We start from the raw sequence: 103,496 nt of genomic DNA, 5'->3' as shown, positions 1-103,496 counted from the left end.
GGTGAACAGGGTTCTCCCCTCTTCCTCATTTAATCTCCACAACAGCCCTGTGAGGTAGGCTGACACTGACTGAGCTAAGGTCACCTAGTGAGCTTCATGATGTCTGGGTGGGGATTTGAACCCTGGTCTGTCCCTGGTCCCAGTCCTCATTTAATTCCCTCAACAACAACCCCGTGAGGTAGGCTAGGCTGAGAGGCAGCGACTGGTCCGAGGCCACACCCAGTGAGTGGGGATTTGAACTCTGGTCTCTCCTAAGTCCTAGTCCAAGACTCTAACCACAGCCTCTGCTGCCCCGAGACAAGACACCTTCTGTGCCGATACCCCCATTAACTTTCCCTGCCTCCACTGACCTGATTTTGGGGGCTCTGGTGTGCTGGCAGGGGCCCCCTCAGGCGCCTGCTCGGCCACTGGCACCCCCCCGGCGTTGGTCCGGATCAGTTTTCGACGTGAGAGACGAGACCCCCGTCACGGCCCAGCCAGCCCAGCTGGCAGCTGCACTCGCCCCTGGGCCAGCCGAGGCAGCCTGGACGTCCTTCTCTGCAGGGAGGGCGCAGAATGGTCAAGTCAGTGCTGTCTACTTCGACGTGAGGGGAGGGGCAAATGCTGCTCCTCCTCCTCCCCACACACTTGTCCCCATTCCACCCACCCCGCCATCACGGAGGGCGGCTCACCAAGCTCAGAGAGCTGAGTTGGGTCTTCGGAAACGGTTTCCAGTTTGGTGATGAAGCTCCGCATCGCCTTGAAGGCCTGAGAGAGAAAGAGGGGTCACCTGTAAAACACCCACCTGGATGCGAAGACATCAGGCTCAAATGCACTGTGCAACACACAGCAAATGCTAACAGCACAGGGATATTGGAGCCTGCCGGATGAGGCCAGGCTATAACATTATAAGAACCGTATTATATTGTTCTAAAACATCACAGGGCATACTGGCAAATTAAAAACATTCCTTACCTTTACAAAGCAGTTTCCCTATTGCTAGTTCCTGGTTGCTTTGCAGCGCCCTCTGGTGCCCCATTTTAATAATGCATTATTAACATTACAATGGTATCTTGGTTCTCGAACGGCTTAGTTGACGAACAAATCGTCTCCTGAACGCCACAAACCCAGAAGTAAGTGTTCTGGTTTGTGAATGTTTTTCAGAAGCTGAATGTCCAACGCAGCTTCCGCTTGAGTGCAGGAAGCTCCTGCAGCCAATTGGAAGCCACACCTTGGTTTTTGAACCATTTTGGGAGTCGAACGGACTGCTGGAACGGATTAAGTTCGAGAACCAAGGTTCCACTGTACAAGAACAACAGAATGTGTCCATCACGTTATGAAAATCATTCCTTCAGCCTTCCTTCACGTTATGAACCATGAGTATAGATCCGCCCCTTTTCTCACAGTGGCCGACCAGGTGCCCATGGAAAACCTGCCAAGAGGACCTGAGCCCCATAAGGAAAGCTTGCAGGATCAGGCCAATGGGCCACCTACTCCAAGCAGCCTGTTCTTGCAGTAGAGAAAAGCCTTCATAGCTGGTAGCTACTGGCAGACTTCTCCTCCATGAAGCCCATTCATAAATTCATAATATAAGCAACTGAGTAATTCTACTGTCAGATTAAAATAGCATTTTAACCATAATGCACAAAATATTATTATTAAGCACAATATAAAGTATATGCAAATCTGCTTCGCTATAAAATAAAACATATCCCTGAATTGCAGGCAGGAGTCTTGAACCAGGCAAGCAAAAATCATACAGAATTCCCATCTAGCCCAACCTCCTGCAATGCAAAGTCGCTGGTGGACAAATTCTGGAGGTGCTGGGAGGAGGGGGGGGAGTTGTGCATGGAAAGTCATAGTTTGGTGGCAAATTGTGGTGGTGGGCAGAGACATCTGGGAAAGCAAAATAAGTGGGGTGGTTTTTTAGGGCTACAGAAAAGACTGTGGACCTCAAAGGGAGGCACAAGGATACCCAGTGCCTCCCCCAAAAGGGGTTTCACTCAGCACCCCTCCTCCCTGGTCCCGCAGCTCACCTGGTCCCGGACGGTCTTCTCTGGGTCCACCGTCAGCGTACAGAGGACGGGCAAGATTTTGAAGGCACAGTCTTTCATAGAGTAGAAGTTGTGGGTGGCTGCAAAGCCCAGGACCCCAGCAGCGCGAGAGGGGGCAAAGGGGTCCTTGGTGGCCCGGCTGAAGGCTGAGATCAGGACGCTCTGCCTCGTCTGCAATTAAAAGGGTCATAGAATCACAGAACTGTAGTCGGAAGGGACCACAGGGGTCATCTAGTCCAACCCTCTGCAACGCAGGAATCACAACACAGCACAACCCGTCCATCTTCTTCCATCTCCCCTGGAAGACACCAGGGTTCAAATCCCCACTTGGCCATGAAGCTCACTGGGTGACCTTTGGGGCCAGTCCCTGCCTCCCAGCCTAACCTACCTCACAGGGTGATTGTTTTGGGGGATTAAATGAGAACTGGGACCTGGGAGACCATGGTTCAAATCCCAACTCGGCCATGAGGCTTACTGAGTGACGTTGGGCCAGTCCCTGCCTCCCAGCCTAACCTACCTTGCAGGGTTGTCGTTTGGGGGATTACCGTATTTTTCGCTCTATAAGACGCACCAGACCATAAGACGCACCTAGTTTTTGGAGGAGGAAAACAAGAAAAAAAATATTCTGAATCCCAGAAGCCAGAACAGCAAGAGGGATCACTGCTTTCGCTGCGCAGCGATCCCTCTTGCTGTTCTGGCTTCTAGATTAGCCACGCAAAGCCTCTCCAGGGCAGGGGGAACATTCCTCCCGCTGCCCTGAGGAGGTTTCGTGGGGCTATCCCAGAAGCCAGAAGAGCAAGAGGGATCACTGTGCAGCGAAAGCAACAATCCCTCTTGCTGTTCTGGCTTCTGGGATAGCTGCGCAGCCAGCATTTGCTCCATAAGACACACACACATTTCCCCTTATTTTTTAGGAGGGAAAAGGTACGTATTATAGAGCGAAAAACACGATAAATGGTGGGGAACCAAGTGTGCCACCTTGGGAGGAAAGGTGGGATATAAATGCAATACAGTGGTACCTCGGGTTAAGTACTTAATTCATTCTGGACATCCGTACTTAACCTGAAACTGTTCTTAACCTGAAGCACCACTTTAGCTAATGGGACCTCCTGCTGCTGCCGCGCCACCGGAGCCCAATTTCTGTTCTTATCCTGAAGCGAAGTTCTTGACCTGAAGCACTATTTCTGGTTTAGTGGAGTGTATAACCTGAAGTGTATGTAACCCGATGTACCACTGTAAATGAATAATGAAATAGGCATCTCTCCCCACACCTGCTGCTCCAGAAAGCCCTCCCACACCCACGAGGCATCTCCACTCACGCTGGCACTGAGGTAGGGCCCGATCTTGCCGAGGCACACGGTGGTGTTGCAACGGATGGGGCCCTGCTCATCCCGGGCCTGCAGGCGGGCAAAGTGCTTCATGAGCTCCACGTTGAGGTTGTTCTCGTTCAGCTTGGGAGCCAGCAGCAGCATAGACTGCCAGCGGGGAGAGAGGAAAGGGAGAAGTCAAGGGTCAGCCGTGTCCTGGCTCGTAGCCATCAATGGCCCTCTCTTCCAAGAGAGGTACGTCTGATCCTCTTTTAAAGCCCTCCAAGTCAGGGGCCTAGGGGATGCGGGTGGCGCTGTGGGTTAAACCACAGAGCCTAGGACTTGCCGATCAGGAGGTCGGCGGTTCGAATCCCCACGACAGGGTGAGCTCCCGTTGCTCGGTCCCTGCTCCTGCCAACCTAGCAGTTTGAAAGCACGTCAAAGTGCAAGTAGATAAATAGGTACCGCTCTGGCGGGAAGGTAAACGGTGTTTCCATGCGCTGCTCTGGTTCGCCAGAAGCGGATTAGTTATCCTGGCCACATGACCCGGAAGCTGTACGCCGGCTCCCTCGGCCAATAAAGCGAGATGAGTGCTGCAACCCCAGAGTTGGTCACGACTGGACCTAATGGTCAGGGGTCCCTTTACCTTTACCTTTATGTTGGGGGCCATCATTGCCTCCTGTGGAAGCAAGTTAAATTAAAGAGCCTCCCGCAACCTGACTCTCAACATTCCACAGCCCCTCACCTTCACTGTCTGTTCACGGATGGCTGGGTTGGTGTCCAGGAAGCCATGGACCACGTGGGGGAAGATCTGGGTGTTGACCGTGGGCTCGTTCAGGTACTGGATGAAGTGCTCCATCTGGCAGATTGAGGGGCACATGCAGAGAGAGTGGGGGAAAGCACAGTCAGCAAAGGACTTGCTGGGTGAAAGAGGCCTGCTTCTCAGGACCCAGACCAACACCCACAACGCCCTTCCTCACATGCTTTCAAACCCAGGTTATCCCCGCTGAAGATTCAGATCCAGGACTCAGAACTCATAAGGCCACATAACACTGGTCTTGAAAGACCTACATTGGCTTCCAGTACGTTTCCGAGCACAATTCAAAGTGTTCGCACTGACCTTTAAAGCCCTAAATGGCCTCAGTCCTGTATACCTGAAGGAGCGTCTCCACCCCCATCGTTCTACCCGGACACTGAGGTCCAGCTCCGCAGGCCTTCTGGTGGTTCCCTCACTGTGAGAAGCCAAGTTACAGGGAACCAGGCAGAGGGCCTTCTTGGTAGTGGCGCCCACCCTGTGGAACACCCTCCCATCAGATGTCAAAGAGAACAACAACTACCAGACTTTTAGAAGACATCTGAAGGCAGCCCTGTTTAGGGAAGCTTTTAATGTTTGATGCATTACTGTATTTTAATATTTTGTTGGAAGACACCCAGAGTGGCTGGGGAGGCCTGGCCAGATGGGCAGGGTATAAATAATAAAATTATTATTATTATTATTATTATTATTATTATAATTATTATTATTATTAGGAAGGGGGAAAGGGATCCTAACATGGGGCATTTTATCATACTGAGAGCTGGGAAGCAGAGCTCCCTCCATCGGCTCCGCTGTGACAGGCCAGCCCCATTAGGCCTCTTCTCCCCTCCCCTGTCACCGGAGGAAGCCATTCCACCAGACGGCCTCAGTGGGAGAGGCAGGAAGAAGGCTCACTTCATCGGCTTTGCTGGGAACCATCTCCTGCCCCTGAAATGGGCCAACTGGTCATTATGGGAACAAACATTCGCAAATTGGTGCCTGAGTTTTTATTCCGATTTTCCTCTGCCCTCCCTGTCCCTTTTTCCTTGTGTGTCTCCATGCTGTAGTTTTTAAAGATTGTAAGCCTGTGGGTAGGGACTGTCTTGTTTCAATTGTTTGTGAGCCACTGTAGGAGCCTTTTTGGCTGAAGAACAGGGTATGAAAATGCCCTAAATAAATATTATGTAATGCATCGGCCAACATTCTGGTGGAAGATTGAGGAAGACTGATCTAATCCAACCCTCTACTCCATGATTCAGTCATCCTGCGCTATCCTGGCCTCCTCCAGATGTTGCTGGACTACAACTCCCATCAGCGTGCTGGCTGAGGATGATGGGAGTTGTAGTCCAACCACATCTGGAGGGGGCCAGGATGGTGAATGCTGTCTTAGCCTGCAATGCTATACACCAGGAGCTCCCAATTAGCTAATTACTGAGGACCCATTATTTTTCAAAAGCCAAGCCACGGACTCCCTACTTTTGAAATTTTTGATAACTCTATGGTAGTTACCTCTGCAAAGCAGTATTTTGAACAAAATGTGCAGTAGCCCCTAATAAGCAAAGGATTTTAGTTATACTAAAAAGCAACAGACCATAAAATAAATTAGAATGCAAAAATGACAAAAATGGGGGAGAGGCGAGGGATGGGGCCGCGGAGCCCCTGGGTGAGTTCTGGGGACCCCCAGGGGTCCCCAGACCCCTAACTGGGAACCACTGTTATACATGCTTACCTGGGAGAACATCCCACTGAACTCAGCAGGACTTTCATTCAGGCAGGCCTGGCTATGAGTGCATCGTTAAGCTCTGAGCTCAGGAGTCTGGGTGATGACAAGCTCATATGCTTTTTTCTAATGTGATTAACACCCCTCCTATGCTGGGTGCAATACCTCCCCCCACCCCCCCACCCCCACTAACATGGCAGCCTGCTGTGCTCCCCCCACCCCTTGCACCTGTTGCAACAGCCGGATCCTCATTGCCCGGTCTGGAGAGGAGAACATCTTCACAATGACGGGAATGATTTTTTGCTGGTATTCCTGGGCGTTCAAGAATTTCCCCACCTGCAGTGACAAAGCAAAAAAACAAAAACACATACCCTATTAGGTAACATGGACACCTGAAACAAACATGTATTGTTCCATGCCTCAGTTCTAACTGGTAGATCAGTTGGGGTTGGACTAGATGCCCTTTGGTGGCCCCTTCCAACCCCATAAATCTAGGATTCTATGATCAGTCACCTAAGACTGCAATTCCATACTCATTCCGGAGTAAGCCCCACCAAACTCAGTGGGGCTTACTTGTGGGTTTGTGTTACAGCAATTAGCACCCCCGGTGCTTAAAAGGCAGACCTGATGTGGCTGTTAATTATGAACATGCAATTTATAGCCCTGTTATTATTATGAGTATTATAATTAATATTTATTATAATTACCTGCTACAAGATTAAACTGGGAGTGATGGGAGTTGTAGTCCGAAACTCAGGTGAGCAGAGACCTAGCAGGTGCTCTGCTATGGAGCCACACTCCCTTCTCCCTTCTCCCTTCCTTGCCTCCTCAGATGCTACAGCTATTCCCTGTTTCACTGAGGGAGTCCGTGTTAAAACAGAGCACCCTGGTGGGGCAAAGGGGACGCTTCCTCTGGGCTCACACAGAGTGTGCCTGTCCCCGGTCCAGGGGGCCGCTCACCTTGAAGAGTGGAATGAGGATGACAGCCCCAGCGCTGCCAAACTCAAACGCCGTCAGCAGTTGCGGGAGGACCTTGTGGCGGCAGAAATCCTCGGGGAAGGAGTCCAGGTTCGCGCTGAGCTCCTGGAAGAACTTCTGCCGTTCCGCGGGCTCCTTAATCTGGGGAGAGGATAAAAGAAGTCACCGGCTCACAGCCACGACCTGGCTGAGGCCTGGGTGTCCCCTGGGTGTCCCCCTTGAGACTAATGGGGCTGTTGCTCCCCCTCTGGAAACAGGAGGCCAGCTCAGCTCTTTTGGCAGCGCTGACTGGCAGCAGTTACCCAGGGCAGGTCAAGGCTTTGCAAGCTGCCGTCCTCGGATTCCTGTTTTTAACTGCGCTCCACCACTGAGCTGTGGCTCAGTCGTAACAGAAGATCAAAGGACACCCGCACTTTGCCCCTGCAGGGCAAAAAGCCAGGATTCGCCCTCCCACTCACCTGGATCTCCTCCAGGAAGAGGTTGGTCTCCACAAAGCTGTTGTCCATGAAGCCCCCCGGCCCCTGGCAGTTCTGCAGGAACTTGGCCGGGTTGGGGCGCAGCTTGGGGTTGGCACCCACCAGCTCGCAATAATGGGGGACCAAAGACTTGGGGATCTGGAAGACAAGGGGGGAGAGGCAGCAAGGGAGAAGAGTCATGACGTCCGTGAAAGGCAAGAGATGCAGGAGCTGGGAGAGAGGGGGGCAGTCCAGGCCTTCTGCACCCCCCTTGCAACCGTCCTACTATGGTCCTACAGCCAGTTAGGAAGCTAAAGGCCTGTCAATGTGGCTGCTCACAGCCTTAAGAACTCTCTTGCTAGAGAAGCCAGACTGGTTCCTTAATTGTTGCCCCTGTTAGAATTCTTGTCCTAAGAGGCTGGCTGATTTTAAAGGAAAGGACTGGTGTTGTGATGTTTTTATTGCAATTATCTGAGATGATAGATAGATAGATAGATAGATAGATAGATAGACAGACAGACAGATAGATAGATTTAGATGATAGATTAGATAGATGATAGATAGATATAGATAGATAGATAGATAGATAGATAGATAGATAGATGATAGATAGATAGATAGATGATAGATAGATGATAGATATAGATAGATATAGATTTAATTTTATCAATGCTTAATTGCTTTTTAATGATTGGTGTGTTTTTTCTAGCAACACCGGGAGAGCCACGGGTCCCCCATTGCTCCTCTAAAGCCTCTAAGGTCTTCAGGAGCCTGAGATTGTTCCACCAGCTCCAGCAGCCCTCCAGTGGCACGTGCCTCCACCTGCTAACCTACAAGGCTGCTGTTTTTTCCTGGACAGAGAGGGACACACACCTTGCCAAGAGACCGGAGGGAAGATGGCCGAGGCAGGGGACCATTGAAGACCTCCCAGATGAGGCAGCCAAGGCGCCACATGTCGGCTGACCTGTCATGACACAGAAAGGGGTGGTTAAGCATGTTTGATTAAAGCCTCCCCCCCAAAAAAAAAACTGCAGCTCTGACTGACAAATAGGTACATGAGCACCCATGCACCTCTGCCTTATTTTGGCCACTGCTAATACCTTTCCAAGTAGCCCACCCCACTTTGCCATCTAAAAACAGAAATTCTGTATTTTTTCAAAGTCTGACTGATGCCCATAATTTATTGACAGTCCAAGAAGAAACAAATATTCCTAACTTGCCCTGATTCCAATGAGGCAGCTGCCTTGATATGCTATAGCAAGCTCAGGCGAGTCCTGAGGCACCTGAGAGCCAGGATGGTGTAGTGGTTAGAGTATCTGGCTATGACCTGGAAGAGACCTGGGTTCAAATCCCCCACTTTGTCCTGAAAGCTCACCGGGTACCACATGCCTGGAGCAGCACAGGAAGACCGCCCTGAAGCCATTTTGACTCCCAAACTGACCAAATGTTTGCTCTGCAAGGAGGGAGGGGGTGAGGGAACCTTCCCATTGTCTCAGGAATTGGGTAATCACCATCTCAAAGGAATGGCCAGACTACCAGGAAAGTCAATCAGATAAGGCATTATCAGATAACCTGGCAGACAGGAAAAACAACAACATTCAAATTTCTGTTGTAGACCACCTTTTCTGTGATGTAGGTATGATGTTTGTGGGGGGGGGTGGTCTTGGGTTACACCCCTTCTGTGATGTATGGAGGGGTGGTCTTGAGCTCCAGGGCAGGGAATTTAAAATGTCTATATAAGGGCAGGCACACCTTGGTTCTGGGTCCTCCTCCTTTCTTGCACATGAGGGGAGTACCCTGTTGCAACAGTTCAATAAAGAGCAGGCTTACTAGCTGCTTTGCTTCTCAAAAAAGCAAAGTCACTGGGTGTGACTTTGGGCCAGTCACAACCTCACAGGGTTGTTGTGGTGATTAAAGGAGGAGCAGGAGAACCACATACACCACCCAGAACTCCTTGGAGAAAAATGTGGAATAGAAATACAATAAAATAATCTTTATTCAGCTTCCATCTTGATTTGCTTGCTCAAAACTTGCAGGGTGTTTTGGCTCCAGGGGCTTACAGGCAGTCCATATTTTCGGGGAGGAAATTCAAGCACCTACCAAAACTTTAGGTTTGCATAGTTAAGGTCTTGACTGAGCCACAACCCAGACTGAAAGCTGTCTTCTTAAGAGGCAGGGATCTGGAGAACACCCCTTGTTTTCATTTTTTTTATTTCATGCATATACCGCTCAAGCTTCTCGGGGTCACCCAGAGGCTCATGGCATGAGGGGACTGATAAATTTAACAAGCAAATTTAACAAGGCACTTCCTTTCTTCCCTCATTTTATTCTCACAACAAACCCGCCAGGGAGATCAGGCCAAGAGACAGTGAGTGCTACAAGGTCACCCGGCGAGATTCAGGGCTGAGCAGTGGGATTCAAACCTGGATCTCCCCAGTCCAACATTCTAACCACCGCACCTTACTGGCAGAGGTGAATGGAAGCCCCCCTGCTTGCACTTTAGAGGCTGGACCAAACCAGAAGGGGGTTGGCTGCTTTTTAAAAGGAAGGGTGGGGAGGGAAGCCAAGCAAGCTCACCATTTTTCTCCAACGCTCTTGCTGCTGTCTGCTAACTCTGGAGGGTCGTACTTCTCCAGCTCAGGGACCCCTTTCCTTGGCACGGCAGCATCCCCCTGAGCTGAGCACATGTAGTCCAAACCCCCCAGCTTCCACTCGCCAGCACGGTCCACAAAGATGGCCGCCGGGCAGACGTGGTTGTGGATGAGGTGGCAGTCGTTGACCAAGAAGCTGAGGGCTTTCTAGGAAGGCCGTCGGACCCACGAAGGAAGCAGGTGGTTAGCAGGACAGAGATCTCCACCCTGCTCCCCATCAACTCTCCCACAAAGCCTCGTTTGTTTTATTATACTCTTCAAAAGCATCAGCCTTCACCAATCCAGTGGCCTCCATGAGAACGTAAGGAGAGCCTGACGGATCAGGCCAAGAGGACAGCATCCTGTTCTCAGAGTGCTTGTGGAAAACCTGCAAGCAGGATTCGACCACAAGAGCACTCTCCCCTCCTGCCATTTCCCGCAGTTAGTATTTAGAAGTGTTGTTTCTCTGATCATGGAGGACACAGCCATCATGGCTCACAGCCATTGATATTCATCCCCTCCATGATTTTGTCCAATCTTCCTTTTCAAGCCACTCAAGCCGGTGGCCAGCCCTGCCTCCTGTGGAAGTGAGTTCCATAGTGCTGTGGGAAGAAGGACTTTCTCTTATCCATCCCAAATCCTCCAACATCCAGTTTCATGGGATGCCCACATGGCCTAGAGTGGCCATCACGGCTTCTGGAGGAAGTGAATTCCAGATGTTTTTGGACTACCCCTCCCATCAACCCCAGTCTGCATGGGTGATGGTAAGGGGCATGGGAGTTGTAGTCCAGCAACATGGGGAGGGCCACAGTCCCGCTCCACTCAAAGCAGCAGGTGTTTTCCCCGTATGCAGGGTCCTGGGCCCAGGGGCAGCAAGCAGTCCTCTCCCAAGACACCCCACACATCTCACCACAATCTGATGGAGGCCCCACGAGATCTCCAGCTCACTCAGCTCTCGCCCTTCGCCTCTGGACTCCAGGTAGGCCGGAAGCGGCATCACTGGCTCCGTCACCACGTGCAAGCATTTTTCTGTCTGCCAAAGCCAAGGACACGTCACCATGTTAGGAGTCACGTCCCCCTTAAGAACCCAGGAAGCTACCTTATTACACATCCACATGTAGCGGCTTCTCAGACAGGACCACTGAGTCACGGCCCCCTCCCTTTCACGCTCCTCACTAGGACCCTCACTTTCTTTTGCTGGAACTGAGTTACAGAATCACAGCACTGTAGAGTTGGAAGGGAACCCCCAAGGTTCATCTAGTCCAACCCCCTGAAACACAGGAATCCCAGCTAAAGAATCCCAGGCAAGGTGGCCGCCCAACCTCTCTTTAAAAAACTCCAATGAAGGAGAGTCGGCCACCTTCTGAGGTTCCACCATCTAAGGGGGAAAGCAACTCAGTGGCTGGAGTCAATATGTGTTTTTCCCCCATAGGGCATCACTTAATTGTTTTTCCAGCTTTTTAAAAAAAATATACAAGCAGCCTGGCCTCCCTTTATTTCTGCTTTTTATACCTACAAAGGAGCCTCTGTGTGTTTTGCATAAAGATGGAGACAGATCTGGGTAAGATGAGCGGGCTATAAATAATAAAATTGTTGTTGTTGTTGTTATTGTTATATTATATTTATATTTATATTTTATTTGTGATTTTCAGTTATATACATTTCAATAGTTTTACAGTCATTTTAACATTTCAGAACTTAATTCCTTCTCTTCCTGTGGTTCGTTACATTTCTATTTATCATTTCCTGCATATTCTAAATTAACTTATTCTTTTATCTACTTTAATTATTTACTCTAATGAAACTGCAGGCTGTTACAATAATCCTGCCAACGTCCTTATCTGTTTACAATGTATTTGTACATATTCTATAAACTATTTCCATTCTTTTATAAATAAATAAAAAGTTTGTTGTCTTGATTTCTTATTTTTCCGGGTAAGTTTTGCCATTTCTGCATAGCCCATAAGTTTTTGTATCCAATCTTCTTTGATTCTATTCTATTCTATTCTATTCTATTCTAGTCTAGTCTAGTCTAGTCTATTCTATTGCCCAAAACCTCCACGGCCACATTCCATCTTAACTAGGGCAGCTAAATGCAAACTCTGTGGCTCCAACCTCAGTTTCCCACTTCCTCCACAAACTGATGGACTACGACTCCCATCAGCCCCGGCAAGAAAGCTGGGAAGGTTTGAATTGAGGGCCCAGTGTCATCTGCAGGGCTCTCACAGGCTCCCACACCTCGATCCAGCCCGATGAAGAGTTCTGGAGGACCTGAAACCTTGGCGGTCGGGTCTGCCGCCTCCTCAGCAGGCCTACCCCACGCAACCTTGACAGCAGCCTCTTGGAGAATAGGAGGTGCTGCTGGTCTGCTCCCAGCCTTGTTCCCCAGATATTCGTTCCCCCCTTGTTCCTGATGGAGACCTTCCCTGATCAGTCACTCCTTCCCTGGCTGACGGGATGCCGTTTTGGGCCTCACCTCAGGTGCCAAAATGTCTTAGGCCTGCCTAGCACTCCACAAACAAACAAAAAAAACCCTTTAGCAACTCCCCTCAATATACTACCTCTAACCCGTCAATGTAGGACAGGATATTGGGGTGCCGTAGGGTTTTGAGGTGTTTGAAGGCCGCCTTGGCGATCTGAGTCTGTTCTTCGTTGCCGGGTTTCACATCGTACACAAACAGAGACACTGGTTCCCCCGTGGCCTGTCGGAAAGAAAGAAAGAAAAGGACGTTGAGCTCTCTTTGCAGCTGCTGAGGAGCAAGGAGACCTTTTGCTTTTTGAAGTGGAACAGGGGTTCCCACCTCCTCCCAGGCTTCAAAGCCAGGGTGCAAAGTACCAAAGCTTGACCCTATGATTGTAAGCACCCAAGGCACTAAGCCCCCAAAGTGGCCTCCTGAGAGCAGAACCGTAGAATTTCAGAGTTGGAAGAGACCCAAACGGTCAATGGGTCCATGCAGGAATCATAGCTAAATACAGTAAATATTATGATACAGGAACTTGCCCCGCGTTCTTCAATAGAAAAAAACACAAATTAAATAGCCATTTCACAACACCCAAAGTCACTTGCCTGAGGCAGACACCTCACACTCTAAGACTGGACCTGGGGCAGCAGGATCAGACCAGCAATGGTGACGGCAGCTCCCTCTGGGGTGGAGCAGCTCCCAAGTTGGCGGAGGAGGAGAACAATTCCCTGAATGCGGCGAGGGCGCAGACTGCCTTGGACTGGGTCAAAACATCTAGCCCAGTCTTCCCCATCAGCAGCTCCCTGACATTCCTAACTGGAGGCTGAACCTATGACCCTTGTGCGTGCCATAGCACCTTAAAGGTAAAGGGACCCCTGACCATTAGGTCCATCGTGACCGACTTTGGGGTTGCGGCGCTCATCTCGCTTTATTGGCCGAGGGAGCCGGCGTACAGCTTCCGGGTCATGTGGCCAGCAGGACTAAGCCGCTTCTGGCGAACTGGAGCAGCGCACGGAAACACAGTTTACCTTCCCGTCGGAGTGGTACCTATTTATCTACTTGCACTTTGACATGCTTTCGAACTGCTAGGTTGGCAGGAGCTGGGACCGAGCAACAGGAGCTCACCCCGTCATGGGGATTCGATCGGCAAGTCCTAGGCTCTGTGGTTTAACTCACAGCGCCACCCGCGTCCTTAGGGTGCTGCTATATCTTAGCTTGACAACAACCCTGTGAAGTAGGTTGAGCTGAAGTAAAGAGACAGAGACTGGCTTGGAGTTACTAAGTGAAATTCTTGGCCTCCTATGCACTGTGGCCCTCCTCACAGAAGACCTCCGCCTGGGGCTGAAGAGATCACTGTTCCCGCTCACAAAAAGTGGGAGAAGGGTGCTTCTCCCAGCTCCCTCCTCCATTTCAGCAGCACAGATGTGGCCTCCCGTCTTTTTAAGGGCACCCCAACATTGCATCTCCCACCCTGCATGCACTGGAGAACTGGGGAAGACTTGCCACCCCCACCCTCAATCCAGATGAGGCTCTGCCCGGGACAATGGGTTCGGCAACTCCAATGAAGTGGGGAGGGGAGAAAACCCTTTCCCATCTCTCTCTCTCCCGGTTGGACTTCAGCCTGCGCCCCCTCCTCCCCGCGCGTGCGCACAAAGAAAGGCGAGCGGACAGACCTTCCTCCTGCCGCGATGCAACAGCCAGGATCCCCCCGGCAAGGGCAGCGGCGGCGCCTCCGGAGGCGAGACGACCTCGAAGGGGAAGTCGCGGATCGGGTCCCGGGAGAAGAACCACATGGCGGCTCCCCGGCTGGAGGTCGGGGACGGGGACCCCGGTGGGCAGCGGCGGCAGCAGCAGCGGAGGCGGCTCCGCGGACGTCACCAGCCCCGCCAGCTAGGCAGGCGCTGTTTTCCTTGACCGGCCGGGAGGCTGGCTTAGCCCCGGATCCTCTTCGCAGCCCCGGAAGTGCTTGGAGAGAGGGCGCGCCCGAGCATGCACAGAGCGCCGGCGGCGGAGGAGAGGGGCTCCGAGACGCGAGGGCTTCTCGTGGCGCTGCACTCACACGTGCAAGGATGGGGAGAGGGAGGCGCACCCCTGGCCAAAAAGCGGCGGCCCGCACTGCGGCGAGAAAGGGGAACGCGCTGCATTCACACGAGACGCGCCAACACCGAGTTCTTTGACGCGCTTACCCGAGGGCCCTGGAAGCATAGAACTTTAGAGTCGGAAGGGACTCCAAGAGTCATCTAGTCCACCCACTGCAACCTCCCATTGAATTCATTGGGAATTACCACCCATATACAGTACCCAATTCATTGGGGTATAATTTTTTTTGTGGGGGAGAGAATCCGCTCGATTGGGGAGGGGGGCATTTCCTATCAACCCCAAATCCCTGTTTCAAACACTGACTGCTGCCCGTCCACCCACTCCAGCCTTGGAAGCGCGCTCCACACATGCTCAGAAGCAGCGTCACCCGGAGTGATGGCTTCATGTATCCAACACGTTGCGCTTCCTATGACTCTCCGCTCAGATGTTTCCCCTGCAGGTGGAGAAAGAAAGAGAAGGGGCTCCCAGACCCCTGACTTCTCCCCTCCCAACCCCTCGGATGCAGTAAGGAGCCTCCAGCTTCAGGGGCAACAAACCCCCAAATACAGACATTTTGCTGCCCAGGGTGGACAAGATGCCCTCCAGTTTTCCATATCCACAAAACAACTGGGTTGGTAGTTCAAACTGCGTTCAGTGTTGCCCAAGGGGGAGTGTCCTCTATGCACCGCAGGGCCACAGGTTAGTTATGGGGGTGCAGGACAGGTCGCGTACCCCCCCAACTCTGCCTTTCCAACAGCAGCAGATAGCTAAAGAAGTGGAGGAGGTCAGGATAAATGGGGTGTAGGAGCTGCTGCTGCTACCTGAGGCAGCCCTCTCACTTTGTCTAAGAATATGGGTGGGGTATAAATTATTATTATTATTATTATTATTATTATTATTATTATTATTATTATTATCTAATTGATTTTTGAATTTTATTGTCATTCATGTTTTTATACTGTATTTTATGTTGTTTTTATAATTAAGTGTTTTAAATTTGTTGTTAGCCACCCTGAGCCCAGTTTTTGAACCGGAAAGGGCAGGGTATAATTTTTTTAAAAAATTATTATTATTTATTATATGCCAGAATATCAGCTGCTGGAGGGTGAAGAAAGCAAGAAGTTCAAGACCTCCCAAGTCTCTCTTTTTCTTGCCTTTAGGAGACATGAGCATCCCAATGCAAAGGGTAGAACATAGGAAGGGCCCCATCTAGTCCAGCATCTGCTTCTTATTATTTCAGCTATTTTGTTATTAATGGTTTCTCTATTTTCCTTATTACAGGAATCAGACAGTGATGGGTCAATAAAATAAAATAAAATGATAATACAAATTTATAAACAAGCCAGACCATACTTCAAGCTGAAGGCACTTCATTATTCTTATAAACAATTAAACCATGCCAAATACTGTAGGATGAAACATTTCCATTAATGCAGTTTGTCACACTATATAGTACCAACAAAATGCATCATTGTGCTTGTCCTGAATCTACTGCTCATCAGTTTTATCAGGTGACCCCTGAATTTATAAGGAATTCTTTATCCATGCCTTCCCCCCAATCATGTTATAAACATTACTGTTGTGTTATGTTTTAAACTGGAAAGTTATATATCTTTGCATTTATTGTATTTGAATTACTATAATATTCTCAAGTGAAGCTGTGACATCATGATATGTCAGCAGGTCAGCATACACCTGGCCGGCTTAAAATGCATTTTGTTGTTGTTTAGTCGTGTCCGACTCTTCGTGACCCCATGGACCAGAGCACACTAGGCATTCCTGTCTTCCACTGCCTCCCGCAGTTTGGTCAGACTCATGTTTGTAGCTTCAAGAACACTGTCCAACCATCTCGTCCTCTGTCGTCCCCTTCTCCTTGTGCCCTCCATCTTTCCCAACTTCAGGGTCTTTTCCAGGGAGTCTTCTCTTCTCATGAGGTGGCCAAAGTATTGGAGCCTCAACTTCACAATCTGTCCTTCCAGTGAGCACTCAGGGCTGATTTCCTTAAGAATGGATACGTTTGATCTTCTTGCAGTCCATGGGACTCTCAAGAGGCTCCTCCAGCACCATAATTCAAAAGCATCAATTCTTCGGCGATCAGCCTTCTTTATGGTCCAGCTCTCACTTCCATACATCACTACTGGGAAAACCATAGCTTTTACTACACGGACCTTTGTTGGCAAGGTGATGCCTCTACTTTTTAAGATGCTGTCTAGGTTTGTCTTAAAATGCATAGAATCCTAGAACTGCAGCAATGGAAGGACACCAAGAGTTCTCTAGCCCAACCCCCCTGCCATGCTGGACCAGCTAGGTCCTTTTTCAATTTGGATTGAATCTAGTTTGTGGGGGCAACACATCAAAATGCAATGTTTAATTTAAAACTACATGATAAATACAGGATAGATGTGGATTGTGGCTAACGTTGGGCATATACACCACTTCTCAAACTAGCAGTGGGAATTGTACTTGGTGCAGTCAGTGTAAACAGAAATGTGCGTAGCAGGCTTGATTCTGGAGCAGAGCCTTTTCTGCAGTTCTTTCACTGGCCACCAGGAGGCCCTAAAGACGCAACAGAACTTCTGCCTCTGCCTTCCGGGATGTTTTTACCTTTCCCCAAATAGATCAATTGCAGCAAAACAGGATGTGACTGGAAGGTGTGACTTGGAAGAGGGTTGGCCTTAGGCAGGAAGAAAAGGCAATTGCCCTTACCGGAGCCTGTAAGGCTCCTGGCCACCTGCTGCCACGTCATTTCAGCCCTGGAGGCCGGTGGCCAAATGCAGCAGGATCCCCCAGCTCCACATCACCACCCAACATCCTGCTGCTGCTGAACTTTAGCCGCCTCCTTTTAGGAATGCTTTGAGCTCCACCCAGCTGCCTACAAAGCGCCAGGACAAAGAAAGGCAAGTCCTTGTGCTTGCAGTGCATGATTAAGCTATGGAACTCGCTGCCACAGGAAGCAGTGATGGTCAGAAACTTGGGATAGCTTTAAAAGACTGAACAAATTAATGGAGGAGAAAGTTGTTGTTGTTGTTCATGTAAATATATTACCTACCCTTCACACTTAACTAGGTTGGAAGGCTCACAGAATATGCAGTACTGTATAGTAACTTTTTCCACTGCGGGAGTCAGTGGAAGTCAGGGGTGCCTGGCGTGCTCTGGTCCAGGGGGTCACGAAGAGTCGGACACGACTAAACGACTAAACAACAACAACAACATAGTAACTTTTGAGCAAACACCCCCTAGGCTTCCCCTGTGTGTGCTTTGCGGGTGGGGGGGTTGTCACTTTAACAACACGGTAACCAAGAAGTGCCCTTGATTCTTATTCTCAGGAATTTTGGGAGAAAACGTTCATTTCCCCACCCAGACCTTGCAGAAAAGTCGCCTTGAAAACAAAACACATCCACGTTGGTTGAGGAACTATATTTTGTGCTATTATGACCACTAGGTGGCGGAAGGAGCAGGCGCACTTGAGTGAGTGAGGCTGTCCCTGGGTATAATTACTGGCCTCCGCCGGCGTTCTAGGATAGTTGCAGGGAGCGTCACGGAGGGACGATGGGAAGAGATTAGCGGAGGTTAAGTAGTTTATAAACAGGAAAAGATAATTAGGTATTCTTAAGCAGTATCAGGAGAGGCAGTTGTTTTAAATAAAAAAAAGAAAGAAACAAGCAACTGAATATTAATAAAAGAGGTAGGAACAGGTAATTGTTTAAAGATTATGGGCTTTTCAAAAGTCTCCAAAGAAAACAGATGAACAAAACTGCAAACTAAAACGCATTAGGACAGGAAATAATTTAATTAAAAAGAGAATGGAAAGCAAACAGAAGACTGAAGAAGAACTAAACCTTTAAAAAACAGGGGAAACGGTTAATTGTTGGCAGATTATGGGCTTTTAAAAGTCCCAAAAGAAAAGGCAGGTAAACAAAACTTAACTGAAAACTAAGAAAAATATAAAGACGAAGATTTTAAAGAAAATCAAGAAAAAGAAAATATTTGAAGATAGAAATAAAAGAAGATAGAGAAAAAGGAGGGGGAGCTATATTTACATTTCAAACTAACTGAGGACTAGTTTTGAATGTAAAAGTATTCTGTCAAAAGGCTAGATGACTCTGAAGTCTGCTTCAAGCAGAGTGCAAAATGAAGAGAAGATGGCAGGCTTTTGTTTTAAAGGGCAACTAGAGAGGCCTTTCCATCTGAAGAAAGGGTTAGGCTTTTGTTGCTGAAGGTAGAAAAACCAAGACTGGGAAGACTTGGAAGAGAGGAAGGAGCCATAGAAGATAGAAGGGTAGAAGGCAACTTAGAAGAGGATCCAGGAAGAGAGAAAAGGGAGGGAAGGAAAAGGAGCAAAATCTGTAACAACTGTGTCTGAAAAGGATAGCAAAGAGGAAGGAGGAGATGAAAAGGACAGAGATTTGTAATTTGCAGCCATTTTGTGGCAGCTTCTCCTCAAGGACTTTGTGAAAGATGTTCTTTTTCAAAGGGATGCAGTGGGAAGGATTTCCTTAAAATATAAGGTGTCAAGGACTAAAATAAGCATCTGATACACCAGCCTTAAAATGGGTTGGCATCTGACACCTAATTCTGAAGTTAGGAAGAGTCATTCCAGCAGCCAGTGCAAATTGGTGAAACTAGAAAAGATACTGAATCTTTTTGAAGTATTCAGTATTTTGAATACTGAATACTGAATTTTGAATAGAAAAGATACTGAATCTTTTTGAAGTATTCAGTATTTTGAAGATACTGAAACTAGAAAAGATATCTGAAGAAGTGTGCATGCACACGAAAGCTCATACCAAGAACTAACTTAGTTGGTCTTTAAGGTGCTACTGGAAGGGGAAAAAAAATTTTTTTTTGTTTTGACTATGGCAGACCAACACGGCTACCTATCTGTAACTAGAAAAGATACCGAAAGCATTGAGAAAAAAAGCAAGAAACCTCCTGAGGGAAGAGCCTTACTTAGCTTTAGATCAAGAATGAAGGAGCAAATATGCGGTGAAGACGGTGAACTTCTCGGTAGTTGGTAACCTAATGGGAAGGCTCTGTAATCTTAGTTTTCCTTGTCAAGGGCTGTTTTGTGGGGTGCGGGGAGCAGGGGTGTTGGTGTTGTAGGTTTCTCTCTTTGCAGGCATAATTGCGCCCGTTGTCTGTTGCCGAGAAGCTATTGCTGAGAAGCTAACAGGCAGTCTGCACGTGCTTCGTTTCCGTCCCACCGGTTCCTGAGGTTAGCGTTTTTTCCATCCAGCCCCGAGAATGGTTAGCTAGCATCTGCAACCCTCCCCAGAATGAGCGAGTCGAGAACCTGGTGGACAGACAGAACACTGCAGGTAGCAGCAGCAAAAGCACCCACAGAAAAAGGGGTGAGAGAAACCAGCCTGTTGGACTCCTGTTGCGGGCCTCCCGTCGAGGGAGGAGGGTAGGCACCCAAATCTTGTTTAGTTTTTGTCCCTTCAGGTGTGTTTGTGAATGTAGATCTAGAGGATTCCCAATGTTCCAGTCTTGATAATTAACTTAAAGCAAAGGAAGGAAGCCTGTTGAGAATGATTCCAGTGTGGGGGAAAACAGGAGCCTTTTTGAGGAACATCCTGCTGATGGCAGCGCTTAGAAAAAGAGGTGGCCGCCTCTTGGCACCTGGGAAGGAGCAGCAGCCACTGGAGAGGAGCTTTTGCTTAGAGCAATGTCCAGTCGAGGATCCTGCCGGGGTCAAATTGCATGTTTTCTCTTTGGAAAGTGCTAAGTATACAACCTTCTTGACAATCAATCATGCTAGCCTTGATGGGGGGAGTGGGGAATGCACTGGGGAGAGGGATAAACACCCGCTTCATTCTAGCCTCTTTGCAGGTACTGTAGCGTCCCCAGGTGGCTTGGTTTAGAACTGTAGTCCTGCAGTATTGTGGCAAGGTCACCACCCCAGAGGCTGGAGCTCTCTTTGCCTAGGAAGAAAGGACAGTGCTTAAAGTTGGCGTTTGTGGTCGGAGCTAAACAATACAAACTGAGAGCATTTGCAGATGACCTAGTACTTACATTGCAAGAGCCAGAAGCTAGTACGAAAAGAGTTTTGGAAATAATCCAAGAGTTTGGTCAATTGGCAGGATTTAAATTGAATAAGTCAAAAACAAAGGTATTGGAGAAAAATCTAACACAGGTGGAAAAAGAAAGGTTTCAGAATGAGACAGGGTTGACTGTGGTTAAAAAAGTGAAATATTTGGGTATAAACATGACAGCTAAGAATGTGAATTTATTTAAAGATAATTATGAAAAAACTTGGACAGAAGTGAAAAAAGACTTGGAGATTTGGTCAAATTTAAAGCTTTCCTTGCTAGGTCGAATTGCAGTCATAAAGATGAATGTATTGCCAAGAATGTTGTTTTTGTTTCAAGCACTGCAAATAATGGACAAAATGGATTGTTTCAAGAAGTGGCAGAAAGATATATCTAAATTTGTCTGGCAGGGCAAAAAGCCCAGAATTAAATTTAAGATATTAACGGACTCAAAGGAAAGAGGAGGGTTTGCCCTGCCAGACTTTAAACTTTACTATGAAGCGGCAGCTTTCTGCTGGCTGAAAGAATGGCTGCTTCTTGAAAACACAGACATTTTGGATTTGGAAGGTTTTAATAACATTTTTGGGTGGCATGCATACTTGTGGTATGACAAGGTTAAAGCACATAAAAGTTTTAAAAATCATATTGTCAGAAAAGCACTACTAAATGTTTGGGTCAGATACAAAGATTTGCTGGAAAATAAAACTCCAAGGTGGCTGTCGCCAATGGAGGCTAAGGCAGTTAAAAAGTTAAATATGGAGTCCAAGTGGCCAAGATATTGGGAAATTTTGGAAAAGGAGGGGGACAAAATGAGATTGCAGAGTTTCGAGAAACTAAAAGGGAAGGTGAGAGATTGGCTGCATTACCATCAAATAAATGAAGCGTTCAAATTGGATAGCAAAATTGGCTTCCAGGTGGAAAAATCAAAACTGGAGACAGAATTGCTAGAACCCAGTACTAAGAATTTGTCAAAAATGTACAATTTGCTGCTGAAATGGAATACAGAAGATGAAACGGTTAAATCAGCTATGATTAAATGGGCTCAGGACATTGGTCATAATATTTTGTTTGCTGACTGGGAAAAGTTGTGGACCACTGGGATGAAATTTACGGCATGTAATGCCTTAAGAGAAAATATTATGAAAATGATCTATAGGTGGTACATAACCCCAGTCAAGCTTGCAAAGATTTACCATTTGCCTGACAATAAATGTTGGAAATGTAAAGAAAAGGAAGGTACATTTTTTCACCTTTGGTGGACGTGCCCAAAGATTAAGGCATTCTGGGAAATGATCTATAATGAACTTAAAAAGGTATTTAAATATACTTTCACCAAGAAACCAGAGGCCTTTCTCTTGGGTATTGCCGGCCAAGGGGTGTTAAAGAAAGATATAACTTTTTTCATGTATGCTACAACAGCAGCTAGAATACTCATCGCGAAGTACTGGAAGACGCAAGATCTACCCACACTGGAAGAATGGCAGATGAAGGTGATAGACTACATGGGTTTGGCAGAAATGACGAGCAGAATCCGAAACCAGGGAAGAGAAACAGCGCAAGAAGAGTGGAAAAAATTCAAGGACTATTTAAAGAAATATTATAAAGTTAATGAAAGTTAGAATGATGTTGGATTAGAAAGTGAATGGTTACTATTAGTAATGGTTAAGACAAGGAGAATAAGGAAGATTAGTCTAAACTTTAACTAAAATAAGGGAAGATTTGCTGAACAATTGATAAGAATTTGGAATACAGAAATGGGAGGTATGAGGAAGTCGGGGAAGGAAGGTATAAGAAATTAGGATACGAAATGGTACATGTTTTTTGTTTCGTTTTGTTTTTGTATGTCTATGTATGTCGTGTTTATATGGAAAAACTTTTGAATAAAAATATTTTTAAAAAAAAAATAAAGTTGGCGTTTGTGCTGGAGCCCTGGTCGTTCAGCCACTCCTTTCGGAAGAGCTGGGAACTTGAAAGCTAAGTTTTCCTTAGGGGGCTAAAAAGCAGAGAATTCTCCAGCGTCAGTGTATCATGTGGAAGGGGCTGTCTGGTTGGACGGGGGCGGGGCAGGTTTTAGGGAGGGCATGGGGGATGATAACTTGTTCTCGGATTCTTTTCCCAGGATAATCGTAACGTTAGGCCTGGAAAAAAATAAGATTATTAAGCTTCTAGACTGGCAAGTACTTCTCGAAATATTCAGAAAAGACTTTCCTTCCAAGTAATGGCCAATACTCATGGAAAGGTCTCTGTGAATCCCTTGGGTCCAAAATGAACAGAGCTGCTTCTCTTGCATTCCCTCTAAAGGGCAGGAGAAGAAAACAACTTGCAGATATGGAGGGTCTTTGCGGGGGAGACCTGCTTAGCTAAGAGTTGGCAGGGGTGGGGTTGAACTCTTCATGCCTTTAGTGGTTTGTGGTTTTCTTTTGGCATTTTTTGCAGGTGCTTAATATGTCTTAATGCCACTGTAGAGGCTTCAGGGAGAAAGGAGGAGCTTAATGATCCTGGTGTGGGATTCCTTCTGATGGTAGCTTGTATAATTTTTCCAAGTAAGATTCTGCTTTTGATTGCTTTGTCTTGTGTATGAGTTCCAAGTCTAGGAATTATTTGCATTGATGAACATTCTTGCGTAATGAATTCTGTAACATACTGAAAACAATTCAACATTAACAATGACAAGACTTAAACAGCTCGTGTAAGCAGATTAATGATTAAGTCCTACCATTAAAACGGAAAAAAAGATTGTCTAATGCTCATAGTTCGATATGTGTCTTTGTCTTCTACGGGCGGTGGGGGGGGGCTTGGTAGGGAAACATTTCTTGTCTAGCCCTTTTTCAGATCCGTCTTCAGAATACTAGCCTCAAGGAGCCTGAGAAATACAATGCCTCATAAGCAGAGGGAGCAGCTTCTTGGTGGAGGATAAGTAAAGGCAGAACCATCTTATGCTATTACTCCTTTGATTGATGGAAAAAGTCCCAGATGTTAAACAAGTGAAAGTCCAGTGCCAACCAAGGGGGGAAAACCCACAAGGTCATAAGCAATGAAGCAGGCAGATTGGAAGTGTGTGGATTGAGTGTGAAATGCCATGATGATATTCTGTGAAATTCCCAAAATCAATGCAATGAGGAGGAGGAGGAGTTGGCATTAAAGCAGTGAGAGAGATCCCATTTCTTCAGTGTGGGAGCAAAATTGAAAAAGAATCTTCAGGGGAGCGGCAAATAAGCTTTCTACCAAAGTGTGATGCCCATTATTTGATACGCAATATTGCTAAATCTTAATGGAATTGGAAGAGAGAATAATGCGATGTTGAAATATTCCTAAATCTAAATGGAAATGAAGAGAGAATAATGCAAAGCCACGCTAGTGTTGGATCAAACGTGTGTTGGAGAGGAGAGGAGGCGCCTTGTGCTGTTGTCCTTCTTTACCTCAGACAGGTGCTCAGCACTCCTAAGGAGAGGAAATGTGCTTCGTTCCATCGGGGAGCTGTATAAGCGAGCAGGCATCTGTTACAGATAAGTTTTACCTATTCTGCCAGAATTGCATGTCAGAAAGGTGGGTGGCTTCATCTTTCCAAGTTGTGGTAGGTGCCGGAGTCATTTGGATCAGCCCTACTGGCTGCTTGCTAACCACGCTTCTTGCTGGGTTGCCTATGGCCCCCAGTTGCCCTCAAAGGGGGAGCTACAGCTCTACTAATCTGATGATCATGCTTTCTGTTATTTCCTGGGTGTCTGGGCCTCGCCTTGCCCACTTGATAGGAGCAGACCACTATAGGTGGCGCATCCCTGCCCTTTAGAGGGTGTATTCAATGCCAGTCCAATCACAGAAGCATGCAGCAGAGAGCAAAGTAATGGTAGCATTCAAAGCACTTGTGCAAGACCTCCTAGAGGTGGCACATTAATACACTTGCAATAAAATGACTAAAGTACTCCAAGAATAGGAAGTTGTCGTCTTTGTTCTTAAATAAACCATGCTGCTGTTGATGTTGCTGTTGTTGGTGAATCGCTCTCGGGTTGTTTGGTGGGGGTCGGGGGGCATTCTTGTTGTTCTTTCAGACTCTTTCTCCGTGAACACCCCCGTCTTTATTGGACAAGCACAGAAATTGAACGGAAGACTGGTTCTCTAAATCAGGCAGGAAATCTTTGCAGCCTATTTTTCCTCTTTTCCCCATTCCACTGAGGCAGATGGTAGATCCAGGCACTTGGCATACAGAGGTCTTGTAACTAAGGAATATGATCTGACCAAGGGAGGAGTTCTAAAATGCTTAAAACTAGACCAGTGGGGGAAAACACTTAGCGGTTTGGGGTAAGTAAATGCCTAAGTTCACATCTTGCAGCTGAAGAAGCTGTGTTCTTCCCAGAACTTGAGCCTTGGCAATTTTACCAGGCAAAAATCCAGACACAGGAGGAGGACAGAATTAGTACAAGTGTGTACGTCTGTGTACTTTAAACTAAAGATTAACACTTGTTGGTCTTGCCTAGCATTGCCTATGTAGAAACTTGCATGCCCCTTTGATATGCTTGCCATCCATCTCCTGTAGTGCTAGCGCTCTCATCTCTTTCCAGTTAACAACATGCAGGGCTGGGCTGAGGGGGGTGATATGGGGGCAACTGTTTCAGTGTCTTGTTTCAGAGGCTTCATCTCATAATGCCTAGACCCTAACGCACCATTTGTGAAGCTGCTCAGGATGATGACTCTCTCCTGTTGCCACATTCTCTGTGCGCATGTGAAGGCCTTTGCAGTGAGTTGACTGACGCTCCTACACTTAACAGCTGTTCTAACTTGATCACCTTGGGGGTGGCGGGAGGGGCTCACATTGTCCCAGCTCTTCTTTTTTGCAGACTTCACAGAGAGAAGCGTGTCTGAAGCAGATCTGTTCAGTTGGCAAGTAATAAATGATGGCAGTGTGCTTGATCTGCTTGCGTAGAGAATATGAATCTGCCTCCTTTCCCTTGTGTGGAGTAGTGATTGTTGAAGGAGAAATAAATCGCTGAGTGACAAGATGCCTGTGGTTTGAAAGGAGCTCTTGAATCCGATGTCCAGTAAAAACCCTGCCATGTAAACGCTCGTTGTATGACTGAGAGACACGTGCATTTTGACTGTGCTGCTTTAGGTAACCTGCTGTTTTGTTCTTCTTTGGCTGCTGGGGGAGGGGGCGAGGGTACTGAAGCCTTTAAGTCTCTTCCAGATGTATCTTCACATCTCACAGACACCAGAAATAAAACCTTTCCAACCCAACAAACCATCAAGAAGCGAACATCACATTCCACCAGTTAGTGGTCGTATTTTCTGTGCAATGCTTTTGTGTGGGTCTCTCCTTTTTCAGTTTCCTCACAGTTTTGAGCAACAGCACACAACACCCCAATAAAGCCAGCTCTCCTCGAGGAGCCACAGAAGTCATGGCAGTAAGAAACAGTTGTGGTCAAAGCACTTTTGTATGGGATGAGTGGGAGGGGGCTGGTGACAAACCAGTGTCTCTAGATTGCTTTTCACAGACCAGTAGAAGGAACTGCCAGACACAAGAATTCACACTTCAATGGACAAAAGAACAGGTGAACCACATTTTCTCTCTTTTCACAGCAGGAATCATGAAGCCAGAATGTTAAGAGACTGGGAAGTTTGTAATGCATCTTCCCGTTCTGCCTCTGTAGGTTCAGCTTCATGCTGAAACACCAATCCCAATGGGAGTAAATACTGTACGTAAATTCCATCCTTAACGGATGCTTGAGGCAATGGTGGGTTGAGACCCGATAAGCTTTAACAGCCGAAAGGGATCCCCACTGAAAGAGGAGCTTCATGCTCCAAAGCCTCTCCAGACACCTTGTAATGCATAGTTGGAGTGGAGGCAGAACTAATGGCAAAGAATTGAAGAACCTCCTGAGAAGACTGGCTTGCCCAGTGTCATTGGCAGGATGGGGCCCTTTGTGATAACTCTGCAATGGGCTGGCAGAATTGCCACCAGTCTATAAGGTGTCTGTGGCCATGGTGGTGCTAACACTGAATCATGGCCATCTTGGGAGTTTTTTAAGTCACTGACTTGACAAGTGCTTTAAGAGGTTTTGTGGGGGGTGGGATTATGCCGCAACCCGCTTTTCTGCTAAGAATCTTCCAGGAACAGCTATTGCGCACATAACTCAGCCAACACAAAGCGTTGACTCCATACTAAAGCCTGGATCCTCTCCAGTACTTCTGTTCTCAAGGTAATCCCTTAAAATACCAATTTCAAAACCAGAGCTAGCAATCGGCTTGTTTGGCCAGTAACCTCTCACTCCAAAGCTAACATCGCAGTTGAAGGAAGGTAACTACTGAAACCCTTGACGTTATCCGAGAGCAAAATACTGATGATATGACAGGCACAGACTCTGAACAAGTAAACATCTAAATGCTGTATGATAAAAGCAGTAACCAGCGGTTGTACGTGTTGTGATCGTGAGACATAATGGGTGGGTACCATATGCTTAGCTAGGCAGATTTCCAGTTGTGATCCACAGAGTGGCATTGGGGAGGGTGTTGCAACTCTTGTGCTAAGACTCTTTCAGGTCGCAATCAGGGAGTAGTCAGAAGCGGAAGCTTTATGAAGCAGATTCCTTCAAATCTCCAAATCTCTCTTAAGGTTTTTCTTTTCCTGAGAGAACAATCTTGTGTTTTCTCAGGTTTTGCTTTTCACCTTGCTGCATTACAAAAAAAAAAGCAAAAGACACTGGTGGTCGGCACTCCTGGTTTCCAGGATGGGGTTCAAGTCCCTGCGGTGTCCTTGCTTGCTTCCAATGCAACTCCTAGATGCTTCACCTCTTTCTGTCTTTTCTGTGCTTTTGTGATTTAGCAAAGATTATAGGATGTGATTTTACTGATAGATTTCCTATAAGGACATTGCATATGATTTAAACACAGTAAGAATTATATTAGGCAATTGCTCCCATTTCATTAACTATTTGTGTGTGTGGTGCTGGCAAAATTGTCATGCTCACTTCTGTAGGTTTTTGATAATAGGTAGAGATTCTTCCTCTCTTCAGATCAAGGTGTATATGTATGGTAGGAGATGCTGCCTGCTTGAGTTGTGATTTTGCGGTATGAAACACTTATGTATAGCAAACCAAGCTTTCTTTCTTAACGTATCTCAAGAGTCTCCACCCCCATCATTCTGCCGGGACGCAGAGGTCCAGTGCCGAGAGCCTTCTGGAGGTTCCCACCCTGCGAGAAGCAAACTTACACGGAACCAGGCAGAGGTCCTTCTCGGTAGTGGTGCCCGGCCCGCCCTGTGGAACACCCTCCCATCAGATGTCAAGGAAATAAACAACTATCTGACTTTTAGAAGACATCTAAAGGCAGTCCTGTTTAGGGAAGCTTTTAATATTTGATGAATTACTGTATTTTACTATTTTGCTGGAAGCCGCCCAGAGTGGCATGGTATAACTAATAAATTGTTGTTGTTAATTTGTTCGCTTCTAAACACTACTGGCTTGCCTGCCTGGCATTTAAAAGGTCTTTATGATCCCCAGCCCAGAATAAAATAAAGTATCGGGTGTCAGGAGTTTTATTTAGGCAAGAATAGGGGGAAACACATTCATGAACTTACACATAACCCCAGCAAAAGACCCCAAACCCTCTGTTGGTGTGTGCATATGTAAGAATACACGTTGGACACGTATGTGGGTTTAGACACATACTGTTACAGTTCCATTTCAAGTCCAGAGAAGAGCCATCCAATGGTGTTATTTTCCTTTATTGAGCTTTTATTAATGCCCTTGAATTTTCTGATGTATGGGAAGCCAGGCTATAAAGTCTATAAACATTAAAAATGTGGAGAGGATCAAGATGATGATGGATAGGAAAGAGTAAACAAATTCAAGTGCCAGCTTGGCCAATGGACAGAGATAATGTAAACCTAAAGAAAAATCTCAGACTTGATTGAACATGAAATATTTAATGCTTTTATACATCCCTCATAAGATTTTCCAAGAGGGTACATAAGGAATGGAACTTTTGGTGCTTGTGAAGAAAAAGATGTACTCATTCTCTCTCTAGTTGAGTTTTCCCTGTTGCATTGATAACACAAAATAAATATAGCAAGATTTTCTCTCCCTATATACCCACTAACTCACCAAAAACACTCTGTTCTGTCAGAATCAAACCATGGCCATACTCATGCTTTTGGAAAGGTCCAGTGATGAATGAAGTATTAAAACCTTTTAAAGAAGAATAATTAAAATCCTACAGGAGCAACATCTAATTCTGATTTTACATGGCAAGCCAAAATATATTAACTGGAAAAACTACAGATTTTTCACTGGATAAAAATATAATAAACTAGCTAACTAGTCTATATAAAAGTGTCTTTTGAAAGCATCTACAAAAGATAAAGACTAAGTAGTAGAAATTGAGAAACTTTTATTTTAAGGCAGAAAAATGTTTTTTTTAAAAAAAGTTATAAAATACTCTGTGCAGTTTATAAATATGCACAATTTTGAGCATACAATCTGGGGCAGCATTTGCGATGGAGGTAAATTGCTCAGTAATGGCCCATAGCTTAAGATGCATCGTAAAAGTTAACCGATTTCAGCCTTGTACCTATTTATGCAGCAAAAGGCACTTAGCTAGGTGATTTCTGATATTTTTCTTTGCTGTGAAATATAACCAAGAAAATAGGTTTCATTTGTCTGCTTCTTGACCCCCTGGTGTTAAGGAGGATGACTGCAAAGAGGAACTTTACAAACGGCTTCCTCTTTGAAACCCTAACCAAATCTGACCACACCTGCAACACGTATGCCAGTGACTGGCCTTGGATTCCAAACCTATCCTAGGTGCTGTGAATGACTAACATGCCTCTTAAATAAAGTCCAAAATGTCTGTCAAACACCCATTTGGTTCAAGGGTGGGGGACATGTTGGAGAGGGGCCTCCGGTTGTTTCTGGACTGCAACTCCCATCATCCCTGACTACTGGCCATGCTGTCTGCCGGGGCTGATGGGAGTTTGGAGTCCAACAGCATCAGGATTCCCATCCCTGATTTAGTGTTTGAAATGAAATACATTTTAATGCTTTCTGACCTTGCTCTATAAATATGCCTACTGGTTCTGGGGGCCATTTTATTATGTGACTAAGAATGCCTCATTTCCATTATCCAAAGAGTACCACTTTTAAAACAAAATTACATTTTATATGTAGATTACAAAACTGAGGGGCGTCAACAGAGGGCCATGGAACAGATGCAACCATTTCTTTTCAACACCAGTTTTTAAGGAATGCGTCATTTTCAGAGTCCGTTTCCTCTCAAATGCTCCTGGGTGGTAAACGCTGCTTGTACATCCCTGCAATAGCTTTGGCTGTGCTGTAGATCATCTGTCGACGGGACATGCCGGTGAATGCAGAGTGCCAATCCGTTCTGTTGACGTGCAGTAATTGCTTCTCTATCACTTCCCCCACTGTCACCAACAAACCTGACCATCTTAGGTTATAATCCTGAGGAGTTAGACTTTGAGCCTGTGAAATAATTTAAATCGGGAGTGAGTACAGGAGAAAAGGAGAAGCACCCGGGCAACTTCAACCTCCTCCACAGCTATATCACCATAGTCCAAAGTTCATTCAAAAGCATAAATACTGCCGCTGGCATTTGACTTAACAAGTGAAACAGTCAAAGTTTTATAGCAGCTATAAGTTCTATAGAAATTCTATAGAATTTAAAGTGCTGCTAGTGAAATTTGTTGTGAAAAGAACCTCTGGTTTAACAGGCTAAGGGACAACAGGAACACTTATTTTCTCCTTTTCAGGAATAAATCGGCCAAACTTTCACTCAGTTGCAGCAGATTATAGGCATTTTTTCACAGCACCATCAGTGCCCATGACTAGGTTATCTGAGATGAGGTTGAAAGACCTGGGTACGTTTAGCATGGAGCAGAGACGGCTAGAAGGCTCTCACATTTGCTTTCTGTTGCTCCAGAGGGTGGAAGTGGAACCAATGGGCCCAAATCAGAAGGGGAATCTCACTAAACATGAGGAGCCTGCGATAGCTCAGTTGGTAGAATGAGACTCTTAAATCTCAGAGCTGCAGGTTTGAGCCCCTCATTGGGCAAAAAGATTCCTGCATTGCAGGGGGTTGGACTAGATGGTCCTTGGGGTCCCTTCCAACTCTACAATTCTGTGATTCTGAGCCTCCTGGCAGTGCAGGATGTTCAAAGGTGCCTCAGAATGCATGAGGCTGACTTGCTGTGGTTTCTAAGCCCTCCAGCCTACACACCATCTTCTTAAGGAACATTCCCCCAATGCTTACTGCCAGCTCACGCACAAATGTTCAACATATTAAGCGGTATAGATATCAATCAATCAAATGTAATCCACATTTTTTTTTAAATATATGCAATGAAAGAGACACTAAAGGTGATAGAATTTAATGGCAATCGTTTTTAGAAGTGTGTACAACTCCTAGAGTGATCTTCTGGGGTTCTTGGCTACCATCCCTTAGAAAAGGCTTTACCAACCTGCTGCGTTGGAAAAGGATTCAGCCCCTTAGAGATTAAAACTTACCTGTTGTACATATTCCAAAGGCACTGGCGTTGCTTGTGTAAATGTTTCGAGGTGAATGCCATGGATGGGATCCTCGATAATTAGGCAGCCAATATCAAACCACCTGTTACAGTGACAAAAAGGTTATTATCAAATCATATTAAATCTGAATTCTGCGTATTAACTGTCTAGAGTGCTTAGTAGTTTTGAAAGGCAGGCAGCCAAGGCACCTCCACTAACACTTTCCCTTTGGAAACAATTTTTAGTTTTCCCAGCCAAAAGCTAACAAGGAAGAACTAACTTTTGTTCCAGAATTTATAGTCACGTTCCAAACTCTAAGGAAGTTAATTACAAAATGTCAGAGGTCTGTTCCGGCAGGGTTTTGCTTGCTAAACATTGCAGGATCTGGCCATGCTTGAAAGTGAATTATTTAATTATGGGTTATGCAAACTATGCCCAGTTTTAAGCACTAGGGACAAGAGGGTGAATTATACCAAGCAACTGCAACAGGCAGACAACTCTTATTTCAGCTCCTGTTTAGAGTATCAACAAGTCTACTAATTGACTTTTATCTTGAGTAACATGTTAAATGGCCTTACTTGTCAGGAAGCAATTCCGCAATGAAATTTTCCACAGACACGGCAGGCTGCTTCTCATGAATGACTCCTGTCCTGCGCAAGCTGTCAATCCTTTCTTGAGCTCCCTAAAGGGCAAGGAAAAGAAGCAGTCAATACAGCTCTCATTCAGGACTTACTGCTTGCGATGAATCTTAGCCAAAAGCAAAATCAGGGACCTGAAGTAAACCAACTACAAATATTCAAGTTTACAGAAGGGAAATGGGACACTCAACTGCAATCTCAGTGTGTCTTTGGTTCCTTAGTGACCAAGTCCTTATTTTGTGCTTTTATAAAAATGGATTATGCTTTATTTCATTTTTGTAGATTATAAAATGTAGTCGTGTGAAAAAGAAAACATTGCCAAAGAGTTATTAGGTGCTACGTTGTTGTGTATGAAACAAGTGAAGACACATTTTAAATTATTTTTAAAAATATCACAAAAGTGATACAAATCTCCAGGAAACGACGGCAACTCGCCTTCAATCCAGCTGCGTAGCCAACTGGCTGTGGTGCAATGTTGGACTGCCCAGCTTCTCCTGTAACTGTGGCCATTCCAAACACTTCCTGAAAAGCTTCTCTTACAGCAGCAACCTTGACTTCTTTAGTAGAAGTGACAACAATGTCCAGTTCTCCCCCAGATTCTATAACAAAAAAACATTAAAACATAATCCTATACAGGCAGATACATTCAGACCGTGGGTTGGGGTGGGAGAGAACTTGTGCTTGCCAGTCAGGATCCCTCCCTTTTCTTGGCAAAGCAATTATCTGGAGATGAACCAGGGTGCATATTTATTGTCATCTTTCACACACACGTCTCAAGGCAATGCGCTATATATATTTAAAATGGCACAGAAAACAGCAGACAGCAGCAACTAACTTTAAAAAAAACTATACAATGCAGACACTCATGGCACACACACACACACACACACCAGTCTAGGTGTTGACAGAACAAAAATGTCTTCAATTCTTTTCTCGAAGGTGCAGATAGCAGGTACATATCAGGACAGCTGCAGCCATGCTAAAAGCCCTGCATCGTGCTCTGCTATGGTTTAGTGAGATGTGAATAAGTGACTTCCATATGGGGTTACCCACTCCCCCACCTCCTGCATGGCCAAGAGTCTGGAAGCTTCCACAATGCTGTTTGTCAGGTCATCTAGACCAATTGTTAATCCTCATTATGGTTACCTTCAAACAAACCAACTTCAAAGCATGGCTTCAGGAAGCCAACTTGTTTAAACTAACCATAGATAAGACTGATGACTGTTCTAGGTCTGAATGACATGCCAAGCTGTGGTTAACTGAAAGTGGAAGCAAAATATCCCCCCCCCCACCATTCTTCTCCTGACCATGTATGAGAAAGATGGGTGAGTGGGGGAGCACATAAGGCTGGGAGGAGGCCAGCTAGACACTTTCACTTATCACAAAACCATATGCAGCCATTGGCTGCTACAACTTTTTTAAATGTCAGCCTTCAACACTTATGTACAACGTGGTCTCTCTCTACGTGGCTTGCTAAGAGAAGCACACGATTACTTTAGACAAGTTTTTGGTCCTGTTTAACTAGAGGCTTTTCATGGGGGAGGAGCCCTTTCCCAAAAAGTCCCGCCACTAGATACCCAATACTATAAAATTAGCGGCCGTTGTAACTTCCTTTATGAGTTCACTCTTCAAAACACACCGGTAGCAACATCAGTGAAGCTTGTATTGCTATGAAGATGCACTTGACAAATCTGCAAAATGCCTCCACTGGCTGTGTGGCCTTATGTTTGCAGGAGGAGCTGAGATTGTGATCCATCAATTAGAAACAGAAAGAGACAATGTCAAGGTTTTGAAAATGGTATAGGTGCAATTTATTCAGAACAAAAGGCCAAATTAATTGTGAATAATGTGGTGACGGAAGAATTTAAGATAGAGAAAGGAACACGACAAGGTTGCCCAATCTCTCCATTGCTTTTTATATCGGTCCTGGAGGTTCTTCTAAACATGATTAGAAGGGACCAAATAGTTAAAGGTATACAAGTTGGAGCTAAACAGTACAAACTGAAAGCATTTGCTGACGATTTGGTATTGACATTACAGGAGCCAGAATCTAGTACTAAAAGAGTACTGGAATTGATTCAAGAATTCGGACAAGTAGCGGGATTTAAGTTGAGTAAGATGAAAACTAAAGTCTTAGAGAAAAATCTAACAGTGATGGAGAGAGAAAGGTTTCAGAAGGAGACAGGGTTAACACTGGTTAAGAAAGTGAAATACCTAGGGGTTAATATGACTGCCAAGAATGTGAATCTGTTTAAGGATAACTATGAAAAATGTTGGATGGAAGTGAAAAAGGATCTAGAAATATGGTCAAACCTGAAGTTATCATTGCTAGGCCGAATTGCTGCGATAAATATGAATGTATTGCCAAGGATGTTGTTTTTGTTTCAAACATTGCAAATATTAGATAAAACGGAGTGATTCAAGAAGTGGCAGAGAGATATCTCTAGATTTGTCTGGCAGGGCAAGAAACCTCGAATAAGATATTAACCGATGATAAGGAAAGAGGTGGATTTGCCCTGCCAGACTTAAAACTTTATTATGAATCAGCCGCTTTTTGCTGGCTGAGAGAATGGATGCTTCTTGAGAACACTGATGTGTTGGATTTAGAAGGTTTTAACAACGTTTTTGGGTGGCATGCATATTTGTGGTATGATAAGGTCAAAGCACATAAAGCATTTAAAACCAAATTGTCAGAAAAGCACTGTTTAATGTTTGGATAAGATACAAGGATTTGCTTGAAAATAAAACCCCAAGGTGGCTGTCACCAATGGAAGCGAAGGCTCAGAAAAAGCTCAATATGGAGGCCAAATGGCCGAAATATTGGGAAATTTTGGAACAAGAGGGAGACAGATTAAAACTGCAGAGTTTTGAAAAATTAAAAAATAGAGTGCGAGATTGGCTTCACTATTATCAGATAATGGAGGCATATAATTTGGATAAAAAAATTGGCTTCCAGGTGGAAAAATCAAAATTGGAAACAGAACTGTTAGATCCCAAAACTAAGAATTTGTCAAGAATGTATAACTTGCTGTTGAAATGGAATACTCAGGATGAAACGGTGAAATCTGCTATGATTAAATGGGCACAAGATGTTGGACACAATATCGTGATGGCTGACTGGGAACAGTTATGGACCACAGGTATGAAGTTCACGGCATGCAATGCCTTAAGAGAGAATATAATGAAAATGATATACAGGTGGTACATGCCACCAGTCAAGCTTGCGAAAATTTATCATTTGCCCGATAATAAAAGGTGGAAATGTAAAGAAACTGAAGGTACATTCTTTCACCTTTGGTGGACGTGCCCAAGGATTAAGGCTTTCTGGGAGATGATCTATAATGAAATGAAAAAGGTATTTAAATATACCTTTCTGAAGAAACCAGAGGCCTTTCTCCTGGGCATGGTCGGCCAATTGGTGCCAAAGAAGGATAGAACTTTCTTTATGTATGCTACAACAACAGCAGCAAGAATACTTATTGCAAAGTATTGGAAGACACAAGATCTACCCACCCTGGAAGAATGGCAGATGAAGGTGATGGACTATATGGAACTGGCGGAAATGACTGGCAGAATCCGAGACCAGGGAGAAGAGTTGGTGGAAGAAGATTGGAAGAAATTTAAAGACTATTTACAGAAATACTGCAAAATTAATGAATATTAGAATGATGTTGGAATGAATATATGTGACTTTAGCAGGAATGCTATAAAGGTTTAGGAAAAAACAGACTGTTAATTGGTGAAAGGAGGGAAAGTAAAGTTATATTAATATCAAGATAAATTTACGGGACAAAAATTTGAAAGGAGGGAAAGGATTTGCTGAAATGGAAAAGTGACCTAGAATACAAAAAAGGGAGGTGTGAGGAGGTCAAGGAAATAAGCTAATGAAAGAAAACAAATGGGAAGAGTTGATGTATTTTCTTTTTTTTTCTTGACTTTTTTCTTTGTTTAAATGGATATTAATTCTTTGTTTTTTTTCTTTTTTTCTTTCTTTTTTCTTTTTTGTATTTCATCTTGTTTTGTTTAAAAAGATGTTTTTTTATGTTGCTTTTTGTACTTTTTTAAAAAAAACTTTAATAAATATCTTATTAAAAAAAAGAGAGAGACAATGTCTCATCAACCAACAACCCCAAAAGAGAGGTTTTGCTGCAGCCTACGTTTGTGAGGGCCCTAAGTAGGACGAATTGCATGCTGTCCACCCCCCAAGGCCCACAGGCTTTCTTCACTTACTGATATAGGGAGCCATGCCAGGATCCAGAGTCGTGATCATTGTCTCCACTGAGTGCTTGGTTTTATCCAGCACGGACTTCACCACAGGATTCCCCGCCACACCCTGCAGGGAAAAGGCACAACTCATTCAGCTCATTTTGCTCTCAAGGCTATGCCTGATTCAGTCATTTGCTTCTTGCAGATGTTGTATTTCAGACCCTCCAAGTGTCCCTAATTTCCTGGGACAGTCCCAGATTTTCAGAAGCTATCCCAGTTTCTGATTTGATCCAGAAATGTCCTGCTTTCCCTTAGGACATCCCTACTTTCATCGGAGAAATGTTAAGAGGGGACATCTCTATTTTCGTCAGAGAAATGTTGGAGGGTGCGGCATTTTTTACTTTGAGGGTGGCCCTGGGATTGCTACTGAGGTGAAGAGCGGCTTGTCAATATCTTATACAAGTAAATATATTACGCCAGCTCAGGGAATGCAAAACACAAGCAGAGAGAGTGAGGGCATGCATGCTGGCCCCACTCTCAATATCTCTCTGTGCCCCAACACCATGTGCTCAAACTCAGAACAGTCTAAAAACTACAGTGGTACCTTGGTTTGCATACGTCTTGGTTTGCATATGTTTTGGATTACAAACATGTCAAACCCAGAAGTATGTGTCCTGGTTTGCAAGCTTTTTTTGGATTACAACCCTTTTTTTTTTGAATGACAATTTTTTTGGGGAAGCCCTGTTGGCGAAAGCGCGTCTTGGGTTACAACCTGTTTTGGTTTACAAATGGACCTCTGGAACGGATTATGGTTGTAAACCAAGGTACTCTATTCTCATGGCTACAACCCCAGCCTAATTTTTTTTTTTACTCCCCGCTCCCCTCCTGCTCTGTGTAGCATCTTGCCTGATAAAAGGATCTGGAGAACTCAAAAACCTGCCTCACTTCTGTAATATATGCTTGGTCACAAAGAAACTATTGTCTGACTGTGTGGTTTGGAGGCTTTTCTTATGGACCAGCAGCACAGCTACCTTTGCTTTTCAGCCTTACTTTGATAAAGCCCCATAGTCCTCCTCCAGCAGATGCGTCACTCTGCACGACAGCTCCCCGGGGGTCTTCGTGTTCCTCTGGGAAAGTAATTGAAGAGCCTGCTCCAAAGCCAGGTGCTAGTGGGGGTGGCCCACAGGGCTGCTGTGATGCCGGGCCGGTGAAGACACCTGAAAACCAACAGCAAGGAAATGTTTTGCATAACCCACTATGGTTCACAACTGCTGTAACCTGCCTTTTCTTCTTCAACAATTAAAACAATACTGCACATCTTCAGTTTTCCAGAAAAAAACCTGTTTATGTCGAAAGACCTTTACCAGTTTAAAGACACAATTTGAGTTTGGAGGTAACTGTACAATGGAAGAGACTGCCACATTCTGACCACGTAAAACTAGTGGCAGTTTCAACCCTCACACAGGCCTCTTTCCAACCTCCATCTTGGCAAGCAAGAGGCATTATCACAGTTCAATAATATCTTGCTTTTTATTATAATATTTATTAAGTTTTCCAATTTAATAATTCAATAAAAACCACATTAAAACATTCCAAATTACAATACAATAAAAAAGCCAAATATAAATGCCGAATTTTATATCTTTGGGTGACTTCCCATGCTGTGAATTTCACGAAGTGCTGATCATCTAATATCACACTGCTTAATTAATCAACAAGCCATTCCGATGTTATCAATAACACCTTCCAGCCTGGCTAAAGTACCTGAGGAGAGCTGGTGTGAGAGGAGGGAGGGGGAAATGTGGGCTGGGGAACGTCCTAAGGGCTGTATATATCCCACAGCCTAGAAGTCAACCTCACACTTGCAATACAATGTTTGCGGGTTTAAAAAGTGGCTGAAAACAGCTTGGGAGCAGGTTAGATCTGTAAGACCAGGTAAGACACTGGTCTTACAGATGGGGCCATTCTGACCATACCGTGACCCACATAGCTCCATCTGATGTGTATGTGGAGAGGGAGTGTTCTCTGTTGTGGAACCTGTAATGTGGAACAGTCTCCACAATGAGAACAGGTGATCAACAACTGTTGGGTGTTTTCACAGTCAACTGAAGACACAGGCTTGCTTTGACCCTTACTACTGGTCTCTGGTGTTTTATTGTGTTTTAAATATTCTGTTGGGAGCTGCCCAGAGTGGCTGGGGAAACCCAGCCAGATGGGAAGGGTATAAATTATTATTATTATTATTATTATTATTATTATTATTATTATTATTATATAAATCAGTGATGATTTTACTGATGTTATTGACAATTGTTTTTCTTGGACATTGTTATGTTTTATCGCTATGTGAATGGCTTTGGTTTTCCATAACTGAAAAGCAGCGCAGAGAACTTTTAATAAATAGCATTTAAAAATAAAAAGGAGGAAGGAAGGCAACCCACGTGAGTGTGGCCTACATAGATATGCATTTCCTGGTCAAGGTCCACGCAAGGTAGGGCAAGGGTGCAGGAGCTAGCCCCAAACCATTTGGAACCACCCAGCATTTCCTGGTAAAGAATCAGTACTGGTTTCCTCGGTAAAACAACAACCAATATAGATAAACTCTTGTTTTAAAAAGCCAAGTAAAAACGCTATGATTACCAGTAACTGAAGGTGCAGAAAACGAGGGCATCAGGGGCGTCTGTGGTGCTCGTCCCGCATGGCCTTTGGTGATGTCGTGGGTCGATGCCATAGAAAACCCTGATATGGGAGGACCAGTGGGAGGGGCAGAAAGCACAGGGCCAGGAGTTGAACTCAGGGGTGGAGGGGACGAGAACTGGGGACGGGGGCTGCTGAAAGGGGACGAGGCGACTGGCGGTGTCATCATGGGTGGCCTCGAGGTCCCAAGGGAGGCTCCCGCTGAAAGGGCCATGGGAGGCACGAAAGGCAAAGGCACCGGGGATGTCGTCATGGATGGAACAGAGGAGACTGCAGATGGCAAAGGCGAGGAAAATGGTGCTTGGGAAGGAGGAAAAGAGGAGGGAGGAGGGAGGGAAGGAGTTAAGGCTGAGGGCAAGAGAGAGGAAAAGGAGAAGGCAAGTTTTAGTAGAGGGGCTTTTTTAAACTTTTAGAATAATACAAATTAAAGATCTGCAGCAGAACAATAGAACTAAAACATATTATATTTGTAGCAGATTAGCAAATAATTTATAGTAAGGAAATAGCCCAACAGGTAAGAAGTCAATGATTAACAATGCATAGCCAGCTCTTCCTGAGAAAGCAAAGGTTTATTACTGAGCTGCAAATATCAAGCATTTTCAACCAACGAAGTTATAATTTAGAGATCAAACGGCATATGTTTTAAAATGCAATTGAAGCAGGTCCTTGGATTGAAATGTTAGCATGAATTTAAGTGACACTTTAAGCTCAAATGAAAACCCTCCCCAATTAATTAGTGTGGCTGGCAGCAAGCAAAAGCTCCAGACCCTTGAAGTTAGAAGAGCTCCTCCTTTCCTTCTGAAATACCTTTTCTAAGCTCAATCCACTTTTTGAACTAAACTACCACTCTGACTTTGATCTGGCAAGACATGGCATGTAAGATAGCACTTGGCTGAGAGCAGCATCTCATGCGTACACTTTCCCAAATGCAGATGTATCTTGAATTCTGCTTTCTAGCCATGGGTGGGTGTGTATCAGTGGTTCCATTCCTGTCAATGGTGTATGCTGGGTTCATATGCACATGTGGGCATGCATGTGGGTTCAGACATGCACCTCATAACGCAAGGTGCTTTGATGTCCCAACATCGGCCCATAAACCAGCTATTCCCCCCGTATCCTAAAATGAATGTCTGATACCCCAGCACAATTTCATAAGCAAGAAATGTAATTCTTAGCATCTGCTCAAACTCTTTGTGTCAGCTAAGGAGCTGTTGGGAGGGACAAATAATAAAGTATAAAGCTGTCTGCCACCTACACATATATTTATATAGTCACAGCTTTCTTGACTTCTCGTTCTATTCCTCCCTGGGACCAGCTAGTGAAAGGTGAGTTAGAAATACTAGAAATAAGCAACAAATTAAATACTTTAAAAATAGTGTGGAAAAGCTTATTGGGCTGGGTCCAGATTTCTCCTGAGCAGAGTTCCCCTCATGGGATGCTCACCAAAAAGTGGGGGGACAGATTACTTCTAGCCAATCTCTTCTTCCCTTGCAGCCCCCTAAAATGCTGCTCTGAATGTTTGCAAGACCCTCCAGAACAGACTGAAAGGTAGGACTGCAAAAGGGGCTAGCAAAAAAACCCTCCACCCCCACGTCCAACAGGACTCTCAACTGGAAAAGAGTCCCTTCCAGAAGAGGAGCTCTTCTTTCGTCAAACAGAAGGAACTGCAACCTTTCCTTTTACTGACTCAGAACTACTAAATTTAAAAGGAAAAACCCCCATGTGAACAAACAAGACTAGTCACTGATGAAACACTTATACCTAATGAGACTGGGGCAGTGGTAGTGGGTGCAGGCCCCGCCCCTGCTGTGCTCAGTGGGGGAGTTCCAGGTGGAGTCGTCTCTATCCCACTCTCTTCCATCATTTTCCTTCAGCAACACAGAGCTGGAAAGACAGAGAAATTGGATTGAAATGAAACAAACAGCTGCTGCATCGTGTACATCTAGTACTGGCTGCTTAAAACTGCCAATTTACAGGACCAGGAGTAGGCCAAACCTCTGTCAGTACTTAAAATATGTCAGTACTCAAAGTCTGACTCAGAGGTGTCTGAACTTCCAGTGTGTTCAGACACACAGAAGAACAACAGCTGGTGCAATTTTTTCCAACCTGGTGCCTGATAATTAGGATTTAAAGTGTGGGTGCATGGACAACAATAAAAGTTATAATACACATAGTCGAGAAGCTTCTCAGCAAAATTCTGAAGGGGTTATTCTGAAGATAAGTTTGTGTGACCCTCAAGCCAAGGAGATAAGTAATTATACAACCTTTAGAAGACATCTGAAGGCAGTCCCGTATAAGGACGTTGTTTAATGTTTTATTATGTTTTTATGTATGTTGGAAGCCACCCAGAGTGACTGGGGCAACCCAGTCAGAGGGGTAGACCATTATTATTATTATTATTATTATTATTATTATTATTATTATTATTATTATTTAAAGGGACCCCTGACCATTAGGTCCAGTCGTGGCTGACTCTGGGGTTGCAGCGCTCATCTTGCTTTATTGGCCGAGGAAGATGGCGTACAGCTTCCAGGTCATGTGGCCAGCATGACTAAGCCACTTCTGGCGAACCAGAGCAGCACATGGAAATGCTGTTTACCTTCCCGCTGGAGCGGTACCTATTTATCTACTTGCACTTTGACGTGCTTTTGAACTGCTAGGTTGGCAGGAGCAGGGACCGAGCAACGGGAACTCACCCCATAGCGGGGATTCGAACCGCCAACCTTCTGATCGGCAAGTCCTAGGCTCTGTGGTTTAACCCACAGCGCCACCCGCGTCCCAATTATTATTATTTAGGATGTCCCTATTTTCATCAGAAAAATGTTGGAGGGTATGGTGTCTGGGGGAAGGAGAGAGGAATATTTAGTCCAGGCATCCTTCATCAGCCTAGCCTACCTCACAGAGCTGTTGTGATAACCTGGGGCAAAACTCACCTTCTCTTAGCCTAATTTACCTTACAGGGCTGTTGTGAGGATGGAATTGGGAGGATGGGGTGCCCACCTTGAGCACTCAACCACCCATTTGGGTCAGGTATGAATTCTGGGCCTTCTACTGTCTAACAACCAACCACCACTGCTGGCGGGGTGGGGTGGGGAACCAGCAAGGAAGTGAGAAGCAATCTCCCCCACCCTTCCCACCTTGGCTCCCTTTGTACAAGGGCGGGGAACTGGAGGCTCCAGGCGTTGAGACTACAACTCCCATCATCCTCATCGTCCCTGACAACTGTCCAAGCTGGAGCCGATGGGAATTGCAATTCAACAGCAGGGTCCGTCTGTCCCCCACTCCACCACCCTGGTCCTTTGTACACTGCTGAAGGATGCGGGGGTGGGTGTTTGAAGGTCGCCTTTAAAGAACTACACTTCCCGCCATGCACCGGGGGGCCGCTTGCCTTGCGCACGCGCGCACCGGCATCTGTTCTGCCACGTCTTTGCGCCCCGCTCACTAACGGAGAAGCTCTTCTTCTCCGTTCTACGACCCTCCCTCTCCTCCCTCGTCCCGTCGCCCTTGCTCGCGTGGCCGTTACAGGCAACGGCCGCAGCAGCCGTATCACTAATAGTGGTAGTAATAAAAACAAAAACAAAACCCACCTAAGAGTAAAAGCACCTCAGTCCCTCACGCGTACGCTTCCGCCCGCCAGCCCCCTTTTTCCTCGCCTCACTGAAGCGGTGGCGGGTAGGGAGGAAAGGGGTCGCCGCCGCGGCCTCCCACAGCCCGCCCGAGGGGGAAGCTCTTCTTCGCTCTCCCGGCTCCGGGGACTCAAAATGGCGGGAGGCGGGACCGGGGAGGCGGCGGCTTCAGCGGCAGCCGCAACAGCAACCACCTCCTCTCTCCTCCTCCTCTTCCTCCTGGGGACCTGCCACGTTCGCTGCGGCAGCGGGGAGGAGCAGCCGCGGGGCGGGAAAGGCTCGCGCCGCCTCCGCTTCTCTCCGCCGCGGCGAACCTCGCTGGAGGCTTGGTTCCCTTCATCGCACCTGCTGGTTTCACGGGGTTTTTTTTTTCAATTAGTTGGTATTATTATTATTATTATTAGCCAATTTTCCAAATTCAATTATCTCCTTTAATAATTCTAATATACCGAATTTATAGGGTTTTTCCAGGGTTAAGACAGTATCATCCAACAAAAGCTTTTGTTTTATAATTTCGTTTGCCCACTTTTCTTCCCCTATTTTTGTCATTTAGTGGTTTAGGGGGGGATGTCATGAGACAGAGACCCAAACTTTGTACCCTGCTCAGTTATAAGAAATATTAAAATCATTGCTTTTGAGTTTGTGGAAGGGGGGGCAGTATGGTGAGATAGTTTTTAATTACTGGCCTAGCCAGTCTTGCTTAGGGTTGCCCTATTTCAAAAAGTAAAATATTCCTAGTGCGCACAAATTTCTTGAGCTTTTTTTTTTTTTTTGAAACCACCAAAATTGTTTTGGGGAAGCCTAACCCAAAAATAGTGCTTTAAAGCTTTTGGAGCTGTTTCCCCTGTTTTTTTCCATCGCTTTGCCATACATCTGGGTTTTCCCCAGACTTTTAAGTGATTTCCACCCAGACACTGTTTCCAACGGCTGATTGCTGGCTATGTCCTGGAAATTCCAGACTTATGGCAACCTTAGACTTGTCTGCAGAATACAGAAGGGTGTTTCTGGCAGATGGCATAAATCCCTGTTTAAAAAGAACACTACACTAAAATGTGGACTAGAATAAATAGCACTTTATGCACTTAACTGGAGACTAAGGCCCATTTAAACTCAGTGAACTTGTTTTTAGTTGGTATGTATAGGATGTCACTGTTAAAATCCTTCAAAAGGCCGGCAAAAAGGCTTTAGTGCTGCCTTCTAAATGGGCCTTGAAGCCCCATTTGTTTCGAGTTTGTTTTACTTAACTACGGTGTACTAAAGCTTCCTCCAGCTTGGTGCCCTCCAGATCTTTTGGACTACAGCTTGCATCAACATAGCATGCTGGTTGGGGCAGGAGAAAATTGTAGTCTAAATATCTGAAGCGCACCAGGTTGGGAAAGGCTGGTATATTCATTCACAAGCTTCTCCCAAAAAATCCTAGGAATTGTAGTTTCTTAAGGGTGCTGGGAATTGCAGCTCTGTGAGCAGCAAACGAAAGCTCCTAGGGCACTTTGAAGGAAGTTGTGTGCTTTAAATATACAGTGTGCACACAGCCGCTGTGGTAAGTTCCACCAACTGAGTTCAGTGGGGCTTACCCCCTGGTAACTGAGTAATGGGATCACATTGTATTTTTTTATTTATGATATTTAATGTATGTTATTCAATAATGCAAGTTCTGTTACCATTTTACAATAAGTGTTTAAAAGCATTTGCATTGTTCTGCATTATTGAGAGCATAAACATGAAATCTAAAAAAAAACAAGAATAAAATGAGCAACAGGAGATAACAGCAAGACTCATGGCAACACCGAAACAGTTTCCAGATCTGCAAGAGTCCCCCAAAATCCAATACAGTGGTACCTCGGTTCTTTAATGTAATCTCTGTTCCAGAAGACTTCAAGTTCCAAAATGTTTGAAAACCGAGGCGCAAAGGGCTGTCAGCAAATTCAAATGAGAAAATGGAAAAACATGCAGCAGAAGCCATTCGACTTTTGAGGTGCATTCGAAAATGGAAGCATTTACTTCCGGGTTTTCAGTGTTCGGGTTCCAAAACATTCATCAACAGAGAAGTTCAGAAACCAAGGTACCGCTGTATTTTATGTAAATCTAGGGGAGAGGGAGCCTAAAATTCTGCAACAGAGGCACCAGCAGAGCCTTCTCTGGAGATCTGTGTTTAACTTCTCAACCTACCTCACAGGGTTGTTGGGATTAAATGAGGGGGAGAACCATATAAGCCACTTAGAGCTCCATAGAGAAAGTGGGATATAAATTCAATAAAATAATCACAATTGTGTTAGATTGGAGCCCTTGAAGCTGCTTGAGTAAATAAATAAAAAAATAACCCAAGCAGGATCCCAGAATGTTAGAAGCAATTGATGCCAGTTAATTGGTTTAGTTTTATTACTCACTTGCTTCATGGGGTCCGAATGACTTATTTTTCAAAAAACCAAAAAGTTAGGCACCAGGTGAAAATGTTTCTCTTCCACCAGGCCTTGGCCTGATCAACATTCTATGGCCTTCTAAATATGACTTTGAGAACAGGGTTATTGGTTTGTTTTGCTTCCATTTTTGTTTTAGTATGCATTTTGTGTTTTCATGTTTTATTTTTATGTTGTGAACCACCCAGTGATCTTCAGATGAATGGCAGTTAACAAATTAAAGAAAAAAGAAAAAAATCAAAAGAAAAAAATATATTACTATAAAAACCACACACAAAAACCCACAGAATGTGCTTGCTCTGCCTGAATATTTTTCAGATTCCCTAAATGTTTCCCACCTCAGAAAAAGACATTTATTGAACTGAGCCAATACACACATTTAGGACATTATAAATTCTATTTTTGTAGGTTATGACTAAAATGTTGTGATGTTCTTTGGTGGGTTATATGGTTATGTTGACCTAAGCATTAATAAAAACATTTAAAATATAAAAGATTTATGGGATAGATTTAACTTGGTTTAGGACTACTCACAAGCAATAGATAGGGCATGGTTGGCAAACAGCCTATAAAAGGTGTGGGTAGGGGCCAACAGTTGCCCCACCCTCCTCACATCTCACATCTGGTGGGCCTAAATCAGTGCTTCCCAATCTTTTCCCTCACAGACTGCTTGAAAATTGCTGGGGGTCTTGGCCAACCACGTAAATATTTGCTTGCCTGTTGCAGTTGTGGTGTGCCAGATCTGCATGGTTTAAAACTATTTCCATTGTCTCTTTTTATTTCTTCTAAATCTTATTTTATTGCATTACTGTTCAAATGCCATAGAAGCCAAACTCTTACAACAAAATGAAATAAAAGCTATTTTAAAATTAATGCATTTACTGTGATGGATGTGCTCTCCCCTCCCTCCCCCACATCTTCAATCTCACAACTTCAAACATGCCACAGAGCACCTGAATGAGCTAGAGTTCAGGAACCCATGGCCTAAAAGGGTTTATGCTCCTTCTCATTTTCTGTACCTATTAAGAGTTGATTATGGGTTTGATCTCAAGACTTTTTGGTCTGGCTGTTGGATTCTTCCCAGCAAAGGAAGGTAGGGAGGTTTGGGATAGTGATGTGGGAAGAACAATTAGCATTTTTGTTGGCAACGTATGAATACTCTATCCCACTCCAAAACATGAAATCTAAACAGTACAATTTCTAGAGGAAACCATGCTGGCCAAGGCTCTTCTAAATCATGGGGATATGGAGCTGGAACTATTCAGAGTCCCAAACAGAACATAGGACTGAACAGAACACATGAATCAATTAATTAAAAGGAAAAATTGTTGTATAACACTACGTGATGCATTTCATCACAAAAATGACAAGACGATTTTAAGAATTTATTCCAATTTTATTTCAAAGCAGTAACACACATTATGTCACAGGCACGTACACAAGGCACATAAGATTTCAAATGTGTGGTGAAAACTAAAGGACAGTCTGAAGCAGATACTTGGACACCAACCCCCAATTTTCATCTAGCCCACTGGAACCAAAGCAACCAAAGACACTAAATTTTCCTCCCACACCAAACAATGCAAAGACATCAACAGGTCTGCATAGCACAGTTGGTTAGAGCATAGTACTAATAATGATAAGGTTGAAAGTTTGATCCCTGTATGGGACAGCTGCATATTCCTGCAAGTTGGACTAGATGATCCTCAGGGTCGCTTCCAACACTAGCATTCATTTTGTCTGCTGTAAGGCCATTCATCTTATTTGTCATTTGCAGCTGGAACACCCATGCTGGCCTGTTAGGGTAAATGAGTTAGCAGTTACTCTGGAAGCCTATGTTCATGGCTATTCCTCAATAACCTTATGCCGCCTTATCCTCTCTGCAAGCTAAACATCCCCAACTCCCATAAGGTTTGGTTTCAAGATCATCTTGGTCACCCTCCTCTGCACATGTTCCAGCTTGCCAATATTGATCTTAAACTGTGGTATCCAGAACTGGACACAAGACTCCAGGTAGGGTCTGACTAAGGTAGAATAGAATCCCTTGATCTAGACACTACTTTTGTTGATGCAGTCAAGAACTGCATTAGCTATTTTTTGGTGCTGCATCACACTGTTGACTCATGTTAAGCACGTGGTCTATTAAGACACAGATCCTTTTCATGTGTACTCCCTGTCAAGCCAGTTGTACCCCATACTGTATTCCAGCCTAATTATATAACCCTAAAATTTTGTAATTGCTGAAATTATTTCAGTTGAAATTATGTTAAGTTTTGGTCCTGTTGCTCAATCTGTTATGAATCAGGATTCAATTTTCTCTTATCTTCTGAGATATTAGCTACCCCTACTTTGGTGTCATCTTCAAATTTGATAGGCATCCCCTATATTGCTTCATCCAAGTCATTTATAAAGATGTTGAACATCAGCCCACAAAAGAACCCTGCAGCACCCTACTTGTCATTTTCTTCCAGGATAACAAGGAACCATTTGGTGAGCACACTTTGGGTATGCTCAGTCAACCCAGCTACAAAAACACCTAACAGTAACATTTTCTAACCCACGTTACCAGTTTCTCCGCAAGAATATGGTGGGGGACTGGTAAACTATTATTCAGGCACTGTTAGAACCAGTGTTTTTTTCTGGGGGTACTCAAGGGTATACTGTACTGGCACCTCCTTTTTCTAGAGAAGTACTGTTTAAAACTGTGGCATATAACAACTTCATGGCGAGTACCGACACTTTTTCTTAAAGAAAAGCACAGGTTAGAACTGCATACCAATCTCTGCATAATTTCCCATTTAAGGAAACTTTGCTGTTACCTCTACAGAAAAATTGCCACTCCCCCTACCAGATGCTCCCAGTAGCATCTGGAATGCAAATAGACCAGATGCATGTGGAATCTTCTTAAACAGAATCAGTCTTCATCTTACCAGTGGATGGAAAGTTAGGTTGAGAACGGTCCACATGATACAGCCTACCAAGACATTAGGGAAGCAGCTTCACAGCAAAAGCCAAGCTGCATCAGTTGTTAGGTTTCAAATCCTAGTTATCACTGATCAAACCTCAGTAAAATCATACAACATTTAGGCTTTAGAGGATGGAATGCAATTAAGGCAGTGAAGGAAAAGAAAGAGATGAAACATATAGGAGTTGCATTGGAAGCAAGCAAGGACACCGCAGGGACTTGAACCCCATCCTGGAAACCAGGAGTGCCGACCACCAGTGTCTTTTGCTTTTTTTTTTTGTAATGCAGCAAGGTGAAAAGCAAAACCTGAGAAAACACAAGATTGTTCTCTCAGGAAAAGAAAAACCTTAAGAGAGATTTGGAGATTTGAAGAAATCTGCTTCATAAAGCTTCCGCTTCTGACTACTCCCTGATTGCGACCTGAAAGAGTCTTAGCACAAGAGTTGCAACACCCTCCCCAATGCCACTCTGTGGATCACAACTGGAAATCTGCCTAGCTAAGCATATGGTACCCACCCATTATGTCTCACGATCACAACACGTACAACCGCTGGTTACTGCTTTTATCATACAGCATTTAGATGTTTACTTGTTCAGAGTCTGTGCCTGTCATATCATCAGTATTTTGCTCTCGGATAACGTCAAGGGTTTCAGTAGTTACCTTCCTTCAACTGCGATGTTAGCTTTGGAGTGAGAGGTTACTGGCCAAACAAGCCGATTGCTAGCTCTGGTTTTGAAATTGGTATTTTAAGGGATTACCTTGAGAACAGAAGTACTGGAGAGGATCCAGGCTTTAGTATGGAGTCAACGCTTTGTGTTGGCTGAGTTATGTGCGCAATAGCTGTTCCTGGAAGATTCTTAGCAGAAAAGCGGGTTGCGGCATAATCCCACCCCCCACAAAACCTCTTCAAGCACTTGTCAAGTCAGTGACTTAAAAAACTCCAAGATGGCCATGATTCAGTGTTAGCACCACCATGGCCACAGACACCTTATAGACTGGTGGCAATTCTGCCAGCCCATTGCAGAGTTATCACAAAGGGCCCCATCCTGCCAATGACACTGGGCAAGCCAGTCTTCTCAGGAGGTTCTTCAATTCTTTGCCATTAGTTCTGCCTCCACTCCAACTACGCATTACAAGGTGTCTGGAGAGGCTTTGGAGCATGAAGCTCCTCTTTCAGTGGGGATCCCTTTCGGCTGTTAAAGCTTATCGGGTCTCAACCCACCATTTCCTCAAGCATCCGTTAAGGATGGAATTGACATACAGTATTTACTCCCATTGTGATTGGTGTTTCAGCATGAAGCTGAACCTACAGAGGCAGAACGGGAAGATGCATTACAAACTTCCCAGTCTCTTAACATTCTGGCTTCATGATTCCTGCTGTGAAAAGAGAGAAAATGTGGTTCACCTGTTCTTTTGTCCATTGAAGTGTGAATTCTTGTGTCTGGCAGTTCCTTCTACTGGTCTGTGAAAAGCAATCTAGAGACACTGGTTTGTCACCAGCCCCCTCCCACTCATCCCATACAAAAGTGCTTTGACCACAACTGTTTCTTACTGCCATGACTTCTGTGGCTCCTCGAGGAGAGCTGGCTTTATTGGGGTGTTGTGTGCTGTTGCTCAAAACTGTGAGGAAACTGAAAAAGGAGAGACCCACACAAAAGCATTGCACAGAAAATACGACCACTAACTGGTGGAATGTGATGTTCGCTTCTTGATGGTTTGTTGGGTTGGAAGGGTTTTATTTCTGGTGTCTGTGAGATGTGAAGATGCATCTGGAAGAGACTTAAAGGCTTCAGTACCCTCGCCCCCTCCCCCAGCAGCCAAAGAAGAACAAAACAGCAGGTTACCTAAAGCAGCACAGTCAAAATGCACGTGTCTCTCAGTCATACAACGAGCGTTTACATGGCAGGGTTTTTACTGGACATCGGATTCAAGAGCTCCTTTCAAACCACAGGCATCTTGTCACTCAGCGATTTATTTCTCCTTCAACAATCACTACTCCACACAAGGGAAAGGAGGCAGATTCATATTCTCTACGCAAGCAGATCAAGCACACTGCCATCATTTATTACTTGCCAACTGAACAGATCTGCTTCAGACACGCTTCTCTCTGTGAAGTCTGCAAAAAAGAAGAGCTGGGACAATGTGAGCCCCTCCCGCCACCCCCAAGGTGATCAAGTCAGAACAGCTGTTAAGTGTACGAGCGTCAGTCAACTCACTGCAAAGGCCTTCACATGCGCACAGAGAATGTGGCAACAGGAGAGAGTCATCATCCTGAGCAGCTTCACAAATGGTGCGTTAGGGTCTAGGCATTATGAGATGAAGCCTCTGAAACAAGACACTGAAACAGTTGCCCCCATATCACCCCCCTCAGCCCAGCCCTGCATGTTGTTAACTGGAAAGAGATGAGAGCGCTAGCACTACAGGAGATGGATGGCAAGCATATCAAAGGGGCATGCAAGTTTCTACATAGGCAATGCTAGGCAAGACCAACAAGTGTTAATCTTTAGTTTAAAGTACACAGACGTACACACTTGTACTAATTCTGTCCTCCTCCTGTGTCTGGATTTTTGCCTGGTAAAATTGCCAAGGCTCAAGTTCTGGGAAGAACACAGCTTCTTCAGCTGCAAGATGTGAACTTAGGCATTTACTTACCCCAAACCGCTAAGTGTTTTCCCCCACTGGTCTAGTTTTAAGCATTTTAGAACTCCTCCCTTGGTCAGATCATATTCCTTAGTTACAAGACCTCTGTATGCCAAGTGCCTGGATCTACCATCTGCCTCAGTGGAATGGGGAAAGGAGGAAAAATAGGCTGCAAAGATTTCCTGCCTGATTTAGAGAACCAGTCTTCCGTTCAATTTCTGTGCTTGTCCAATAAAGACGGGGGTGTTCACGGAGAAAGAGTCTGAAAGAACAACAAGAATGCCCCCCTACCCCCACCAAACAACCCGAGAGCGATTCACCAACAACAGCAACATCAACAGCAGCATGGTTTATTTAAGAACAAAGACGACAACTTCCTATTCTTGGAGTACTTTAGTCATTTTATTGCAAGTGTATTAATGTGCCACCTCTAGGAGGTCTTGCACAAGTGCTTTGAATGCTACCATTACTTTGCTCTCTGCTGCATGCTTCTGTGATTGGACTGGCATTGAATACACCCTCTAAAGGGCAGGGATGCGCCACCTATAGTGGTCTGCTCCTATCAAGTGGGCAAGGCGAGGCCCAGACACCCAGGAAATAACAGAAAGCATGATCATCAGATTAGTAGAGCTGTAGCTCCCCCTTTGAGGGCAACTGGGGGCCACAGGCAACCCAGCAAGAAGCGTGGTTAGCAAGCAGCCAGTAGGGCTGATCCAAATGACTCCGGCACCTACCACAACTTGGAAAGATGAAGCCACCCACCTTTCTGACATGCAATTCTGGCAGAATAGGTAAAACTTATCTGTAACAGATGCCTGCTCGCTTATACAGCTCCCCGATGGAACGAAGCACATTTCCTCTCCTTAGGAGTGCTGAGCACCTGTCTGAGGTAAAGAAGGACAACAGCACAAGGCGCCTCCTCTCCTTTCCAACACACGTTTGATCCAACACTAGCGTGGCTTTGCATTATTCTCTCTTCGTTTCCATTTAGATTTAGGAATATTTCAACATCGCATTATTCTCTCTTCCAATTCCATTAAGATTTAGCAATATTGCGTATCAAATAATGGGCATCACACTTTGGTAGAAAGCTTATTTGCCGCTCCCCTGAAGATTCTTTTTCAATTTTGCTCCCACACTGAAGAAATGGGATCTCTCTCACTGCTTTAATGCCAACTCCTCCTCCTCATTGCATTGATTTTGGGAATTTCACAGAATATCATCATGGCATTTCACACTCAATCCACACACTTCCAATCTGCCTGCTTCATTGCTTATGACCTTGTGGGTTTTCCCCCCTTGGTTGGCACTGGACTTTCACTTGTTTAACATCTGGGACTTTTTCCATCAATCAAAGGAGTAATAGCATAAGATGGTTCTGCCTTTACTTATCCTCCACCAAGAAGCTGCTCCCTCTGCTTATGAGGCATTGTATTTCTCAGGCTCCTTGAGGCTAGTATTCTGAAGACGGATCTGAAAAAGGGCTAGACAAGAAATGTTTCCCTACCAAGCCCCCCCACCGCCCGTAGAAGACAAAGACACATATTGAACTATGAGCATTAGACAATCTTTTTTCCGTTTTAATGGTAGGACTTAATCATTAATCTGCTTACACGAGCTGTTTAAGTCTTGTCATTGTTAACGTTGAATTGTTTTCAGTATGTTACAGAATTCATTACGCAAGAATGTTCATCAATGCAAATAATTCCTAGACTTGGAACTCATACACAAGACAAAGCAATCAAAGCAGAATCTTACTTGGAAAAATTATACAAGCTACCATCAGAAGGAATCCCACACCAGGATCATTAAGCTCCTCCTTTCTCCCTGAAGCCTCTACAGTGGCATTAAGACATATTAAGCACCTGCAAAAAATGCCAAAAGAAAACCACAAACCACTAAAGGCATGAAGAGTTCAACCCCACCCCTGCCAACTCTTAGCTAAGCAGGTCTCCCCCGCAAAGACCCTCCATATCTGCAAGTTGTTTTCTTCTCCTGCCCTTTAGAGGGAATGCAAGAGAAGCAGCTCTGTTCATTTTGGACCCAAGGGATTCACAGAGACCTTTCCATGAGTATTGGCCATTACTTGGAAGGAAAGTCTTTTCTGAATATTTCGAGAAGTACTTGCCAGTCTAGAAGCTTAATAATCTTATTTTTTTCCAGGCCTAACGTTACGATTATCCTGGGAAAAGAATCCGAGAACAAGTTATCATCCCCCATGCCCTCCCTAAAACCTGCCCCGCCCCCGTCCAACCAGACAGCCCCTTCCACATGATACACTGACGCTGGAGAATTCTCTGCTTTTTAGCCCCCTAAGGAAAACTTAGCTTTCAAGTTCCCAGCTCTTCCGAAAGGAGTGGCTGAACGACCAGGGCTCCAGCACAAACGCCACCTTTAAGCACTGTCCTTTCTTCCTAGGCAAAGAGAGCTCCAGCCTCTGGGGTGGTGACCTTGCCACAATACTGCAGGACTACAGTTCTAAACCAAGCCACCTGGGGACGCTACAGTACCTGCAAAGAGGCTAGAATGAAGCGGGTGTTTATCCCTCTCCCCAGTGCATTCCCCACTCCCCCCATCAAGGCTAGCATGATTGATTGTCAAGAAGGTTGTATACTTAGCACTTTCCAAAGAGAAAACATGCAATTTGACCCCGGCAGGATCCTCGACTGGACATTGCTCTAAGCAAAAGCTCCTCTCCAGTGGCTGCTGCTCCTTCCCAGGTGCCAAGAGGTGGCCACCTCTTTTTCTAAGCGCTGCCATCAGCAGGATGTTCCTCAAAAAGGCTCCTGTTTTCCCCCACACTGGAATCATTCTCAACAGGCTTCCTTCCTTTGCTTTAAGTTAATTATCAATACTGGAACATTGGGAATCCTCTAGATCTACATTCACAAACACACCTGAAGGGACAAAAACTAAACAAGATTTGGGTGCCTACCCTCCTCCCTCGACGGGAGGCCCGCAACAGGAGTCCAACAGGCTGGTTTCTCTCACCCCTTTTTCTGTGGGTGCTTTTGCTGCTGCTACCTGCAGTGTTCTGTCTGTCCACCAGGTTCTCGACTCGCTCATTCTGGGGAGGGTTGCAGATGCTAGCTAACCATTCTCGGGGCTGGATGGAAAAAACGCTAACCTCAGGAACCGGTGGGACGGAAACGAAGCACGTGCAGACTGCCTGTTAGCTTCTCAGCAATAGCTTCTCGGCAACAGACAACGGGCGCAATTATGCCTGCAAAGAGAGAAACCTACAACACCAACACCCCTGCTCCCCGCACCCCACAAAACAGCCCTTGACAAGGAAAACTAAGATTACAGAGCCTTCCCATTAGGTTACCAACTACCGAGAAGTTCACCGTCTTCACCGCATATTTGCTCCTTCATTCTTGATCTAAAGCTAAGTAAGGCTCTTCCCTCAGGAGTTTTCTTGCTTTTTTTCTCAATGCTTTCGGTATCTTTTCTAGCTTCACCAATTTGCACTGGCTGCTGAAACGACTCTTCCTAACTTCAGAATTAGGTGTCAGATGCCAACCCATTTTAAGGCTGGTGTATCAGATGCTTATTTTAGTCCTTGACACCTTATATTTTAAGGAAATCCTTCCCACTGCATCCCTTTGAAAAAGAACATCTTTCACAAAGTCCTTGAGGAGAAGCTGCCACAAAATGGCTGCAAACAATTACAAATCTCTGTCCTTTTCATCTCCTCCTTCCTCTTTGCTATCCTTTTCAGACACAGTTGTTACAGATTTTGCTCCTTTTCCTTCCCTCCCTTTTCTCTCTTCCTGGATCCTCTTCTAAGTTGCCTTCTACCCTTCTATCTTCTATGGCTCCTTCCTCTCTTCCAAGTCTTCCCAGTCTTGGTTTTTCTACCTTCAGCAACAAAAGCCTAACCCTTTCTTCAGATGGAAAGGCCTCTCTCTAGTTGCCTTTTAAAACAAAAGCCTGCCATCTTCTCTTCATTTTGCACTCTGCTTGAAGCAGACTTCAGAGCCATCTACTTTTACATTCAAAACTAGTCCTCAATTAGTTTGAAATGTAAATATAGCTCCCCCCTCTATCTTCTTTTATTTCTATCTTCAAATATTTTCTTTTTCTTGATTTTCTTTAAAATCTTCATCTTTATATTTTTCTTAGTTTTCAGTTAAGTTTTGTTTACCTGCCTTTTCTTTTGGGACTTTTAAAAGCCCATAATCTGCCAACAATTAACCGTTTCCCCTGATTTTTAAAGGTTTAGTTCTTCTTCAGTCTTCTGTTTGCTTTCCATTCTCTTTTTAATTAAATTATTGCCTGTCCTAATGATTTTTAGGATCAGATGCCTTATTAACTCCAATCTTTTTAATAAAAAATATAAACTATAGTTAATATTTTAGTAGCATAAAATTCTCATTTTACTATGAAAAAATATTAGTTATAGTTTAAAAAGCAACTCATCTATGTTATTATTTTCCTTTTTAAACCCATTTTCTCTTCTCCCAATCACCAGAATAAGTCCTATCTGCCTGGCGCTCCCTACACCTCTGACAAGAGAGGGGCGGAGACCTCTATTTATAGCCAGGGACAGTCTCACTCACTTGCGTTGGCTGCTCCTTCCGCTGGCCAACAGTCATAATAAGCACAAAACATAGTTCCTGGCACCATTAAACAGAATAGATATAATGTGCTCGTTTTAAATGTGTGTTCTCTGCAAAGCTGTGGTGTTAAATTAGCATTTCCTTGCAAAATTAATACTTTCCAGAAATAATTAATTACACTTCTTACTGCTCCTTTCTTCATCCTTTTGTTAAGGTGGCCTTCCTGTCAGTGCCAGCTCAACCCAGGTGATTCTGTAAATTAATAAACTAGGGTTGCCCAAGTTGGCCTGTTCCCATGTATATACAGTAATTGTATACTGGAGTGAGAAGCAGTCCCATTGCCTTTCTGCGTTCATCCCTAACCTAGCTACAAAATGCCAAACTGACTTCCTCTCTGCAACAAGTTTGCAAGACTATATTAACCTTTTTGAATTAGTTTTCACAACCTAGCTTTGCTGGGTTTTGTCTATCTAGCCTTTGTTTCCTTTGTTTCAAGAGCACAAGTCAGGCTGCAAGGCCACCTCCATGTTTCGAGACCCAAAACAACCCTGTGGAGCTGGGCCAAGCGGCAGTGTCGGCTTTGTGGAGTGGTGATTTGAACCCAGGTCTCCCTGAGTTGTAGACTGGTGATCACAACCACTGCATCACTAAAGTGCCTAACACAAAGATGTAATGAGATTTTTAAAATATATATAATAAATGAGTATTAGAGATACAGGATCAACAGGAAAGGCAGGATGCCCACGTATACAGGCCTCCACCAACAGAGAATTTTCCATGGTATGCACAACATATGGAGGGCAGACTTTAAAAGTCTCCTCCTCCTCTTGGCATTTGACGCCTCATGAATCCTAAGTGTGTTTACTCGGCAGTAAGTGCAGGTGCCTTCTATGGGGCAGAGGCCCATGGCAAATAAGGACAACAGAAGAGCCTGTTGGATTGGGCCCATCTGAACATAAATGTGCATAAAATGGAGAGGCTTTGTTGTGCAGTGGTTAGAGTGTCAGGGAGACCTGGTTCAAATCTGCATTTGGCCATGAGGAAGTCCATAATGTCAAGTTTTAATCTACCTCACAGGGTTGCTGTGAGGAAAATGGAGAGGGGGAGAAGCATTTTTCTCTTTTTAATGTAAATTTAAAAGTCAGCGTGGTATGGCATGGTGTGGTTATAGAGTGTCATCAGCCAAGTCCCGGGAGACCAGGGTTCATATACATGCTTTGGCCATGAAGCTCTGTTTGTGTGATCCTTGGCGCCAGTCACTCTCAGCCTCACCTACCTCACAGGGTTGTTGTGAGGATAAAATAGGCTTGGAGGTGAGATTATAAAAGTCAAAACAAAGACATAAAAAGGGAAGAACCGCATACACCTTGCTTTGCTCCTAATAAACGTGCTTAATGCGTGTGGCCACACCAACAGGTTTTATCTCTCAGCTGCTGTTACAGATTTAGAGAATGATTTTAAACCTCAGTTCACTAAGAGGAGGGTGTAAAAGGTGGGCTGAGGGCATCAAACCAGGGAAGAGTCGACATGGTTGTTTCGGCTCCATATTAATGTAATGAGGATTCAGTATCAGTGTCGACGAGGAGCAAGAAAACAAACGAAAAATAACGACGAGCAACGTTATCACGCCCTCAAAATGGCCGCCGTGTTGACATTCAGCTTCGCTGAGGCGAAACAGACGAGTGGGGGCGGGGCCGGGACACACGCAGCGCGGAGGGATACCAAACGTGAGGCAACGAGGCGGTGGAAAAACACCGTCCGGCTGTGTCGCAGCAACCTCCGCTCTTACTGTCGATGGGAGGGGGAGTTTCGCAGGCCGGCTCGATCTGGTTCAAACCGGTTTCAGGCGGTCTACGTGACGTCTGCTGTGTGCCGCAGTGACTCACTGCGCGTGTGCGAGGCTGAGGCGCCCTTCTTCCCCCCTCCCCCTCCCGTCTTCTCCCTTTTTTGGTTTTCCAAACTTGCAAAAGTGACACTGAGATTGGGGGATTTGTTTGTTAAGGAAAGAAAGGGATTATCATTCAGTCAGGAACACTAGTTAGTGGGGTGCGTTTCTTATTCGTTTATATCCCACTTCCTCAGCTTTATCCTTTCTCTGCCTAAACTACCTCAGGGTAGTTTTGAACCTGACATCTCCCTCTGGACCTACAAAATCCCACATCAACGGGAAAATATTCCATCACCCATCCTGTGCAATATACACATTGACTACCTCAATGAGAAGAACAGAGGCAATGTGAAATAGTGGTTAGAGCGTTGGGCTAGGCTGGGTTCAAAATCTGCACTCAGCTATGAAACTCTGTAGGTGACCAGTCACCTTTCGATCTACAACAACCATGAGAGGTAGTTTTAAGTAAAAAGCAGATGATGGGGATACCACACCTAGCCGGCATATTGAACTCCTTAGACAAAAGGTAGTAACCACATTAATATCCAGGTACATGCAATATGCAGTCACCAAAACAAGTTTTAAGATCAACACCCAAACACATAAGGAAGAGGGCAGAACTAGCAATATAAGGCACTGTTGTTGATTCAAAGGGAATCTAGACACACACACACCCCAACTGTCCTGAAAAGTAGCATTGGAAGGCTGAGGTGAATTTTGCTGCGGTGTTTCATAAAACTGAGTGGAGATTTGAATCTGGGCCTCTCCTGTTTCAACACACTAACCATTGCCCTATACTGCCTCTCGAGTAAGAATGATCAAATAAAACATATGAGAGCTGCCTTCCCCACCAGGTCAAGGTATAGTCCATCTAGCTCAGTGCTCCTCTTGACTGGTATCAGTTCTCCAGGGTTTTAGGCAGAGCTGATCCTTTTAACTGGAAAGGGCCAGGGGTTGAGCCTGGAGCCCTCTGCCTGCAAAGTGGGCTCTGAGGCCTAACTCTGAGGCTTTTTGTATAAAATACTCAATATTTTTTTTACTTGCCTTCATGGAAGGGTTTTCCATTTTTACTGTAAGCTTGTTGGATCATTTTCACTGCATTGCAGCAGCAAATGAAACAAAAGGGCTGTGTCATCTGCCACCTTAGTAGTTTTTTTTAATCTTTAGGCTGGAAGTTCTCTGCTAGGTTTAAAAATCAAAACAACTAATATGGTGTGTTCTGGTGTGTTTTTTTAACAACTTCTATTATTTTATAAGGAAGGAAAATACAGTTGTGCCTTCTGATACCAAACGCATGGTTCAGTGCCTGTCAGTTTGGAAACAAAAGAGGCCGACACAAAAATGGGCAGTGGTTTCTGCATACTCAGCGGAGTTCCTTAATAATTCAGGAGAGTAGTGGTTTGTAATTTTTAATAAAAAGAAAATGAGTGTGTGTGAGGGGGTACTCTCAACATGACCCAAAGACTCGTGAACTTGGGCCCAGCCTTTGCTTCTGGTAAGGACAGAAAATATTGAAACACTTGGATGTGCCTCAGTTTGTCTTCACAAAGGGACCCTCTGTTGTCCTTCCTGATTAGAAAGTTGTGCCTTCTGCCAGTTTCATACCCCAGTTGAACTATAACAATAACACATCTCAAAAGTAACATGTGGGATCTTTAGCTTGAGTCTTTTGAATACAGTGGTACCTCGGGTTACATATGCTTCAGGTTACATACGCTTCAGGTTACAGACTCCGCTAACCCAGAAATAGTACCTTGGGTTAAGAACTTTGCTTCAGGATGAGAACAGAAATTGTGCTCCGGTGGCGTGGCAGCAGCGGGAGGCCCCATTAGCTAAAGTGGTGCTTCAGGTTAAGAGCAGTTTCGGGTTAAGAACGGACCTCTGGAACGAATTAAGTACTTAACCCGAGGTACCACTGTACAGAGCTGGAGAGACCTGGATTCACGTTGCAACTCTTCCTAAGACCCGGGATTTCTAGCCTAGCAACAATTGCCTTTTGCTATGGATACTTCTGTAACTGAGTAAACTTTACACAGTTACCTATGATATCAGTTGGAGCAAGTATATTAAAAAGGAACAATTATACTGTATTAAAAAGGAACAATATTTTGCTGAATCAAATGTTTGGAAATGATACTAAGCAAATCAAATAAAAATATGTTAATAAACCTAACCTTAGTTAAGTAACCTTTTATTTATTTATTTCATGGATTTATGAAATTCCTGCCTGAAACCTGGAGAGCCTTTGCCAGTCAGGGTAGACAGTACTGCTTTAGATGGACCAGTGGTCTGACTCAGGACAAGGCAACTTTATTTGTTTCTATGTTTCCAAAATGGTGGCAACTGCAAATGTCTGTAGCGACATTTTTTGTGGAGGGCGGGGAGCATTGTTTCAGGCTGCTCTAACTGAAAACCAAAACCTGACAAGAGTGGTGTTGTTGTTTCTGTTCTCTGAGCCAGAATGGGGGTGTTGGCTTTGCAAGGCCCAAGCTGAATGGCTGCCTGCCTTCAACAGAGCAGTTGCATCAAGTTATGCAACCTTATTTGGAGCTTCTCTTGGCCCCATCCTGCTTCTTCCTTATTGCAGTCAGCACAAAGCTCCCTTTGGAAGGGCAGGGAGAATGACACCGCCTCCCCCCTCCACCACTTTCTTCATCCAGAGCTCAGTGGAATTTTCCCAGAGCAGAGCTGGGAGGGGGGCGGATGCCACTCTTTTGTTCTCTTTTCGTGTGTTTTTTCCTGACTCACTCCTCTTTGGATTGGATCAGACCCTGTGCATGTTGCCATGCCAACCAGCTGCTGCCAGGATTGGCCAGCACTCTGTTGCAAGGCCAATAAATGTGCTTTCCTCCCCTCATTTTATTCTCGGTGATGGTGTGTCATGGTGCTGGCTGCCAGGGGGATCTGCGCATAGCAGGAAGTTATGCAACTTCTTGCCTTTTTTCGCTTCTAGAAAGGCCTCTTCATGCAGAGTTTCCCGGTGGGGAGCTGAGCTCGTCTCTTTCACCAAAGGAGCTTTGTGACGCCTTTATGGTGGCACATGGGTAGTCTGCGAAAGCTGATGCCGCAAGCAGTTTGCTCATCCTGAATATGGCACATGCTAACTTTTATAAACATACATGGGTATTGCCTCAATCCAGGGATGCCACATGTTTGCAAATGGGAGGGGAAATGTTGTGGGCACACACACCACAAACACACACATGCTTGCAGCACAACCACACAAACATGCACTCATTGTCCTGTCCCCTGACCAACAATAAGACTTAAAAAAAAAGGTTTTCTCTTATCACAGCTTTGACACCGCTGCAATCATATTTGCACAGCTTTGACACCCTTTCATTGCAATCATATTGCAGCACTGGAGCTCCACCCCACCTCCACAAAAATTGCCACCTGCACTGCAAGTAAGTCTGGCCATCTTTCAAGGCTAATTTCATCAAGGCTCCAGGACCCTTTGAGTATCAGATAAGACCTTTGTAATTCCATGTGTATCCATGAGCTGCAGAATAGTCCTGTCTCTTCTGGCTGTATGTGTTGCAAAGGGACTGGAGGCATATTCAAAATTCTTTGTGGCATGGCAAACCACCATCCTGGTTGGGGGCAATGACAGCCTTGGAAAAGAGAGGAAACCAGCAGCAAGAACCCACTCTCTAGCACCTCAACTTAATCTCCCACTAACAAATGCAAAAAATAAAAAATAAAAATTATAAGAGATTGATAGCAAACGGGCCGAGGAGAAATAACCAAGGACAACATAAAGGAAGAAAAATAAAATAAAACCGTTTTCTACCATGCAGACTATGGATGCAGGGCTCAAAATGCAGGCATACTTTTCAGTTATGCTGCCTGCACAGGCTGTTTGCAAAGGGATTAAGGAGGGTGACATCTAGTGGTTGGATTGCATTGCTGTTTCAAGAAGGCAGCAGCCCAAGGCTGAGGGACTCTGCTTGTCAACAGGCGTGACAAAGAGGTCAATGCAAGAGGAGGAGGAACAGGACGCTTCTCAATCTCATGCCAAAGGAGGAAGAGGAAGGCACTTCCAGCAGCGAAGTGCTTGAAAGATGAGTCACTGTGCCTAAAATGGTTCCTCCTCTTCCTCAGGAGGTAAACTTGCTCTTGCGGCAGTGAGTCAGATGCCTGCCCAGGGACAGGAAGAGAGCCTGTTTTGTTAGATGACACAGGCAATCCAAGTTTACCAACAGATCTTTACTTTGAGGAGGAAGAATATTCATATTTTCAATCTTGCAGATAGCCATGTTTAAGGCAGCGGTGGCCAGCCTTTTGGGGATTCAAGGCCACACTCCCTTTGGAGAAAGAGGTAGAGGGTGCTGATGGGTGGGGCGCAAAGCAAAAAGCGAGTGAGAAACCCCTTTTCTCTCTCTCCCACCCCTTCATTCATCACCCCATCATCCAGCACCCTTTCATATTATCTCTCTCATGCAGACATGCCCATTCACACAAACGCCCATCCTCTCTCCCCTTCAGCTACTATTGATTTATTTCCTCTTTCCCTCTCTGGGCCAAATGAAAGAAGGCAGCTGGCCAAATGGGGTGTTCCAGGCTGTGGTTGAAGGGGTATTTTTGTTCAGTTCATTACATTTATAATCCCACCTTCCCTCCATAAAGCTGAAGGTGGCATACATAGCGCTCACCCCTCACAAAAACCTTGTGAGGTAGGTTAGACTCAGAGACTGTGCCTGAGACAAGGTCACCCAGGGAACTTCATGGCTGAGGGGGGATTTGAACCCTGGTCGCATGGGTCCGAGTCCAGCACTCTTAACCACTACACCACACTGACCGCCTCCAGAGTAGCTGTGAGCCTTGTAATCTCAGCATCAATTTATGCAACAATTATTATCACTATTAATTCCACCTTAATCCCGATCTTGCTCCCAGGGAGTTCAAGGCAGTGTATATGGTTATATGAGCAGAGCTACAATTCCCAGAGTTCCCTGGGAAGGAGGATTGAATGTTAAAACGCTCTGGGGATTGTAGATCTGTGAGCGAATTAGGGGCCTCCTAGCAACTCTCAGCACCCTGAACAAACTGCACGACCCAGGATTATTTGGGAGCGGGGAAGCATGCTTTTTAAAAAGTGGTATGACACTGCTTTAAACATATAGTGTGGACTAGCTTGGCCCACCAAGCCCTATCCTGTTGGCACACCCCATAGTGGGGATATTTTTATCCCAATTTCTGGATTACAAATTGCATTTGTATATATGCTTCTAGAATAGTGGCTTTTACTGTTAAGTTTTATGGAAAATGATTCATACAATAAATTAAGAGAAGAGAAAAAGCTCAGAGTAAGTATTGGGAGCAAGAGCCACTGCTGAGCTTTCCTTCCATTAAAATAAAACTAAATGGCCATAAAACTAAATGTGTCTATCTTCATATAAATTTGCCAATGCTTATTTGAGCCATGGGCCTGTGCTTGCAGGAAATGCCTCCTGGGGCGGGTATGGGGGAGAGGAACAGCTTGGGATCTGACATCTGCTTCCTCTCCCCATAAGCCAGGAGGTCACATGTGGAGAGGTGAGGCTGTGGGCCATCATTAGCAGAGAGGCAGAGTGTCCAAATGAGGCACTTCCCACTGAGACATCCTTGTGAGAGTGTCGTCAGGGAGGTAATGGAGGGCTGTCTGCTCTTGTCATCCTGATGATTCAGCACAGCAGTGTCTGCAGGAAGACAGAAGCAGAGCACCATCCCTCCCCACGCAAAGATTATTTGCTGCAGCCAAGTGAGCTAATAGCAGCCAACGACACCAACCTCAGAAGACAAGCAGGAAGAAAACCAGGTTGTGAGGAGATGCAAAGCTTACAAAATAAAACACAATGCAACTTGTGATTTAGCTCTTTCCTCTTGTGTGCTTGTTTTAGCTAGCTATCTAGCTAGACAGGAATATAACCCAAACAAAACATGTTTGTATGTAACAAATGAACGTAAGTGTATTTAACAGACAAAAGCAGGTGTTTGCATTTTGCCAATTAATGTCTCTTCAAGCATTTCAGTGTCTTTAATGAGCTGTAGAGTTGGAGGGTATCTTTAGGCAAGCAAATCTCTCTATAAGTTCCAATGCGTTTGGGCGGCTTTCTCATCCATTCTTCACGGCACATAAAGGAAATGAATAGATGCCAAAAACATATAAAAAGATGGTGGATTGTTGTTTCTGGCCACTTTTACTTGGCAGGTTAGTTTTTCAGCTAAGCCACTGACCACACTTCAACATACCAGGAGTTGATTGACAATCTTGTGGCTATTCACCAGTGCCTGGAATTTTCCATTCGTGTTGCCACTAACAATAACAAAACCAATTATTTATGACATATCTGGCTATTCACTCCTCAATAATGCTAATGAAAGGGATTACTCAATTGTCATATTACATATTTTTCCTATTTCCTTGAAAGGTGTACATGTTTCTTAAAGGTATGAAAACATTGGCTCATGGAGGAAGAAAAGGGGCAGGCAGTTTTCCAACCAAAGGGGCTTAACCCTTTGCACCACCAACTCCTCCATGCAAACTGGCAACCTCCTCTTACAAACTTGAGCAGAGGAGACCAGTGCCAGGAGCATGCACAGTGTACCTGCCTCACCTGTGAAGAACCTCTGTATTTGATAAGGTGCTATTTAATAAGGTGTTCTCTGGCCAGTGAAACATGTTTGTGAGTGTGGGCAGCTGCCGACTGAGTCCCTAATTCCTAGAATGGCAGGAATCGAAACCAAGAGGGATGTTCCTACATTCTTCCCTTTCACCCACTTTCTCTTCCCCCTGAAGGGCTCCTGTGCTTTTAATAGGAGGAAGTTGTACGGGTGCAGCCTTCAACATTCCTTAATCCCCATGCTAGGAAAAGCTTCACCTGCTGACTTTATGGCTGTCACACAGCTGTCAAGAGCAATGATAGATGATGACGTGGTAAATGAGAAATAGTTTCTGCAATGCTAAGAGCTCCCATTGCAGATCAACAGTGTCTGAAACTCAAGTCTGATAGTAATTTGTAGAAGGGCCCAGTAAGATGTGGAAGGGAATATTTCGGTATTTTTTCCACACAAACGGTGTATATTGTACACCCTGAACCTTCGTAAGGGCAGAGCTATTACACAATTGGCACAATTCTCTTCCACAGCATTTGGGTGAAGTCAGACATAGCATGAAACAATTTGCTATTTTAATAGCGTGCAAGTAGCTTCTGGCCCAGTCATTTTATTATTATCAGAAGCAGAGTTATTGCAAGACCTTTGAAGGTTGACCTTTCAGACACAAGTAGTACTTTTGCCAAGGGGAAAGGCCGTGGCTCAGTGGGAGAGCATTGGCTTTGCATGCAGAAGACCTCAAGTTCAATCCCTGGCATCTGCAGGTGGGACTGGAAGAGAACCCTGTCTGAAATCCTGGAGAGCTGCTGCCAGTCAGTGTAGGTAATACTTAGCTAGATGAACCAATGGTCTGACTAACTTCCTGTGTTCGTATTGGTGAAAACCACAGCACTGCCCACTCACTCCCAATCCATGGCTTATGCGAAATGATTCTGCCAACTCTTCTTTTCTCACTCGCCTCCTGGGCCATTTCCTTCTCTATAGCTCAATGAATCTCAGACACCCAAATAGAACAAGAAGATTCTGAGACATACAGGGATGTCACAAGTGCATTTATGATTCATGAAGCAGGCCATGGGCTAAATATACCCCACACAGTTTATTTATGTCTTGAAAGCATTTATTAGCCAGCTGTCAGCAAAAGATTTCAAGGTGGTGTACAAAGGTGTTAACAAAATAACTTGCAGCATAAAAATAGAACATGAAACTAACAAGCAAGAATATGGTGAATTAAAGAGTCCTGCTAGAATCATGTCTGGGCAGATAGGAAGGTGCTTCTTTGGGGTGGGGCAAAGCTGGGGTGCCACCACAGGAAATGCCTATTCATGAAGCATACTTCTGCTAAAGAGGGTATTTGGAGAAGGGACTCTACAGAACATCTAAAAAGACACAGGCAAGCTGATATTGGGAATAGGGCCCCCCTCAGGTATTTTGGTCCCAAGCCTTTCAAAGTAAGCACCAGCATTTTAAGTTGTTTTCGGAAAGCTATCCAAGCCTGCTGGAGTCGTTAAATATAACCCATTTGAGACCAGAGCTCTGTTTTTTCAATTGGGAGATTCTCACTTGCCACTGCAGCAACTGCCCTCGATTTATTGACAGTGATCTATGGGGTTACATCTTAGCAGTCTGAAAAATATATTTTATGCTTGATGACACAGTGCTATATGAAATCCCCACACTGCTTTAAGAAGTAGCTCCCATAACCATCCGGATTATAACCAACGTTCAAATATACCTTGACCACCACTATGTTTGATTCGCTTTAAAAAGTCCCCTAAAATCAGGAATGAAAAAAACTTATTCAGTTAATGTTACACTTTTAATTTTATCGTAGAAATAAATAAAGGTTGAGAAAAATGTTCTTATTAAAAAGAAGACAGAATATTTATATACAGTATAAATAACAAGATTAGAGAACAAGTAGATTTTTGCTGTGGTAAAGATTTTCACTTGGAATGGTTAATGCCATAAAATATACTCTATGGTGCAGGTGCCACTATTTATTGGCTGATCAGGGCAGTGTACTAGGCTCCTCCCTTTCGTCCTCACAACAATCCTGTGAGGTAGGTGGGGGGGCCAGAGAGAGAGAGAGACTGGTTCAGCATCACCGAAAGAGCTGCAATTGTTGGGGTGTGGGTTTGAGCTCATAGCAACCCTGTGAGGTAGGCTAGGCTGAGTGTGTTTGGGCCAAAGCTCTCATAAGAATGTAAGCACATGAGAAATGGCCCACCTAGTCCAACATTCTCTTTTCACAGTCCAACATTCTCTTTTCACAGTGGCCAACCAGATGCCTCTTCTGGGAAACCCGCAAGCAGAATTCCAGTGCAAGATCCCTCCCCCCTCCTGCAGTTTCCAGCGGCTGGTATTCAGAAGCATCACTGCCACCAACCGTGGAGGCAGAGCTGCAGGGCTGATTGGAGATTTGAGCCTGTTCCTCCCTCTAAAATCGCTGCATCGCTCATTTCTCCAGAATGTGTCCTGTACACGCTGCGGCCTTTACGAGAATTCTTGCCAAACATAATGCAGTTGTCATTTGTCCATCACCTGTCTCCTGCTAACCAACACACACACACAGACACACCCTTGCCTCTGTGCAAGGTCAACATCTAAGCTCTGCATTGCAAACACAGCGGGGTGTGGCGAGGGGGCTGAGCAAAGGCCAGCCTGAGATTTTCCATCGCCTCTTCCCAAGCAGCAGACCAGCAGGGCAAACAACACCCAAAACCAGAACTCATGTGCTGACTAGGAATTCTTTCAAAGGTGCTGAAGTGTATCGAATAATAACGAAAACAGATTTATTAGATGGGGTGAACTAATCAGAGCTCTTTCCCCCTAATTTTATACTCCCCCATCATTTTATACCTAGAATCATAGTTGACACTCCAGGGGTCATCTAGTCCAACTCCCTGCAATGCAGGAATCTCAACTAACACATCCATGACAGGTGGCTATCCAACCTACTTGCAATCTGTTGTATTTGGAAAAACCAATAAAATACGTTTAACGTACAGTGGTACCTCAGGTTAAGTACTTAATTCATTCCGGAGGTCCGTTCTTAACCTGAAACTGTTCTTAACCTGAAGCACCACTTTAGCTAATGGTGCCTCCCGCTGCCGCTGTGCCGCCGGAGCACGATCTCTGTTCTCATCCTGAAGCAAAGTTCTTAACCTGAAGCACTATTTCTGGGTTAGCGGAGTCTGTAACCTGAAGCGTCTGTAACCATAGGTACCACTGTAATAATAATTGTAGTTAATAATAATGGTGTTGCTGAGGATATTAGTGGTTAGGATGCCAGACTAGGAACTGGGAGAGACTAAGGTTCAAATCCTCACTCAGCTATGAAGCTCACTTGGGCCAGTCTAACCTACATCGCAGGGTTACGGTTGCAGGAATTAAATGAGGAGGGAGAGCAATGTGTGCCACTTTGAGTTCCTTGGGAGAGGAATGTGGGAGACAACTGTAAGCGTAAGAAACTGTGGTGGAGCAGAAGAGGGGAAAGTCTTCGTTCGAATCCCTTCACCCTCATCAGGGATGCCTGTGCTCAAATGCACACACACAAGACAGACACTTGCGCCTCGCCCCCTGTTTAGTTGCCCCCCACTTCCTCTGGCCTCAGCGTTAGGAAAACGGTTACGAAAAGGAAATACAAGGAGCTTCCTAGGTTTAAAGTAGGCCTGGCACTAAATGCTTAAATATAAACCTTTGCTCGAATGCCAGGCAGACGACGTGAGCCCCATGTAGGGCAAGAAAGGAGATGGCAAGAAAAATGTGGGGACCCTGAGAATAGCCTGGGCTGGAGAGTTATTTTAGAGGGCGTACAACTTCTAGGAAGAACATGGAGGATAGGAATGTGCAGCTGTTGGGAATGCGGAGCAGTGGCGGCCCCTGGCGGGGCTGGAACATGAGCAGTAAATTATACAAATGGCATTCCTGGCCAAGCGTTTGGGAGCATGCTGAGCACGCCCAGTAGGAGCAACTGAAGCCTCGCTTCTGCCCTCTCTTGCAGTAGTTTTCCTCCCCTCCCCACCCCACCATGTGGACAAGGGAGAAGCAAATTATTTAGGGGATGAGAGGCTTGCAGAATCATGCAGAGTTTGTTGTCACATGTGGATGCTTGAAACGCATAGAGAGAAAAAGGCCAGAGCATCTTTTATTGCGATATGTTTGATGCAAGCACTGCAACACTGCAGTTTTAGCAGGAACAGAGCATGCTCAGCCTATCCCCTGATACTTTGGACATGCTCAGAATAATAAAAAAGTGATGTTTTAAAACAATGCAGTGCATACTCAGATCCACCATCTTTATTGCCACAAACAAATGATCCTTTATACAAAGTTAGTGAGTTAACACACACTGAAAATAAAGATTAGTGTAAAACACATTGCATAGTATTTCTTTGGAAGTTGAAAAAAAGGCACTTTCCCCAAACTTTGTGCGCAAGATGAGGTTTCTCCTACCATGCTTTCTGTGGCTAGGTCAATGCCCAGGTCCCTACGAGGAAGTTACAAAGAGCAGCGGCGGCCTTAGAGGCACAGCATGGGGAGAGATGCTGGCAGAGGGGGGAGCAATCACTGGACAGAGCTGCAAAGACATCCCTCATGGATGCTCTGCAGGCTTAGGGAGAAGGAAAATGGTGAGGAGATCTGTGCAACACCAGCTCCCATCAGCACGGACCACTGGCTCAACATCTGCAGGGCCACAAGTTTCCCAGTCCCTGAACTGGCAAAGCTAGGGCTTTTCTAGATGTTATGACATCCACCCTCCGCCCACCACAAAAACGTTCTTTGGGTTCAAAGTTGCTTGAAACAGTTCAACATAGTTTTTTCCTCCCAAGTGCAGAAGTGAATGTACAACCTCAAACGGGGTATGTATGTTTAAAGTTAATAGATGCACTAAACACCACTCATTTCTTGCCCAATTCTGGGAGGCTTCCAGACATGTCGATGGGGTATGTGTACACACATCATGATCCAGCTGTGCCCTATCTGCAAACGCAACTGTGCCCAAATATAAAATGGAAAGATGGCACATTTCTCCCCTAGAGTTCACATCTCTCAGAGCACACCTTTGTTTTGAATATTCCCAGCCTGCTAAGGTAAAATGCTTAATAACATTCCCTGTTACAATTCTGGAGTGAAATTAAATTTTCTGCAAAAGGCAAAAAGAAATAAAATGTGTGGAGCCCTTCTGTTGCATAAATCCTTCCTTGCTGCAGTACCAACATGTGGCTATGTTCAGGCTACTTCAAGGGAACTGGAACCTAATTTTTGGGAGTGGGGCATTTACGATGAATGAAGAAGTTGTTCAGATGTGCAGACAAAAAAACCCCTTCAGAATGCCAACATTGGGGGCTGTAGCTGGGTGTGGGGAGGTGCAGCTAGGACAGAGCTCACTCACCAGAGCTGCATCTCAGGCAGACAAACTCTTCTGCAAATAAACATGCTCTGACTTGCATCTGAAACGGTGTCTCCCAGCCCTGCTTCCTTCAAATGTTTTCCCCCTATAGCTCCCCAGTCACCAGGCTCTCTGTAAGGAACAGGAGAAATGAAGTGGGGCTTGAAGTAAATGAATGAAGCAAGTATCTGGTCTGCAAAAAGAGAGTTTCTGAAGATGCAACTGCTGGAATAAGAGGCAAATCAAGGCAAGCAAACATCTAATGCAAGATTAGAGCTCAGCTTTCCCTCTGACAGTGGTCCCCAATGTTCTTCCCCCTGCCGTGCCCTGAACCTCATATGCTCAGCAGAACCAGATTTGGAGAGAAAGCAGAGCAGGAGGCAGGACTCAGCCATCAAAGGACAGACAGCTGCCTGGATCCTCTGCTGCACACTGAGAACAAACTCAGAAATGGGGAGAAAAGTTAACTGAGATGTATTGATGTGTGTGTGTGGGATTTTGGAGCGGGAAGGGTTTGGCTCCAATCCCAGGTGGTTAGAATGCCGACAGCTCAGCTGCCCCCCAAGTCGATTGGTCCCAATAATGCCACTGGCTGAAGGCAGTCAACCCTGCTCCAGGTTCTCTGCCCCCCGGACAGCCGAGTAGGAGGTGGGGGCGTTGGACAACTGGCGGCCAAAGAATGAGGTAGTCCGGCGGGGTTTCACCCTCTTGATTTCTTTCCCTGGGGAGAGAAGCAGAAACTGTACAGGCCAGGTCCAGCAGTGCAGAGATAACAATGGTTCCTACCCCAAGAGGAGCCTTGCGGAGGGGGGGGGGAATCGTTAAAAATATATATGTCCCTTTAGTCCAGCATCGCATTTTCCTCAAGCAGAGCAGTGAGGTGACAACCCTCTTCAGTGTTCCTTATCCCAAGGACTCAGCAATCCGAGGTAGACTGTCCCTGTGCTGGGAGGCTCTGTTTTTCTGGTACGTGGCCAATCAGGGGTTTAATCTGACAATTGAATAGGGATGGGGAACTGGTACACCTAGCCCAGCACCCTGACCCTGGGAAGCCCAAGAAACAGGACATGAGTCCAACAGGCCCCCCCCTCTCCTGCTCTTTGCAATTCCAAGCCACTGGCACCTAGGGGCGGCGGCTGCGGCGGCAGGGGGGGGCTTCTGGTCCTGGAGGCTGTCTACAGCTCCATAAATTTGCCTCATCCCTGTTTAAAGCCATCCAAGTTGGTGGGCCGTCGCTGCTTCTTGTGGGAGTGAGTTCCATAGTTTAACAATGCACTTTGGTTTTTATTTATTTCCATGCCATATTGTGTTACAAACCATGAACTTTGTGTAGAAGTACTTGGTCCCTGGGTAGAGGCAAAGTCTCCTACCCCTCCCTCACTTTTCACAATACTCTAATAGAATGAGAAAGAAGAAAAACCCTCTCTAGTCACCTCTTCCATATCATGCGTGGTTTTAAACACCTCTTATCATGTTCCCACCTGACTTTTTTTTCTAAGCTAAAGGGCCCCAAGCGCTGTCCACCTGAGCCCCTGTGGTGTAGTGCCTAGTGTGTCAAACTAGGACCTGGGAGTCCAGAGCTCAAATCCGCACTTGGGCATGCAGCTTACAGGGTGACCTTGAAGGCCAGTCCCTGCCTCTCTCAGTTTAGTCTACCTTACTGGGTTGTGGTGGGGATTAGATGAGAAGGGGAGAACCCTCTGCGCCACCTTGAGCTTCTTGCAGAATAAGGTGGGATATAAATGCAACAAAAGAAAATTGCAACGGCAGCTGCTCCAGCTGTTCAATCAATTTTGTCGCCCCTTTCCCCCTCAGTTCTTTGTGACGAGGCAACTAGAACTCCACACAGAGCTCCAAAAGGGACACAACAGAGGCTTGTGTGTAAGCATTGTGATATTTGCCAGTTTTGTTTTTTTGATCCCTTTCATAACGCTGTTGTTGGGCTCCAACTCTCAGCACCCCCAGTCAGTGGGGCAATCAATGAGGGATGCTGGAAGCTATGGTTCTGCAACGTATCCCTGAGATACGTTTGAGACGCCTGGGGAGGGGACTTTTTGGGGGAGTCAAAAGACGGCATCAAAATAACATAGTACAGTTGAACCTTGGAAGTCGAATGGAATCCATTCCAGAAGTCTGATTGGCTGCAGGAAGCTCCTGCAGCCAATCAGAAGCCGCGGAAGCCCCGTCGGACATTTGGGTTCCAAAAGAACGTTTGCAAACAGTCACAATCACTTCCAGGTTTGCGGCGTTTGGGAGCCAAAATGTCTGAGTTCCACGGCACTCGACAACCAAGGTACGTTTGTACCTGGAAGGCCGCAGCAGCTGTTTCCCACAGTGGTCAACCGCAATCTACCTCTGGGGAGCCAAAAGACCTCACAAAAAATAACTTAACATCCCCCCACCCCTAGCATAGGCTGCATTGCCTCCCACCCTATCAACCACACAAACTTCCGCATCTGGCACCCACCCCGGCTCCCCGCTTTTACCAACTTACCATCCTCAACATAGTCTATGGTCGAAAGATGCTGGATGCGGCTGCAGAGGACGCTGTTCTGCCGCTGGAGCTTGGGGTGCCGCCTGTCAGTTGGGGGGCTCTGGGATGCAGAGGAGGAGGATGCGGCGCTGGGGTCCAGAGCTCCCCCCTCAGCAGCTGTGTTCAGCTCAATGCAATACTCTATCAGGCCGCTCATAAGTTCAGCCTGGAGGGAAGGAAGGAGCAGCAGCTAACTGTAGCGGTTAAGAGTGCTGGGCTAGGGCCTGGGAGACCTGAGTTCAAATCCCCACTTGGTCATTATTGTTAGCATTGAATTATATAGTGCCATCAACGTGCATGGCTCTGCGCACAATTAAAACAAGAAGTCCTACCCGCAAAGCTCACATGAAGCTCACTGGATGACCTTGGGCCAGTCACTATTTGAAGTTCGTAATATTACATATATTTATTTCCTCTTGGCTTTATCTTCCTCGCAGGGTTGTTGTGAGGAGGACAAGGTGGGGGCTATGCCACCTTGAACTCCTTGGAGGAAAGGCAGAATAAAAAGTAAAAAAGGTAAAGCTAAAGGGACCCCTGACCATTAGGTCCAGTTGTGACTGATTCTGGGGTTGCGGCACTCATCTCGCTTTATTGGCTGAGGGAGCCGGTGTACAGCTTCCAGGTCATGTGGTCAGCATGACTAAGCCGCTCCTGGAGAACCAGAGCAGCGCACGGAAATGCCGGTTACCTTCCCGCTGGAGTGGTACCTATTTATCTACTTGTACTTTGACGTACTTTCGAACTGCTAGGTTGGCAGAAGCAGGGACTGAACAACGGGAGCTCATGGGGATTCGAACCGCCGACCTTCTGATCGGCAAGTCCTAGGCTCTGTGGTTTAACCCACAGCACCACCCAATACATTTAAAAACACAGCTGCTTTTCTTATGACAGTCTTGGGGCACCTTATATTCTTACAAGCTGGGCCTCAAGACGAGGCATCTCTTAGCCCGGAAGAGATGGGCTGAGTTCTCCATGCAAAGTGAGAATTGTTTCTGTGTCCAGACATTTTGTGGAAGATCATTGCCGAACAGCCAGCATGTCATTTATTTTGTTTCGTTGTGTTAAATGCTAAGAAGATTTTAAAAAGTGCTGCTCTGCCAAATAAGGGTTTGGTGCTTGCCAGTTATTTATGCATGCATGAGCACAGCAAGGCTTCTGAATACCAGCTGCTGGGAAGCACAGGAGGGGAGAGGGCTCTTGTGTTCGAATCACACTTGCAGGTTTCCCAGAAGAGGCATCTGATTGGCCACTGTGAGAAGAGGATGTGAGCCACTGGCCTGGACCTGCAGGCCCTTCTTAGGTTCTTACCTGCTTGGAGTAGACCTTCAGGAGTTTGTTGACGGGCGTGCCCTCGTTCTCCCCATCAAACTCCAGCCAAAGGATGTGCTCTTCCTCGTTGGGGAAAGTGTGGTCCCAGGACAGCTCCTGGAAGGCCAGGCCAAGCAAGATGTGCTGCCGGGAAACAGGGGGTGGGTGTACAGAAAAGACTGTTAGTGTGCAAGGGGTGCAAGAATGTGTGTGTGTGTGTGTGTCTCCCTGTGGAACACCCTCCCTTCAGATGTCAAGTAGATAAAGAATTACACAACTTTTAGAAGACATCTGAAGGCAGCCCTGTATTGGGAGGTTTTTTAATGCTTGATGTTTTCATTATCTTTTTAGACATGCTATAAGGCACCCAGAGTGCTTGGGGAAACCCAGCCAGATAGGTGGGGTATAAATAATAAAAATAGTATTAATTAGTATTATTATTGGCTCATAAGCACATGCTGCCCCAAGATTGGGCACCTGGACTCTTTCAGAACTGGAAAAAGACCCCCCCCCCCAACATACCGCTTATTGAAAAGGTATTTCTTTAAACTGAAAGTATCTAAAGTATTTTATTTTCTTATACAAATATTGAGGCACCTCACATCTGCTCAGTGATACCAGCACATGCAAACTTCTGGCTCCTTTAAGATTTTGCAGAATCTTTTATTTCAATGGCAATGGAATTCAGAGGATGGAGAATACTTAAAAAACCCCAAAACAACCCCAAGTCTTCTGTTTTTTGTAAAGGAACTTTTGTATGAGTTAATACTATATGATTCCTTTGGGAAGAAGTGCTGGACCTTTGTGCTTTTGACCTTCCAGGCTGTGATGCTTCATGGTTTAGATCTCCAAATTTTTGCTTTATTTCTTTTCATTTGCCCTCCCCCTTTTTTTGGTTAATAAATAAATAAGAAAAGAAAGGGAAGGGAAGGGCCCCAAGACACCACTTCTTCCTCTGCCGACAAGTCCCTCACCCCTTCTCCATATTGCAAATTCTGCAAAACAGCCCAGGCCACGAGGCAGGAAGGGACTCTGGGGCCTGGAGAGCTGCAGAGGGCTTAGCTCACAAAGTCAGCCCAGGTCCTGAGAGAAAGAGCGCAGGCCCCAGTGAGAGGAGGGCTGGCTCACCCCTAGAATCACAGAATTGTAAAGTTCACAGAATCATAGAGCTGGAAGAGACCCCCTCAAGGGTCATCTAGCCTAACCTACTGCAATGCAGGAATCTTTTGAGTTTACCTTCTCCTTGCTGTCGATGATGGAGACACCCTCCAGGCTGATGGCAACCACCACGGACTTGCGCCCTCCCCGATGCAGCAGGCCCTGGGCGGGCTTGTCAATTTCCCCATAGAAAAAGGCACACCTGGAAGAAACACAAGGAGAGAATTGCAGGTGGGGAATCTCAAGCGCAGACAGGAGGGCGTATGTGATAAGGTCCTGCTTGCTCAAGAACTTCCCACTGGGACATCTGGGTTACCCACTATGGGAACGGGATGCTAGACTAGACGGGCCTCCCTTGACGTGATCCAGCAGCCAGGCTCTTCTTACGCCCTCGTGGAACCTCCAGGTCCAAAGGCAGTCTATCTGGATTCATTGGTTCTTAGGGGTACAGCGATACCTCGGGATAAGAACTTAATTCGTTCTGGCTGCGCGATTTCTGTTCTCAACCTGAAGCAAAGTTCTTAACCTGAGGTACTATTTCTGGGTTAGCAGAGTCTGTAACCTGAAGCTTCTATAACCTGAAGAGTCTGTAACCTGAGGTACCACTGTATTTGGATGCTGTTCAGCAGGCAGAGAGCACGCAGACAGCCCATGAACATTGCAGCCAGCAAGGCCAGAGCACCCTGACAGAAACCACCCTGTGGTTTGCCATGCTGGCCATCCAGGTTGCCCATTCTGCATCCCCACTCCCGTTCCCACAACCACCAAGCCACCAAACTCACCCGTAATGAGGCAGTTCGTGGCACTTCTGCAGGTAGGAGTGGTAAAGCTTGCGCAGGGCAGCCCGGTCCTCGCAGGCCTCCTCCTCTTCAGGCAACTCCCGGAAAGCTCGCAGCAGGCCCTGTTCGTCCGCAGGCGAGTGGGCACTGCCTCGCTTCCACAGTGCCGAGAGGAGTCTGTGGCCTCTTCGGCAAAGGTGGGAAGGCAGGAAAGAGTCCAGCCTCTCTCTGAGGGGGGAGGGAAAAGCTCATTGAGCACAGGGTAAGGTACAGCTCCCTCTGCCCCCCACAGCTCTGTGGGGTGCAGGTTACAGCCCTACAGGGTTTTCCTCATGAGGGGCCACTCTAAACCAGTGGTTCTATAAACTCATTCCCAGTGCCCCCCCATATAATTAATTAAATTAATTATTAATAATAATATTTGTACCCTGCCCGTCTGGCTGGGTTGCCCAAGCCACTCTGGGCTGATTCCAACACATATAAAAACATAACAAAACATCAAGCATTAAAACCCTTTTTGATACAGGGCTGCCTATAAAAAGCATTGTTCACAATAAACTCTTATTTACCAATTACCCTGTCACACACCATTTGGGGGTTTGTTTGTTTTTTTGTCTTGGGGGATGAGTAGAGGAAGGGGGAGCTTTGCAGACTGGTGGTCTTCAGTATGCCCGCGGGGGGCGGGGGGGGGGCTGAGCTGGAGGCTTCTTTAACGTTTGAATCGTGGCAGGCAGATTTGTGGCTGCAATGTTGCCCAGGGCAAGGGTGCATTAGCGGTGCTTCCCACAGATAGACATGGGGATTGTTATAACAATAGGCTAAAAAACGAATTGTGAATAAATGTTAACTCTTTTGAAATTTATTGTGTAATTATCTTCCTTAGTGGGTCATGCAAACTGCTATTGCGCTCCAAGGATAGGGAGCTGAGATCATCCATCACTGGCTTCCTCTTAAAACAATAAGGTGAGAGAAAGCACAGCAAGGACTCTTGAGCAGGGGAAGAGAGCATGGCGCCCTGCAGATGATGCTGGACTATAACTCCCATCAGTCTCAAACAGCATGGCCAGTGATGATGGGAGTTGTAGTCCACGGGGAATGGAGGGCACTTCACCAGCTACTCCTGTTCTAGGCTGCCAGGTCAACAAGGATGGTCCACATAGCTTCCCTATGAAATTACAAGCAAGCAGCTACTTCAAAAGGTGCTGGAGAAAGTCACATTTTCTTCAGACATACATGCTAAGACTTTTGGTCATGTTAGGCGACAGACAAAAAGAGGTTCCTGCCTCCCAAAGGATTTGTGTTTGAATCAGCCAACGGGGGACGCAATTCATTAGGCAATGAAAATGTCCCTTAAATGATGGGCCAGAGGCAAAAATTCTTGAGACACGTTTCTTTTGAATTAACAGCCTGTTCTGATCAAGAAATCACCGGCTTCTTAATTAGATTTTTACCCTTTTGGGACCTACAGAACAGAGTGAAAAAAACTGGAAAGGATCAGAGCAAGTCAGCAGAGGGGACTTCTAAGCAGACAACAGATCTTTTTAGACAAGTATAATTAGGGATTTTAATTAAAAATGGATTAATTTTTTAATTATGATTATTTTGTTCTCAATTGCACCTTGCGTAATGAAGATTATATAGTGGAATAGTTTCACCTGGAAGTTGTCAAGGCCACTAGGGCTAGCTCACTAAAGCTGACGACCGACCTCCTCTTCTCAGAAAAGTGTGACTGCATACACAACATACATTTAAGCCACATGACTCCCCCCAAAGAATCCTGGGAATTGTAGTTTGTCAAGCATGCTGAGAACTGAAGCTCTGAGGGGGGCAAACTACAGTTCCCATTCTTCTCCTCTTTTGGGGGGAGGGGGGAATGTGCATAAATGTGCTTTCAACATATGGTGTGCATGCAGTCTTTTGTGTGCTATTGGATCCTTAACTGGCCCCCTTTCACCTACTCCCAGCCCCCCAGCTTGATCTCCCACCACTTGGGGACAGGGCGTGAGCTGTCTTCCTTCAACTTGCATTTGGTTCCATCTAACTCTAGGATTCCATTCTGTGGTTGGAAAGTCTCCCCACACCTTTCCTCTTCCCTCCACACCAGCTCACTGGTGATTGCCACCTTCTCCTGAAGGAATGGGTTTCCCAAACCCAAAACTGACTGTGAAGGCAGTTTGAAACTGCACCAAAATCGCTATTTTTCCTTAGCTAAAATCCATTAACTTGAGCTCTGAGTCAATGTATAAACAGAAACCCGGCCGTGCTCAGAGCCCTCTCCTTTATCAGCTTGTGACGGCAGGGATGACCCTGACTGCACCAGTAGAACAGAAAAGACACATTTGTACCTTATCTTATGTGCTGACCACAAAAGACACACAGACCTAAGTCCGGAACAAGGGCAAAGCGTGTTCTTGGAGATGACAACCTGTTCCTCCCCGATAAGAGTAGGAAGAGGAAGATCCTTTTATGGTCAGAAGTACAGGAAGGAATTCCCTTTTATGCTTAAGAATACCAGAGCAAGAACATATGTGATGTCAACCTGTGTACATAGGCTGACGTGGTTGGATTTATATAGGAAGGAGGGAGAGGGTGCCTGGAGGAAATATATACTGCATGAAACTTGTCATTTCTTTGGACTTGTTGTGGACTTGATCACACAAGTGCCTTCTGCTATCTGGAGAGCAGAATGAACTCTTTCTTTGAATCCACCTCGGTGTCATTTGACTTCCTTCCTCCTGTCCAGGAGCAACGCAGACCCAATCAGTGAACTCCAATAAGGCTACACTCCCTTTTCTCGCCAAACCATTTTTTTTGATTCTCCAAATTCTACCAGATCAGCCACAAATTAAGACAAATTTAATACTTTCCCCCCAAAATTGTTTTCCAATTCTTGATGTGCCCAAAGTTTCCTCTAGTTGCTGCTATGTTTTTTCTAGTTGTTCACATTCCATTCCTTACAAGTAACCTTCTATTACAATAGTGTTTTTTTTTGTTTTAAAACTTATTATCCTTAACCATCAGCTATCCACTTGCCAATTCATGCACATACAACATTTTAGCATTTGCAAATATTACCACCTCCTTTTATATCTGGGCCATTTTTGATGCCTCAAGAGCTTTCAGAGCCCCTCTTATTTGCCTTCCCCAGCCCCACCTTGCACAGGCACCCCACAGATCTCAGCCCCACAGCTGTGTCCACTAACTTCAAGAAATTGGCTGTGTGCTGCTCCGGATCGTAGCGCCCCAAGTTCACCCGGCAAACCAAGGCTCCCAGCACCTCGCAGTCCGCCAGGTCACAAGGGTACCGCCCTTCCAGGATGTTGTACTTGGCTTCTTCGTACAAGAGCCGCAGGACATCTTCATCCTGGATCTTGGGACAAGGAGATGAGAAATGAGGATAGGCACACAGACAGCAAGCAGATTCAAAAGCCAAACAGGGGAAGGGGCAGAGAATGTAAGAAGAGGCTGCTGGATCAGGCCCATCTGGTCCAACATCCTGTTCTCACAGTGGCCAAGCAAATGCCTCAAAGGGGAAATCCTCAAGGAGGACTCTACTCTCCCCCCTCCTGGGGTTTCTAGCAACTGATATTCAGTGTTGAGGATTCCATTCCACCCTTTTGCTGCAGACATGGGATTGTTGCCTGTCACGTGTCTGTTTACATTCCAGCACAGATTGCTGGCGTAAGCGGAACTTCCGCTCTGTACAGCTGTTGTTTTCTCTCTCCCTCCGAGAAGACAGCAAGGAGAGATGACATGTTTCTTTGTCCTGATTTATGTTTAATAAATGCGCAGTTTAGTATGTATCTACAGCCTCAAGCCTCTGCTGTTGCGTAATATACACTGCTGAGTAAAGTGTGCTCAAGTCTGCAAGCTTGAGTCGCTGATGTACGTCAAAGCAGAGGTCAATGAATCTTCACAGCGGCAAGGCTGAGAGGGAGACGTTCCAGCTGGGGCCGAGCCAGCTGGCCTTCCGACCCCTAGATGCTGACATTCAGAAGCATTGCTGCTTCCAACAGTAGAGGCCATAACAGAGTCAACAGACCTCTCCTTCGTGAATCTGTCGTACTGTGCAATGGCACTACCTAGAGAGTAAAGAAAACTATGCAATTAGAGGATACCATTGGGAGAACTCACCTGGGCCTCCTTCCTCTTTGGGAAAAAGATGTTCCTTCGGAATTGCAGTGATGGCTCATCTGATGAGGAGAAAGAGAACCTAAGAACTGTCCTGCTGGATGAGGCCAGTGGCAACAGCAGCAACTCTCCCCCTCCCACGGTTTCCAGCAACTTGGGATTCAAAAGCACTGCTGCCTCCAGCCGTAGAAGGCAGAGCATAATCCTGCCCTCCACGAATTTGTCTAATAAAAAGAAGCAGGGGACCAGTTGCAGCTCAAGAACTTGGCTATATGGGGCATGTCAAAAGCAAAACAGCCTCTCCTGCAGGCACCAATGCACAACCAGCAGCCCCAGAAAGCTGTGAGTCGCGAGAACCCTGCAGGCAGCCTCAGAAGGGACCCCATCCCACATCCCCAACAGCTCCATAACCACTGTGCAGATTGGTGCCGGCTTGCGCACTAGGCATCCCTCCCCCTCTAGAAAGGCAGGCTGCAACCAGCAGGCCCCCAAACTCTCTGCCCGGTTGCAGCAGAAGGCTAGGAGGAGGCCAGCAGCTTGGGAGGCCGGAGGAGGGAACTTTGCTCACATCCACACCTTCGAAGATCTCATCCTTGGAGCAGCTGGTGAAGCGGAAGAGGTGGTCTTGCCACTGGCGGCAGACCTTGTAGGGCTGGTGTTTGGGCTTCAGCTGCAGTTCTGCCAAGATGAGAGAGAGAGAAAGATGGCAGAGAGTGAGGTCTCTCAGCAGGCTCCCCAGAGACTGACCTCTCCAGCCAAAGGGAAGGCTAAAGGCTAAAGCAATAATTTCCAAAGCCCTGAACAACTTCGGTTCAGGGTGCCTCAGAGACAGCTTGGACCCTTCAATCTCAGCTCACGGAGATCATTTGCAAGAGCAGCGCTGGATTGCTCCCCGAGCTGGCAAAGCTCACTTGATAACAATATTGATAACACAGTGTCATCAGCCCATTCCACAGTCTATTACCCACATTTGGATAAAGTGTTTCATGTGTTTCCTATTTTGTCTCAGTGTGTTGGGCCCAATTCTATGGAACTCCCTGCCACTAGAAATCAAGCAGGCACCATCCCTGCTAAGTTTAAGACACCTGGTTAAAACAACTGAACATCCCAGCAAGCCTTTTGCACCGTATATGCTGCTCAGATGTTTTCATCTCTGTTGCTTAAGCTGAGTTCTAAATTTTGTATATTGTGTGTTTTTATTTTGTAAACTATTCTGAGGCACCGATGCAGTTAGCTGTGACTCCTACACTGCAGGGAACAGCAGAAACTCAGCTATATAATCTAATCACCAAATGGTTACCACAATGGAATGTTTAGACGCCATTTCCCCCTTGGTGGAGCTTATGATGATGATGATGATTTTCTTTTCATTTCTATACCGCTTTGTATTTTAAACAATGAATCTCAAAGCAGTTGCAACACATTCAAACATCAAATAAAACAATCCAAAATAAAACAAATGCAAGCACCAAGGAAAATATTTTAGATCCTTCTCCAGGTGACATTTTGCTTTCCCAGTTCCCAGCCTGGCATCTAGAGAGCTCCATTTGGTCACAGTTGGATCCGCACCTGTTGCAAGAACGCGCCTGGTGCCTGGCTAATTTCTAACACTGGGGGTTGGACTGGATGACCCTTTGGGGTCCCTTCCAACTCTGCAATTCTATGATTCTAGGAACAGGAGGGCTATATTTATTTAGAAAAATAATCAAACATGAGAAGAGCCCTTCTGCAGCTAGATCAGGCTGAAGGGGGCCCATCTACTCCAGCATCCTGTTCTCAGGGTGGACAACCAGATGCCCCAATAGGGAGCCCCAAAGCAGGACCTGGAATTTGATTTGTATGGTGCTCATTACGCTAGCAACACATTTTACACAGCAATGCATTTGAAACAAGGGAAAGGGTGTGTGGGCTTTTGGAGGGAAGTTCCAAAGAAAAATATGCCTCAAGGGTTGCTACATCGCTGAAGTTAGGTCAGCAAGTTTATCACCTAAGTCCAGATGTGGGCTTAGGCAGAGAGAATGCTAGATTGCTCAAAGCAACCTCAGGGGCTCCTGCCACAAGCAAGTTTCAAACCTTGGACTTGCTTGACTCACACCTTAGTCATCGACTCAGGTTGCTTGCATGAGCTCTCAAAAGCAGATTTGCAGCTTACATCCCACAATCAGTTTGTGAAGTGCCAGGAATCAGCAGATCACCCATGGGAAAGGCACTCTGCACATGCTCAGGTGCACCTTCTTCTGGGGTTAAGAAACATGAGAAGGTGGGTGCGAGAGGAAGGCACTTTGCACATGCTCAGGCACCCCTCACCGCTAGCTGGCATAACAACAGATTCTCCAGGGGTGCTAGGAGCAGCGACAGAGTTAAGGGCTCATTTAGAAAGGAGCCGTGGAGCCTTACCAAGAAATGGGGAGACCAGCCACAGAGAAAATAGCTCCAGGGCCCCCTCAGGCAACCTCAGGCTTTCCAAGACAATCCGATGGAGCTCGTGGGCCGTGATTGACGGCAGGTTGTCCACTGTTAGCCGGACCACCGTGTCATCGATCAGGTACACCAGGACGTCCAGGTCTGGGACAAGAGAAGGAGGAGTATTGGGACACCAGCACATTTCTTGCAACTGAGCAGAGGTCACAGGAGATCCAGATTCCCGCTAAACTCCCACCCCGTTTTGCGTGCAAATGACGCAGGGACCCCCAAAACCAACAATCTCCTTCGCTTTTCAGATGAAGGAACCAGACGCACTCAGGTCTCAAAGCATTCTGTGCTGGCATCTAAACCAGACTGCTTTACCACACTTGGCCGCTTTGATTTGTCACATAATACCTGCTCTGTACTTGTTAACAGATATTTTAGTGTGGCAGCACCTGAACTTTGGAACTCCCTGCCGAATGACATCATTGTATTCTTTTCGGCACCTGCTGAGAACATTTTAAGTAAATGAGGAGAGCCTGCTGGATCAGGCCAAAGGGGGCCCATCTAGTACAGCATCCGCTTCTTACAGCGGCAAACCAGGTGCTCCAATGGGAAACCGGCAAGCGGGACTTGAGTGCAAGAGCTCCACTCCCCAGCAACTGCTTTTCAGAAGCATTACTGTCTCCATTTTAATTTTTTTTAGGCAAACCTACCCAGGTATGTAGAAGCTTGACATGTAATGTTTTTAGCTTATTGCCACTTTTAATTATTATTTGAGTGTTTCAGATAGCTGTCTTTTAAAATGTCAGGTAATGCTAAATAATAATAAAAAAACAATATTGGCAAGTACTTGCCAATCATTTTTAATGGTTTCCGTGCAATTTACACGCATTTTAACTACCAAGCAAAACTAAATTATATTACTTTAACCAAAATATCTTTTGAATTCCCAAGTCAAAGTGTTGGTGCTGACCTTTAAAGCCCTAAACGGCTTCGGTCCAGTATACCTGAAGGAGCGTCTCCACCCCCATCATTCTGCCCAGACACTGAGGTCCAGTGCTGTGGCCCTTCTGGTGGTTCCCTCGCTGCGAGAAGCCAAGTTACAGGGAACCATGCAGAGGGCCTTCTTGGTAGTGGCACCTGCCCTGTGGAAACCCTCCCACCAGATGTCAAAGAGAGAAACAACTACCAGACTTTTAGAAGACATCTGAAGGCGGCCCTGGTTAGGGAAGCTTTTAATGTTTAATAGGTTATTGTATTTTAATCTGTTGGAAGCCGCCCAGAGTGGCTGGGGAGACCCAGCCAGATTGGCGGGGTATAAATAATAAATTATTATTATTAAAAGTCATGTTACAACTTTTTAGGTCCCCTCATTTTTGGAATTTGAAAGCTGAAGAATTTGACATGCCCTACTCCCTATCACCCACGGAATGTGGCCTGTCAAGCAAAAGGCAGGACCTTGAAGATCTTGAGGGCTTATCCCATAACCACAAACCCCAACCCTGCTCAGGACTGTTCCCTTCCAGCACCAGTATGAGGGTCGAGAACCCCCCTGAGGTGCCCACCCCCCCTTTCCAGGCCCTTTCTTCTGCCTCTCCCCCTTCTCACTCACTTCGGGGTCCTGCGGAAGAGATGCTGCTCCTCTGGGAGTGGTCCTCCGTGCTTTGGGGTATGCCGAGCCGGTCCCCCTCCATCTGCAGAGACAAAGCAGGCGCACATCTGAAATGTGAGGAATTGGGTGCGGGTTCAAATCCCAGCTGCAGGATATACTTGAGGAGAGGAAGTTGATTTGTAGTGGGTTGAAGGTGCCATACACCATGTCTGGTAAACCAAGCAGCAAGTTCGCAGTTGCTATGCTACACTGACTGGCTTCCAGGGTTTCAGGCTGGGGACATTTCCAGCTCCACCTACTCACCTTATACTGGTCCATCTAGCTCAAAGCTGTTTGCACTGACAGGCAGCAGCGGCTCTCCAGCGTTTTTCAGGCTGGAATTGGCACAGTTAAAAAGACACCCCCATCCCCGACTGTGGATGCAGCGCAGGTTTTGATGTCCTGCGGCTCTGCTACCTGTGTAAGGGGGAGGTCAGAAGGCTGCACGTCTCCCCCGCCCCCCGTTTTTCCTGTGCTACTGCTAAACACTTTCCCTCCTCCCCGTCCCCAGCCGCAATCGGAAGGAAGGGCTATGCGCCCTTTCCCTTTGTTTCCCCACCCCACCCCATCCCGACCAACTTTCTCCCGTCTCCAGCAAGTGAGATTGCACTCCTCTCGGGGCAGGGTCCTAGGAAATTCCCCGCCCTGCTCCGCTGGACCCAGAGGGCGGAGGGGCGTGGCTAGGCGCTGCGCTACCCAGGTGAGCCGGGGAGGGGGTGCTGGAGCCTTGCCCAGGTGGGTGGGGGCCAAGTGAGATGGGGAGGGGCGCACTCAGAGCAGAGGGGGGAGAAAAAGTCCCTAGGGGACGGCAGCCGGAGCGGGGGGAGCGCGCTGCCTACCTGTCCCCCAGTCTCACCTGTGTCCTCCTTTTCCTTCCTGCTTTCGTTGCAAGTAGGAAAGTTCTGCAGTTCTAACAGGGGACCCACCCCCCGTTGCGTCTGGCGTCACTCCTTCCGAGCTCGCCTATTGGCTGCTCCTGCCAGCCCAGGAATTTCACCGGGCGGGGAGGAGGAGAGGGAAACTGCGCACGCGCAAGCGCGCGCGGCGGGGTTTCCCCACCCCCAATTGTGGGGACGTCACGGCGGGAGGCTGGCTCGGGTGATTTGTGACGCGCTTGTAATCGGGGGATTACGGTAGGTAACTGGGGAACGGGCAGCCGCTTGAGCGCCGCGTGGAGAGAAGAGCTTTCCAAGACGGGGCTCCAGCTGCAGCAGCATTTGCCCTCTCTGCCCATCGAGATCAAAGGATTTTTTTCGTTCCTTGGCCTCCACACCCCCCGCCCGTTTATCATTGAACGTGTGAAGCGAGGAACACTTCCGATTTTGCGTGTGTGTGTACCCCCTGTTTCAGATATTCCGTAAGGCTCTTCCCTAGAATGGAGCACGTGGGCAAGCAGGATTCGAACACTATCCCCTCCTGTGATTTCCAGCAGAGCAGAGCCACTCCATGAATTTGACCAGTCCTCTTTTAAAGCCATCTAAGTTGGTGGCCATCACTGTCTCATGCGGGAGCGAGTTCCACACTTCAACTATGTGCTACATAAATAAGTCATTTCTTTTATCTATCCTGATCCTTCCAACATTCAGCTGCGTTGGATTCCCATGAATTCCAGTGTTATGAGAGAGGCGGCAAAACTTCTCTGTACAGTATCCACTTTCCGCAGCCTATGCATGATATTATAAACTTATATCTCTTTATTCGCTTTGTCTATGAACTAAAAATTCCCAAACGCTGCAACCTTTCTTCATAGGGGGTTATTCCATCTCCTTGATCACTTTGGTTTCCCTTTCCTGGACCTTTTCCAACTCTACAATATCCTTTTTAAGGTGAGGTGACCAGGACTGGACACAGGATTCAAAATTTGGGTCACACCAGAGATTTGTATAATCACATCTTTATGTCTGCAGTTTTATTTTCCGTTCCTATCCTCATGATTGGATTGAACTGACCTTCAAAACACACTGAGTGCACAATTAATTTTTATTTTTCCTTAAAAAAAAGAAAAGTATTTCAATTCAACTTCTCTTGGCTACCGGGAAAACTTTCAGACGTTTTTACTGCCTGTAAAATTAACACAGCGTAGCCTTTTCTCAAAAGCTCAATTTACGGAATGTAAGTCAAGCGCGCTAGATCAGATCTCTCGTCGATCTCGGGGCAAAGGTGTGTTCCTCGTTATGATAGTGCTTGGAAGATTGGAAGCATCCAGCGAAAAGAGTGGCAAACTTAGCGAGTCAGATCCGATCCTGGTCTAAAGGTTAACAGCAGTGAATATTTAATCCTGGCAAGGAAGAGAAGCCACAAGGAGACAAGGGATTCTTTCTTTGCTGGGGTGGGGGGTGGGTTTTCAGCCTCTGCGGCCTTTGGAGCTGAAAGCAGCAACTGCGGGGGCGGGGCGGGGCGGGGACAGGATCCCAGCGCCCAGGTGAGTCAAAGGACAGAAGGTGTAGACGGAAAAGAATAACGATTCCTGGAGAATGCAGGAGGGGGGGGGGCTCTTGTACTCAGGTCCTGCTTGCAGGTTTCCCCACAGGCATTTATTTGGCCACTGTGAGAACAGGATTGCTGGGTCATTGGCCCTGATCCAGCAGGCTCTTCTTGTGTCCTCGAGCTAAGAGCTAGTGAGAAACCTACTGAGTAACATGCAAGAGTTAATAAGGCATCTGGTTTATTTATCAGGATTCTTACTCAGTGGCGTAGCGTGGGGGGTGCAGGGGGGCCCGGCCACACCGGGCGCAACATCTGGGGGTTAGGGTTAGGGGGGCGCAAATCCACGGGTTAGGGGGCGCAAATTACTTGCCTTGCCCCGGGTGCTGACAACCCACGCTACGCCACTGTTCTTACTCTTCAGTTTTTATCCTATCCTTCCTCCATAGAGATTCCCCTCCCCAAAAATGATTTAAAAAATAACAATGCAACAACCCTGTAAGGTAGTTAGGCTACAAGCCAGCAGTTTCCAGCAACTGGTATCTGGAAGTACAGTGGTACCTCAGGTTAAGTACCACTGTATTTGTTCCGGAGGTCCGTTCTTAACCTGAAACTGTTCTTAACCTCAAGCACCACTTTAGCTAATGGAGCCTCCTGCTGCCGCCGCGCCGCCGGAGCACGATTTCTGTTCTCATCCCAGATGTTCTTAACCTGAAGTACTATTTCTAGGTTAGCAGAGTCTGTAACCTGTAACCCCAGGTACCACTGTATTTCTGCCTTCAACTGCAGAGGCTGAGCATAGCCATGGTGGCTAGGAGCCCTCTCCTCCTCCATGAATTTGTCCCATCTTTGAAGTGGCCATCTTGTGGGAGTGAGTTCCACAGATTAACTACGCTCTGTGTGAAGGAAGGCTCTATTTTATCTGTCCCCGAACCTCCCAACATTCATTGGATGCCCACAAGTTCCAGTGTTATGAGAAAGGGAGAAAACCTTTTCTCTGTCCCCTTTTCTACATGCTGTGAATCATTTTACAAAGATCGTGCCATCTCCTGCTTGCCTTTTCCCCAAACAAGAGTCCCAAATGCTGCAGCCTTATCTCATAGGGGAATGGCTCCATCCCCTTGATGGTTTGGGCTGCCTTTTTCTGATCTCCCCCCACCCCTAGCTCTACAATAACCTTCTTGGGGTGGGGTGACCGAAAGAGTGTGAAGAGGTTGTCCTCCCCACTTCTGTTGCTGCTGTGGGGCTGTTGCAGGAGCCATGCCTCTGGGTCCCAGCACAGCACCATGGCCAGTTCAGCCCAGATTGCATAGTTAATGGTCCATCTCAAGTGGGCGGGTAGGAGAACGTGTATCCCTGTGGTGGGCATTTTGTTAAAGATTAAGGCAACTCAACCAGTGCATTCCCTTTGACCAGATTTTGGCCCCCACCCCATCCCTCTGCGATGCACCCAGACTTCCAGAAGCTTTTCCGATGTCCGGTGCAGAATTTGCTGCAGGATGGATTTCTGGTAAGATCTGAACTCCTTCCCTTTACACACACACACACACACACACACACACACAGGTGGGGGGCTTTGTTGTAGGGACACATCCCTATTCCAGCATGGAAGACCCTATGATCCAGCAGGGCAGGGTGTGTGTGTGTATGTAGAAGAATAGAATCATAGAGTTAATAGGGTTGGAAGGGGTCCTATGGGCCATCTAGTCTAACCCGCTGCAATGCCAGAATATGCGGGTGGCCCATATGGGGATCAAACCCGTGACCTTGGCGTTATCAGCGCCACGCTTTAACCGATGGAGCTGTTGCAGAAGTGGCTCAAATATCAGACGAAGGACCCAGGAGAGGCAGCATCGATCCAACCCCACAACGCTCCCCGGCTGGCCTTGATCCAGTCCCCCTCTCAGCCTGAGCCGCCTCACGGGGTTGCTAGGAGGATAAAAAGGAGGGGAACTCCGCCCCTCATATACACATGTTGCCCTAAACTCACTTAGAAAAAGAGGGGGGTAAAAATGCAATGACTTAAGTGAAAGAAATCCTGCCAACCTAGCAGTTCGAAAGCACGTCAGCGTGCAAGTAGATAAATAGGTAACGCTCCGATGGGAAGGTAAATGGCGTTTCTGTATGCTGCTCTGGTTCGCCAGAAGCGGCTTAGTCATGCTGGCCACATGACCCGGAAGCTGTACGCCGACTCCCTTGGCCAATAAAGCGAGATGAGTGCCGCAACCCCAGAGTCGGCCACGACTGGACCTAATGGTCAGGGGTCCCTTTACCTTTAAGTGAAAGAAAATAGGATCGGGTTGGGGGAGGACAAGAGAAGTTGTCTTTTGCTGCTCCCAGCTTCTCACAACTCGGCCCTTGTTTCCTCACAACAACCCTTTGGAGCAGGCCATTTTTCATTTCTGGTTTACAGACAAGGGAAATGAAACCGAGACCAACTTAGCTTTCCGCGGCTGCTCAGAGATGCTTTTTTTCAGAAGCAACACATCAACCCTGCCCCTCTCTCTCCCCAAGCCAGCCTAGCGCCTCTTCGCCCTAACACAGACCCCACTAATTCCCCCTTTCTAATTTTTATTTTGCTACAGGGGCAGCAGGGCTGGTTCTGGGGCACCCAATCGACACGGTGAAGGTGATTTCTTTGGGGGGAGGGGGCTGGAAATGCTTAAGGCAGGGGTGGGGTGGGAGGACTTCCAGCCCTGGGCGAGGCCTGAAGGAGATGGGTCTCAGATGGGAGGGAGGGAGATGGATGCCAGAAGTGTTGGGGAGGTGCACGCCCAAAGAGGTCAGCTGCTTTTGAGGCTCTGTGCTAGCTGCAACTGTTGCATAGCATGCAATGGGCACTGAATCCACACAGAGCAGCATGCTGGGTTGCGGCAGCGAACCTCATCCCCAACAAAGTTCTTTTCTCCCCAGTGGGATTGGTGGCCAGTGGAGTTTTGTGGGGAAGCAGAAACTGGCGTGTTCACTGGGGTTTGGGGACCCTGGCTTAGTCGTCGAGTCCATGAGTCGCATGGACAAGGTCCCAGACTCAGCCTCTCCAGTTACCAGTGGATGGGAAAGAGCCTTCCAGGGCTACCTTATACTCACCCAGACCATTGGTTCCTCTAGTTCAGGGCTACTTTTAAAATGAGGATGCTTTTTAAAATTGCATTTTAGCCTGTATTTTAAATTGGTCCCCCCCCCATTATTTTTTTACTGTAATTTTACTGATGCTAGCTGCCCTGGCTGGGGAGGGTGAGGTATAAATAAAATTTATTATTATTATTATTATTATTATTATTATTATTATTATTATTATTGCCTGCACTGACTGGCAGCAGTGGCTGCCTAGGGTTTCAGGTAGTGGACATTCCCAGAGACTCTGGGGCTGCTAATTTGGCCCTGAGTCGGGGGCTTTTCTTCCGTTCCAGGTGCGGTTGCAGACACAGGCCAGATACCAGAACGTTTTGGACTGTGTGGTCAGGACGTACCGTGAGGAAACGGTGAGCCTCTTTCTGTTGTGTGTGCAGTGCAGACTTCACCTCTGAGCTTTCACCTCCTTTTAAAACCCAGCCTAATCTTAAACCGCTAGATTTAGACCAAGGTCTTTTGTAACAACATAATTTTAGAATGCAAATTTAACCCAAAAAAATCACTTATTACGAAGAAGGAAATATGATCTGCCCAGTTCTGTGGAACTCTCTGCCACTAGAGATTTAGCAGGCGCCTTCCGTGCCAACTTTTAAATGTGTGCTGAAAACATTTCTATTCCTCCAGTCCTATCCAGGCAATTAAGAACACATTATTCTACAATGATTATTTGATGTATCTTTTTAACTTTTTAATGCTTTTTTCTTGCATGCTTTTATGTTTGTATTACTGTAAATTGCTTTGATATATTTTTATGACACAGAGGCATATGACTATTTTTATAGACAAGTACATATAACTATTTTGCTTTTTAATATTAATATTCAATATTTTTCCCAAATGCCCAATTTGGGAATAATCTCCGCCCCCCCACCCCAGAAATAAATTTCTAAGCTCATCTATTTCTTTGCAGTTCTAGTGCTGCCTCTTGACTCTACAGCCCCATTCCTGATCCTTGCCTATCTAATTTCTTGGGAGAGTTGACATCATCACAGGGGCCTGCCCCACAGATCGCTTGGGAGGGGTGACTTTGCCAGAAGAGAGGGTGGGAGGCAAGGCATCACCGGAAGAGAAAGACAAGAGAGGACACAGGCTTTTACAAAATTTGCAGCTGCTAATTGATATGTATAGATGCAGATTGAGAAATAATTGCTATAATTTCGAATACAAGTGCAGCATATCTCACCATAATGGAGGGGAATCTGCTGCCACCAGGAGACCTCCGTGCCTGGAAACTTTGCCCTTGAAACTGATTTGGACTGGACGACCTTTGCATTAGAAGAAAAGGAAAGTAGGGCATATGTGATTGTACTCAGCTAAATTCCAATACTAGCAGACCCATGGAAATCACTGCACCTGTGTTAGTGATGCCCATTCATTTAAGTAGGTCTAGTCTTGTGTGCGACTAACATTAGGTGCAACCTCTAGGTACCTGAAACATTGCTACTCCCCATGAGTTGCAGGCAAGGGCGGAGGAAGGGGTGTGTGGTGGGTGCGGGCTGCCCCAGGTGTCACCACTGAGGGTGGTGACAAAATGCTGGGCAGTACTCACCACGGAGCCTGCAGCGCCCCCGAGCCACGCATCTCTCCCAGGAGACACGCGGTGGCTTGGGCGCGTGCAGGCTCTGCATTGCCCAAACGGTCTGCCTGCTGCCTCACCCCCAGCTGTAGGGCGGCTGAGTGGGAGGAGAAGGCAGACTCCAAAGGCCCTGTGGGTTCGTCCCGCTCCTGGGTGTGCCACCCCAGGTGCCTGAGCGGCTTCCTCCGCTGCTGGTTGCAGGCTTCCTTTAGGGTGTTCATACCCTACAAAATGTCCCTGATGAAAATGGGGATGTTCTACCATACCCTCCAATGCTTCTCCTATGAAAAATGGGGCATCCGACTCCTAAGGAGAAGCGGGACATTCTGGTATGAAATCAGAAACCACAAGGGCTTCTGTAAATCCGGGACTGTCACTGGAAAATAGGGACACCTGGAGGGTCTGGATGTTGGAGATTTGGAGGAGAACCTGACAGTGTATCCTGACTCACTTTGACCAAAGGCTCAAGCTGGGACTGACTGCTGATCTCCTCCTCCTCCAGTGAGAGCCCCTCCAACCAGGGCTAGTTGGATCCCAGTTGCCATAAGCTACTCAGCCCTTGCTGATAAATTCACCCAAAAGGGGAGAGGTTTGATTGGGGAGTGGGGAGTCAGAAGGAACCACTGTGCAGGGCTTTCTACCCTCTGCTCTCTGGGGACGCGGGTGGCGCTGTGGGTTAAACCACAGAGCCTAGGACTTGCCGATCAGAAGGTCGGCAGTTCGAATCCCCGCGACTGGGTGAGCTCCCGTTGCTCGGTCCCTGCTCCTGCCAACCTAGCAGTTCGAAAGCACGTCAAAGTACAAGTAGATAAATAAGTACCGCTCCAGCAGGAAGGTAAACAGCATTTCCGTGCGCTGCTCTGGTTCGCCAGAAGCAGCTTAGTCGTGCTGGCCACATGACCCGGAAGCTGTACGCCGGCTCCCTCGGCCAATAAAGCAAGATGAGTGCCGCAACCTCAGAGTTGGTCACAACTGGACCTAACGGTCCCTTTACCTTTTTTTACCCTGGCTAAATCCCCAGTTTATTTATCTGTAGCCCCCCTTTTTCTCTCCAAGGTGGCATACATGGTCGTCGTCCCCCAGCTCATAGAAACATAGGGCTGTGGGGTTGGAAGGGACCCTAAGCGTCATCTAGACCTTGCAGGGCTCACCTGCCTGCTTCTGCCTTGCAGATCCTTGGCTTCTTCAAAGGCATGAGCTTCCCGCTGCTCAGCGTGGCCATGGTGAACTCTGTTGCGTTTGGGGCCTACAGCAACTTCCTGCTCTACCTGTGCGGCACCCACCACCGCGATCGCAGCGCCAACCCCCCCAGCTACACCCATGTCTACGCGGCTGGATGCTTCTCAGGACTGGTGCAGGTAAGGAGCAGGTAGCCCCACCTGACTTGAGCGTATGAGCGTGTCTGTGACTCTGCTCAGTTTGCATGGTTTCGGGATCTGCATGGCTTCACGCCCAAGTCCCAATCAAGGGACGTCATAGCACCGCTCTGTTCTGCCTTGGTCAGACCCCACCTGGAGCCCTGTGTCCAGTTCTGGGCACCACAGTTTTAAGAAGGATATTGGCAAGCTGGAAGTTGTGCAGCAAAAATGATCCAGGGTCTGCAAACCAAGCCTTAGGAGGAACGGTGGAGGGAGTTGAAGATCTTTAGCCTGGAGAAGAGGAGATTGAGAGGAGATATTATTTCCATCTTGAAATATCACGCAGAAGGTGGGTTCAAATTGCAAGAAAGGAGAACCTGACGAAACATCGGGGAGAACTTTCAGATAGCAAGAGCTGTTCGAGAGTGGAACGGACTCCATCGGAAGGTGGTATAGATGCAAATTGAGAAATAATTGCTATAATTTTGAATACAAGTTCAACATACCTCACCACAATGGAGGGGAATCTGCTGCCACCAGGAGACCTCCGTGCCTGGAAACTTTGCCCTTGAAACTGATTTGGACTGGACAACCTTTGCATTAGAAGGAAAGGAAAGCAGGGCATATCAGCTAAATTCTACTACTAGCAGACCCATGGAAATCACTGGACCTGTGTTAGTGATGCCCATTCATTTAAGTGTGTCTACTCTTGAGTGTGACTAACATTAGGACTCTCCTTTATTGCAGGCTTTTAAACAGAGGTTGGATGGTCTTCTGTCAGCTATTCTTTAGCTGGGATGCCTGCACTGCAGGGGGCTGGACTAAATGCCCCCTTAGGGTTCCAGCTCTACAGGCCTATGATTCTAAAACATCCTCCTTCCATGTTTTTCCCTGTTCAGCTCTTGAAACAGCCGCACAATTTCCCCATTACGATGCTGTTCAGTTGGTTATGAGCTGTATCAATTGCTCAAGCCATTTCCTTCTCTGGAGGCTGCCCCTCCTCTCTAGGAATTAATCTTTTTTTCTTTTTTTCATTCTAATTTTACACATTTTATTTGATGCATGTATCAAGCCATATGAAAGCTGAAGCATATGGTCCATATAAAAGCCACCTTTCTGTAAGATAAAATACGTCGTGCGATAGGCAGAATATTAACCTCCTTGTGGGAATTTACTCTTCAAATTGGTCATAACCCAAGACAAAGAGTTCTTTCTCAAAACGACTACTGGGCTCCATGTCTAACTGACATGCTCAGGTGCATTTAAAGTTTTAGAGAAGGCCATAAATACAAGAGATAAAATAGCACCCCATAATTTCCCCAGACATTCTTGTTCGCTGAGGTATCTGCTTACAGGTCCAGTGACAAGCATAAACTGGATCCATCTGGCAATCTGGGGCTACAAAACCATATTGGAGACTAAATCTGGAACAGAATTAAAAAGACAAGGGTTCTTGGGGTTTGGAGAACCGTTTCCCAAAATGCTTGAGCTCTGTATCACATCTGCTACCAACCCTCTTCCATTTTTGGCACAGGATCAGCAGTTACTATTTCTGACTCCATAGATCTTATCTAATTTCAGAGGTGTTAAAGAGGCCACTGCAGTGCTGTTTTTATACAATTCTCTTTAAGCACTTCCAAATCCAAAAGAGAAAGGACAAACTTCTGGAGAAACTTGTCTTTGTAGATCCTCGATAATATTTTGCACCTTGCGGTGTCACACAACTATGTGTATTAAGTTTTGTTTTTTTACACACCCACATGCCATTTTTGTCAGTTGGTTAATTTTGCTTCCTTTTCTCATTATACATATTTAATTTTAATAGCAATCAAAGAATTTTAACAACACATTCATATAACAATAGGATCTTAGAATGGTAGAGTTGGAAGGGACTCCAAGGGCCATCTAGTCCAACCCCCTGCAATGCAGGAATCTCAACATGTTGTCTCCCATCCAATTTGAAGCCATACTGGACCCTGCTTAGCTTTGCAAACATGCTAGCAGTTTTCTTGCTGCACCATGATAATGAGCCTTTCATAGTTTCCCATGGGATGTATGGCTGGGAGTGTGTGCCTTGGACAAGCCTTGGACTAAATTTTGTGGAAAGTGGTTCCCCCCTTTCCTGTTCCACTGCAGCCCATTTCCTCCCCCCCCCCATTCATTCATTCATAATTTTATTTGTATGCCGCCTTTCCGTAGCTCAAGCCATGCCCAAATGTAAAAAATACACATAATTGCAAACATAACAAAAGTAGTGATAGACAGTAAATGAACTGTTCTCTCCCCCTCCATTCCCTGTGTTGACGCAGGCTGTGGTCCTGGCCCCCGTGGATCTTGTCAAAGTCCGGCTGCAGAACCAGACCCACCCGTACGGACGCAGAGACCGACCAGGGGCCCCCCAGCCACAGTATAGGGGTCCAGTGCACTGCGCTGCCAGCTTACTGCGGGAGGAAGGCCCCCGTGGCCTGTTCCGTGGGGTTACAGCACTGGTGCTTCGCGACACCCCCACCATGGGCATGTACTTCCTGATTTACGCAATGTTCTGCCGGGCGTTGACTGCAGAAGCACAGGAGCCAGGTGAGATACAAAGAGCGCTGGGGGGACCCGGTGGGTGGGCCACCTCTGCACATCCCCTAAGGCTCTCCGGGAACCTGTTCCTCTGGAATATCAGAGAAAGCTGGAGCCGGAGGGGAACAAGGAGTGTTTGTGAGTGTGTTTTAGTCTGGCGAAAAGGCAAGTAAAAGGCTCCATGACTGTTGGGATGTGTCCAAGGGAACGGGGGCAATTCGCAGGCCCCCAGCTGGCTCTAGCCCACCGGCCGGCAGCCGGGCAAACTCCGGTTCCTTGGAACAGCATCAAACAGCAACTCACAGCTTCAGAAGCCTTCAGAAACTTGAGCACGCCTTAACCAGCAGAGTGAATAACATGCGACAGAAGTGGCGGACAGAGGCATATGTAAAGCACATTTACAAGCAGTTTATTCAGCATAGTTCAGGACAAAGAAAACATGTCTGCTCTCTTTCATGTCCAAGAGCAGGAAGCTTAAGGCAAAAGCTATACACAAACGGAAGTTCCCAGCAAACTGTGCTGGAACGTAAACAGACATGTGACATACAACAATCATGTCTGTTCCTTTTAAGGTGGAATGGAACATCAATATCCTAACAATGATAGAAAATTATAAAATTATGTATGGCATGGAGAAAGCTGGGAGAGAAAACTTTTCCTCCCTCTCTCAGAACAACCAGGAACATCCAGCAGAGCTGAATGTTGGACAGTTCAGGACGGGATGAAAGGGACAACGTCTTCACGCAGCGCATAGTTGAACTACGGAACTCCCTGCCACAGGAGGCAGTGATGGCTACCAACTTGGGTGGCTTCATAGGAGGATTAGAAAGAAATCGTGGAGGAAGGGGAGGCTATTGATCGCTACTAGCCGGGATGGCTCTGCTCTGCCGCCACAGTCGGAGGCAGAAATGCTTCTGAATACCAGTTGCTAGAAGCCTCAGGGAGAGAGGGAGAGGGCTCTTGTGCCCAGGTCCTGCTTGGGGCATTCCCTTTGGGGCATCTGGCTGGCCGCTTTGAGAACAGGACACTGGACTAGATGGACCCAACATCCAGGCTTTTCTTATGTTCTTGTGGAACCTCCAGGTCCAGAGGCAGTCTATCTCTATCTAGATTCCTAGATTCTCAGGGGTATTTGGCCCACTGTGGACTAGAGGGGCTAGCAGGTTTGTCTTATGTGTGTGAGGACTGTGAGCTCAGTTCAGCTCCAGGGCTCCCACAAACTGCTGGGCTCTCCAAATCTCTTAATTGCAAGTCCGCATCTTGACCGCCTGGCTACATGCAGTGGATCTCGGGATTTTCATACAAAACAAAATAGTTCCTTCCAGCCTGACATCTGCTGCCCTCCCTGTTTTAGGGGGCATTATCCCTCCCTCCTTCTTGCTCCTCCACAAGAGAGGCCCCCCAACCCATGCTGTGCTCTTTGCCTGCCTTCCTGACTCCCCCCACCCCATCCCACCCCTTGCAGGCTCTGCCACGGTTCTGCTTGCCGGTGGCTGCGCCGGGACGGTTTCGTGGGCTTTGGCGACCCCGATGGATGTGGTGAAGGCTCGTTTGCAAATGGATGGGGTGAAGCGAGTGGCGTATCGAGGCATCCTGGACTGCATCCTCACCAGCGCCCGGCAGGAGGGCCCGCGGGTGTTCCTAAAAGGGCTGGCCCTGAACAGCCTCCGCGCTTTCCCAGTCAACGCCATCACCTTCCTGAGCTACGAGACTCTCCTGAAGGTTCTCTGCTGAACCCCAGTTGCATCCTCAGGAGGGGCTGGCATTGCCGCCCTTCCTCATCTTATTCAGGGCTTTCGCACCAGCATCTTGCAGCCCAGAGACTCAGGGCAGAGGTGGCGCCTAGCAGGCTGGGTGGGCCCTGGTCCCAAAGAAAGCTCAAAGACATTGACCACCTCTGGGCAAACCATACAGCAATTTAGACTCTTGGGCACATCTGGCACATTTGAGCAAGTGCTGTGGGCACCGCTGCCTCTGCTCACTGCTATTCCCCCTCCTCTGGAAAAACAGAAAGAGAGGAAGTGGGTGCACTCGGAGTCATAGAATGGTAGAGTTGGAAGGGACCTCCAAGGGGCATCTAGTCCACCCCCCCGCAATCCGCAATGCACGAATCGCAGCTAAAGAAGGCCATCCAACCTCCAGCGAAGGAGAGTCCACCACCTTCTGAGGGAGTCTTTCCCGTTTTCGGGCGGCTCTTCCAGTCAGAAAGTTCTTCCCAATGTTTAGATGGAATCTCCCTTCTTGTTGTTTTGAATCCATCAGTTCGGACCCTACCCTCTGGAGCGGCGTAAAACAGTCTTGCCCCATCTTCCATGGGACAGCTCTTTAGATAGTCGAGATGGTTCTCATACCATCTCTCAGTCTCCTCCTGGCTTAGCATCCTCAACTCCCTCAACGTAGGATCCTGTAGCACCACTCTTGAACCTTGAAAAGCACATAGAGCTGAAAGGGGAAGTGGGAAGGAGAGCCACTCTTCCCCACTTCCTCCTTCAACTCTATGTACTTTTCAGGGAGAAAAACACACGAGGGTGGGGGCTTAGTCTCAACCTTGCCAACCCACTGCCCCCTCAAATCTGTAACACTAGGTTATTAATGGGCGGTCTACCTACCTGGATTTTTTTTAAGATCGCAGCAGTCATGTAGCCAGCAGCCTTATCCAGTATGGTGTAGAGGTTCAGACTAGGACCTGGGAGACGAGGGTTCAAATCCCCACTCGGCCACAAAGCTCACTGGGTGCTGACCTTGGGCCAGTCACTGCCTCTCGTCTAACCTACCTCGCAGGGTGGTTGTTGTTGTTGAGGAGAAGAACCATGTATGCCATCTTGAGCTCCTTGGAGAAACCGGCAGGATATAAATGCAATGAAATAAACAAATAAAATATCCCAGAGTGGCCCGTTCTGCCTTGCTAAAACACAGGAATGCCTTCATCACCGGAAAAGAGGACACAGCTTTGCCATAACATTTGGATAGATGTGAATGAATGAATGAATGAATGAATGAATGAATGAACAACCACTCTAAATTAAGATGGAAAGACAACCCATCTCACCAGTAGTGGGCAACAAGACTTGGTGGCCAGGTTGCCTGGGGTTGCCTCTGTTTGGTCTGTTGTGCCACATGCAGCCTACTCGTTTATATAGACTGGCAGTGGCTCTGTAGGATTTTGGACAGCATTTCATAGGAAACCACAGGATGGGTAAGGGTTTGGGCTGACGCCACGCGTGCCCCACTTCCCAAACCTGGATGTGGAGTGGGAAGGAGGGTGTGGATGCAGCTAGTGATTATCTGCCGCCTCCATCTTCCTATTGAAACCAGGAGGAAGCTCAGTGGGAGCGGAAGAACAATGAGGGCTACTGGACTGAGGGCAAAGGTCCGATGCCATAAATTCGAACACAATGCACCTCCTCAAATCGTTCTTAAATCCCACCAGGCACCTTGTTGCTGCATCACCAGAGGTATTTGAAAGCTTAGGAAGTGCTGAGTAGAGCAAAAAGCCTGTGGAAAAGAAGCCAATTTTCTTTACAGAAAAAAAAGAAGTTTTTTAGGATACATTCAGATGGGCAGCTATAGCTACAAAATCATTTCTCTTCTGCTGTCAGCCACAAGTTGAATTGCAATTGATTTCCCACACTATTGGGGTCTACTCCATACTCTTTCTTGGGGTACATCCTTGTCATGTTTCTTCCATCCTTACCGGTGGACATGATAAGGAAGCGTGTTGGCTCAGAGGTAGTGGTTAAGAGCGGTAGACTCGTAATCTTGTGAACTGGGTTTGCTTCCCTGCTCCTCCACATGCAGCTGCTGGGTGACCTTGGGCCAGTCACACTTCTCTGAAGTCTCTCAGCCCCACTCACCTCACAGAGTGTTTGTTGTGGGGGAGGAAAGGAAAGGAGAATGTTAGCCGCTTTCAGACTCCTTCGGGTAGTGATAAAGCGGGATATCAAATCCAAACTCCTCTTCTTCTTTGCATGCAGAAGGCCCCTGGTTCAAACCCTGCTGGCATCTTCAGATAGGGCTGAGAGAGACCCTGTCTGAAATCCCAGAAAGCAGCTGCAAGTCAGTGCAGACAGTACTGAGCTAGATGGACCAAGGGCCTGACTCTGGCTCAGGCAGCTTAGCAGCTGTGGGCTAGGAAGGAGACAATCCAGTTTACCTGAGCAGCAGCCTTTAAAAACAAAAAACCTTTTTAGAAAATTCAATTATTTAATTAGCAGTAATGCACTTGTTTTAAGTTTGATTGCTCAATTACCACTCCTGAAATGATGTGGGGAGAGGGGGAAAGTGTGAACATTTGCTTTTGTACTGAAAGTGTAGATCAGAAGCATTTAATGAGGCAGTGAAAATCCACAGTGTTAAAATGGCGGTGACTGGAATGGCAGCAGGGCTGTGTTTTTGCAAAATAACTTTTAAGTAGTGTTACAGTGCTATAACACTCATTTAGGAATTATTTTGCTACTTGAAAACAACAACACATCTCCGAAAATTGTTTCTTAGTACAAATTAAAAGATTGTGGTTTTTTTATGGGCATGATAAAATTGGCCCGCACCAACAAGGTGTGCTGACCCGCCCACCCCATCCCCCAGAAACAGTATTTCTGTCTTGTTGAGATTCAACCTCGAACTGTTAGCCAGCCATCCTCCAACCACCTCCAGAAATTCACACAGACATTCACTGCCTTCACTGGTTCCGATTTAAATGAGAGGTAGAGCTGGGTATCGTCTGCAAACTGGTGAGCACCTGTGTTAACAGGTGTATCCAGAAGTCTCTTTGCTAACCTTGTAGGATCTGCTGCCATCTCCACAACACTGATCAATGAGTTTGAAAGACTCTGGTTCTCAGAAATGACATGCTTAGCAACTGCTTTCCGCTCTCCTTTGGTCAAATTTTCAGGTGTGTGGTTTCTAAAACATGCTTAGGTCACTTGTAGTTTTAGCTATGTATTGGATACAACTTTTTGGATATAGCTTGCATGGTGAAATGCTGTAGCAGGAGGCTTGCTGACAGCAAACTTGGTTTTTAAGGGTAATTAAAGGTTTTCGTAACATAGATGGACATATGACAAGCTGCTTTTAATGTTCAGAATGTTATTAAAATGTGACACCAGAGGGCTCTGCAAAGCAGCCAGCAACCAGTAGTAGGGAGACAGCCGTTTTGACAGAAAAAAACGGGTAAGAAGTGCTTTAAAAAAAATAATACAAGTACTGTATGTCCTGTGATGTTTTAGAATGATATATCTAATATTGTTCTAATACAGGGGTCAGCAAACTTACCACGCCTCGGGCTGGTGTCTCCAGTGCCGATCGTGCAGCGGGCGGAGGAGTGCATGCCCATACGCCTGCGCATACACTATTTCCGGCGCACTTCTGGGTCGGAGGAGCACCGGAAATAGCTTGTGCGCATGTACATAGGCCTCCTCCGACCCGGATGTGCACTGGAAATAACGCGCATGCGTAAATAACACTTGCGCATGCGCACAAGCTATTTCCGGTGCTCCTCCGACCCGGAAGTGGGCAGCCGCGCAGTGCCGGTAAGAGCGGGTGGCAGCAGCGGGCGGCGGGGCTTGCCACGGGTCGGATAAACGAGTCCCTCGGGCCTTATCCGGCCCGCGGTCCTTAGTTTGGGGATCCCTGTTCTAATAGCATTAAACAGCTCAGTGTAGATCCAGCCATGGAGTTTCTTGCTAAAGGTAACAATGGGTCGCTTTCTTCGACTGCCCGGTGAAAGTTAGGAGATGCTGGATGGAAGTCTACCACAAATGGAACACTCCTGTCCTTTGTTTAACGATGCTTTGATGACGGAGGTTTTATCTAGGTAGGGTGGAAGCCCAGTGGATGTTGCAATCGATGCGATGCGCTGGATGTCCTCTGTGAGGTGTTCTTTAAGTGCAGAGATTTTTCTTTGGCATTTTTCTTTGTTGTTCCAAGTATGATTGATTCTGAGAGCCAAGCTGTAGGATGCTCGTATTTAAGGTCCCAATTACAGTCTCCGAGGTAATCCCCTGCACAGGCTGAGATCTTGAGAGATGGGCTGCTCAGAAATCCCAGGGTGCCTTCGGTGTGCGGCAATCAGTGAAAGCAGACAAGACTCACATCAATTCAGCTGCTGGAAGCAAAACACCCCAGTTGCGCTCAGGTGAGGAGTGCATGGAAACAGGGGTGCAATTATAGGGGACACCTGCTGGAACAGGTGCGCACGTGACAAACTGCCCCCCACTCCAAATGTGCTTCCACATCAAGGGGGACTGTTAATGGATACAGCGGGTTATTTTTACTTCATGGTCTTCCTGTAGTCAGAGGAAATGCAGACTAAATGTAAACCAAGTACATATGGGTCGCCTCACCGTGAATGTTGTAGGCTTGGAAAAGGTTCAGAAATGATCAAGGGAGATGGAGCAATTCTCTTACATGGTTGCAGCGTTTGGAACTTCATCATGTAGAGAAAAGGTAAGTAAACAATGAGTTAATAGAAGTTTTATAACATTATGCATGTCAGGGAAAGGTTTTTCTTGTAATGCTAGAACTCATGAGCATTCAATGAAGCTGAATGCTGGAAGATTCAGGACAGGTATGTGCTTCTTCACACAGCGCATAGTTAGCCTCTGGAACTCACCCTCACAGGAAGCGACAATGGCCACCAACTCAGATTGCTTCAAAAGAGGATTGGACAAATTCATGGCTACTACTAGGCATGATGGCTCTGTTCTGCCTCTAAAGTGGGAGGCAGCAATGCTTCTGAACAACCAGTTTCTGGAACCCGCAGAATGGGAGAGGGATCTTGGGCTTGAATCCTGCTATCCAGCCTATGCCAAAGTTTTGTACTATTTCACGCCACAGGTGTCTCTTGCATTAGTTCTGGTGTTTGAGCAATAGTTTGCTCAGTTATGATTTTAATCTCCTGTGTCAGGTGTTTTTTTTTTTTTTAAACTTTTGAAAGTTGGGAACCCTGTGACATCATTCAGTTTGGCCTTATGGTATCGCTGTGCCGCACGTCTTGGGTCTTAGGCACAAGAATGCAGGGGCACAGATGCCTTCACACTGTGGGCATGAAGATTCAAGAAAAGGTTCTGCTTTCATTTCCACTACTGGAGGGTTGCTGCTGATTCCCTCGGGCACTGTTCAGTACTGAAGGAAAGCTTCCCTGTAAGACAGCAAGGGGTGTGTGTGTGTGTGTGTGTGTGTGTGTGTGTGTGTGTTTGTTTGGGGTGCCTTTCATTTCCTCGGCTCTTACACACAGGCATTTGCCAATCTCTCAAGATTTCTGCGAGGAGGGTGTCTGGGTGAGAAATTAGTTTTTCTGTTTACACAGGCCCTTGGCGGTGCCCTGGAAAGCACAACGAACAGACGTTCAAAATGAAATGAGAAAGCATCTCTGTGCTAAACACGTTTTTGTTTTTTAAAATGTCCTTAAACCAGATTAACCTTTACTCCTATTGATGCGGTTCCAAGGCCAGACTTTGAAAAGAAGGAAATAATTTCACCCTCGCCTCTCTGCCTATGCCTACCTGCTTACAACAGAGAAGGATTACCAGAGCCCAGGAGATCCAATTTTGAAACCCACCCACCCCCACTACACAAACCTCCCAACAAATGTCTTCTTTGCTAGGAGGCACCAATCATTTGGAGGACAAAAGAAAAACACCCAGGAACCACCCAAAGACCTCCCTGGTGTGCAATTTGCCTTTAGTCTGCCTCTCACCTAGTTTCTCAGGCTGGGAGCAAACTTACACTGCAATTCTCTACTCAGCAGAGGTGGGGAACAAACCCAATAATTAAAATGTACAATAAAGTAAAACTACATGTTGACTCCTAGATGTAGTGTTTTAAGCAGATATCAGAATGAGTACAGTGAAGACACCTGTCTGATGTCCATAGGCAGGGAGTTCCAAAGTGTAGGCGCTGCCACACTAAAATATTGTTTTCTTGAAGGTGTTGAATGAATGTTATGTGGTCAAGTGGGCACATATGGAGTAAGGTCATCCCACAAGTAAACTGATCCCAAGCTGTTCGGGGCTTTGTATATTAATACTGTAGTAACATTTTGAACTTTGCCCAGTAACAGATCAGCAACTGGGGCAGCCGTGCTGACACTAAAAGTCACCTAGTTCAATCCCCCAACAATGTGGGAAAACCACCCCTGTCAGCCCAACCTTGGCTTATAAATCTCTCATGGAAGAGGTCCCACTCATTCCATGGTTCAAACTGCTCAGACCACCAGGAAGCGCTTACTATATGTTTCTCCCTAATCCCTTTTTTCATAATTTGGACCCCTTGGTAGCATCTGGAGCAGCAGGAAACAAATTTGCCCCATGATCTCTCTGTAACAGCTGTGCAAATCTTTTTCGGATCAGAACATTTTGGAGAGAATCCCACAGTTTAGCTGTATGCTGTGTGAACAAGGCCTTGTTTTATTTCAAATCCAAGATTTGATCAATGTCTCTTTGACTGAGGGAGAAAACACCCCCTTTTCCACTTTCTCTGTACCAGGCAGAACCACCTCTTGCCTTTACTCTAAACTATGAAGCAAAGAACTGAAGAAGAGCCCTGCTGGATCCGTTCAAGTCCTGCCTCCTGTTTTTGCAGTGGCCACCCAGAAGCTGGTGAGAAGTCCACAAGCAGAACCTGAGAGTGCTCTCTCCCCAATTAAAAATCCCAGCAAAAGGCATTCAAAAGCACCCTTTCTCCAACACTGCATGCAGACAGAACACAGCCACCCTGACCAGCAGCCAGTGATAGCTTTTTCCTCCACGAATTTGTCTAAACCAAGGGTCAGCAACCTTTTCCAGCCGTGGGCCAGTCCACCGTCCCTCAGACCATGTGGGGGGCCGGACTATATTTTTTGGGGAAAAAGTGAACAAATTCCTATGCCCCACAAATAACCCAGAGATGCATTTTAAATAAAAGGACACATTCTACTCATATAAAAACATGCTGATTCCCAGACCGTCCAGGGCGGTAGCTCAGTGTCTGCTTTTGCATGCAGAAGGTCCCAGGTTCAATGGCATTTCCAGGTAGGTCTGGGGATCTCCTGAAGAGCTGCTGCCAGCCCATAATACAATAGTGAGCCAGGTGGACTCTTAGTATAAGGCAGCTTCCTGCATCAACACTGAGGTCCATTGGGCAGCTTGTCCGGATGTGCTTCTTGCAGCTCTGACGACGCTGTGGACCCCAAACTACTTGCTGGACATGTCTTGCTTTGAATGGAATAGGCAAAACGCTTTGGGATTTAGTGGCTCCAATGAAGCATACTGTAGGGTGTTGTGCCTGCATTGCCAGAAGCGCTTCTTCCCCATCAGATGGCGCTAGAGGACTGCTGCTGGAACTGTTTATGGGCTAAACCCCAGCCTTGCAGGGGCTGCTGGGAGTTGTAGTCCAACAACCTCTGAGGGGAACCAGGCTGGCAAAGCCTGCTCTAGGGTCTCTGCCTTTCCCCACATCTGCCACCAGGAGGTGCATAGCAGGTGCTCTGCTGCTGAGCACTGGCCCCTCCTCCCCAGCGGTGTTAGAATCTGCCTTAGTTCAGGCCAGTCTCATTGTTCTCCCTAAGCTTAGTACTGTCTACTCTGACTGGCAGCAGCACCTCTCCAGGGTCTCAGGTTGACTCCTTATCCATCACCTGCTCCCTGTTCTAGAGATTCTGCCTGGGAGTGAATTGTGGCGGGTTGAATTTTTCGACTTTCAAATTCCAAAAAGGAGGGCTGCTAAAAAGCTGTAACATGACTTGGGAATTCAAAATATATTTTGATTAAATTGATGTACAGTGGTACCTCTAGTTACGAACTTATTTCGTTCCGGAGGTCCGTTCTGTAATTCAGTTTTGCTTGGTAGGTAAGATGT

General features: G+C 46.3%; 4 protein-coding genes and 1 long non-coding RNA gene across 13 annotated transcripts in view; 2 read left to right on the top strand and 3 right to left on the bottom strand.

The window, feature by feature from the left end:
• Window positions 1-15,315, bottom strand: part of SCYL1 (SCY1 like pseudokinase 1) — a 17,038-nt gene extending 1,723 nt beyond the window's left edge. The window contains 14 exon segments of the mRNA XM_083589313.1: window positions 277-441; window positions 443-537; window positions 672-747; window positions 2,016-2,204; window positions 3,353-3,508; window positions 4,086-4,199; window positions 6,085-6,192; window positions 6,817-6,975; window positions 7,293-7,448; window positions 8,163-8,253; window positions 9,867-10,087; window positions 10,830-10,952; window positions 12,481-12,621; window positions 14,055-15,315. Of these exon segments, the coding sequence (XP_083445439.1) occupies window positions 277-441; window positions 443-537; window positions 672-747; window positions 2,016-2,204; window positions 3,353-3,508; window positions 4,086-4,199; window positions 6,085-6,192; window positions 6,817-6,975; window positions 7,293-7,448; window positions 8,163-8,253; window positions 9,867-10,087; window positions 10,830-10,952; window positions 12,481-12,621; window positions 14,055-14,174 (1,914 nt within the window). The 5' untranslated portion in view covers window positions 14,175-15,315.
• A 13,076-nt stretch (window positions 15,316-28,391) lies between these two features.
• On the bottom strand, window positions 28,392-42,482 carry PRRC1 (proline rich coiled-coil 1). Of its 5 annotated transcripts, none has more exons than XM_083592033.1 (9): window positions 42,132-42,482; window positions 40,306-40,428; window positions 38,488-38,892; window positions 36,898-37,064; window positions 35,872-35,974; window positions 32,077-32,240; window positions 31,582-31,685; window positions 31,004-31,106; window positions 28,392-29,962 (listed from the first exon to the last, which is right to left on the bottom strand). In XM_083592033.1, exons 2-9 carry the CDS (start codon window positions 40,406-40,408, stop codon window positions 29,753-29,755), a joined length of 1,359 nt encoding a protein of 452 aa, XP_083448159.1. In that variant the 5' UTR covers window positions 40,409-40,428; window positions 42,132-42,482; the 3' UTR covers window positions 28,392-29,752. The 5 variants fall into 5 exon arrangements, with proteins under 5 accessions (XP_083448159.1, XP_083448160.1, XP_083448156.1 ...); XM_083592034.1 differs by having other exon boundaries at window positions 41,682-42,413; XM_083592030.1 differs by having other exon boundaries at window positions 31,582-31,681; window positions 32,073-32,240; window positions 42,132-42,410.
• LOC310752202 lies at window positions 37,083-54,703 on the top strand. Its single transcript, XR_014542866.1, has 2 exons — window positions 37,083-37,195; window positions 45,314-54,703. It is a non-coding gene; the product is annotated as an uncharacterized lncRNA (long non-coding RNA).
• Window positions 54,704-67,527: 12,824 nt separating this feature from the next.
• On the bottom strand, window positions 67,528-83,656 carry FRMD8 (FERM domain containing 8). 2 transcript variants are annotated; one of them, XM_083592023.1, is made up of 11 exons: window positions 83,461-83,656; window positions 82,566-82,647; window positions 80,942-81,109; window positions 79,121-79,222; window positions 78,548-78,606; window positions 77,617-77,783; window positions 74,417-74,641; window positions 73,713-73,836; window positions 72,477-72,620; window positions 71,130-71,334; window positions 67,528-69,356 (listed from the first exon to the last, which is right to left on the bottom strand). In XM_083592023.1, exons 2-11 carry the CDS (start codon window positions 82,645-82,647, stop codon window positions 69,238-69,240), a joined length of 1,395 nt encoding a protein of 464 aa, XP_083448149.1. In that variant the 5' UTR covers window positions 83,461-83,656; the 3' UTR covers window positions 67,528-69,237. The 2 variants fall into 2 exon arrangements, with proteins under 2 accessions (XP_083448149.1, XP_083448150.1); XM_083592024.1 differs by having other exon boundaries at window positions 83,444-83,638.
• Window positions 83,657-83,670: 14 nt separating this feature from the next.
• On the top strand, window positions 83,671-96,544 carry SLC25A45 (solute carrier family 25 member 45). 4 transcript variants are annotated; one of them, XM_083592052.1, is made up of 7 exons: window positions 83,671-83,737; window positions 86,445-86,538; window positions 87,614-87,657; window positions 88,439-88,510; window positions 90,909-91,094; window positions 93,404-93,671; window positions 95,128-96,544. In XM_083592052.1, exons 2-7 carry the CDS (start codon window positions 86,502-86,504, stop codon window positions 95,394-95,396), a joined length of 876 nt encoding a protein of 291 aa, XP_083448178.1. In that variant the 5' UTR covers window positions 83,671-83,737; window positions 86,445-86,501; the 3' UTR covers window positions 95,397-96,544. The 4 variants fall into 4 exon arrangements, with proteins under 4 accessions (XP_083448178.1, XP_083448180.1, XP_083448181.1 ...); XM_083592053.1 differs by lacking the exon at window positions 83,671-83,737 and adding an exon at window positions 83,832-85,026; XM_083592054.1 differs by lacking the exon at window positions 87,614-87,657 and having other exon boundaries at window positions 83,677-83,737.
• Window positions 96,545-103,496: the final 6,952 nt, after the last annotated feature.

This window comes from Podarcis filfolensis, assembly GCF_964270895.1.
Source record: "Podarcis filfolensis genome assembly, chromosome: 16".
Classification (NCBI taxonomy): Eukaryota; Metazoa; Chordata; class Lepidosauria; order Squamata; family Lacertidae; genus Podarcis; species Podarcis filfolensis.
The sequence above is the reverse complement of the archived record's forward strand: the minus strand, read 5'-3'. Positions and strand labels throughout refer to the sequence as shown.

Bases quoted from the DNA above. Each gene is read 5' to 3' on its own strand.
- PRRC1 (XM_083592033.1), bottom strand. From the start codon at position 40,408: ATGATGGAAGAGAGTGGGATAGAGACGACTCCACCTGGAACTCCCCCA. The intron at 35,975-36,897 runs GTAAGGCTGAAA...TTTTCCCTGCAG, and splicing joins GACTATGGGGCTTTATCAAA to GGTGTGGCGGGGAATCCTGT. The intron at 31,107-31,581 runs GTAAGGCCATTT...TCACTGTAACAG, and splicing joins GCGGAATTGCTTCCTGACAA to GTGGTTTGATATTGGCTGCC.
- FRMD8 (XM_083592023.1), bottom strand. From the start codon at position 82,647: ATGGAGGGGGACCGGCTCGGCATACCCCAAAGCACGGAGGACCACTCC. The intron at 81,110-82,565 runs GTGAGTGAGAAG...CTCTTGTCCCAG, and splicing joins CTCTTCCGCAGGACCCCGAA to ACCTGGACGTCCTGGTGTAC. The intron at 72,621-73,712 runs GTAAACTCAAAA...GTTTCCCGGCAG, and splicing joins TCATCGACAGCAAGGAGAAG to CACATCTTGCTTGGCCTGGC.
- SLC25A45 (XM_083592052.1), top strand. From the start codon at position 86,502: ATGTCCGGTGCAGAATTTGCTGCAGGATGGATTTCTG. The intron at 87,658-88,438 runs GTGATTTCTTTG...CTTCCGTTCCAG, and splicing joins ACCCAATCGACACGGTGAAG to GTGCGGTTGCAGACACAGGC. The intron at 91,095-93,403 runs GTAAGGAGCAGG...GTGTTGACGCAG, and splicing joins GCTTCTCAGGACTGGTGCAG to GCTGTGGTCCTGGCCCCCGT.